Here is a 144,179-nt window from a genome sequence, read left to right as displayed (position 1 = left end):
AGATTTCTATGAGATAGTTGACAAGAAGCCCATTGTTTGTGACATGAGATGGGTCGACTGGACCTACATGAAGGAAAATGAGGAACACTACCCTGGAGTGTATGACAGCTTTAGTGCTTGTGGAGTTGCAGACTTTGTTGGGCAGAAGCTCACAAAGTGGAACGAGGAGCTAATCATGCAGTTCTACTCCACAGCACACTTCTACCCAGATGGAAGGATCACATGGATGTCTGAAGGTACGAGGTACCAATCAACTGTTGAGGAATGGGCAAAGTTGATCAATGCCCCAGAGGAGCAAGCAGATGACTTGGACATTTATGCCAAGCAGAAGATGGACCACAACTCAATGTCCAACATGTACAAGGAAATTCCAAACGAGGCACTTGAGACTTTCAAGTTTGGCTCTGTGCATTATCTTCTGTCAGGATTGCCAACCATCAATTGGATTTTGAGGCACACCCTATTGCCCAAGTCAGGTGATCACAAGATGATCAGAGGCCATGCAATCAATCTGCTTCATGTATTTGATGTGCCTCAGAAGTTCAAGGTGATGAGCCTCATAGTGGAAACTATCAAAAGGACTGCAGCAGATCAGAAGAGGAGTTGCAGATATGACCCACAGATTCAGGAGCTCATCAACTCAAAGATGGGCACGGGCATATACTTATTGGACAAGGAACACCTGCCCATCCGTCCAGATTTTGAGGATAATCAAGTTGTAATGACTAAGAATGAGCCATCATCAGTTCAAGCACAAGCAAAGAAGGAGAAGGCAAGGAAGGAGAAAGCTGCCAAGATGCCAACTCAAGAGGAGGCATCTAAGTATTTCTTGAAGACCAAACAAGAGCAGCTTGGTTACCTGATTGCATCCACCCTGCGGATTGAGAAAGGACTAGCCACCCTAACTCAGAACCAGGCAAGCCTAGAGAGAATCATGGAACAAAAGTTCTATGACTTGGATGTCAAGGTGACAGAGATTCAGACTGCAGTGGAGCAGCTCCAGGATAACATGCAGGAGAGGAGAGGCAGGACTACAACTGATGCCTTTGCCAGAGTGCCACGAGGTCCGAGGTCGTCTGCAGTGCCAGTTGCTGACACCAGAGCCACCACGTCTGCACCAGCTACAGCCTCAGTTCCACCAGCTCCAGCATCTACTTCAACTCCAACTCCAGCGTCTACTTCAGCGTCTACGGAAGCCTTCGTCCTTGGAGTGATCTGGACTCCACCACCACCTGAAGATCAAGCCTGAGCGTCGATCTAGCACTATGCATTTTCTAGGAACTTTTTGGTAACTTGTTGCCAAAGGGGGAGAAAAATGTATAGATCATAGGCTTCGAGAGAGAGAGAGTGTTTCTTTTTTTCTCTCTTGCTTTATTTGGTGTTTTTCGAACTTTGTTTGCTTTTGAGTGCTTGAGATACTACGTCATTATTTGTGAGACATTGATGATCATGTGTTTGATCATAAGCTACACTTAATGTTTGCTTAATGCTATTATCTTATCTATCTTATGTGATCATTCACTTTTCTTGGTGATGAGTGCATGTATTTCATTCTTATCATTTTAAGCGCTCCACCAAGATGTATGTGACATGGAAGAGTAACCCATGACTCTAACTCCTTGTGCATTTGTAGTCCAAAGCAAATTTTAAATATGCACAAATTTAGGGGGAGCTCTTACTTGTCACATACTTCTCAAAGCGACAATATATTTCATGCTTATTATCATTTGTCGAAGCTTTGATCTATATGTTGTCATCAATTACCAAAAAGGGGGAGATTGAAAGTGCAACTATCCCTAGGTGGTTTTGGTAATTCATAACAACATATAGCTCATTGAGCTAATGCTATTCCAAGATGATTATTTCAGGAAAGCTCAATATTTGGCATGGCATGGATGTGAAAGTGGAACCCTCAAAATGCTAAGGACAAAGGATTGGCTCAAGCTCAAAAGCTCAAGACTCTTCATTTTATATTTTAGTGATCCAAGATCACATTGAGTCTTTAGGAAAAGCCAATACTATCAAGGAGGGATGAGGTGTTGCTTAATGAGCCTCTTGCTTCATGTGCTTAGTGATATGCTCCAAAACCCTCAACTACTTTCCCATATCCACATATGACCTAAACCCTAAAGCCAAACTCGGTACTAGCGATTCTTCCTATCCGGCGCCACCGAGTTTCACTTGTCATTAGCCACTGCCAAACCCTAGCAATTCGGTTCTACCGATAGGGATCTCGGTCTCACCGAGATAGGATTGCAAACTCTCTGTTTCCCTTTCGTAACTTTTCGGTCTCACCGAAAGAGCGAATCGGTCCCACCGAGATTTCAATGTAAATTCAGTGTTTCCTTTTTGTAACTTTTCAGTCTCACCGAAAGAGCAAATCGGTCCCACCGAGTTTGCCTGACCAACTCTCTGGTTAGCTAATTACCAAATTCGGTCTCACCGAGTTTGTGTAATCGGTCTCACCGAGATTACATTATGCCCAAACCCTAACCATATCGGTCCCACCGAGTTGCATGTCAGTCCCACCGAAAATCTCTAACGGTCACTAGGTTTACATTTTCGGTCCGACCGAGTTTGTTGATTCGGTCCCACCGAGATTGGAAAACTGTGTGTAACGGTTGGATTTTGTGTGGAGGCTATATATACCCCTCCACCTCCTCTTCATTCGTGGAGAGAGCCATCAGAACACATACACAATTCCAACTCATATGTTCTGAGAGAGAACCACCTACTCATGTGTTGAGATCAAGACATTCCATTCCTACCATATGAATCTTGATCTCTAGCCTTCCCAAGTTGCTTTCCAGTCAAATCTTCTTTCCACAAAATCCAAATCCTATGAGAGAGAGTTGAGTGTTGGGGAGACTATCATTTGAAGCACAAGAGCAAGGAGTTCATTACCTACACACCATTTGTTACTTCTTGGAGAGTGGTGTCTCCTAGATTGGCTAGGTGTCACTTGGGAGCCTCCGACAAGATTGTGGAGTTGAACCAAGGAGTTTGTAAGGGCAAGGAGATCGCCTACTTCGTGAAGATCTACCGCTAGTGAGGCAAGTCCTGTGTGGGCGATGGCCATGGTGGGATAGACAAGGTTGCTTCTTCGTGGACCCTTTGTGGGTGGTTGCTTCTTCGTGGACCCTTTGTGGGTGGAGCCCTTTGTGGACTCGCGCAACCGTTACCCTTTGTGGGTGGAGCCCTTTGTGGACTCGCGCAACCATTACCCTTTGTGGGTTGAAGTCTCCATCAACGTGGATGTAGGATAGCACCACCTATCCGAACCACGGGAAAAACATCCGTGTCTCCAATTGCGTTTGAATTCTCCAAACCCTTCCCTTTACATTCTTGCAAGTTGCATGCTTTACTTTCCGCTGCCAATATACTCTTTGCATGCTTGCTTGAATCGTGTGATGATTGCTTGACTTGTCCTACAATAGCTAAAATCTGCCAAGAACTAAAATTGGGTAAAGGTTAAGTTTTTATTTGGTCAAGTAGTCTAATCACCCCCCCTCTAGACATACTTTCGATCCTACAGTAGCACGACAGCCTTCCAGAGGAGGAAAGTTCGTCCTCGTGAGCTTCTCTGATGGAGGCGGACCGAGAGAGGGCGAGCTGCTGGAGGTAGAATATGATGCAAAGGTGGAGGTAGAAGATGATGCAAAGGTGGAGGACGCGGACAAAGTGGACAAAGCGCTCATGGTGGATGCGGGCGTGGTGGATGCAGCGGTGGACGGCGTGGTGCCTGTCATGGTTACCTCTCTACTCGATCTCGGTTTCTCTCTTTTTTCTCGATCAACTAGATTGATTCCTTCTCGAGGGCTAGACGTACGAGAGGAAGGGCTCTCATGACCATATGAGGAAGCGTAGAACCCTTTGTCTCGAGCCGCGATGTATATATATGGCCAATGCCTTGATGTACAAGTCGAGAGATCGATCATGATCCTCTCGAGAGGTTTACAGAAGATACGGGAGAGAAGAAGAGATAGACAGGGATACAAGTTAAACCACTTTCCTATCCCTATACAACTTGTATTCTGACAAGTACCTCGTAGTTTGGGCACCCTGGGAATGGTGAGACCGGAGGAACATTCTGACTCTTTCTCTTGGCGGCCTGCTTCGCATGGAAAATACTCTGCAAGATTGGCATATCTGGCTCTATTTTGGAACGGAAGTTGCGCCGTGCGTGACAAAAATTCGGGGTTCATGGGCACCACTCGACATCAAATTTTTTGCTTGGCTGGCTATCTGTAGAAGATTGTGAATCGTGGATCGTCTCGCTCGACGACAATTGCAAGTTTGGAACATCCTAACGGTTGTAAGTTGTGCGATCAACTACCTGAGGACCATGACCGTATGCCCGAAGGGTCTTCGAGCAACAATCCACTTTGCCAGCCGAGGTCGAGCGTCACACTAGAGCTCAGCTCTCTTTATGTAATGTATGGTGCGTGGTTGCCAAATAGGCGAGGAATAGCCCCCCGCCCCAAGACGGCTTCTGCTGGCGTGCCTTCTTGTGGCTAGACTAGCACATTGTGTAACTTCGACTTGGTTCTTCCTCGCTTAATAAAAAGACACACAATTCTTTTGTGTTTTCTTGAAAATAAAAATAGTTGGGGTTACTTGCTAACAAAATAGATTCTTGTTTACAAATACTATAAAATTATTGTTAATAGATTCTTGTTTACTAATATTCACTTGATAATGTCATTTTGCATCACATAAGTCGAATATTGATTGTGCACAGGCATTCAAAACCTTGCAAACAATACATTGCCAGATGATGGCGGGCCAGTACATTTAGGAAATAGTCGCGGAGACTACATTTAGAATTCCTTTCCGGGAAAGAGAAAGAGCAACCTTCTACACATTAGCTCAGAGATCTTCATTCATTGATTCATGATATACTAAGTTGGATGAATATAGTGAACTTCCCCATTCCTCCTATCCCTACGAGTCCTAGCACATGCACAAATAATTCACCAAGGTATTTGATAGCATCATCGTGGTACATAGGATCAGGAAGACTATAAAACCATAGGTGTTGAACTCCTATCGTATGCAAGGTAATAATTTTGAATGGTATGGATGTGTGTGGAATGAGTGGAATGAAGGAAAGGGGCTCCTTTTAAGGGCATGGGGTGCACATGGAACTTAAAAGGCAGGGGCAGATATTTGTGTTTTTTTCGAGAGTATGCCAATGGTAGATATCTGTGTTAATGGGTACCAAAACAATGATGGGAGTGGAGAGAGGTGTGTCACAGCCTAAGGCCATGAGCCCACGACGTCATTGGATAGAAGGTGGAGGATATAAATACAGCTTGTGGAGAGCTGCCACCTTGGGATACTTGCTTCTTGTAGAGAGCAGAGGATTCATAGTAGAACGGGAGCAAGGCAGAGAAAGAAGATAAGCTCAGTTCCTTTCCGTTCGATGTCTCACTTGCTGAAGCTGCTCTTATTTGTAGCTAGCGGAGCCAAGTCACCGGCCCTGTCCCACAGGCCATCGGCCCATATCCATCACGCCCAATACACTCCCATGGACGAGTATAACTATTTGGGTGCTTCACAGCTCGTGGAGGGTGCAATAAGGGAGGCCGGGTCACGTACTCATGTGAAGGTGCTATTACAATGCTTAACTATCGCTACATATCGGATGTCATGTACAAATACACACACACACACATACACACCCACACACCAACACACAAATGTAAATTCCACATAGCACAACCAACTAGAATGAGAGCTGGTGGTGGCAAATCTAGGCCCTAATGAAAGGAGGGCTACCGGCCCTAGGTAGGAAGAAAACTGAGCAGATTATTGGGAGACCTCTTTGAGTTGTGTTGTGTTTTTAGTTATGAAAAATAGACAGAAAAGTAGAGCCTTTGGATATATTAGTTGCGACTAATTTGTGTTGTGCAGATTTATCTATTTGGTGGTTGTCCGTATCATTCCTTGATGCCCAGGCTGGTAGTAATGATGCTTTCCTTCTTCAAGAAAAGGTTAAGCTTAATGATTTAATTCTCTCTTATTAAGTGCATAATGGTTGAAAACAATTATTTATTTTCAGCAAGAAAATAAAAGATGGTATATTTTTCTAAAAAGCTCTACCAGATTTTGTTAGTATTCATTTCCCTGATGATATTCAATGACCAAACTTTGATCCAGCGTGATTGCACTGGTGTGGTGGTCTCTTGTACATACATTTCACTTTAAGATCTTCAATCATAGATACATGATCCTTTGTGGCTTCTGGATGTTGTGAAATTCACTATGCCTCCTACGCGTCAAGAATGCAAGAAAACTATGCATTCAGATACATGAACATTTGGTCTACTATTTTCTGATCGATGGGTCATAAAAAATAGGCAATCTATCAAGGCTTTGGATGCCATTTGGCATACAGGGAAAATATTGTGTGTTATCCTATTGAGAACGAGTGTGGAATGAGAGTAGAGAAGGAAATCAAACACATCTTAAAGACATGAAAACCATGACTTAGCAAAGCATGAAGTCTAGGATTCAAATGTTGTGGACTCACTAGTAGAAAAAGGCCCATTTGTCCCGGTTCATAAGGCCCATCTGTCCCGGTTGGGGAACCAGGACTAAAGGGTCGTTACTAATGCCCTAGGCCTTTAGTCCCGGTTCTTATACAAACCGGGACAGATGAGCCTCCACGTGGCCGCTCCGGCGAGCCCAGACAGGAGGGCCTTTGGTCCCGATTGTTAGCACCAACCGGGACCAATAAGCTTCCACACGTCAGTATTTCAGCGGTTGTTTATTTTTGAAAGGAGGTTGTTTAGGGGTTTTGGGGGTTAATTTAGGTTCGTATAGGTAGCTAATAGAGAAATGTGTCCTCTCTTATCTCCGTGCTACTGCTACTGCTATGCCTAAACATGACTTAGATTGAAGTGAGGCAACATGTGGTGCATGTCGAAAGTAATACTAATCCTAACTTGATCAAGTTTGGATTGTACTACTTTCGACATGCACCACATGCATGTTGCCTTCACTTCAATCCAATCCATGTTCATTTCACCCACAGATATATAATAACTCTTCATGCTCGCATCATGCATCATCATAATAACAAGTCCTACTAATCATCATCATACAACTTCTACTCGTTATTAATAACAAGTCATACGATCATCATCCTCATAGTCATCGAACCAATCCTACTTAATTGTTCTTAGCACATGATCATCAGTATTAGGTAGGACCTAAATACCCTCTTTAAGGTAAAATAGCATAAAACAAAATAGACCCTGACTCTCCATTATGGAGAATGGAGATCATCCTATCTCCAATTCTTGCGCTTCGCTTCCTTTTGCTTCCAAGAACCTCCTTACGCCTGTCCATAAATTTTTTCCATCCTTTGATTTGCATGTCTCCACTTCTTTTAGAAATCTGGTATGGACAGTTGAGATTTGTAGGATGACCTGGCTGTATGTTCAAAACATTAAAGCTACCTTTCTGATACATAAAATGAGGCACACAATTCTCTGGGATTATCTGTTGAAAAACATAGTAATAACTTCATAGTTAGCAATGATGTACTAGTTTTAGAAGTATGCAAAAGATGCACGGATGTCATAATAGTAAAAAATCTTACCAGGGTATCTCCATGGTAGTTACCGTAGTTGAACACATGCACTAATGGCACGTATTGACCATAATGTTGAGGAGTTTGATTGTAGATATTGTAATTTTCAATGTCAGTACAAAATCCAACCAGATGATTTTTCTCCTTGTAAGTTAATTCGGAGCCATCGGTGTAGTGGGTTTTGTCAACCATCTCCTGCACATTCTTTGAAGAATGAAAATAAGCTGTCAATGGAAATAGCTGTCAACTATTTTGAAATAAACAATAGAAATTAGCTAATAACTATGTTTGAGAAACTCACATAGCGGTAGAATTGGAGCTGTATCAACAAGGACCCAAATGTCCATATTGTCTTGCTCGATTTCAGGATCACCATGATCCATGGTGACAAGCATACCCTCATCAAAACCATACATCTTGCAAAGTGCTTCCCATTTTTTGCAACCAAAATGGGTTACGCTCTCAGAATTGTACATCTTTACTTCAAAATCCACATCATGATGAGTCCTTAGGTGAATTTTCTTTGTTTTGAAACTTTCATGGTCTTCAAAACCCATCCTCTCCAAGACATAGCGCCTTGCATGGCATGGGATAAGCTACTCGAATTGTAAAAGATGAAAATTACACGTTGAAATAGTTGTAGTCATGCTTAATTACGAAAAAAAACACTTGTCGTCGTTGCGTACCGTTTCAACATCGAAGGTCTCCTCGAGCTTAATGATGAAGCGTCGATCATCATCCAGGTGAGGCATGTCGCACAGACCTCGATCGTCGTGGCACCAGCTGCACTCCCCTGGGAGACTTTCGTCATCTCATGATGACATTTCCTACATTCATAATTCAAAGATTAAACTTGTACAATTAAATATATGTACTACAAAAACTAAATTAGATCATTATTATTCATCACGGGTTGACTATCAGTCTGTCGAGTCTTTTCTTGAAAACTCTCAGCTCACGTGGTGTATATATTCGACTCTCGGTGATGGTCGCTACTCACTTTATCCCCGAGTGCATTACACCAAAATGTCTAGCACAGGGAACGAAGGAGAAGCGACCCCCGCGACAACAGTTGGGATTCTTCGTCCTCTCATATATATATGGTGGAACTCTCCCTCACTGATTCCTCTCTGACATTTGCGACCGTCGGTGATGGTCGTTACTCCTTCTTCCCCTAGTGCATAACAAAGGTCTAGCACCCGGAGAAGAAGGAGAAACGACCCCCACGACAATAGTCGGGCTTCTTCGTCCTCTCATATATGGTAGAGACTCGACAGACTTAAAGTCAACCCGAAATATCGTTTAATTTTCTTTCTAAAAAGGATTTGGCTGGTCTCACCTCGAGGTCGGAGGGGGTAGGTGACGGGGACGACGGCGGGGATGATGTAGGGGGGCTCCTAGATTTCTGGGAAAACAAAAACCCTCTAAGCTATCAACTAATCATATGCATACGCCTTGCATAGTGCTCTCCAATTTTAGCATTCAAAGTAGGAGTAGTTTTCCAATTTGAGCATTCAATAAGCAAAATCAAATCGCAGAATAAAGTAGTATTCAAATTAGGATGCATTCAATTATAAGCAAAACTACATCATCTCTTGCGTCCGTACATCGTCGAATATTATCACTAATACACCTCGAATACTATCATACATATAACATCACTAGTACAGCTAGAACCGTAGCGCCCAACGGGTATCAGCACGGGCGGTGGACACCCAAAGAGAAGGAACCATCACAGGATCGCTCTAGTGAGATCCCTGAAGAACCGGCTAGGTATTGTCGAACCTGCCCTCCAACGCAACCATGTAGCGATGGACGTGCTCGTCCTCCTCACTGGCACGGTGACGTACCACCTCCGCGGTGTCCGGAAGCCTAAGCACCGTCACTGGCTGATGACCCACAAGCATAGGGGATCTATCGTAGTCCTTTCGATAAGTAAGAGTGTCGAACCCAACGAGAAGCAGAAGGAAATGATAAGCGGTTTCCAGCAAGGTATTCTCTGCAAGTACTGAAACAAGTGGTAACAGATAGTTTTGTGATAGGATAATTTGTAACGAGCAACAAGTAACAAAATTAAATAAAGTGCAGCAAGGGGGCCCAATCCTTTTTGTAGAAAAGGACAAGCCTGGACAAACTCTTATATAGAGAAAAGTGCTCCCGAGGACACATGGGAATATCATCAAGCTAGTTTTCATCACGCTCATATGATTCACGTTCGGTACTTTGATAATTTGGTATGTGGGTGGACCGGTGCTTGGGCACTGTCCTTACTTGGACAAGCATCCCACTTATGATTAACCTCTATTGCAAGCATCTGCAACTACAACAAAAGTATTAAGGTGAACCTAACCATAGCATGAAACATATGGATCCAAATCAGCCCCTTACGAAGCAACGCATAAACTAGGGTTTAAGCTTCTGTCACTCTAGCAAGCCATCATCTACTTATTACTTCCCAATCCATTCCTCTAGGCCCAAATAATGGTGAAGTGTCATGTAGTCGACGTTCACATAACACCACTAGAGGAGAGACAACATACATCTCATCAAAATATCGAACGAATACCAAATTCACATGGCTACTAATAGCAAGACTTCTCCCATGTCCTCAGGAACAAACGTAACTACTCACAAAGCATATTCATGTTCATAATCAGAGGGGTATTAATATGCATATAGGATCTGAACATATGATCTTCCACCAACTAAACCAACTAGCATCAACTACAAGGAGTAATTAACACTACTAGCAACCTACTAGCACCAATCCCGGACTTGGAGACAAGAATTGGATACAAGAGATGAACTAGGGTTTTGAGAGGAGATGGTGCTGATGAAGATGTTGATGGAGATTGCCCTCTCCCGATGAGAGGAGCGTTGGTGATGACGATGGCGATGATTTCCCCCTCTGGGAGGGAAGTTTCCCCGACAGAACAGCTCTGCCGGAGCCCTAGATTGGTTCCACCAAGGTTCCGCCTCGTGGTGGCGGAGTTTCGTTCGAGAAGATGCCCTCCTATTTTTTCCCATCGAAAGACTTCACATAGCAGAAGATGGCCACCGGAGGGCCACCAGGGGGCCCACGAGGTAGGGGGCGCGCCCCCACCCTCGTGGGCAGGATGTGGCCCCCCTGGTGAATCTCTTCCACTGAGTATTTTTTATATATTCTGAAAACGTCTTCCGTGAAGTTTCAGGACTTTTGGAGCTGTGCAGAATAGGTCTCTAATATTTGCTCCTTTTCCAGCCCAGAATCCCAACTGCCGGGATTCTCCCTCTTCATGTAAACCTTGTAAAATAAGAGAGAATAGGCATAAGTATTGTGACACAATGTGTAATAACAGCCCATAATGCAATAAATATCGATATAAAAGCATGATGCAAAATGGACGTATCAACTCCCCCAAGCTTAGACCTCGCTTGTCCTCAAGCGAAAAGCCGAAATCGAAAAATATGTCCACATTTTTAGAGATAGAGGTGTCGATAAAAATAAAATACGGACATGAGGGCATCATGATCATTCTTAGAACAACAACTTATATAATTCTTGTCATATGATTTCTTATGCTAGAGTAATAATTCAATCACAATTTCAAGTATGAATCGTAAACTTTATTGAAAACTAACAAACTATAATCTCAGTAATTGGAGCAATTTCAATTTATCATAACATAGGAAAGAGTCAATATAAGAGCTTTTCAGCAAGTCCACATACTCAACTATCATATAGTTTTTCACAGTTGCTAACACTCACACAATACTTATGGGTATGGAGTTTTAATCGGACACAGAGAAAGATAGGGGCTTATAGTTTTGCCTCCCAACGGTTTACCTCAAGGGTAATGTCAACGGTAATAGTTCATGAAAACTCACATCCGATTAGCCATACATACCAGGATCTTTCCAACATACTGTGCTTGCCAAAGGATAAAATGTAAAAAAGAAAGGTGAAGACCACCATGACTCTTATGCAATGTAGGGGATAAAAGTAAAAGATAAGCCATTCGCAGAGGGAAGCAGAGGTTCTCATGCACTCTTATGGTTGAATGCACAAAATCTTAATGCGAAAGAACGTCACTTTATATTGCCACTTGTGATATGGACCTTTATTATGCAGTCTGTCGCTTTTATTTCTTCCATATCACACGATCGTATAAAGTTTATTTTCTCCCACACTAATAAGTCATACATATTTAGAGAGCAATTTTTATTGTTGTGCACCGATGACAACTTACTTGGAGGATCTTACTCAATCCATAGGTAGGTATGGTGGACTCTTATGGCAAACTGGTTTAAGGGTATTTGGAAGCACAAGTAGTATGTCTACTTGGTGCTATGAATTTGGCTAGCATGAGAGGGAAAGGCAAGCTCAACCATGTTGGATGATCCATGACCATATAACTTATCTCAGATGTAAGAAAACATAACCCATTACGTTGTCTTCCTTGTCCAACGTCAACTCTTTAGCATGTCATATTTTAATGAGTGCTCACAATCATAAAAGATGTCCAAAATAGTATATTTATATGTGTAGACCTCTCTTTCCTTATTACTTCCTATTAATTGCAACGATGACCAAAACTATGCTTGTCAACTCTTCAACAACTTTTAGTCGTCATACTCTTTCTATGTGAGCTCATTACTCTCCATAAGATCCATATGATCTCTTTGTTTCTTTTTATTTCTTTCTCTTTTCTTTTATTCACTTAGGATCATGGCAAAATAATCAAGCCCTTGACTCAACACTAATCTTTATTATATAGCTCACGGACTCGATTACATAGAAGGATTATAAAGCAAAACTCACAACTAGATCACACTAAAAACTTTTACTCTACTAGATCAAGATATTACCAAAAGGATCGAACTAAGAAAAACGGTAAAGGTAAAAGTGATGGTGATACGATACCGGGGCACTCCCCCAAGCTTGGCAGTTTCCAAGGGGAGTGCCCATACCCATGTGATTATGTCTCTCTTTTCGGGGATGGTGATGTGATGTTCTTGGCGATGATGCCCCTCAAGATACGATTCTCCTCCTCGAGCATGTTGACTTGTTGCTTGAGGTCCATTATTTCCTTTCGGATTTTTCCTGTAACAGCCAAAGCTCCCTACACCCAAGGGTGCTGCATAGCTGCGGGAGAACCAGTGACACTCTTTTTCATATTCTCATAAGAAAGAAATCTAACATTGGAAGGGATAACCGAGTTTGTAATAGCCGAGCTCTGCAGTTCTCCCATTGTGAATCCAGCTTGGAGGCGGGAAGTGACTTCTTGATCCTCTTCCATGGCATTTATCCTCTTAAAATCAGCCTCCATCTCTTCCTCCGTTGCTGGCCCAAAGAGGTCAGCATTGTTGTTTGTCGTTGATCTCGGTGCCAGATGAGACAGCCGGCTCTCCCTGACTGACTCTTGCGAAGACATCTTGCTCTAATCTGCAGCCGCAATAGCTCGAAACACAAACAGAGGATAATTGCGTGATACGGGAGTCAAAACCCCCGAGAGATTATATAATGAATTTTTAACGACCAAAATACGTGTCGTGTACGAAAACGGAGTCCGGAGAGCACGCGAGGTGCCCACGAGGTAGGGGGCGCGCCAGGGGGGTAAGGCGCGCCCTCCACCCTCGTGGAGCCCTCGTGTCCTTCCCGGACTGCTTCTTATTTTTTTTATTTTTCTAAATATTCCAAAATGGAGAAATATTGCCTTAAAAACTGTTTTGGAGTCGGTTTACTTACCGTACCACATACCTATTCCTTTTCGGAGTCTGAAACATTCCGGAAAGTGTCCCTTATGTATTCCTCCTGGATTACGGTTTCAATAATATTGGTTTCAACATTTATGGGATTACCTGAGATATAATGTTTGATTCTTTGACCGTCCACCACCTTCAGATTTGTGCCTTCGAAGTTGTTGATTTTTGTGGCACCGGAACGATAGACCTCTTCGATAACGTAAGGACCTTCCCATTTAGAGAGAAGTTTTCCTGCAAAAAATCTTAAACGAGAGTTTTATAGCAATACATAATCACCTACATTAAACTCATGCTTTTGTATCCTTTTGTCATGCCATCTTTTAACTTTTTCTTTAAACAACTTGGCATTTTCATAGGCTTGGGTTCTCCATTCATCGAGTGAGCTAATATCAAATAACCTCTTCTCACCGGCAAGTTTAAAATCATAGTTGAGCTCTTTAATAGCCCAATATGCCTTGTGTTCTAGTTCGAGAGGTAAGTGACATGCTTTTCCATAAACCATTTTATACGGAGACATACCCATAGGATTTTTATATGCAGTTCTATAAGCCCATAATGCATCATCAAGTTTCTTGGACCAATTTTTTCTAGATCTATTAACAGTCTTTTGCAAAATTAATTTGAGCTCTCTATTACTCAATTCTACTTGACCACTAGACTGTGGGTGATAAGGAGATGCAATTCTATGATTAACATCATATTTAGCAAGCATTTTACGGAAAGCACCATGAATAAAATGTGAACCACCATCAGTCATTAAATATCTAGGGACTCCAAATCTTGGAAAAATAACTTCTTTAAGCATTTTAATAGAGGTGTTATGATCAGCACTACTAGTTGGAATAGCTTCTACCCAATTAGTAACGTAATCAACAGCAACTAAAATATGTGTATATCCATTAGAGGAAGGAAACGGTCCCATATAGTCAAAGCCCCAAACATCAAATGGTTCAATAATTAGTGAATAGTTCATAGGCATTTCTTGACGTCTACTAAACCAATTCTTTGACATTCATCACAAGATAAGACAAACTTATGGGCATCCTTGAAGAGAGTAGGCCAATAAAAACCAGATTGCAATACCTTATGTGCAGTTCTATCTTAAGCATGGTGTCCTCCAAAAGCTTTGGAGTGACACTTGCGTAGGATCTGTTCCTGTTCATGCTCAGGTACACAACGTCTAATAACACCATCTACTCCTTCTTTATAAAGATGTGGGTCATCCCAAAAGTAATTCCTCAAATCATAGAAGAACTTTTTCTTTTGCTGGTATGTGAAACTAGGTGGTATAAACTTAGCAACAATGTAATTAGCAATATCGGCATATCATGGAGCAATATGAGAAGCATTTATGACATTTAATTGCTCATCAGGAAAGCTATCATCAATAGGAAGTGGGTCATCAAGCACATTTTCTAACCTAGACAAGTTGTCTGCAACGGGGTTCTCAGCTCCCTTTCTATCAACAATATGTAAGTCAAATTCTTGTAGCAAGAGAACCCATCTAATAAGTCTAGGTTTAGCATCTTTCTTTTCCATGAGATATTTAATAGCAGCATGATCAGTGTGAATAGTTACTTTAGAATCAACAATATAAGGTCTAAACTTATCACAAGCAAATACAACTGCTAAGAATTCTTTTTCAGTGGTAGCATAATTTCCTTGAGCATTGTCTAGGGTTTTACTAGCATATTGAATAACATTTAATTTCTTATCAACTCTTTGCCCTAGAACAGCACCTACAGCATAATCACTAGCATCACACATAATTTCAAAGGGTAAATTCCAATCAGGTGGCTGAACAATAGGTGTAGAGATCAATACTTTCTTAAGAATTTCAAATGCTTCTACACAATCATCATCAAAAATAAATGGTATATCTTTCTGTAATAAATTAGTCAAAGGCCGAGAAATTTTTGAGAAGTCCTTAATGAACCTCCTATAAAATCCGGCATGACCAAGGAAACTTCTTATACCTTTGATGTCCTTAGGACATGGCATCTTCGCAATAGCATCAACCTTGGCTTTATCAACCTCAATACCTCTTTCAGAAACTTTGTGCCTCAAGAAAATACCTTCATTAACCATAAAGTGGCACTTTTCCCAATTCAAGACAAGATTAGTTTCTTCATATCTCTGCAAAACTCGATCAAGCTTGCTCAAGCAATCATCAAAAGAAGATCCATAGACGGAGAAATCGTCCATGAAAACCTCACAAATCTTTTCACAAAAGTCAGAGAATACAGCCATCATGCATCTTTGAAAGGTAGCAGGTGCATTACATAAACCAAAAGGCATACGTCTATAAGCAAAAGTACCAAAATGGCAAGTAAAAGTAGTCTATGATTGATATTTGGCTGACACAGGTATTTGAGAGAAACCAGAATAACCATCTAGAAAGCAAAAATGTGTATGTTTGGATAGTCTTTCTAGCATTTGATCGATAAAAGGTAAGGGGTAATGATCCTTTTTATTTGCCTAATTTAATTTGCGGAAATCAATTACCATCCTATAATCTGTAATAATTCTTTGAGGAATCAATTCATCTTTATCATTAGGAACGACAGTAATACCTCCCTTCTTAGGGACACAAGGGACAGGACTTACCCATTGACTATCAGCAACGGGATAAATTATACCTGCCTTAAGGAGCTTTAGTATTTCCTTTGTTACCACTTCTTTCATTTTAGGATTCAGCCGTCGTTGATGATCACGAACTGGTTTAGCATCTTCTTACAAATTAATTTTATGTTGACACAGAGTGGGACTAATGCCCTTAAGATCATCAAGAGTATACCCAATAGCAGCACAGTGCTTCTTCAGAGTTTTCAATAATCTCTCCTCCTCCTGCTCTGAAAGGTTAGCACTAATAATAACATGATATATCTTTTTCTCATCAAGATAAGCATATTTAAGAGTATCAGGTAACGGTTTAAGCTCAAACACAGGATCACCCTTGGGTGGAGGAGGATCCCCTAGGATTTCAACAGGCAAATTGTGTTTCAGAATAGGTTCCTGTTTAAAGAATACTTCATCTATTTCCCTTCTTTCATTCATAAACATATCATTTTCATGGTCTAGCAAATATTATTCTAAAGGATCACTAGGAGGTACGGCAATAGAAGCAAGACCAATAATTTCATCCTTACTAGGTAATTCTTCTTCACGGTGTTGTCTACTAAATTTGGAGAAATTAAATTCATCAGTCATATCATCTAAACCGATAGCAACAGCATCCCTTTTGTAATCTATGGTAGCATTAACAGTGTTTAAGAAGGGTCTACCAAATATAATGGGACAAAAGCTATCTTGTGGGGAACCAAGAACAAGAAAATCAGCAAGATAATTAATTTTCCCACACAAGACTTCAACGTCTCTAACAATTCCCATTGGTGAAATAGTATCTCTATTGGCAAGTTTAATTGTGACATCAATATCTTCTAACTCAACAGGTGCAATATCATGCATAATTTCTCTATATAGGCTAATAGGTATTGCACTAGCACTGGCACCCATATTATATAAACCATGATAACAATGATCTCCTATTTTAACAGAAATAACAGGCATGCCTACCACATGTCTAGGTTTATCTTTAGCACAAGGTTTAGCAATTCTAGTAGTTTCATCATAGAAATAAATAACATGCTCATCAATATTATCAGACAAGAGATCTTTAACAATAGCAATATCAGGTTCAACCTTAATTTTCTCATGAGGTGTATAAGTTTTAATATTGCTTTTACGAACCACAGTTGAAGCTTTAGCATGATCCTTTATCCTAACAGGAAAAGGTGGTTTCTCAACATAAGAAGTAGGAACAATAGGATCATTATAAGTGACAATCTTTTCTTCAACTTTAATAGGTGCAGCTACTTTTACTTCTATGAGAGGATGATATTTAAACCACTTCTCCTTGGGGAGATCAACATAAGTAGCAAAAGATTCATAGAAAGAAGCTACTATCTCAGAGTCAAGTCCATATTTAGTGCTAAATTTACGGAAAACATCGGTATCCATAAAAGATTTAACACAATCAAAACTAGGTGTCATACCTGACTCCTTACCTTTGTCGAGGTCCCAATCTTCAGAGTTGCGTTTAATTCTTTCCAATAAATCTCATTTGAATAAAATAGTCTTCGTCATAAAAGAGCCAGCATAAGAAGTATCGAGCATGGTGTGATTGTTATCATAAAGCTGAGGATATAAATTTTGAATAATCATCTCTCTTGAGAGCTCATGATTGGGGCATGAATATAACATTGATTTAAGCCTCCCCCAAGCTTAAGCAATGCTTATATATAATTGTGATCACGATGAACAAGATGCATAGGGTAAAACTTCTAATGAAATTCCAATTTAATCGTTTGTAATTATGAGACCCCATATCATCACATAGCCTATACCATGTCGATGCATCTCCCTTCAAAGATAAAGGGAAGACCTTCTTCTTAACAACATCTCCGGGTACACCTGCAAGCTTAAATAATCCACAAACTTCATCCACATATATTAGATGCTCATCAGGATGTTTTTTTCCATCTCCTAAAAAGGGATTAGATAGAAGTTTTTCTATCATACTCGAAGGAATTTCAAAGCAGACATTTTCATTTTCAGTAGGTTCAGTAGGTTGAGGAGCAACTCTTTGCTCTACTGGTCGGGGTGAAGATACCCCGAACAAGCCCCTCAGAGGATTACTTTCCATAGTAACAAGTGGCAGTAAATTTCAGCACACTATATAAATTTTTCCTTACCAAATTCCATCTACCAAAGGCGCTTCACTCCCCGGCAACGGCGCCAGAAAATAGTCTTGATAACCCACAAGTATAGGGGATCACAACAATTTTCGAGGGTAAAGTATTCAACCCAAATTTATTGATTCGACACAAGGGGAGCCAAAGAATATTCTCAAGTATTAGCAGCTGAGTTGTCAATTCAACCACACCTGGAAACTTAGTATCTGCAGCAACAGTATTTAGTAGCAAAGTAATATGATAGTAGTGGTAACGGTAGCAAAAGGTAACAGTAGTAAAAGTGATGTTTTTGGTATTTTGTATGATGATAGCAATAGCAACGGAAAAGTAAATAAGCGAAGAACAAAATATGGAAAGCTCATAGGCAATGGATCAGTGATTGAGAATTATGCCAGATGCGGTTCATCATGTAACAGTCATAACCTAGGGTGACACAGAACTAGCTACAGTTCATCAATGTAATGTAGGCATGTATTCCGAATATAGTCATACGTGCTTATGGAAAAGATCTTGCATGCCATCTTTTGTCCTACCCTCCCGTGGCAGCGGGGTCCTTACAGAAACTAAGGGATATTAAGGCCTCCTTTTAATAGAGTACCGGAACAAAGCATTAACACATAGTGAATACATGAACTCCTCAAACTAGGGTCATCACCGGTAAGTATCCCGATTATTGTCACTTCGGGTAAATAGATCATAACACATAATAGGTGACTATAGACTTGCAAGATAGGATCAAGAACACTCATATATTGATTAAAACATAATAGGTTCAGATCTGAAATCATGGCACTCGTGCCCTAGTGACAAGCATTCAGCATAGCAAAGTCATAGCAACATCACTCTCAGAACAAAGTGGATACTAGGGATCAAACCCTAACAAAACTAACTCGATTACATGATAGATCCCATCCAACCCATCACCGTCCAGCAAGTCTACGATGGAATTACTCATGCACGGCGGTGAGCATCATGAAATTGGTGATGGAGGATGGTTGATGATGACGATGGCGACGGATTCCCCTCTCCGGAGCCCCGAACGGACTCCAGATCAGCCCTCCCGAGAGGTTTTAGGGCTTGGTGGCGGCTCCGTATCGTAAAACGCGATGAATTCTTCTCTCTATTTTTTTTCTCCCTGAAACACAATATATAGAGTTGGAGTTGGAGTCGGAGGAGCTCCAGGGGGCCCACGAGGTAGGGGGCGCGCCCCCCACCCTCGTGGACAGGTGGTGGGCCCACTGGCCTTCGTCTTTTGCAGGTATTTTTTATGTTTTCCAAAAAGTTGCTCCATGAAGTTTCAGGTCATTCCGAGAACGTTTATTTCTGCACATAAATAACACCATGGTAATTCCGCTGAAAACAGCATCAGTCCGGGTTAGTTCCACTCAAATCATGCAAGTTAGAGTCCAAAACGAGGGCAAAAGTGTTTGGAAAAGTCGATACGACGGAGACGTATCACTGGCCCACGCGACCGCCACCAAACAAGGATTGGGTCAACGACGGGCTGGCTCCTCACCAACCTATGCCCCCCGGAAGGTAGCACCTCCCAATACCAGCTCGGCGGAGCCCAGTCCCGGACATGGCCCCTCTGATCTAGCCGGCCTCCTCCGCCGAGTCGACGACGAGGATGCGGCATAGGCATCGTCGACGTTGATGCGGGAATAATTGCTTGAACTAAAAAAATAAACTAGTTCTATTAATTTTCTTGCTAAAAATAAACTACTTCTATAGTAAAATAAAGTAGTTTTATTAAATCAACTAGTTCAACTACTAATTAAGCACTTACTATAAATAAAATACTTCTATATATAGTAAAATAAAGTAGTTTTATTAAATCAACTAGTTCAACTACTAAACACTTACTATAAATAAAATAAAGTAGTACTTACTAAAAATAAACTACTTCTATATATAGTAAAATAAAGTAGTTTTATTAATTAATCAGCTAGTTCAACTAAAAATAAACTAACTTTAAATGCACTAACAGTAGAACTAGTAACCTAAAATGCACTAAATCAACTAACCTTAAATGTAACTTTTGCAACACAGTTTTTTCCTCTCCTCTTCTAACCATAAACATTGAACAAAAATAAATCTATACAGCCTATAAAAATGCAATGAACAAAAAACTATGAAAAAAAACTATGAACAAAAAAACTATGAACACATACACATACATCCATCCATATACATGCATATCCATCCATCCATAGATACATACATACATCCATATACATACATACATACATACAAAAACAAGGGCGGCGGCAGCGCACTGATCGGGATGGGAAGGGGCTCACTGGGGGCTCGAGGCAGGACGGCGACGAGGACAACGACGAGGCCGATGATGATGACGGCGACGAGGACAGCGGGCTCGTGGGGGAGGGGTTACGCGCACGGCGAGGGCTCGGGGAGGAGCGGCTCGGGGGCGGCGACGGCGAGGACGACGTCGCCGGCGGGTCAGGGGCGGGGCGACGGCGTCGGGGCAGGGGCTCGGGGCGGCGACGGCGACGACGATGAGGAACGGCCTGGCGGCGTTGGGGGGAATGGGAGGAGTTGGCGAAATTTTCACAAGTGCTACCTCATATAGCAAAACTAATCATACCGGTTCGTGGCACCAACCGGTACCAATGCCCACCTATGGTCCCGGTTGGTGCCACGAACCGGGACCAAAGGTCTCTTTTCGGCAGCCCAAAGGGCGGGAACCTGAGGCCTATGGTCCCGTTTGGTGTCACGAACCGGGACTAAAGGGGGGGCATTGGTACCGGTTGGTGCCACGAACCGGTACCAATGTATGCCTTTAGTACCGGTTGGTGGCACCAACCGGGACTAAAGGCCTAGTGCTGCCCGCATCGCGACATGAAAGTTTAGTCCCATCTCACTAGCTGAGGGAGCTCGGGAGTGGCTTATAAGCCCCACTCCCGCTGCCCTCTCGAGCTCCTCTCAAATGCAGGCTTTCGGGCCTAAACACATTGTATCTATATTGGGCCTTCTACGGGCCTGAATCCTGGCCCATGGGTGGGTTTCTAGTCGTATTCAGGCCGTGGTGGCCCAGTAGGTTGCATTTTCCCCCAGTTTATTTCTTTTCTTTTTGCTTTATTTACTTTATTTTGTTTCTAACTACTTACTTATTATGTAATTTTGCTATTAAAGTTTCTAACAAAAAAAGTTCTTTATGAAAATTCTTTTTGCTTTTAATGATTTTGAACAGAAAATACTTTGATAATTTTGTTTTATTTTGTTTATTTTTCCTTTTTTCCATGATTCTTTTTGTTTCTACTTTTATTTATTTTATTAAATTTTATTTTGTTTCTACTTATTTATTTTATTTTGTTTCTACTTATTTATCTTATTTTATTTTTTTGTTTTTTATTTATTTTATGAAAATTATTTTTGCTTATAATGTTTTGAACAGAAAATACTTTGATAATTTTAGTTGCATAAATTTTATATAATTTTAGTTTCAATAATACTAGAGGTTTATAAAAGTTTTATGAAAATTCTTTTTGCTTATTATTTTTCTATTAGAGTTTCATAACAGTTTTCCAGGTCATTCTTTTTTTATTTTAGTTCATTATTTGAGCTAAATGACTCAAAAATTGAAAATGCACCATTCAAAGCCACACCATCAATTTTCAACCCTTTGCTGACTTCATTTGTTATTTTTCATGCATTTATTGATTTTTTGAGCTATAAGACCCTGAAAATGAAAAGCACTACAAATGAACTCTGAAAAGGTTGAAAGTTGGCATGGTATCATCATTTCACCCACATAGCATGTGCTAAAAAGTTGAGAGGGTTACGGCAAAAACTGGATGCACTTCATGTACAAAACAGGCAATCTCTTTCTAAGTATCAGGGTTTCATATGGAAACTCGTCTGTTACAAAGGGATTTCATTTTTTTGAACTTATTTGAACTCCAGACTTTTTGTGTGCTCAAAATGCACCATTAAAAGCCACATCATCAATTTTCAACCCTTTTCGACTTCATTTGTTATTTTTCATGCATTTACTGATATTTTGAGCTATGACCCTGAAAATGAAAAGCACTACAAATGAACTCAGAAAAGGTTGAAAGTTGGCATGGTATCATCATTTCACCCACATAGCATGTGCTAAAAAGTTGAGAGGGTTACGGCAAAAACTGGATGCACTTTGTGTACAAAACGGCAGAAACTCGTCTGTAGAACATGCATTTCAAACGAACTAGGAAAAGGTTGAAAGTTGGCATGGTATCATCATAACAGTTGTAGGCAGAAAGTCTTCACTTTTTCTTCGCTTGTGTGCTTTGCTTATTGCGCCGTAACCATGGATAATCTTCATCGTTTATGAGGATGCTTGGGTCAGCCTTGACTTTGAAGGGAGGAATTTCATGAAACTTTTCATAATCTTCGAACATGTCTGTCTTGCCCTCCACTCCCATGATGTCCCTTTTTCCTAAAAGAACTACGTGGCGCTTTGGCTCATCGTATGATGTATTCGCTTCCTTATCTTTTCTTTTTCTCGGTTTGGTAGACATGTCCTTCACATAGATAACCTGTGCCACAACATTGGCTAGGACGAACGGTTCGTCAGTGTACCCAAGATTGTTCAGATCCACTATTGTCATTCCGTACTATGGGTCTACCTGTACCCCGCCTCCTAACAGATTGACCCATTTGCACTTAAACAAAGGGACCTTAAAATCATGTTCGTAGTCAAGTTCCCATATGTCCACTATGTAACCATAATATGTGTTCTTTCCCCTCTCGGTTGCTGCATCAAAGCGGACACCGCTGTTTTGGTTGGTGCTCTTTTGATCTTGGGCGATCGTGTAAAATGTATTCCCATTTATCTCGTATCCTTTGTAAGTCAATACAGTCGAAGATGGTCCCCTGGTCAACGAGTACAACTCATCACAAACAGTGTTGTCACCTCTGAGACATGTTTCCAACAAACTGCTGAAAGTCATGCCGTGTTCACATGTAAGCCAGTCGTCACACTGCTCCGGGTGTTTGGAGCGCAAATTGTTCTTGTGTTCATCGACATACGGGGTCACCAAGGTAGAGTTCTGTAGAACTGTGTAGTATGCTTGAGACCAAGAATGCCTGTCCCTGCATATTATTGTGTCCGCTCCTACCGTGCCTTTTCCAGTCAGTCTCCCATCATACCGCGATTTAGGGAGACCTATCTTCTTAAGGCCGGGAATGAAGTCAACACAAAACCCAATGACATCCTCTGTTTGATGGCCCATGGAGATGCTTCCTTCTGGCCTTGCACGGTTATGGACATATTTCTTTAGGACTCCCATGAACCTCTCAAAGGGGAACATATTGTGTAGAAATACGGGGCCCAGAATGACAATCTCGTCGACTAGATGAACTAGGACGTGCGTCACGATATTGAAGAAGGATGGTGGGAACACCAGCTCGAAACTGACAAGACATTGCGCCACATCACTCCTTAGCCTTGGTATGATTTCTGGATCGATCACCTTCTGCGAGATTGCATTGAGAAATGAACATAGCTTTACAATGGCTAATCGGACGTTTTCCGGTAGAAGCCCCCTCAATGCAACCAGAAGCAGTTGCGTCATAATCACGTGGCAGTCATGAGACTTTAGGTTCTGGAACTTTTTCTCTGGAATATTTATTATTCCCTTTATATTCGACGAGAAGTCAGTCGAGACCTTCATACTGAGCAGGCATTCAAAAAAGATTTCCTTCCCTTCTTTGGTAAGAGCGTAGCTGGCAGGACCTTCATACTGCTTTGGAGGCATGCCATCTTTTTCGTGCAAACGTTGCAGGTCCTCCCGTGCCTCTGGTGTATCTTTTGTCTTCCCATACACGCCCAAGAATCCTAACAGGTTCATGCAAAGGTTCTTCGTCACGTGCATCACGTCGATTGAAGAGCATACCTCTACCTCTTTCCAGTAGGGTAGGTCCCAAAATATAGATTTCTTCTTCCACATGGGTGCGCGTCCCTCAGCGCCATTCGGAACAGCTAGTCCGCCGGGACCCTTTCCAAATATTACGTGTAAATCAGAGACCATATCAAGTACGTGATCACCGGTACGCATGGCGGGCTTCTTCCGGTGATCTACCTCGCCTTTGAAATGCTTGCCTTTCTTTCGACATTGATGGTTGGTCGGGAGAAATCAACGATGGCCCAAATACACATTCTTCCTGCATCTGTCCAGGTATATACTTTCGATGTCAGCTAAACAGTGTGTGCATGCGTGGTATCCCTTGTTTGTCTGTCCTGAAAGGTTACTGAGAGCCAATCGTTGATGGTTACAAACAGCAACACATGCAGGTTAAATTCCACCTGTTTGTGCTCATCCCACGCACGTACACCGTTTCCATTCCACAGCTGTAAAAGTTCTTCAACTAATGGCCTTAGGTACACATCAATGTCGTTGCCGGGTTGCTTAGGGCCTTGGATGAGAATTGGCATCATAATGAACTTCCTCTTCATGCACATCCAAGGAGGAAGGTTATACATACATAGTCACGGGCCAGGTGTTGTGATTGCTGCTCTGCTCCCTGAAAGGATTAATGCCATCCGCGCTTAAACCAAACCATACGTTCCTTGGGTCACCTGCAAACTGAGCCCAATACTTTCTCTGGATTTTTCTCCACTGCGACCCATCAGCGGGTGCTCTCAACTTCCCGTCTTTCTTACGACCCTCACTATGCCATCGCATAAACTTGGCATGCTCTTTGTTTCTGAATAGTCGTTTCAACCGTGGTATTATAGGAGCATACCACATCACCTTCGCGGGAACCCTCTTCCTGCGGGGCTCGCCCTCAACATCACCAGGGTCATCTTGTCTGATCTTATACCGCAATGCACCACATACCGGGCATGCATTCAAATCCTTGTATGCACCGTGGTAGAGGATGCAGTCATTAGGGCATGCATGTATCTTCTCCACCTCCAATCCTAGAGGGCATACCACCTTCTTTGTTGCGTACGTACTGTCGGGCAATTCATTATCCTTTGGAAGCTTCTTCTTCAATATTTTCAGTAGCTTCTCAAATCCTTTGTCAGGCACAGCATTCTCTGCCTTCCACTGCAGCAATTCCAGTACGGTACCGAGCTTTGTGTTGCCATCTTCGCAATTGGGGTACAACCGTTTTTTGTGATCCTCTAACATGTGATCGAAGTTCAGCTTCTCCTTTTCACTTTCGCACTTTTCCCTTGCATCAACAATGACCCGACGGAGATCTCATCGGGCACATCGTCTGGTGCCTCTTGATCTTCAGCTTCCCCCGTTGCAGCGTCACTATATTCAGGGGACACATAGTTGTCATCGTCCTCTTCTTCTTTGCTTTCTTCCATCATAACCCCTATTTCTCCGTGCATCATCCAAACATTATAGTGTGGCATGAAACCTTTATAAAGCAGGTGGGTGTGAAGGATTTTCTTGTCAGAGTAAGACCTCGTATTCCCATAATCAGGGCATGGAAAACACATAAAACCATTCTGCTTGTTTGCCTCAGCCACTTCGAAAAAATTTACACACGCCCTTAATGTACTCGGAGGTGTGTCTGTCACCGTACATCCATTGCCGGTTCATCTGCGTGCATTATATATAATCATGTGTGTCAAAAGTAAGAAAATTAGACAAGTATCTATCTAAAGTAAGATTTTTTTTCTTTCAGAAAGAAGATAATAACAAGAGGCTCACCACGGTGGTGCCGGCAACGAGATCAGCGTAGGCGATCGACGGCGGTGAAGACGAGGACGGGGCGTGACGGACCGCTAAACCTAGACAAATCTCGGAAAAAATGGAGCTCCGAGGTCGAGCTTCGAGAGGAGAAAGCTTAACTAATGTGGCTCGGGCATTTCATCGAACACCTCACATGCATAAGAGGTGAGCTAGAGCACCCAAATGCCCTTCCTCGCCGGCCAGCAAAAAACAGAGCACTGTGGAGTGCTCTGCTTGCCGGCGATGGTATATATAGGAAGCTCATTTGTCCCGGTTCGTGGCTGGAACGAGGACTAAAGCCCAGCCTTCTGTCCCGGTTCGAGCCAAGAACCGGGAGCTATGTTTGTGGGCCAGGAGCGAGGCCCATTGGTCCCGGTTCATGCCTGGAACCGGGACAAATGGGTCCTTACGAATCGGGACCAATGCCCATGAGGCCCCGGCCGGCCCCCTGGGCTCACGAACCGGGACGAATGCATCCATTGGTCCCGGTTCGTGGAAGAACCGGGACTAATGGCTAGCCAGGCCCGAACGAAAGCCCATTTTTCTACTAGTGACTAGAGGAGGGGTCGTGTGTAGACATAGGAGACTTGTAAGTTAAAAACTTAAACTAGATGCATTTGTGGATTTAATATATCTTGATGTAGCACAACCACCAGGGCACATGTCTTAATTCAGGGAAGGTATTATTAATTGGGGGTTGCTCCCTGTTGATGGACCTTCGTTGGGCATGCTTGATGGATGGGCATTGGGCACTGAACATAGGCAAGAACATGTGGATGTATGAAGCAGCATGGTCTCTCGACTATGATATGAGCCATACCTGGAGTACTAACCGAGTGGTTGAAAATCTAAAAAAGGGAATAAGAAATAAGAATAGAGATCATTGGATGGAGAGATCCAGATCCACCATGCAAGACCAGACTGATGGAATTACTATCGGAGTATGGAGTTTTCGAACAATTGTTAATAGAGAGGTTTGTAACAAGTTATGCTCGGATGCGCTAGGAGATCATGATGAAAGTTATGAGGATCAATGAAAGTGTGCTTCAACAAGCATTTAACACTAGAAAATGCATATGATCCGATTTGATTGCCCGCAATACAGGTTCAGACGTTAGTCATCTTAATTAGATTTGCATCCCTTGTTATTTAATTTTCATTTGTGAGTACTTCAAATTCACTAAACATAATTAGTATTTTGTTTTATAAACATTATGGGATTCCGTTACATGTTTAATAAATATTTTATCTACTTGCTTAATGATATTTGTAAAGATCATTTGCTCCAAAAATGAAGCGAACCGATCCAGAGATCGAGTCGGCATCTTCAGCAAAAAAAGGTGCAAAGCTCCACGGCCCGCTCAGTGATTCCTACTTCATGAACCAGAAAGGTTTCTTTTGTGGACTCTTTACCTAAATAATGGGATCTTGCTAACTTCCTCGAGCCTATTGATGGAAATAAATGATGTTTCATTGTACCTCGAGCCGCAAGTACTTATAGCCTGCTTACATGGAAATTTTGTCCATGGTGGCATCCACCGCCATTCCAGCTGACATCGGCGTGAATGGCGTGGGCCCACGGAGCCGTCGACATGGTCATGGATCTGGAATTAGTAGAATTTTAGCAAGTATGTCCGCTAGGGGGATAAGGGGGGATTGTGAAGATTGAGGGTGATTGGCACGTGATCCTGGATATGCACATGCGAGAGGTTGGCAGCGATGGCCAGCTCAAAGATGGCGAAGGGATTGCGATCCCCAGAGTGGGAGGAGCAAGGCGAGGCCATGGTGAGATGGAGGTGCAAAAGCGTGGTTGTGGATCAGCAATGAACGTCTGATGCCATGAAAGAAATCGGGGGAGAAGAGATTGTGCGGCAACTTGATGTATTCAATTTCAGGAATTTTATACAAATTACAACAGCTAATGGATCGGCCTAACATAATCCTAGCTATCAGCAGATGTGGTGTGGGAGGTGGGTTAGCTATCAAGGAGAATATGATTCGTACGTGCGCTAGCTTATCGACTACCGTGGCAGGTGAATTGGCTGCCATGGCAGTGGTATACAAAGCCTGTTCAACCATCCTGCGCTACCCGGGTTGGTTGACTTTTGGTACAAAACTCTGTGATAGCATCTGACAATATTCTTGTTGACCACAAATTGAGTTTCCTACTACCTCCTATTCCCAAGTATTCTTGTGGTCTCAACAAGTCAAACTTTGCATCAACTTCCATGGATGTCCTCCCCATGCTTGCACAACTAACAACGTAGAACACTTTCCTTATTCTTATGAACTCTGTAGCACTACCAGTGTCTGGTTATTTATCAACTGAGTGATGAGGGCGAGGGTGCATAAGTGCAACACAAATGCCTTCACCAACTGAATATTGGTGAAAATAAGCGCTAGTTGACTATCCGGTAGATGATGGTTGATGGATGAATTTAAAGCATCACAATCTCTTCTTCTTTTATTTACCGATGAAAGCAGCAGAATTGTATTAACTAAGTCTCCTTATTTTTAAGCATTTGAAGTTTCATTCTTTTTTTACGTGTCCAGTAGAGTTTCGTTATATTTTTTGTTAAGTTTTAGCCACCTTTGTGATTTCAGTTACTTTTTTTAATTTTCAGTCACCCTTTTATTGTTACTTAACTAGTTTTGCATTTGATGGAAATACATTTTCCTTTTTGTGGAATTGCAAGATGCACGGCCTCTGCATCGCAAGAAGAGAAGGGGGAGACAATGAAATCTTCGGTAAAAAAGAAGAGAACTTCACAACTGTTGTAATAAAAAAAGAACATAATATCACAGCTGTGGCAGCAATGATCATCAAGAAACGGCCGCATTCTCATCTGGCCACATTAAATACTAGGCAAAGAAACCATATCGGAAAAGATCATGTATACATCACAGAAACACATCATTCTTAAATGCGGTGAAGCAAAGGCGGAGAGAAACAGAGCGAGGGATGCAGAGAGGGGGGGGCACCATGGGCATACTACTGGATACGTACATGTTCTTGAAGAACAACTATGGGAAGGAACCCATTTCTCTAGCCCTTCTCTCTCTCTAAAACATAGACTTTCTCTCTACTTCCGCACCAGGACATGAAACCTCTCATTAGGGCTGGACACAAACCTCTCATTAGGGCTGGACCGAAAGCTCATAGTCGGCCACCACAAGAGAGAAGGTTCGTCATCCATCCTGCTAATATCATGTCAATGTTTTGGATGATGGGTTAGAGCAAACGTTGTGGGATTTCGTTACTGGAAAGCGAAATTCTGAGGTAGGTGCATGGCAGAGAGATTAGGGCAACCCAAAATGTCCATGATCTCATCCGCCGTCATTTTTCCAATATTGACTGGAATGAACGTGATCTTGTGATAATTAATTTTAGTTCCGAGAAGTCTGAGAAGCATGCTAAGATATGCTTGGTCATATGGGCTTGGTCAGTGATGCCATGAACACGTACCAGCATGCCATCTGCATATTTTAGCACCGGGAACGTGCCGTGTCTTTCCAACGGGTGATTTTGCTAGCCATTGTTGAACTCTCTAGTACACATACACTGCAAGATGTTGGCAGCCAAAATGAAAAGACATGGGGAAAGAGAATCACCCTGCCGAACTCCCAACTAGAAAGAAATGGCTTCCCCAGGGGTGTCATTGGTTAGAACCTGAAAATTTCGGTGACCCAAGATTTCATGCAGGTAGTCCCAAAGAAATGTAGCAAAGACCTTTTTTTTTAAATCCAACTTCAAAACAATCATCGGCAATTTCCTCTTGAAGCTGACTAATAAATCTTTACTGCATAACATCAATAAGCTCCGCAATCAATTTTTGTAGTCTATCTGTTGACACCTTTGACATGATTTTTGTTGTAGATCAAAAAGTTCCAGACCATTCTGCACCAAGACTCTGATCTTGTTTAATTAGTGGCACACATAACTGATCATACAAAAAGTTAAGACATCCCAAAAAATCCGACAAAATCAGAATCTTTGAATTGTTGTCCCATGAAAAATGTTTCTACCCGCCAACCCAAACTGAAAATAACACAATGCCATCAAATCCAGGACAAAATTTTATAGACAATAGAAATACAATTATCAACTTTGTATTTCCTATTTGATGAGATTTTAAACAGAAGATCGTGGAGTTGCCAGAGAAACAGGGCATACGCAAACATCCTTAAAGTAGCGACCAGAGTTGGTGACACACTAGGGAGGATGCTCCTAGGGGTCAATAGCACCTCCACTAGATGTAGCAGTTCGCTACAGACACACTTCACAATTCCTCTACTTGTGTCTCCTTTCTTGATGTCTGTTGCAACAATGTTCTCTGATAGGATCCAACAATCTTCTTGTTGGCGACAAATCAAGTTTCCTGCTACCTCCTATTACCATCTATTCTTGTGTTCTCGACATGTTAAACCTTGCTCAACTAGCAACATACACCATTTTTCTTCTTCTTATGAACTATGTAGCAGTAGAGGTGCCGATTATTTATGAACGAGGGGTGAGGGAGAGGGTGCATAAGTGCAACACAAGTACCTTCACCAACTGAATACTGGTAAAAATTAGCGCTAGTTAACTATCTGGTAGATGATGATTGATGGATGAATTTAAAGCAGCACAATCTCTTATTTTATTTATGGATGAAAGCAGCAGAATTGTATTAACTAAACTCTCCTTATTTTTAAGCATTTGAAGTTTCAGTCTTTTTTACGTGCCAAATTGTGTTTCGGTATTTATTTTTGTTAAGTTTCAATCAGTTACTTTTGTGAAGTTTCAGTAACTTTTCTGAACTCTCAGTCACCATTTTATTGTTACTACCTTTGTACAAAAATATATTTTGGTATAGAGGTAGTACTTCACAAGTTTTGCATTTGTTACAATTACTTTTCTTTCCGTGGAATTGCAACTTGTCCTCGTTGTAATTGTACTTCACCTTTTTTGTAGTTTATTTTTGTTTCCTTTTTGCTACAATCGCACTTTAGTTTAGTGCAAAAAGAACAATGTCCCTCTCATCATTAAACCACACACACACACACACACATCAGTATCTCACTTTATAGTAACCAATGAATTGTTATCCACGTGCAAAGACCTCTTCTGACTGGGTCCGCTGGGTAACCAGAGGAGAGCGGCATTGAGATTTCAACGACAAACCAAGTGTCTGGCGCTGATGTCCCCAGAGTTCTTCTTCCTCCACCCTTTCCATTACAACCACACAAATCCTGCCGTGCATGCTATGCAAGAGGCGATTCATCATCGCCGCTGGAAAAAACTTTTGAATTTGCGGATACTAGTTTGGATGCTGGGCTTAACTCCACAGTCTCAACATTTCAAGCCTATGCACATCAACAAGATACCCTCTTCAGGCTCTCACCACCTAAAGTTCACCATGACCGCCTTCCTCGTTGTTTTCACCATCCTCTTGTGCCCACGCTCCCCAGCGAGTTCCGCTGTGACAGACACCATCTTGCCCGGCCAAGCACTTGCCGTCGACAACAAGCTCGTCTCTAGCAATGGCAGGTACGTGCTTGGCTTCTTCCAGACTAGACACAATGCCAACTGGCACCTTGGCATATGGTTTAACATGGTACCGAAATTGTCGTCGTAAACTGGCACCTTGGCATATAGTTTAACACGGTACCAAACGCCAATTGTCCCCTTGTCATACTGATCTCCCACGATGGCAACATTGTCGTCGTAAACTAGTCCACCAAGTCCGTGATCTGGTCTGCAGAAGCAAACATCCAACAATAAGCTACTCGCAAAGGGCGCCGCCTCGCGATAGCCATGTCATGAGCGCGACTATTCGGCTGTGTCGAGGAAAAAATACCAAGAGATAAACACAGCGATTGCCTTGTTTCCTTTCCAAGCAAGGCAGCTCCGAATCGTGCCGCACGCGCTCGTCTTCCTGTCCACCTCTCCCCAACACACTGTTTCCTCCTCTTCCTCGGCGCCGCCAGCCGCAGCCGCCATCTCCCCCTCGTTGCTGAGCCTCCTATTGCGCTCATTCCTCTCTAACTAGATGATGTAACTCTAGTTGAAATTCAGTGAAGAGAGGGCCTTTTATCAGAAAATGCGAATAATCTATGTTTGCTGATTTATCTGTACAGTGGTTGTCCGAATCTTTCCTTGCTGCAAAGGAGGGTAGTAATTAGGGATGTCAATTTTATCCATGGATCTGGGTACCCACGGATACCCGGCCCAGTTGGCCAAGGGTATGGAGCGTGATTCTACCCATGGATCCATGGATCGGGATACTCGTGAACAGGCTGGTTGGGCATGGTTATAATTTCTGCTCCATGGATATCCAATGGATACCCATATAACATGTGGGCACACATGTTTATGTGTTTTGATAGCTTCTTTGTTTGCCAGGATGAATGTGAATCCATCATTACGGAAGACTAAGTTGGATCCAAGTGTGCGCATGCTGACATGCGGCTGGATCCAAGTACTACTAGAAGCACATTGTACTAAAACTGTAGGGCCATTTCGATTTCGAATATGCTACTCCCTCTAATCCAAAATAAGTGTCATGGGTCTAGTTTTGAACTAAAACCATGACACTTAGTTTGGATTAGAGGTAGTACTAGTTGTGATGTAATAAGAATTCACAACTTTGGTTTGTGATAATATTTAAGACAAGTGTTATAGTATGAGATTATTTGAGTCATCATTGTGTGGTCAATGTCTTAATAGTGTACTTGTTTTCTATTTATGCTTGTAGGTTGTGACTTGTTAATGAACCTGATAAATTAATTTGATGTTTGTAAGGCTTTGCAAGGTGATTTTTCTATGCCCATGGAGCTCCATGGGTCCCAGGTATCCAATGGGTTTGGGCATGGACACAAGCTATGCCCATGGATAAATTGATGGACGGCCAGAGGGTAGGAAGATGGGTCACGGGTTCGATTTGGACCAACTCCACCCGACCGACCCATTGTCATCCCTAATAGTAATGATGCTTTCTTTTTTAAAGAAAAGGTTAAGCTTTTGTGTTTGATGATTTTATTCTCCCTTATTAACTGCAAAAGATTGAAGATAATTTTTTATTTTTAGAAGGAAAATAAAAGGAGGAACATATGTTTGAAATTCTCTACAAGATGTTGTTAAAGTTCATTTCCCTGATGAAAGCCAATGACCAAACTTGATCCGGCACAATCGCACTGCTGTGGTGGTTGATGCTACATTTGCCCAAAAATCTAATTCACAACTTGCTCGCTTTAAGATCTTCATTATTAGATACATGATCCTTTGCGACTTTTGGCTGTTGTGAAATTCATTGGGCCGCCTGCACTTAAGCTTCAAGAACATAAGCAAAATATGCATCCAGATACATGAACATGTCGGGCTACTATTTTTTGATCAATGAATCGTAAAAATAAAATATCAAGGTTTTGAATGCCATGTGGCATACAAGTGATAATTTTGTGAGCTATCCTAGAATGAGTGTAGAATGAGAGTAGAGAAGGATATCAGACACTTCTGAAAGACATGCAAACCATGAGTTAGCAGAGGATGAAATCGAGTATGAAAATGTTCTCGACTATAGGATGGGGTGTAGAAATAGGAGACTTGTAAGTAAAACCAGAGGTGTTTGCAAGTTTAATGTACCTTGATGTAGCACAATGACCAAAACCCACATGTGTCTTCATTCAGGGAAGGTGTTATTATTTGGGGGTTGGCCCCTGCTGATGGCCCTTGGTTGGGCACTCATGATGGATGTGCATTAGGCATTGAACATAGGCTAGAACACATGTAGATGTAGAAAGTCACATGGTCTCGACTCTGATGTGAGCCATATCCCGAGTAATAATGAGGGAGATTTACATGTAAAAAGCACCCACCATATATAAATACATAATCAATGAATGAATACCAGCAAATTGGCTCAAACTACATTGCTTATAAAATAATGGTTGATAGATGAATTTAAAACGACACGCAATTGTCTAACTAGCTTCTCATAATATGAATCATGTCCTCCAACACTATTTTTGTCAAACCTAAATCCTCATTTCCCATGAACTCTCCAAGGAGTCAAGCTGTCCTCCAGGTGTTATCCAAGTTACCATAGATAGGTACTCCTTGACACCTCCCACCTAGAACATTGGTTTTACTCACAATATTTAGAATTAGGTGATAATCAAATACTAAAGATATCGACATTAGTTAGGTAAGAACAATCACTACCTTATTGTTTGACCTTCCAAATTTTGGGTAAGGAAAAATATCCACAAATAAAAGCTGAAAAATTGATTATAATGGAAACGGGTGCCAATACCATCGAATATTTGGCAGAGTGTTAGCAGACTGAAACATAGGATTTACTTTTGGCTAACTCAACATGATAGAATTAACAGGTCAATGCTCAAAATAAAATGTTTTTATGAATGACTACAATTGCCCTTTGTGTAACAATGCCACTGAAGAAACTTTACTGCATCTCCTATGCCACTGATGTTGATGGGATACCTACTTCCAAACAGGAAAAAAGAGTGGCCTTTGTTTATGAAGACACCTTACTAATAATCAGTATGCTACCCAAGGCCTTTAGAATGGAAATTTTCTACGGTACAAGGCTTTAAAAAACAAGCCATCACAACCAGAGCTTCATTGGTGGGTAGGATAATCTGACAACGGAATAGGTAAATGTTGCAGATGGATTTCTTTTCAAACCATCTAAGTTTACACCCTATGGCTAGCATTTTTCCTCTAAGACAGTTGTAAACCACATCTTTTTTTTCTCCTTATCCTCTTTCACGCGGCGGCTGGATCGCCTCCACCACATCCTACACAAGAATGCCTTCCCCCTCTTGAGAGTGCCCCCACGTGCCACCTGTTTCCTCACAATACCTTCTGGATGTACCTCACCATGGAAGGAGATGGCTTCCCCGCACTGCCACACCGAGTAGGTAACCATAGGGTCGTGCCCCTGTGGAGGAGAAGGGGGCCACACAAGCATGCCCATTGGCTCGAGCTCGAGGGCAGTTTTCGACACAAATCCAACAGGAGCTTATTCCAGTTGGTCTTAGATATAAATGTATAAAATGTAATTTATTTAATTACTAACATGCACAACTTATCATGTTGATAGTTGGACACTTATCACCAAAATAGCCGGCAAAATCGAATAATCTTTGAATTGTTGATAGTTGGACACTTATCACCAAAATAGCCAGCAGACGCAAAATAACACAATGTCATCTAGAACAAATATGATAGCCGAAAAAATATGACTATCAACTTTGTATTGTCTGGGTCACGAGGTTTTAACTAAAAGATCGCAAAGCTACCAGAAAGGTGAGGAATGGTCAAAGTAGCGATCAGAGTAGGTGACACTCTTGGGAGGACGCTCCTAAGGGTCAATAGCACCCCAAACGGACGAAGCAATCATTGCACACATGTGGGTCACACTTCAAAATCAATCATGGGGCCTTGTGTTCCGCGACAACGTCCCATGATAGGGACTGACAATATTCTTGTTGGCAACAAATTAAGTTTCCTGCTACATGTATTCATGTGGTCTCAACATATCAAACTTTGCATCAACTTCCATGGATGCCTTCCCAACGCTTGCACAACAAACAACGTAGAACACTTTCCTTATTCTTATGAACTCCGTAGCACAAGAGTGTCGATTATTTATCAACGAGGGGTGAGGGAGAGGGTGAATAATAGCAACACAAGTGCCTTCACCAACTGAATAGTTGTCATACAAATCATCGTTTTCTATTTGCTAGATGATGGTTGATGGGTGAATTTAAAGCATCACAGTCTCTTTTTCTTATTGCGGATGGAGAAGCAAAACTGTATTAACTAGAATCTCGTTTTCTTAAGCATTTAAAGTTTCAGTCCTTTTTACATGTCCAATTGGGTTTTACTTTTTTTGTTAAGTTTATGTCAACTTTGTGATTTCAGTTACTTTTGTTAAGTTCCGGTCATTTTTCTAAACTATTCACCCTTGTATTGTTACTTTACTAGTTTTGCATTTGTCGCAAATACCTTTTTATTTTTGTGGAATTGCAACTTGTCCTCGTTGTAATTTCACTTCACCTTTTTTTAAGATCTGTTTTGTTCCCTTTTTGCTATAGTTGCTCCTCCGTTTCGTACGTGCTCAAACGGCGTCATGGTAGTGATCATAACAATCAAGTCACCAGGAGGACGCTCGGGGTCAATAATAACATGTTCTTAACTGGGCTAACTCCCTTTCTATTAAAAGCATAACGAAGAAATATAGTACAAAGATTACAAGATGCGAGTATGAAGAGAAAGCAAGTCCAAGCGCTACTGGGAAACCCACTGCACAAGCTCGGCATCAAAACGTCATCAAACATCCAAACATCCAGCTTAATAACAATGGTTGTCGAGATCCTGGGGCATACTCAAACATATGCAAATTTGCGATCAAACAACTGCAGATTTGTAGTTCACAGTTCCTCAACGAAGATCTCCTACATTAATTGCAGCCCAAAACCCATCACTTTTGCCAGAGTTCTTTCTTGTTGTGCATAAATTAAGTTTCCTGCCAGCTCCAACTCCCATCTATTATTGTCTCTCAACATGTCAAACCTTGCATTAATTTCCATGGATATCTTCCCCATGCTTGCACAAGCATAGCTAGCAACATAGAAGATTTTCTTCTTCTTATGGACTCTGCAGCACTAGAAGTGACATTATTTATCAGCTGGGGACGAGGGAGAGGATGCATAAGTGCAACATAAGTGCCTTCACCCAACTGAATAACAGTCTTTTCCACAAATACAATGAGGGAGCTGGAAAAAATCAGAACTAATTCACTATATTGTAGATGATGATTGATTGACGAATTTAAAGCAACACATACTTGTATTAACTAGATTCTCCTAATTTAAAAGCAGTGCTAAAATGCAGGCACCGTTTTATTTGTTTTCAATGTTTTTTGTGTCTTCAATTGGGTTTTAGTCACCTTAATTTGGTAATTTCACTTACTTTTGTGAGTTGCAATCCCTTTTCAGAATTTTCAGTCACCATTTTCTTGCTACTTTGCTAGTTCTATTTTTGTTGCAATTACACTTTTCTTTTTGTGCAACTGCACCTTGTTCTTGTTGTAATCCTACTTTCACTCTTTTTGGCATATTTGTTTTATTTTTGTTGAAATTGCACACAATTATTGTGTGCAGTTGAACTTTTAGTAGTTGCAATTGCATTTTTCTTTTTCATGAAACTGCATTTTAAATGTTGGGGCATATGAATGACACATGCATTATAGACTCTGCCTGAAAAAAATCCCAATTTCAAGGAGCACAAATCAATATTGTTGTTCATGCTTATATTTTTTTGATAACTAAAACCCTCTTTATTCATTGGTGATAACACTTACATCTTTAAGTAAAAGAGGAAGAAGCTCATTAGGAGCAATTTCAATCCACTCGCTACAAAATTTAGATCTAGCTACACTAGCTAATTCATGAGAAACAACATTTGCTTCTCTAGGACAGAATTGAAACTGAATTGAACTAAACTCACATGCCAAATAGTAACACTCATCAATGATGGCTGCTACATTGCCCGCATACTGACCGTCCATGTTCATAATCTCCATTAGTTCCAGACTGTCAGAATTAATGACTAGCCTATTACACCCTGCCGTGGAAGAGAGTTGTAAACCGAATTTAAGAGCCAATGCCTCTACAGAAAGAGGGTCATAATAGGAGTATTAGTTTGTTTCCGAAAACTATGAAATGACCTCTGTCGTCTTTTATAATTGCTCCCATAGCTTCATGTAGCGCGTCACAGTCAAAGACGACATCTACGTTCAGCTGAAAAAGGACATTAGATGGTTTTCTCCATCCATCCTTCTTTAGTACTGCCTTCAGGTCACCTGCAATAACAAAATTTTCTTCCAGCGCTCTCACAGATTGTGATGTTCTTTTCGCATCTTGCACATGCTCCTTGTGAACTAGTTTTCTTCTTTCCCACCAGAGGTACCAACAAGTGATAGACATGAGCTCATAGAAATTTTTAACGCCTAGAACGAGCGCCTCCTGTGCGAGAAATTCAGCAAATAAGCAAGCACTGCTTCCCCCACTCGAGCCACTTCGCATGCATGCACTATAACATCCTCCAGTCCTAGAAGGAGCCACACTTCCTTGGCTTTTTTTTTTGCATCGGAACCACACATGCAAAACATCATCCGCACTTTGGCCACATGCTAGATATGCCGGTCTAACAGGTATATGACGATTTGCAAGAACAACATTACAAGGCAAAGTTTCATGTAGTGTTTGCACGAGAAAGATTTAGCATACAATGAATTTAAGTTTAAAAGGTTTGGCATTTGTGCATTAAACTATTAATAAATCAAATACATGTACACGGAACAAAAGGAGCAAGTCGCTCTTATCATTAAACCACACTTACACATCAATATCTCAACGTCGGCATCCTTCTCGGCTACACGTTCTACTACCCCTAGGCCGGACTGCCCATTGTACGTCATCGGGGTGCTTCTTAGCGATGCAAGCGAACGCGGTTGTCTGCGAAGAAAAACGAAGCAGTTAATCACTGCTAATTTAATAATAACCATGCTAATGCAAATTGATGAATGTGGACGCTCGCAGGCTTCATGGACGCGTCCATCTGCATGCCTAGTGCTTCTAGAGTGCGAAGAAGCAACGTCCGTAAAAAACAGGTTACATGTTGGTTTTGCCACCGGCATTCACCTTTTTCTGAGATTGCCGCACATAATTGAGAGACTAGTAACAGTTAGGGCATCTCTAACGTCGATCCACAAACCGCCCGTAACCATCCGGATTGTGGTCCATATGTGTTGTACCATCCAACACGGTTTATATTGGTCCGCAGAGCAATCCAGACGTATTTTCTGCTGCAAACCAGAGACAAATGTGGGGGGCTTTGCAGACGTCCGGACAACACTCAAGCCCGCTTCCGACCACACTGGCCCACCCAAATCCCCTCTTCCCTCGCCCGCGCATGTTCCCGCCCTATGCCAGTTGTCCGCATTCATACCGTTGTAGAGCGTGCCGCTCCACATTGAAGACGGCTCAAGACGGGCATGACCTCTCGCTGCCTTCGCGGTGCGCCGGCCGAGGGCGCCGTCCCTTCCACGTCCGGCTGAACACGCCTCCTCGCCGCATTCATACGCCTCCATTAAACCCGTGTGGAAACTGAGAAACCTACTTCGCTCACACGTCCGCTCAGGGGCGGGCAGCATTAAACACAACATCGGGCAAGCTTCTTCCTCCCATCCGCTATTTAAAGGAGGCTAGACGCCGGGCAAGAATTGCACCACTCCGCCGCTCCCATCTCCATCTTTCGCCATTTTCTCTACCGTTTCGATGGCATCCGACGAGCAGGAATAGCAGTTTCTACGGCATAAAAGCCGGCTAGGTAGCCCCCCGAGCCTGCTGGATACGAGCGAGGCAGCTCGCTGCTCTACCTCCAAGTCCGACAGAGCAAGTTGCCACTCAAAGCCGGTGAAAGGTTCAGCAACTTGCTGCTCCAAGCCAACTCGCGGAGGAACGACGAGTTGCTCCAGGACAGCACGACCACGCCATACACCGTTAACTGCGCCCTGCCGGCAGAGAAAGAAGCCGGCTGCGCGGAGATCAATGAGTCGGTGGTTAGTGCGTCCGCGTCCGCCGTCAACATCGAGGAAAAGTAGAACACGGGAGGCTACCACCACTTTTGTCCAAGGAAGGCCACCGCCCGGCGTGTTGCCGGCTTGTACAGTCGGTGATTTGTCCGGTTCTTTATCTCAGACCATCATGGGCCCCGTCTAGACTCCACGGAAGCAGAGGAGCCACCCCTTCCTCTCCATCTGAAGAACCCTCTTTGTCACTCCCATGAGCAGCGCAGCCGGACATATGGAAGATGCGGGGGGAGAATATACCTCTAGGGCTCCCGGCAATCCGATGAGCGGGCTGCCGGACATGGAGAAGACAAAGGGATCCGCCGTGGCCGGTCGACCACTAGTGTAGTGTATCCGTGTCGTGGGAGTGGAACTCCGCCCCGTACCCGCACATAGTTTTACTTTTTTTACTTAAAATATATCCAGAATGTAGACGATTTCGGCCGGATTATATGGAATACACTGTGTTTGAATGAATTTCATCTGATTTGTTGAAAAGTGTTTGAAATATATGCGTACAGTGTTGGATGGCGGTCTTCCGCATCCATGTCCGTTGACTGGTCCCTCTATGGGCGGACGCGGAAGGAAATTTACGGATTGCCGGAGATGCCCTTAAGATTAAGATCATGTCAAGTTCATAAACCTAAACACACCGAAAATCCTAAGCCTATGAACATGGGTTGCAGACGTGGGCTAATTGGGACGCATCCCACTAAACACACTCCTACATACCATGACACTTAAAACTAAGAAAAAAAAAAGGTAAGCAAAAATATCTATGCTAGCTTCCAACGGGCTACTGTCTCTGCATCCTGAGCTCCTTGCGGAAATTGCCGATGAACCTCTCCGTGTTGGCGAAAAGCTCCTGCCGACTCATCGTCACGTCGCCGTCCAACAGGTCGACCTGAAAATCATCCTGCTCCTCTTGCCGTCCCTTTTCCTCTCCGCCGGCCTGGCTGCCGTTCAGCGCGCTGAGGAAGAAGATGCTCGCCGTCGACGGGCACTTCTTCAGCACCTTCAGCACCACCTCCTTGGTCTTTGTCTTCAGCTCGACTATATTACTCGCTACATAAGCAGGAACCACCACACGATCATCATCCGCAACCGTCGTCCGGTCGTCGGGACGGACTGATCCAGCCCTCTGGAACGGCGAGGCGGCCACGCCTACAGGCGCGACAGCGTGATCGGTACTCGAGGACTCGTCGGCGATGGAAGCTGTGCTGCCGACGAAGGCCTGGATGCCGAGCGCGAGGACGATGCCGTTGAAGAGGAGGTAGCCGTAGGCGACCCTGAGGAAGGCGGGCAGCAGCAGCGCGAGAAGGAGGAGGGCGAGGAGGGAGCCCAGCTTGGCCACCTGGGAGAGCAGTGCTTGCGCTGGGAGCGTGAGCTTGACCGCCATTAATCGACGAGCTTTGCTGACTTCTTGCCGATATAACTAGCGAGTGGTTCAGGTCTATGGTCTGGACTCTGGAGCAAGGATACTATCGGTCTAGCCCGCCGGCCCAGTATATATAGACAAAATTCAGATATTTTCTTGCGGTAATTAATTTAAAAAATTCAGATATTTTCTTTCTGGCTAAGAAAAAGAAACATACCTGTCACCGCACTGACGTAGAGAAATTTGTAGTGGGTATACCTGCCGGTTGCTCCACTAGTAGGAGACCAAATTAATTAGCGGGAGAAAACAAAGCGTTGGCGAAACATCAAAGCTATGCTGATCTAAGCAGATCACTGCATGCCCTTACCATTTTTCCTCAACGAAAAAAAAATACGTAACTGCGTGTCTGTGCTGTGCACCAGCAATAAGGCCATAAGGGATTCCATGCCTACCCAAATTCGTGCATATTCTACACTACACGCACGTACAGAGCCTAGGCCAAGGGAGGGGCCCATATCTTATATTCTTATGTTCTGTGTATATACTACAGAGCCAGCCGTTGATACTTTTTCTCTAAAAAAACACACGGACGCTTCGTTCTTTCTTCTTTCTTCCCCTACTTTCACCCCCACATAGATTACCACAAGTCTCAAAGAAGGCAGGGACCCAACGATGCTAATTTAATGATTTTTCTAGGTGTATCACCACCTTAATCTCTCTCTTTGTTATCAAATGGATTTGTTCGGTTGCACACTTGCACTAGGGCCTCAGAATTGCTAGGGCCGGCCACGTACATGTAGAATAGCGCGTTAGACGGCATGTGCTATGTACAGTCGCCATCACACACACAAGAGCTAGCGTGGCGGTCAAAGTCATGACACGCAGGCTGCGGACAGGCCATATCGGCATGTCGACCAAGATTTGTGGCAGTAGAATGTACCAGAGGTTGCTTTCAACAACTTGCTTCTATTGAGAAACGATCTTGCCGGGTTTTTTCTTAAACACAGACGCAGACGCGCTCTGCTAGTTGAACCCGAGTGACATTGATAGGAAAGGTACGTGCCTGCAAAATAGAATTTGTGCCCCTTGATGTGGAAAGCTCAGATGTGTACATGCATGTATATTTGTTCTCGGTCTCGGTCACGCTCTGCTTCTTCGACGGGACGGAGCCGTGGACCTTAACCTTCAAGGCCGTACTCTGGTTTTCTCTCGGCGATCGCGAGTTTATGATGTTCTGGCGTCACCGATGGATGGATGGCAAGGGGGTGGAACAATTGGCCGTCCATCTTCTGCAGTTTGTCCGAAATAGGGGCATTAGGGGCCTGATTTCTGTCCAGGCGGTTGCCGGGTACCTCGTAGTTTGGGCACCCTGCGAATGGTGAGACCGGAGGATGACTCTTTCTCTTGACGGCTTGCTTCGCATGGAAAATACTCTGCAAGATCGGCATATCTGGCTCTGTTTTTGGAGCTGAAGTTGCACCGTGCGTGGTGAAAATTTTCGCTTGACTGGCTGTCCGCGGAATGGACCGTGGATCGCCTCGCTCGACGGATTACAACATCCTGACGGCCGTAAGTTGTGCGATCAACTACCTGAGGACAATGACCATATGCTGATGGGATGTCCTTCCTAGAGGGAGGTGCGGTTCTCGCTGCTGATGCCTCTCCGGCTACACTGATTCACGCCGATGACCCAAGTCCGGCTCCATGAATGGTGGCCACGGGTGACCACGGCGGTGCCAGGCAAGCAGCGGAAAATGGTAAACTCAGTGATCACGGCTTGCCTCCAGTTCATCTGGCTCGAAATAAACAGAAGGGTCTTCGACCAACAATCCACTTTGCCAGCCGAGGTCGAGCTCAGCTCTCTTTATGGAATATATGGTATGTGGTGGCGGAATAGGCGACGATATAGTGAACTTCCCCATTCCTCCTATCCCTATATGAGTTCGAGCACATACACAAACAATTCATCAAGGTATTTGATAACATCACTGGTGGTACGCAGGATCAAGAACACCATTGAACCGTAAGTGTTGAACTCCCTCGTATGCAAGGCGATAATTATGAAAGGTATGGATGTGTGTGGAATGGGTGGGAATAAGGAAAGGGGCTCCTTTTATGGACATGAGGTGCACATGGATCTTAAAAGGCAGGGGCAAATATATGTGTTAGAGGGTACCAAAACAATGATGGGGATGAAGAGAGGTGTGTCATAGCCCGAGGCCACGACTTCGTCGAACAGAAGGTGGAGGATATAAATACATCTTGTGGAGAGCTGCGACCTTGGGATACTTGCTGCTTGTAGAGAGCAGACACCAAAAAGCAGAGGATTCGGAGTAGAACGGGAGCAGGGCAGGGGAACAAGACAGGTTCAGTCCTTTCTGTTTGATGTCTCGCTTTGCTAAAACTGCTTTCATTTGTAGCTAGCGGAGCAAAGTCACCGGCTCTGTCCCACAGCCATCGGCCCATGTCCATCACGCCCAATACACTCCCATCGACGGGTATGACAAGGTGTGGTAAACTAAAAGTCTGAAATGTAAAAGAAAAACAAATTTGCTCGTCCTAGATAAGGATACTTATCTGAGATATGTAGATGGTTCACCTATGAACATTTGGGTGCTTCACAACTCGTGGAGGGTGCAAGAGGGGAGGTTGTCACGTACTCATGTGAAGTTAACTCCGGGGGTCACCCTCCTTTTCGAAAAAACAAAAAAAAATGCCTAACTATCTCTACATGTCGGATGGCATGTACAATAGACATGGACAAATGTAAATTTGACATAGCACAACCAACTTGAACGTGAGCTAGGGTGGCAAATCGAGCCCCTAATTAAAGGAGGGCTACCGACCCTACGTAGGAAGAAAACTGAGAAGATTATTGGGAGACCTCTTTGAGTTGTGTTGTGTTTTTAGTTATGAAAAATAGACAGAAAAGTAGAGCCTTTGGATATATTAGTTGCGGCTAATTTGTGTTGTGCTGATTTATCTATTTGGTGGTTGTCAGGATCATTCCTTGATGCTGAGGCTGGTAGTAATGATGCTTTCCTTCTTCAAGAAAAGGTTAAGCTTAATGATTTAATTCTCTCTTATTAAGTGCATAATGGTTGAACACAATTATTTATTTTCAGCAAGAAAATAAAAGGTGGTACATTTGTCTGAAAAGCTCTACCAGATTTTGTTAGTATTCATTTCCCTGATGATAGTCAATGACCAAACTTTTATCCAGCGTGATTGCACTGGTGTGGTGGTCTCTTGTAGATACATTTCACGCTCATAGATACATGATCCTTTGTGACTCCTGGATGTTGTGAAATTCACTGTGCCTCCTACGCATCAAGAACGCAAGGAAAATATGCATTCAGATACATGAACATTTGGTCTACTATTTTTGATCGATGGATCATAAAAATAGGCAATCTATGAAGATTTTGATTGGGGGTTGCTCCCTATTGATGGACCTTCGTTGGGCACACTTGACGGATGGACATTTGGCATTGAACATAGGCTAGAACATGTGGATGGATGAAGCCGCATGGTCTCTCGACTACGATATGAGCCATACCTGGAGTACTAATCGAGAAGTTGAAATCTAAAAAAGGAAATAAAAAATAAGAATAGAGATCATTGTATGGAGAGATCCAGATCCACCGTGCAAGACCAGACTGATGGAATGACTATCGGAGTATGGAGTTTTCCAACAATTTTTAATAGAGAGGTTTGTAACAAGTTTTGCTTGGATGCGCTAGGAGATCATGATGAAAGTTGTGACGATCACCGAAAGTGTGCTACAACAAGCATTTGGCACTAGAAAATACATACACCATACATATGATGTGATTTGATTGCCTGCAATACAGGTTCAGACGTTAGTCGTCTTAATTAGATTTTCATCCCTTGTGATTTAATTTTCATTTGTGAGTACTTCAAATTCACTGAACATAATTAGTATTTTGTTTTATAAACATTATAGGATTCCATTACATGTTTAAGAGATATTTTCTCTACTTGCTTAATGATATTTGTAAAGATCATTTGCTACAAAAAATGAAGCAAACCGATCCAGAGATCAAGTCGCTATCTTCAGCAAAAACGTGCAAAGCTGCACGGTCCGCTTAGTGATTCCTACTTCGAGTCGGCATCTTCAGCAAAAAGGCGCAAAGCTTCACGGCCCGCTCAGTGATTCCTACTTCATGAACCAGAACCGTTTCTTTCGTGGAGTCTTTACCTAAATAATGGGATCTTGCTAACTTCCTCGAGCCTACTGTTCTGATGGAAATAAATGATGTTTCATTGTACCTCGAGCCGCAAGTACTTAGCCCGCTTACATGGAAATTTTTCCCATGGTGGCATCCACCGCCATCCAGTTCACATTGGCATGCATCAGGCGCCGACGGAGCCGTCGACATGGTCATGGATCTGGAATTAGCAGAATTTCAGCAAGAAGTACGTCCGCCAGGTGGAGAAGGGGGGCTTGTAAAGATTGAGGGTGATTGGCACGTGATCCTGAGTGTGCACATGCCAGAGGTTGGCGGCGGTGGCCGGCTCAAGGACGACAAAGGGATTGAAATCCCCGGAGTGGGAGGAACTAAGCGCGCGAGGGCATGGCGAGTGGGAGGTGCGGAAGCGTGGCTGTGGATCAGTAATGAATATCTGATACCATGAAAGAAATCGAGGGAGAAGAGTCTATGTGGCAACTTGATATATTCAATTTCAGGAAATTTATGCAAGTTACAACAGCTCATGGATCGGCTTAACATAATCCTAACTATCAGCAGATGAGGTGTGGGAGATGGGTTAGCTGATCCAGGAGAATATGATTTGTATGTGCGCTAGCTTCTCGGCTACCGTGGCGGCTGAAATGGCTGTCATGGCAGGGTATTTGGGCTGCCACGACAGCGGTATACAAAGCTTGTTCCAGCATCCTACGCAGCCCGAGTTGGTTGGCTATTGGTACAAAGCTCTCTGATAGCATCTGACAATATCCTTGTTGACCACAAATTGAGTTTCCTACTACCTCCCACTCCCATGTATTCTTGTGGTCTCAGTATGTCAACTTTGCATCAACTTCCATGGATGTCTTCCCCATGCTTGCACAACTAACAACGTAGAACACTTTTCTTATTCTTATGAAATTTGTAGCACCACTAGTGCCGGTTATTTATCAATTCAGTGGTGAGGGCGAGGGTGCATAACTGCAACACAAATGCCTTCAACAACTGAATATTGGTGAAAATCATCGCTAGTTAACTATCCGGCAGATGATGGTTGATGGATGAATTTAAAGAAGCACAATCTCTTCTTCTTTTACTTATAGGTGAAGGACGCATAACTATATTAACTAACTCTCCTTATTTTTAAGCATTTGAAGTTTCAGTCTTTTTTTACGTGCCCAGTTGAGTTTCGGTATATATTTTTTGTTAAGTTTCAATCACCTTTGTGATTTAAGTTACTTTTGTTAAGTTCTAGTCACCCTTTTATTGTTACTTTACTAGTTTTACATTTCTTGCAAATACATTTTATTTTTGTGGAATTGCAAGATGCACGGCCACTGCATCGTAAGAACAGAAGGAGCAGACCATGAAATCTTGGGTAAAAAAGAAAAGAACATCACAACGGTCGCAGCAAAAAAAGAATCGAAGACCATAGCTGTGTAGCAGCAATAATCATCACGAAAACGGACGCATTCTCATCTGGCCACATTAAAGACCAGGCAAAGAAACCATATCAGAAAAGATCAGGTGTACTGTACAATACAGGAATACATCATTCTAAAATTTTCCTCGAGGACCTGCAAGATACCCGCGACTCTTGCGCTGGCCCCTGGCTCCACGGCGGTGACTTCAACCTCATTTCCTCATCCAGTAACAAAAGTAACAGGAGGATAAACAGGCGCACTTCCAACCGTTTCCGTCGCTTCATTGCTGATACGGAGCTGCGCGACGTCTACATGCACGGCCACCTCTACACCTGGTCTAATGAGAGGGACTCGCCCACGCTTGTGTGTAACGACCGCTTTCTTTGCACCTCCGAGTGGGATCTCACACAGCCTCATGCTATTCTCCGCTGCCTTGCCACGACGGTGTCCGACCACTGCCCGCTTTTCCTCGACTGCACTCCGCGCTCTGCTGGCCCGAGACGCTTCCACTTTGAGCGGTTTTGGATCAAACTTGAAGGCTTTCAGGACACGGTGGCGGCTGCTTGGGGCTCCGTCCACGACCCGGACCCTTTCCGGCGCATTTACCTCTGCCTCAAGATCACGGCTCGCCGTCTCCATAGTTGGGGCGCGCGCACTCATGGCCACGTCTCCCTGCAACTTATGATTGCGCGGGAGCTTATTGCCCGCCTCCGCGCTGCCCAGGACATTCGGGCTCTTTCCCCCTTTGAGGTCTGGCTTCGACGCAGCCTCAAGCGTGCCTACCTTGGACTTGCTTCGCTCGAGAGATCCATCGCTCGTGAGTGGGCGCGGTTTGGCTGGCTTAAAGAGGGCGAGACTAACACCGCCTTCTTCAAAATCCACGCGGCCCACAGGCACCAGAAGAACCGCATCCTCTCCCTTCAGCATGAGGGCGCTACGGTCACTGAGCAAGATATGGCCAAGGCGGCATACCACCACTTCTCCTCGCTCCTTGGCACTCCAAGACCCCATGATTTCTCCCTCGACCTGCAACAGATCGACGACCGCTCCTTTGATCTCGAGGAGCTTGAGCTGCCTTTCTCCGAGGAAGAAATCTGGACTGCGGTCAAGGCACTCCCCCGTGGAAAAGCCCCGGGCCCCGATGGATTCACGGCCGAATTCCTTGTGGCGTGCTGGGATACAGTCAGAGCCGACGTCTGCAAGGTGTTCGACAAGTTCTACACCATGAACGGGCGCAGCCTCCAGCGCCTCAATGAAGCCCTTATCACGCTGATCCCGAAGAAGCCGGACGCCTCCTCTCTCTCGGACTACCGCCCCATCAGCCTAATCCACCTGATCGCGAAGCTCATCGCCAAAGTCCTCTCGCTTCGCCTTGCTCCTCGCCTGGGCCAGCTCGTCTCCTCCAACCAAAGTGCATTCATCGCAGGGCGGTGCGTGCATGACAATTTTATGCTGGTCCAGCAGACCGCCCGCCAGCTTCATAACCTCCGCGTGCCTCGTGTCCTCCTCGAGCTCGACATTGCACGTACATTTGATACGGTATCTTGGGCTTTCCTCCTTGATGTGCTCCGCCACCTAGGCTTCGGTCGGCGGTGGATCGAGTGGATTGCCATCTTGCTCTCCACGTCCAGCACGCGCGTCCTCATCAATGGATCCCCCGGCCCTCCCATCGCCCACGCTTGCGGGCTGCGGCAAGGCGATCCCGTGTCCCCGTTGCTGTTTACAATTGCCATTGATGCTCTCAACTCCCTCCTTCTCCATGCCCACCGCAGCGGCCTCCTTTAGCGACTCACCACTCAGCACGCCTCTTCGAGCATCTCTCTCTATGCCAACGACGTGATCATATTTTGCCACCCCTCGACCCGTGATCTCCGGGTCATTCGAGAGCTGCTTCGTGTCTTTGGCGAGGCTTCCGGGCTCTGCACGAACTTTGCCAAGTGTTCGGCAACCCCGATCCGCTGCGATGACCCCACGCGAGCTTCCATCGCGTGCGAGCTAGCTTGCACTGTCATGGACTTCCCTATCACCTACTTGGGCATTCCCCTCTCGCTCCGGAAGCCGTCCGCCTCGTCGCTCCGGCCGATTGTTGAGAAGCTGGCCAAGAAACTTTCCTCCTGGCGTGCGATGCTCCTGTCCCGCGGCGAGCGTCTCGCCCTCGTCCGCCACGTGCTGTGCGCGATCCCCTCCCACATCATGGTTGTCATCGCTCTCTGCCCGACGATTCTCAAGCAAGTGAACTGAACGATCCGCGAATTTTCCTCTGGCATGGCAATAAGGAGACCCGCATTGGCCACAGGCCAGTCAGCTGGCAGCGCGTCTGCCGCCCCCTCCATCTGGGCGGCCTCGGCATTCCGGACCTCCATCGGCAAGGGATCTCCCTCCGCGTGCGCTGGCTGTGGCTGCAGCGCACCGACCCGGCCAGACCGTGGGCACACCTGCACTTGCCCTCTAATGCTGACTCCTCCTCCATCTTCCGCGCATCCACTACTTGGGTTCTCGGGGATGGAAGGTCTTGCCGTTTCTGGACTGATGCATGGATTGATGGCATGGCCATTGCGGACATCGCCCCTGCCCTCCTCCCCTTGGTCCCCCGTCGGTGACACAAGCGCACCGTGGCAGATGGGCTCCAGGACCGCTGCTGGATCGCGGACCTGCGTGGCGCGCTCACGCCCACTGCGCTGGTGGAGTACGTCCAACTCTGGACTAGATTCCTTCACCTTCACCTTTCTGCCTCCCAGACCGCCTTGTCTGGCGCTGGACTGCGGATGGGAAGTACTCCGCCAGATCATGCTATCGAGCCCTCTTTGTCGGCTCCACATCCGCCCCATTTTGGCGCCTCGCCTGGAAGTGTTGGGCCCCCTACGAGTTAAGATGTTCACCTGGCTGGCTGACCTTGACCGCTGCTGGACTGCCGATAGACTGGCTCGCCACGGTCTCCCCCACAACCACAGATGTGCTCTTTGCGACCAGGACACTGAGACCATGCAACATATTATCATCGCCTGCCCCTTCTCCAGGCAGATTTGGCATGATGTCCTATCTTGGGTGCGCGCCACCGTCCCTCCTCCGTCCGGTCCCGAAGAGTTCCTCCCTTGGTGCTCCTCGATGATCATGAGCTCCCCCACAGGGCACCGCAAGGGGCTTGCCACCCTCGCAACCCTGACGGCTTGGTCTATCTAGAAGCAGCGCAACCACCTCCCGGCTTCTTGAGCTTATCCAGAACGACGCACGTTCCTGGGCTAGGGCTGGAGCTCACGGTTTAAATGCGCTGCTGGCATAGGTCCTTAGCCATGTATCCGGGCTGAGCAGCCTGTCATCACTGCTCCCTGCTCCCTGTCTTGCCTGCGCACTAGACACTGATCACCCCCCCCCCCCTTGTATTCTCTCTTTTTCTTCCTATCAATGAAAAGATACGCTCTCAAGCGTATTCACCAAAAAAAGTTTTTTGAAAGACCACATCATTCTGAAGTGCTGGTGAAGCAAAGGCGGGGAGAAACAGAGAGAGGGATGCAGAGCCACAGAGAGAGAGAGAGAGGGGAAGAAACTAGGGGCATAGTACTAGAGCACTCAAAGGGAGAATCACGAAATTCTCTCTCTAGGGATGAGGAACCACGAAGGAACCTGATGAGGCACAAACTAGCGAGATGCTAATTCGCGCGTGTAGATGGCCTGATCTTTCACGGCGATGTTTGATGAGCAGTCCGTCTCCCTGTTCCTCCTTGCAACCTCCAAGAATAATTTTCACCCGTGTACAAAAATACACGAACAAAAATAATGATCCCCTCGGATCAACACGTAGGCGTCGATATTGATGATCAACCCTCCGTCGCTAGGAAATTTCCACGATGGGAAAATCTCAGATGATATACAAGATATAGCCGCCCAAAACCTGGACGTTTTACTGTGTTATTCCTGTCTCACAAATAAACTCCCAAAAACTCAAATCTCTCCCTGGCCGAAGCCATGCCTTTTAACATCAAACAGACCTCGCCTAAACCAAGTCTCACGTGATTCCCAAGTAAACTAGGGATAAGGAAATATTTAGAATGGAAAGAATCCTAACAAGCCAAACAACGTGAACCTACCTATAATATTATAATAACTTAATTAACTGTGCACGCATGTGAATCAGCATGTCACGTACATACGCGCCGTCGAGAAAGCCAACTTGGAGGCGTACGGAAATTGGGCTCGACCAAAGGTAGTGTTGGCTCCTTATTAATCTCCGATATTTTTCTGTAATGCGGCCGAATAGAATGATACAATTTCCTTTGAATTTTGTTCTGGAAACTACCTTGATCTCTTGACTTGTTGGGCCATGTTAATCCTCCCCAGCGTCCCATTTTTTATAGTCCAAATCTGGTTGTATTATGTGTGCAGGACCGTGCAGAACATCTCTTGAATCTAATGCATGCACCGCGTCATTGGTCTTTGGTCTGTTAATTATAGAATTAACTCTCGGTCCACACAACTGACGCAAGTTACCATCCTTTCCTTGATGAAATATGGATGCATGCACTTCATTATTTGCTGTAACTTTTTCATGGCTTAATTCTGTAACTAGCTCAGCTTGAATAGTATCATCAGTCACTGGTACCATGGCCGTATCAGAACCTACTTCTCTCGCCCTTCTCTCTCTCTGAAACACAGACTTTCTCGAAAAGGGAGGGTGGGGACAAAAGGAGGACAATGCGAGTATGTATGCATGAAGCCTACACAAGAACAGATTAAAAATAGGTTCAGGGGAGTATGTATGTATGTATGTATAATTGCAAGATGCACACAACCATCCATTGTTGCGAAGTACTGGCTTAAGCTTAATAATGGGCCAGGAGTTGTTAGCAAACTGAGATTTCAATGAGCTGCATTTGTCTATGGCGAATGAGAAGAGCAGATCAGCAGAATACAAACAGTCGAGGCAGAATGATATGTTAGAGCCGTCAACTGGTGCACAATGCGTGGCATCCATGACCACCAGAATCACTAACTTGAGAGTCCTCCCAAGCAACAGTATCCAGTTTATGCTTAGCAGGGTTGAAAGGGCGATCGCATGAAGCTTGAAGCCAATCCCAACATGGAATACTGCTGCCCTGCAAAACGAGGTTCATTAGCTTGCACAACATTGCAGAGTTGTGTGCCACTAGATTGCGGACGCCCAAACCGCCACTCTCATTGGGTAAGATCATATAATCGCATGCCACAAGGCAATGACTCCCATTAGAATTTTTCCAGAGGACCGACCGACACAGCTTGTCAATTTTTTCGACACTCTCTTCAGACAGCATCATGCAGGATATGAAATATTCAGCGATCGCTGGTAAAACGGCATCAACCATCTGTAGCCGGCCACCACATGAGAGAAGGTTCGTCATCCATCCTGGTAATACCCTGTCAATATTTTGGATGATGGGTCGGAGCAAATGTTGTGGAATTTTGTTAGTGGAGATCGGAACTCCGAGGTAGGTGCATGGCAGAGAGCTTATAGGGCAACCCAAAATGTCCACGATCTCATCCGCCGTCATGTTTTCAATATTTGATTGAAACGAGCATGCTTTGTGACAATTAATTTCCAGTTCCGAGAAGTCCGGGAAGCCTGTTATTAAGATGTGCTTGATCATATGTGCTTGGTCAGTGGTGCCATGATGAAGTAGCAGCGTGCCATCTGCACATTTCAGCACCGGGAACGGGCCGTGTCTTTCCAACTGGTGGATTAGCTAGCCATTGTTGAACTCTCTGGCACACATACACTGCAAGACATCGGCAGCCAAAATGAAAAGACATGGGGAAAGAGAATCAACCTGCCGAACTCCCAACTCAAAAGAAATGGCTACTCCCCGCCGGACCGCCGCGTCCCCCCACCGCCGGGCGTGCGCCGCTATGATCTGCTGATACACGTAGACCGAGTTGAAGACTGGACCCCGCTCTCGCCTCGCTCTTCGCACTCGGGCCAGAGCGGGATCCCCTCCTCCGATGACGACGACAACCGCCCCTACCCCCGCGTCGTCGAGCCCGGCTCCTCGACGGGTGGTGTCGAAGATGGCCAGGCGCAAGCTCGCCGCCCAGAGGCTTGGCTGGCCACCGCTGCTTGCCGGTTGGCTCCTCGGCCGATCCGGCGCAACCACGACGACGATGACTCCGGCGAGCAGCGGCGCTCGTGGCGTGACATGCTCCTGGGCACCTCTTGCCATGCCAGGGGAAAATCCACTGACGTCATCGAGGCGGCACCAAGGCGGCGCAGCAGGACTCCGGCGGGCAGGAGGCACGGCGATCAGGAGCGGGGACACGCCAAAAGCAAGGCGGCGACTGTGGCGATGCCGCTTCGGGCCACCCTGCCGCTTCCCCTCCTCCAGAAGCCGGTGGCCACGCGCGGAGAAGCCCTGGAGACGGACCCCGTGGCCGCCTTCTTTTCCTTCCCTGGTGGTCGCGCTCTCCCCCCCCCCCCCCCCCCCCCCCCCCCCCCCCCCCGCCGCGCACGGATGTCATGCAGCTTGAGATCGGGAACGCCATGATCGACGCCCTCAACTCCCCGCTGGCCTTTGAAGATGGTGGACACTCACCCCCGCATGCTCGCACGCGCTCTGGTGTGATGGAGGAGTTCCACGAAGACGACGACATCCTTCCGTGCATCGCCGACCTTTCGGTCCCGCTATCCAGCCCCTGTGTCTGCTCGCCGGCAGCGGCCGCGGTGGGATTCCACGTTGAAGCGATCACCCACAGGGTCGACAGCCTGCAGCTTGGAGGAGCGCCTGCCCACGGCCCTCCGGGGCCAACGGACGGCGACAACTGTGGTGTGCTGGAGCTCTTCGCTCCGGTGCCCCAGGCAGTGCTGCCCAGCCCTCCGGTGCGGCCACGGCCCTCTGCTCCACCCAAGGTGCGGGCCACCTCGGTCCCAACATGCCGCAGTGCTAGGCAGGCAGCAGCGGCCTCCCCCGTCCCGGTGGCGCAGAGGGCGGCGATGCGCCTCGTCCAGGAGCTTGGCGGGCTTGGGCCTAAAGACAAGATGACACCAAAGGCTGCTGCTGATCTCCTCAGGCGTTTCCAGGAGCCCCTCTCTATAAAAGACATCGCTGCCATTGCCAAGCTCACAGGCCTGGACTGCGAAGCTCTGAAGATTGCTGCGGGCATGGCTGGAGGGAGCGACGAGGATGCATCAGTGCTGTGATCATGCTAGTTCTTCATCGTAGTCTTCGTCGACGGCTGGTCTTAAACCAGTTTGAGTTAGGTTTTATTCCAATGTGTCGTGCCCAGTGTAAGGTAGTAGTTAGGCGACGCCGGAGTTTGGGGTCTATTGGTGGCTGGTGTCGTTCCCAGCAGGATTGTAAGGCTTGTGTGCTCGTTTTTACCTTCAGTAGCTATGTTAGTCGACGAAGAGAAATCCCCTGTCCCCATGATTGATACGAACTTCAGAATCATGTCCTGGAACGTGCGGGGCCTAAACTCCCCTGCAAAGCGTTCGGCCGTCAGTGAAGTGGCTCACGCTAACAAAATCACGATCCTAAATCTACAGGAAACAAAGATCGAATCCTGGTCTTCACAACTAGCAGTAGAAGTAGGGGGGCCTTCACTTCAGGGCTGTGTGGTGCTGCCCGCGACAGGCACTAGAGGCGGTGCCGCAAATTTTTGGGATAAGCAGGTGGTTGACATAGTCTCGCACATGATCGCTATTTTCTCCATCACGGTTAGGGTCCAGTTCGTCGGCAGCTACGATTTCTTTTGGATGACAACCGTCTACGGGCCGACAGAGGACGATCAGAAAGAAAACTTCCTTTCTGAACTTGCCAGCGCGGCCCCTCCCCCGTCTGAACCTTGGATGCTTAATGGCGACTTCAACATGATTTACCAGGCCAGCGACAAAAGCAATGGACTGATCAATAGAAGGATGATGGGCCGTTTTCGCCGGGCAATCGACTATGCAGGGGTCAGAGAAGTCAAGTGCAAGAACAGGCGATTCACTTGGAGTAATGAGCGAGACGAGCCTACTTTATGCAGCATTGACAAGGTATTTTGCAACTTGGCATGGGAAGACATGTTCCCCGACGTGTTGCTTACAACGGCTTCCACGTCCTTCTCCGATCACTGCCCCCTGCTGTTAGCCAACGGTGCGCCGCCAGTTAGGAAAGCAAGGTTCAGGTTTGAAAGCTTTTGGCCGCAATTCCCACACTTCCATGAGACAGTGCAGCACGCCTGGGATTGGCCAGTCAACCACGACTGCCCGTTCATACGCATCGGCAGGAAACTACAGAGGACAGGGGCTGACCTGAAAATCTGGAGCAGATCGCTCTTTGGAGGCGCCAAGATGCAGTTCCACATCGCAAACACGGTGATATTACAGTTGGACCTGGCGCAAGAGACCAGACATCTGACGGAGCCGGAGCGTGTGCTACGCAAACAACTTAAACTCAAGGTGATTGGACTGGCCGCAATCGAGAGAGCCAGAAAGCGACAAGCATCCAGGATCATGTGGCTCAGGGCTGGCGACGCAAACTCAAAGTTTTTCCACGCAAAAATCAGAGCAAGAAGGAGGAAGAACTACATTCATTCGATCAGGGTGGGCAACACTGTCATTACTGAACAACAGGAGAAGGCATCGGCCTCGCGTGATCACTTTATAGAGATTTTGGGAAGGAGCCGGCAGCGCAACTGCACCCTAAACTGGGACGAACTGCACTTGTCGGTAGTCGACATGACGGGCCTCGATCTACCTTTCACCAAACATGAGGTATGGGCGGCAATTCAGGCCTCACCGGCGGAAAAAGCGCCTGGACCGGACGGCTTCACCGAGCGTTTCTTCAGGGCTTGTTGGAACACCATCAAGCATGACATTATGGCAGTTTTCTAGAAATTCTATGATCTAGCAGGAGCAAACTTCGACGATCTAAACAGAGCGCTCATTGTTGGGGATACACATAATAGGTAGGCCCACGAATGGTCGAAATATCATAAAGCATGGGGTCCACACAACATGTGGGTCCAGATAAATTTTATACAGGCATACTATCCACTCGGACAAGCAGCATACTATCCACTCGACCAAGCAGCATACCATCCACTCGACCGTACGACTCACTCGGATATACGAAGACCAGCAGACAGCAAAGCAGTCGGCATCATTCTCATAGTGAGGGCTTGGTAGTGGGCTGGTATTATGGCATTCATGCCCCACTTTGTAACATAGGAGGTGAGGGGTGGCGCACTCTATATAAGCCACCCCCACCACTAGACGAGGGGGCTCTCTTTTTCCATCTCTCTCTCTCTTTTTCACCATTAGTCTCAGGACTACGGGGATCCGTTCCTCTCTCATTGTAATCTCCGGATACATACTAAGATAAACAAAGCCTCTCCGGAGCACGAGACGTAGGGTTGTTATCTCCACCGTGAGAGGCCCGAACTCGCTAAAACCACCGTGTCACCCATATGCATCTCGATAGATCATGCTCCTTTATCCTACCCCTCTCTTATTGTCGGAATCGTTACCACGACAGTTGGCGCCCACCGTGGGGCATGGCGTCTATCGAGCCATGGTGCAAATGGTTTTTTCCATTTATTTTCGGCAACAGCTGAACGATTGGCTTGCTGGAATTCTGGGCATCGCGCCATTAGTACAAACACAAGGATCAGGGAAGTATCTATTTGATCTAGTCTTTTTTTGAATTAATTATCTAACAATGGGTTGATCTTTTTTCCTGTAGACATCACCAAAGCGTGATCAATCATTAAACAAAAAAGGAGGAGAGATAATTCATCCTTATTCAGCGCCGCAAGGCTCCTCCGCCCGTTCGCTTGCCCGACGACGGTTTCCATGCTGTGGAGGCGCCCGCCTCGCCGGCAGCGCAAGGCTCCTCTGCCCGGTCGACTGCCCGCCGGCGGCCTCCATGTCACGGGGCTTCCCCAGCCGATCACCAGCTTGACGGCGGCGTCCGCGCCGTGCAGGCATAGGCTCGACCGGCGACGCGAGACTCCTCCCTTTCCGCTCCGCAGAGGCACGAACCTGGCCGGCAGCGCGGAGCTTCTCCGCCCGATCAACTTCCCGCCGACGGCCTCCACGCCACCGGGCATCCCCAGCCGATCACCTGCTCAACGACGGTGTCCGCACTGTGGAGGCATACGACCGACCGGGGACGGGAGATTCCTCCCTTGCCGCTCGGCAAAGAGACACGAACCTGCCCGGCAGCGCGAAGCTCCTCCGACCGGGCGCCTGCCGGCCTGCCCACTGGCGGCCTCCACGACACGGGGATCCTACGCCCGGGCTGCCTGTGGGAAAAGGAAACACCCATAGCATGCAATGCTTCAATTTCGGACGCCATTTGCATGCAGATTCTGGACTTAGGGCAATGCCTTCAATGCGTTGGACATGGGGACAACTCCTTCAATGCACGAACGGTAACGCCTTTGGCTTAATTAGCGCTAATTAATGCCTCTTACATGCAGATTCTGCGTACTCCTACGTGGTCAGGACGTGGGCTGTTTCTTCCATCAATTAACTGCATGCAGGGATATTTGAAAATGGAAGGAATCTTCAACGCCGGATTAATTGGCTGCCTCATTAATCAGCCATTCAAACAAGGTGCGTTGATTAATTCTTTTCCGCAGCCACCTGCACCAGCCTCCAGCGCACACGCAGCTTACGTTGACTTCAAGCTGGCCCACCCGGTCCGCTACTCCGAGTGGGTACTTTGATACGCTCGGACAAGTGCACGTCTACACTCGACATATGTAACACTCGGGCACGCATCGTTTTTTTGGAGACGTTCAGGCGACTAACGTGCAGGCACTTGATCATTCGTGTATTCTCACTCGGTCGGACACCTCCTCGACGACATGCCCAACTCGACCGTCTCACGCGGTGCCATTTGGTTGGACGCGTCCTCGACACTCGGTTACCCACGCGTCATCACTTCGCAGGACGCGTCTATTTTGCCCGGACGCGTCTACTCACTCGGACGCTCCGCGTGTCGCTACTCCACGGGAGTAGCGTCTACATCACACGGACGCCCCGCGCATCGCCGCTGCACGGCATGCGTCTACTTCAGTCGGACGCCCGCGCATCCTCATTTCGCGGGACGCGTCTATTTGAACCACCGTCCCGCGCGTCGCCATAGGTTGGTCATCTCATAACCACTCAGCCGCCCCACGCGTCGCCACTAGGTTGGTCACCTCATAACCACACGGCCGCCCCGCGCATCGCCACCCGGTTGGTCACCTCATCACCACTCGGCCGCCCCGCGCGTCGCCATCGGTTGGTCACCTCATCATCACTCGGCCGCCCCGCGCGTCGCCGTCGGTTGGTCACCTCATCACCACTCGGCCGCCCCGCGCGTCGCCGTCGGTTGGTCACCTCATCACCACTCGGCCGCCCCGCGCGTCGCCATCGGTTGGTCACCTCATAACCACTCGGCCGCCCCGCGTGTCGCCACTAGGTTGGTCACCTCATAACCACTCGGCCGCCCCGCGCGTTGCCATAGGTTGGTCACCTCATAACCACTCGGCCGCCCCGCGCGTCGCCATCGGTTGGTCACCTCATCACCACTCGGCCGCCCAGCGCGTCGCCGTCGGTTGGTCACCTCATCACCACTCGGCCGCCCCGCGCGTCGCCGTCGGTTGGTCACCTCATCACCACTCGGCCGCCCCGCGCGTCGCCGTTGGTTGGTCACCTCATCACCACTCGGCCGCCCCCCGCGTCGCCATCGGTTGGTCACCTCATCACCACTCGGCCGCCCCCCGCGTCGCCATCGGTTGGTCACCTCATCACCACACAGATTTTAACAGTTTTTTCTGAAATAATTGTTGTTGCTTATACTTGTAAGCAAAATCCCCCAGTAGGTGACTTAGCTGCGAATCCGTTTCGCCTAAGTTTGAAAAATCCTACCGAGTGGAGAGCAGTCCTTCCACTCGGGGGCTTAGCTGCAGTCCAATACTCGCCTAAGTTCTCTCACTTGAGGGCTTAGCTGCAGTCAGACACTCGCCTAAGTTTAAAAAAATCCTATCGATTGGAGAGCAGTCCTCCCACTTGGGGGCTTAACTGCAATCGAGTACTCGCCTAAGTTCTCTCTCTTGAGGGCTTAGCTGCAGTCAGGCACTCGCCTAAGTTTGAAAAAATCCTACCGAGTGGAGAGCAGTCCTCCCACTCGGGGGCTTAGCTGCAGTCCAGTACTCGCCTAAGTTCTCTCTCTTGAGGGCTTAGCTGCAGTCAGACACTCGCCTAAGTTTAAAAAAATCCTATCGATTGGAGAGCAGTCCTCCCACTTGGGGGCTTAACTGCAATCGAGTACTCGCCTAAGTTCTCTCTCTTGAGGGCTTAGCTGCAGTCAGGCACTCGCCTAAGTTTGAAAAAATCCTACCGAGTGGAGAGCAGTCCTCCCACTCGGGGGCTTAGCTGCAGTTCAGTACTCGCCTAAGTTCTCTCTCTTGAGGGCTTAGCTGCAGTCAGGCACTCGCCTAAGTTTGAAAAAATCCTACCGAGTGGAGAGCAGTCCTCCCACTTGGGGGCTTAGCTGCAGTCCAGTACTCGCCTAAATTCTCTCTCTTGAGGGCTTAGCTGCAGTCAGGCACTCGCCTAAGTTTGAAAAAATCCTACCGAGTGGAGAGCAGTCCTCCCACTCGGGGGCTTAGCTGCAGTTCAGTACTCGCCTAAGTTCTCTCTCTTGAGGGCTTAGCTGCAGTCAGGCACTCGCCTAAGTTTGAAAAAATCCTACCGAGTGGAGAGCAGTCCTCCCACTTGGGGGCTTAGCTGCAGTCCAGTACTCGCCTAAATTCTCTCTCTTGAGGGCTTAGCTGCAGTCAGGCACTCGCCTAAGTTTGAAAAAATCCTATCGAGTGGAGAGCAGTCCTCCCACTCGGGGGCTTAGCTGCAGTCCAGTACTCGCCTAAGTTCTCTCTCTTGAGGACTTAGCTGCAGTGAGGCACTCGTCTAAGTTTGAAAAAATCCTACCGAGAGGAAAGTAGCCCTCCCACTCGGGGACTTAGCTGCAGTCCAGCACTCGCCTAAGTTTGAAACACATCCTGCTTTGCAGCAACAAGGGGCAGGTCGACTACCGCCTCCTCTTTGGAGAGCTTCGCCACAAATACAACACGCACTTCATCCTGTTCTGCAGTAACAAGGGGCAGGTCGACTGTCGCCTCCTCATTGAGGAGCTTCGTCACAAATACAACGTACGATCCATCGCTGACCCGCAAAGACGACGATGTGCAGGTCGACTGCTACCGTCTCCTTCTGAAATAATTGTTGTTGCTTATACTTGTAAGCAAAATCCCCCAGTGGGTGACTTAGCTGCGAATCTGTTTCGCCTAAGTTCAAGAAATTCTACCGAGTGATGAGTCAGCCTCTCACTCGGGGGCTTAGCTGCGAATCTGTTTCGCCTAAGTTCGAAAAATCCTACCGAGTGATGAGCCAGCCTCTCACTCGGGGGCTTAGCTGCGAATCTGTTTCGCCTAAGTTCGAAAAATCCTACCGAGCGATGAGCCAGCCTCTCACTCGGGGGCTTAGCTGCAGTCCAGTACTCTCCTAAGTTTGAAAAAATCCTACCGAGTGAAGAGCAAACCTCCCACTCGGGGGCTTAGCTGCAGTCCAGTACTCGCCTAAGTTTGAAAAAAATCCTACCGAGTGGAGAGCAAACCTCCCACTCGGGGGCTTAGCTGCAGTCCGGTACTCGCCTAAGTTTGAAAAAAAATCCTACCGAGTGAAGAGCAAACCTCCCACTCGGAGGCTTAGCTGTAGTCCAAGGACTCGCCTAAGTAACCAAAATCTGACTGAGACAAGAGCAAACCTCTAACTCAAGGAGCTGCATCACAAGTATAATGTGTGCTCCATCCCTATCCGCAAAGACACCGAGATGAAGGTCGACTGTCACCATCGCCTCGTCACCACTCGGCCACTCACGCGCCTTCAGACAGCTAAGCCATTTTACATTCTGTTATTTCCGTCCTCCCGAGTGTCCCATAATTCACACATCACGTTCACTCGGAGGCCACGCCACCGAGTGTACCTCTACGCTCGGCTGCTTATTTTCTCATACTTGCTTAGTACTGGTTATGTGACTCCCGAGTCCAACTTCCATTTTTTTCGCATACATCATTCATGAACACCATGTGTCGTTCTTCATTTCGAGTTTGCATCGGTCCTCCGGGGCTGCAACTTAGTCGAAACACTACACTTTCGTTTTATTTGAGCCATTATTCCAATGAGTTCAATCGGGTCCGTCGCTTCGACAAGTTCAAACGGATCCTTGGCTCTTTCAAACTCTTGCTAGTTAACCAGCAAGCCCCTTGCACTCCCAACGGGTGTCTATGGGTGTTATTCACACAAATCATTTCAGCACACATCAAATTTCCTCGAGAAATTATTTCGTTGGCTTGTGTCGTTTTTTACACAAGTTACACGATCACTCGACGGCCCTATGCGCCAACTTCATCGCTGCTCGGACTTGGTCACCATACCGGTCCCAGCGCACCACAACACCGACCTTGTCGCTCTGTTGACTTCAAATACATCCGGTCAACCCCTCTGCGGAATCCTCTTCATCGTATCAATAATATAGACCTCGTCAGGCATGAGACAGATATGTCCCTTTTATAATCAAACTTCACACTTCACTCCTTTGCGAGTTTGCCTCTTTCAAGCATCACTCGGAAGCTTCTCCTCATTTTTACCCGAGTCCGACTCGATGAATTGCAAATCATCCATTCAAAACTATATTTCTCGTATTCCGACATATCCATTGTCGAAGCCTGTAGTACGCTCGGGGGCTACGCCGCACTCGGGGACTGCATCTCATTTGGAATGACACTCTCCTGAGTGGTCGAGTACTTCATCACCAGTCAGATCCTTCACTTCAACAAGCGCATTCAATCCGCCACTTTGACAAGTTTTATAATCACCCAGGACGCTCTGCGCGCCATCTTCATTCCTACTCAAACTCAGTTGTCACGCCGGTCTTGTTGCGTCGCAACCACACTACATCAACCTCATCACTGCATTAGCTTCGAAAGTATCTGGTTAACTCCTTCGAAGACAATTTCAGCCACTTGGCTGGACACGCAATCTTTCACTCGGCTGCCCCGCGCGTCGTCACCTGGCCACGCCACGCGTCGTCACTCGGCCACCCCGTGCATCACCACTTGGTTGGATACGCATTCCTTCACTCGGCCACCTCGAGCATCCTCACTCGGCCATCCCGCACGTCACCACTCGGTTGTGCACGTCTTCACCACTTGGCCGCTCCGCACGTCGCCTCTCAGTTGTGCATGCCTTCACCACACGACCGCCCCGCGCGTCACCACTTGGATGGACACGTAGTCCTTCACTCGGCCACCTCGAGCATCCTCTCTCAGCCGTCCCGCACGTCGCCAGTCGGTTGTGCACGTCTTCACCACTTGGCCGCTCCGCGCGTCGCCTCTTGGTTGTGCATGCCTTCACCACACGGCCGCCCCGCGCGTCACCACTTGGCTGGACACGTAGTCATTCACTCGTCCACCTCGAGCATCTTCACCACTCGGCCGCTCCGTGCGTCGTCACTCGGTTGGTCACCTCATCACCACTCGGCCGCCCCGCGCGTCGCCATCGGTTGGTCACCTCATCACAACTCGCCCGCCCCGCGCGTCTCCATCGGTTGGTCACCTCATCACCACTCGGCCGCCCCGCGCGTCGTCACTCGGTTGTGCACATCATCGCCCCTCGGCCACCTCGTGCGTCACCATCAGTTGGACATGTCTTTACCTCTACACCCCCAGCATGGGAACGACTAAGTTACTCATATGATCAAACCTCATATCACACTCTGTAGCAAGCTTACCTCTTTCGAGCATCACTCGGGGGCTACGCTCAGCCATTGGCCATGCTGCCCTCAGGGGTTACGCCCATTCGATCAACCCATTGATCACATCAGGAGTATCTTTCTGACCATACATGCTCGTTCCGCCGAAAATTTATAAGGGTAGGTACCGTTCACTCGGACGATCGTCCAAGTCATTTATTGAAGTCATCTTCAGGACTGCAAAAGGGTGAAACGATGGTCCTCTATGGATACACTTGGCCCTTATCCTAGGCTCCAAGGCGTCAGTTTCACAAACTTGGACTCAGAGATGGCATGCGCTGGTGTTCCCCCGGGATGATGAGTGGCATCTTTCCAAAGAGTCAGCCCACACACTAGCCTCGCCACTCAGGTTTCATGGCATGTCGATGTCAGACCACTAGTCTATCTCCTCCGGGAGACATACGAATGCCACCAAGTTTTTCCTTGCAGTCAACATACCCAGATCAGTTGGGAAGCACGTCCACTCGGACAAATACCCCTTTCACGCAAAATCTAACGGTCAATATAAGAAGTACTACTGGAACGACCACTCCCTGGAGTGTCCAGCTTTTTTCTACAATCGGCAGTTTCAAAGCCGAGTTCATTCACCGTGCCGAGAGCACGAAGATTCACCTGCTTGACCAAGTTCCAGGCTGAATTTATTCCGTGCCGAGTGCACGAAGATCAGTCTGACTGACCCAGCTCCAGGCTGAGCTTATTTACCATGGCAAGCGTCTGAAGATGCATCCGATTCACTCAATTTCATCCTAAAAGATATTTACCATGTCGACTGCATGGAGGTTTACCAGGAGACTTAAACCCTCTGCCCGACTCATCTAGTCCGACACAGGCTTGGGGACTACACCCAGTGGGTGCACTCAGCGTGCCCCCACTGGAAGAGAACTCAGAAAGAAACATTTTTGCTCGGTCAAGACCAGCTTCAGATCACTCAAGTATTACTCGACTTCCGAGTCGAGGAGAAACAAGCTAGACCAATACCATATTCTCAAGTACTACTCGACCTCTGAGTCGGAGAGGAACAAGTTCAATCGGTACCGGCCAAGAAGATTTTTACTTTTCTCAGACCGGCGGTCTCGGGGACTACACCCAGTGGATGCACTCAGCGTGCCCCCACTGGAGTAATCTCCACTCGGTACGACCTGACCAGTCCGAGTGATGAACAACAAACAAACAAGTTCTAAAGGCTCCCATCGGCTACCTAAAAAAATTGCTATAAGGTGAGTTTAACGCTCCTCTGTGGACCTATCTTGAGCCTTCTTCTAGGACTCAAAGCGTGAAACTCATAAGTTTGGATCAAGAACCGACTCGTATTGACGTTCCTCCGGGATAAGAATGGCATCTCTCCGAGAGAACAGTCCATGCGTCAATCTTGTTGCCCAGATTTAATGACACATCCATACTCTAATCACAAGTTAACCTCTTCTGAGAGATGATCGAATGTCACCAAGTTGCTCCTCATGGGCACTTACCCAAGATCAGTCGGGAAGCACAGTACCAGAATCCATTGAGATTTTGTTCAAACCTTGGTTGTCTGAAAGCACGATGACAAGTACCGAGTATTTCCGTAATCACTCGGACCAAATTGTGTCTTTCACGAACTCGTTCTGCAAAATCGCAATCGATTCAGGGGCTAATGTTGGGGATACACATAATAGGTAGGCTCACGAATGGTCGAAATATCATAAAGCATGGGGTCCACACAACATGTGGGTCTAGATAAATTTTATACAGGCATACTATCCACTCGGACAAGCAGCATACTATCCACTCGACCAAGCAGCATACCATCCACTCGACCGTACGACTCACTCGGATATACGAAGACCAGCAGACAGCAAAGCAGTCGGCATCATTCTCATAGTGAGGGCTTGGTAGTGGGCTGGTATTATGGCATTCATGCCCCACTTTGTAACATAGGAGGTGAGGGGTGGCGCACTCTATATAAGCCACCCCCACCACTAGACGAGGGGGCTCTCTTTTTCCATCTCTCTCTCTCTTTTTCACCATTAGTCTCAGGACTACGGGGATCCGTTCCTCTCTCATTGTAATCTCCGGATACATACTAAGATAAAACAAAGCCTCTCCGGAGCACGAGACGTAGGGTTGTTATCTCCACCGTGGGAGGCCCGAACTCGCTAAAACCACCGTGTCACCCATATGCATCTCGATAGATCATGCTCCTTTATCCTACCCCTCTCTTATTGTCGGAATCGTTACCACGACACTCATAGCACTGCTGCCTAAAAAGGATGGAGCAACGGAGATGAGCCACTTCAGGACTATCAGCCTCATACACTCCGTGTCAAAGCTGATAGCTAAGGTTCTATCTATGCGGCTGGCCCCAAAACTCAAGGACCTCATCTCACCGGCGCAATCTGCTTTCCAAAAGGGCAAGTGCATCCATGATAGCTATCAGTATGTGCAGGGCTGTGTTAGAGCGCTTCACAGGGACAGGAAATCGGCCCTTCTTTTCAAACTGGACATTGCCAAGGCCTTCAATTCAGTGTCGTGGGAATACCTACTGGAACTGCTTCAGAGAATGGGTTTTAGCCCACGATGGAGGGACTGGATCGCCATGCTGTTATCCTCCGCCTCCTCCTCCATCCTGATGAACGGTGAACCGGGTGAGAAGTTCTGGCACCGACAAGGCCTGCGTCAGGGAGATCCTTTCTCCCCGCTCCTTTTCATCATCACCATTGATCCACTCCACCACCTGCTAGCAGCGGCTTCCGAAGGAGGGACGCTGACCCAGTTGCCGGGTCGGGGTGCGAGCATGAGGGTCTGCCTTTACGCAGACGACGCGGTCATATTCGCCAATCCATCCAAGACGGAGGTGGATATGCTTCTTGATCTGCTGATGAAATTCGGAGAAGCAACAGGGCTGTAACTCAACCAAAGTAAATCTTCAGTGGCAGCCATTAGGTGCGAAGACATCGATTTGTCGGATGTGCTACAGGGTTTCGGCGGCACTCTGATTGGCTTCCCCCTGACTTACCTCGGCTTGCCGATCTCGACGGCCAGGCTGAGGCTAAGCCACTTCCAGTTCTTGATTGACAGAATTAAAGCGCGGCTGGCGGGTTGGAAAGGAAAACTGCTCAACTTGGCAGGTAGGAGGGTTCTGGTACGTAGCGTCCTCTCCGCCCTGCCAACCTTTGCCATGACTGTTCTAAAAGTGCCAAAGAAGATCATTCGAGAGATGGACAAGGCCCGAAGGCGATTCCTCTGGTGCCAGGATGACCAGCTCGCCGGGGGTAAGTGCAAGGTGGCCTGGTCGAAGGTTTGCTCCCCGGTGCGTATAGGAGGGTTGGGCATCCTAGACCTAAACAAGTTCAGCATTGCCCTTCGCCTCAGATGGCAGTGGCTAACATGGGATCAACCAACAAGACCGTGGGTGTAGCTAAAGCCCTCGGTGTCGGAGAAGGACCGAGAGATTTTCAGTTTGGCAACAAAAGTTCAGATCGGGAACGGCCGCAAAGCAGACTTCTGGAAAGACAACTGGATTGGCGACTACCCGCTGGCAATTTCATACCCAACAGTCTACAATCACGCCCGCAGAAAAAGTAGAAGCGTTGAAGCATCCCTCCGGAATGATCAGTGGATCAAAGATTTGCAACATGGTGACACCATGGCCATTGCACGCGATTTTCTGTCCATGTGGCGTATGTTACAGGCCGAAAACACGGTGCTGTGCCCACAAGAGGATGACCGCATACGATGGAGGCACACCAGCAATGGCTGCTACTCTGCAAATTCAGCATACAACATGCAGTTTCAGGCCCCGGGTCAGCCCATGTTCAACAACCTAATCTGGAAGGTCTGGGCTCCAAACAAGCACAAGATGTTCATGTGGCTACTTCTCCAGGACAGGCTTTGGTGCAACGATCGACTTCAAAGGAGGGGTTGGCCGAACAATTACTTCTGCCAATTGTGCCTTCGCAATCTGGAAACGTCCACACATTTGTTTTGGGATTGCAGTTTCGCGCGGGAAATTTGGCTGCTCACGGCAAGGCGTTCTGGATGCTCCTCTCTATCATCATTGACCAAGGGCCTCACCTCATCAGCTCAAATATGCCAGCAGGCCATCAACCAGACTTCACCACATAACAGAAGAGCAATCAGATCAATGATCATTATGGTTCTGTGGGAGATCTGGAACGAGAGGAATGAATGCACCTTCAGGGGGGCGACTCCAAGTCATCAGCGGATATGTGCAAAGATCAGTAGTAACTTAGAACAATGGAGATTGGCAGGAGCAAAGAAATTAGAGGCCCCGTTCGGGGAAATGTTGGGAGAAGATTGATTTCAGTGTTTCCTGCATAAGATGACGGTCGCTTGACCGTCTCTTCTTATTTTCTATTCTTGATCGATCCGATCAACCTTTGTACTCTCCTTCCTGCTAAATCAATGAAGCCAGCAATGCTGGGTCTTTCAAAAAAGAAATGGCTTCCCCCAACCAAGTGGTGCCACTGATAAGAACCTGAGCCTGGCCAGATCGGAGCATGGTTTGGGTCCATTTAATCCAGCCATCAGGAAAACTTCGGTGACGAAAGATTTCAAGCAGGCAGTCCCAAAGAAATGTATCAAAGGCTTTTTGAAAATCCAACTTCAAAACAATCAACGGCAATTTCCTCTTGACAGCTGACTGTACAAGCTCCGAGGCAACGATAACTCTTTCGCAATCGAACGCCCCTTAATAAAGTTGGACAAGATAACATCAATAAGCTCTGCGATCAACTTTTGCAGTCTGTCTGTTAACATCTTTGAGATGATTTTTGTTGTAGATCAAAGAGCTCCACACCATTCTGCACCAAGACTCTGATTTTGTTTAATTAGTGACGCACACAACTGATCATATAGAAAGTTAAGACACTCATCCCAAAAATATCCGATAAAATCAGAATCTTTGAACTGTTGTCTCATGAAAAATGTTTCTGCCTGCCCACCCAAACTCAAAATAACACAATGCCATCCAATCCAGAACAATGTTTTATAGATGCTAGAAATACAATCATCAACTTTGTATTGCCTGTGTCGTGAATTTTTAACCAGAAGATCGCAGAGTTGACAGAAAAACGGGGCATACTCAAACATCCTTAAAGTAGCGACCAGTGTAGGCGACACACCAGGGAGGATGCTTCTGAGAGTCAATAGCACCTCCACCAGACGTAGGTGTTCGCTGCAGATCTGCAGGTCACACTACACAGATCCTGCACCTTTCTCCTGTGTTGATTACTGTTGAGACAACGTTCTCTGGTAGGATCTAACAATCTTCTTGTTGGCCACAAATTAAGTTTCCTGCTACCTCCTTTTCCCATCTATTCTTTCGTTCTCGACATGTTAAACCTTGCACAACTAGCAACATAGACCACTTTTCTTCTTATTATTTTTTTTGACGAGTTTTTCTTCTTCTTATGAACTATGTAGAAGTAGAAGTGCCGATTATTTATGAACGAGGGGTGAGGGAGAGGTGCATAAGTGCAACACAAGTGCCTTCACCAACTGAATATTGGTGAAAATCAGTGCTAGTTAACTATCCGGTAGATGATGGTTGACGGATGAATTTAAAGCAGCACAATCTCTTCTTTTATTTACGGATGAAAGCAGCAGAATTGTATTAACTAGACTCTCCTTATTTTTAAGCATTTGAAGTTTCAGTCTTTTTTACGTGTCCAATTGTGTTTCAGTATTTCTTTTTGTTAAGTTTCAGTCAGTTACTTTTGTTAAGTTTCGGTCACTTTCCTGAACTTTCAGTCAGCATTTTATTGTTACTACCTTTGTACAAAAATATGTTTTGGTATACGTGTTGCAAGAGGGTTGGCCTACTTGCATGACAGTTGTCGAGACCGCGTCATACACTGTGATATCAAGCCAGAAAACATACTTCTTGATGCTTCACTCCTTCCAAAAATTGCAGACTTTGGGATGGCAAAGCTTTTAGGAAGGGATTATAGCAGAGTATTGACAACAATGAGAGGAACTACAGGATACCTTGCGCCTGAATGGCTTACCGGTGTTCCTATTACACCAAAAGTCAATGTTTTTAGCTACGGGATGGTGTTGTTGGAAATAATATCTGGAAGGAGGAACTCATGTCCGACAGGTCCTAGCGGTGGCAACACTGATGTTTACTTTCCTGTTCATGCCGCACATAAGCTTCTTGAAGGAGACGTCGGGAGTTTGGTAGATCACAAGCTACATGGTATTGCCAATCTAAACAAGCTTGAAATTGCTTGCAAGGTTACATGTTGGTGCCTTCAAGACAATGAGCTTGATCGGCCAACAATGGGACAGGTGGTCCAAATTCTCGAAGGGCTAGTTGAGATCACATTGCCTCCGATACCAAGACTGCTCCAAGCTATGGCTGAACCGCTGAAAGCTCACATTCAACATCCTCCTTTTTTGTTTCAGGAAAACGAGCTGCATTGTGTGTCTAGACATCATAATATATGTCTGTCTTAAGACTGAAGTAGTATTTACTATACAATTGTAATGTTTGTGATTGAAGAAACAGCTGTGTTCTATATAAATTTGTAACTATATATCTTGATGTACCCTCACTGCATCATTATAATCTGGAGCCACATCGAAATAGGCGTCATAGATATTTCAGTTTTTCTCTACTTAACATGGAATTTCTAGCTTTTAAGATCCAACTTGGAAGCTTATCTTAGCGTTGTTTTTTTCTTTTTCAGAAATGATAAATCCCAAAAGTTCGGGATGTGACCATGGCAAATCGAACATTTGTTATGGCAATTTTAGTTGACGAGGGTCATGGTCAACAAATATAAATTGCCACAAAGATGTTCGATTTGTCATGATCAATATCGACGTCCTTCTTCTTTCGAAAGAGCTTAGCCTTGTGTAACACCTAGCAGGGTGCTGCATAATCTACATCCTTACAGGATACTGGAAATGGCCGGCGTAATGATAGCCATGGCGGCATGGCGCGGTCATGAAGGTTAAGCCGTGCAGGCAATGCAACTGCCAAAACAGCGCGGTCATCTTCGACCACGGTATCCCATAAACTCACCAGCATAGGAAGCCGAGCAGGCAGGACGGCGGGAGCCGCAGTTTCAACCGGAGTTGGTGGAGAAGACGGCCATCTCGATCTCCGGTGCCGAAAGCTAGAAATTAAGCGAGGCAAATATCAGATAGAATTCAGTGTCGCACTGTGACGCGAATGGGATCGGACGGGGCTCACCGGTGAGGGAAATCGGCGGTGTGGCGTGGGACTCCATTCCAAGCTCGCCTCAAGAGCTTGAAGGATTGTCCTCAGCCTCTGCTTTTGCGGTCTCCGGGCACGGCAAATCGCCGTGCTCGATCGGTGCACGGCCCGCGCGACAGCGGCGGCCGAGGAGGGCGGCGATAGCGGCGCTGCTTCGCTGCCGCGGAGGTTGTGGATATGTCTGACGAGTGGGACCCGGAGGTTGTGGCTCCTCCTTCACAACTCGGTTCTCACACGGACCTCTTTGCGGTAGGGTAGGCCATGGCGCCGTTGCCGTCGCCCGCCGCGTCGGCGGCCCTCCGCCGCGAGGACCTCCTCCGCGTCGCCTCCCCGCTCCGCTCTCTCCTCGCCACGGCGCCCTACGCGCCCCCGGAGGGCTCCGACACCTCCGTCAAATCCCTCCTCGCCTCACTCCTCCCGTCCCCCTCTGAACCCCCGACGGGCGGGGCCGGCAAGGAGGCCGTGGACCTCCTCCTCTTCTGCGCCGCCGCCCGCGCGGCCTCCGCGGAGGCCCCCGCGCTGCACTGGGTCCCGGAGGGGCTCTCCAAGGCGGCCGCCGCAGCCATGGAGGAGATGGCGGCGATGGGCGGGTGGGCCGGCATCGGCGAGATGTTGGTGGCCATGATGCCGGAGGCAGTGCTGCCGCTGAAGGCCGTGCTGAAGGACACGGGCGTGGACGCCAATGATGCCATGATGATGGTTGGCGCCGTGAAGCCGCCCAAGGAGCACGCCTTTGTCGCTGCGCACCAGTTCCGTTGGCTGTTGTCTCAGGTTTGTGTTCGAATGCTAGTTACGCAAGAAACATTCTCTTTGCAATCAGTAAATTCTAGGACCATCCATGGCTAGATTGTAGTAAGGAGTAGTTTATTTAGGAAAACTTGACACCTGCTTGAATCAAAATGTTCAGATTACTGTGAGAAACAGAAAATGTGTTGCAGTAACTAACTTTGAAGTATTTCAGCATCAAAGGTGTTTACTGAAGTTGCTTCATCGAATGTTTCAGGTTAATTACCCCAAGCTTGGCGATCTGTGCTGGTTAGTCATTCCATGTGCTTTGACGGCATTGGATCATTGGTCACCGGATGTTAAGGTATGGTGATGTCCTTTTTTGGTTTCTCTATTGAGGATAACTTCAGTGTCTGCTGAATAGCAGTGCAACTTTTTCTTTAACCGCATTCAGCTTGACCAGTAGTGCTTATTTCATTTTCCCCTAAATTGCTGTTGGTGGGCATTTTGAGTGAGAATGATCCATATGATTGACAGGAATAAGGAATGATTAGCTTCATGCACATAGCAAAGAATGTGAAAGTAACAGAATTAAGTTTGTATGAAGATGCAATACTGGATGCTTGTTGCCATAACATTCCTGCAGATGATGAGTTATATGGTATCGTGTTATTGAGGTATCAGTGCTGCTCTTGACTTGCACTCAGAGAAGTAATCCACATAGCCCTTGGTACACTCTTTTCCTACTTGTAAATTCTCCGTTTTATTCCTGTTGTAAATTCTCGGATTTTACATTGGAGTATGGGTATTTTGAAATGTATAAGATATTTATGATATAAATGTACTACTCATCTGCCACTTTGAGAACTGTGGTATAGCCTTTTTCTTTTGCACCAAAATGCAATTGAGGTCCTGGTACTATATCTTGATGGCCCCTGGAGATCCATATTTACAAATGGAATGGCGATGGCTCTCGCGTGCGCTGGCTCTGGCGACGCCCTGGTCGCCTCGGCGGCGCCGCCGCCGCCGCCCTTGCCCCTGGCCTCGCCCGCGGCCGGCCTGCCGGCGCCCCCCTCGCCCGATTCCCCGCCATCTCCTTCGGCTGTTCCTCCGCGCGAGTCCTGGGCGGACCTCGCCGAAGCTGCCGATGTGGCTGCGGGCCGCCCCATCGCCTGCCGCGACCGCATCCCGCCCCGCGCTCCGGTCCAGCCGCCTCCATCCGTCCCTGCCAGCGGCCTGACTCCCAGGGGTGGGAGTTTGGCCTCCCGCGGGACCGATCGGCGCCACCGGCGGCCGTCTCCTGGGTCGAAAGGGGATGCCTTGGGGTCTCGGGCCCCTCCCCGGCGGTGTCGTGCTGGCGGCTGGGGCGTCGCCGGCCGCGCCGACCGCGGTGTTGCGCTCGACTCCTGGCGGTCCCCCGCGTTGGCGGCATCCGCCTCTGCTCCGGCCGGCCAGTCGCCGGCGGCGGCGCTCGCGCTCTCGAGCATCCTTGTTCGGAGAGCCCCCTTTCGCCCGTTCATTTCCTCCTTCGGGGCTGCTCCCTCCCTGTCTCCGACCGGCCGGCGTGTCGTGCCCTAGCCGCGCCGCCCTCGTCCTGCCCCGGCGGCGACCTCCGCGGCGGCGCCTGGGGAAACCCTCGTGCCCCGGTTGGTTGCCTCGGGCCGGTCGTTTCGGGTTGCGCTGCTGCTGGGCCTCCCTGGGGCCCAACCAGTCGGGCCTTCCCACGTGCTGTCGGCTGCTGGACCCACAGGTGGGATGCGGGCCGCCGACCGCTGCGTGGGCCGGCCGTCCAGCCCGGCCGCGCGTGGTGTGGCCCAGCAGCGCCCCCCGGCGCGGTCTGGCCCGTCCCGGCGCTCGATTTGGCCCCCTGTAGGGTTTCCCCGTGCCCCCCCGTGCCTCGCCCCTCGCTCCCCATCCCGCCGCCACGCAGGCCGCCTCCCTTGTCCCCTCTGGCCGCCGCGCCCCCTCGCCCCCCCTCCCCCACCGGCCATGCCCCGGGACTGGGGCGATGCCGAGCCCCGCCCGAAGCGGCGTGTGGATGACCGCCGGGATCCTCCGCGCTCCTCCCCCGACGGCCTCCGGCGGGAGGCTGACCTCCGGAGCCAGCTCACCTCCCGCCCGGCTCGCCGTTCCCCTGCTCGCGACTCCCGCGACCCCCGCCGCTCCCCTCCCCGCCAATCACGCCGCTCCCCAACGCGGGATGACCGCCGCTCACACTTGCCAGCCCGCCGGGATCCGCCTCGGGAGGACTCTCGGGACCGGGCCAACTCGCCTGCCCGAGGCCGGTCACCGACCCGGCGCTCGCCGGCCCGTGACGGTCGTGGCTCCCGCCGGCCTTCCCCTCCGCGCCAGGCTCCTCCCGCCTCCGGGTCCACCGCCCCTGAGAACCGGCATTACCAGCCCCCGCGCGCCCAAGCCACTTTTCCGCCATCTAACGGTGGCAACGGGAACCGTGGGCGCCCGGGCACTAAGAAGAAGAAGAAGGGGCCGCCTCGCCCTCCACCTGCCGCCTCCTCCGCCGCCATGGTGACCCCGGCCTCGGGTGCCGTCGCCGCCCCCGAGGGTCCGTCGTGCTTCAACTGCGGCCTGCCCGGCCACTTCCAAGTGGCTTGCCCCAACCCACCGACCTGCTACCTCTACAAGGAAGCCGGGCACCCTGCGGTTCTCTGTCCGGAGCGCCCGGTCACGGAGGAGATCATGATGTACGGCCACGGCATCGAGGACATGGGCTTCTTCCACATTGAGGTGCCGGAGCTCCCGCCTCCCTCCCCCTCGCTCCTGGCCCTTGTGACGGTCGTGGGGGAGGGCGTCGCCACTCCGGAGCTGATCGAGGCCGAGCTCAACCACCTCTGCCGATGCAAGTGGGATTGGCAGGTGACCTTCACCGCGCCCAACGCCTTCTCGGTGATCTTCCCCGACGACCTGAGCATGGGCCTCTGCACCCGTAGCGACAGCATCACCTTGGCCCTCAACGGGATTGTGGGGAACATCTCCGAGCCGAGGTGGGATCCCAAGGCCGTGGCGGTCCTCGACACTGCTTGGCTCCTCATCGCCGGCCTCCCAGACGTGGCCCGGTCTGAGCGGGTCATTCGCAGTATGTCCAAGATCCTGGGCAAGGTGGTGGTGGTCGACGAGCTCTCTCTGCGCAAGGAGGAGGAGGTCCGGGTCAAGGTGAAATGCCTGGACGCCTCCAAGCTCCACACCACACTTCGGGTCTTCTTCAACGACGACGGATACGACCTCACCATCTGCCCCAAACCGCCGAACCACATCGGCCGCCCCCGCCTCTTCGCCAACAGCCTCCAGGGGGGCGGGCCCGCGGATGCCGATGGCTCCCACCACCGGCGCCCCCGCCACTCCTGCTTCGACGACCACGAGGAGGACGACGACATCTCTGAGCGCTCTCGCTCCTCGTCTCGTGAGCCCGCCAACCCTCCCTCGGGTCGCGGCGGCTCTGGGCAGGGCCGCACCCAAGTGTCTGCCGCTGACCTCGCGGTGGCTCTTCAGCTGGCCGCACCCCCAGTGGCACCCTCTCCCCCTGCCTCGGAGTCGGCCAGTGACATCTCGAGTGTTGGTCTGCTCGTCGTGCCCCCCTCGTCGCCCCATTCTCCGTCCGCCAACTCCGCTCGCCGCTCCTCTCCATCGGATCCGGAACCACCGTCCCCCCCGGCCCCGACCCCTCCGGTCCTCACGGGTGGTGACGGTGGGACCCCTCCCCTCGGAGAGCCCTCTCCGGTGCTCCCGCCTGTGGGGGATGCGTCTGGTGACACCCTGGTGCTCGTCGCCCCGCTTCCCCCGCTGGTGGCCCCCGACGCCCACCCCACTTCCCCTGCCTCCCCGGCTTCGGCGGTGGCCGTGGTCATCACCACTCCGGTCTCCGCGATCCCTCCCCAGACGGTGGCGTACACCAGGCGGCCCCGCTCCTCCTCGACGCCGGTGACGGCGTCTCGCCGCAGCGCCCGCCTCGATGCGGCCCGCCCGGCCGATGCCTCGGTTCCGTCCATCGCCGAGCGTGCTGAGATCCGGGCGGCTGCCCGGAACCTCGAGTCAGGTGTGGATTCCGCCCTCCCCAGTTCTTCCTGTTGTTCCTTTTCCGCGCTTGAGGCCGTTCCTCTTGGACACCTTGCCAAGGTGGCCACTGACTCGGCCATCGTTTTCAGGGGGGAAGTGGGTCCCCCCTTAGAGCAGATCGCGGCCATTAGGGCTCGCGAGATCCTGGATGGTAAGCTGGCTGAGACTCGGGCTCGTCTGCGTAGGACCCCTGAGGACCAGACTGCCCGTACCGCTGTTCAGGCCCCTCCGGTGGTCGACGGGGCTATTCGTGGGCGCACTCGGTCCCGCACTGCTGCTCTCCGCGCCCAAAGCGCATCTCGTGTCCTGGGGTCAAGCAGCCCCCCGATGGGGGCTTAGATGCGGGCCCTTTTTTGGAACATCCGCGGCTTCGGTCATGATGGCCGACGCCGCCAACTAGTCGAATACATGTGTGACGAACACATTCACATCATTGCGATCCAGGAAACCTTGCGTACTGAGTTCTCCCTCCAGGAGCTTGACTGCCTCAGCTCTCACCTCTTCGCCTGGCATTGGCTCCCTTCTAGTGGGACCACGGGCCACTCCGGTGGCATCCTTTTAGGGGTTAAGGATGCCACCTTCGAGGTGGGCGGCATGGACCGGGGCGAATTCTTCGTTAGCATGGAGATTCTTGAGCGAGCTCTGAACTTCAAATGGGAGGTCGTGGTTGTCTATGGTCCGGCAGATCACCACCGTTCCCCGACCTTCCTTGCGGAGCTCCACCAAAAGATCTCCGCCTCCCTCCTCCCAGTAGTTGTGGGCGGAGATTTTAACCTCATCCGTTCTTCGGACGAGAAGAATAATGATAGGATTAACCTCCCCCGGATGCAGTTGTTCAACGACTAGATCGCGGAGCTCGGCCTCCGGGAGATCGAGCGGACGGGGGCGCGATTCACCTGGACTAACCGCCAGGCCGACACGACGCGATCCGTCTTGGATCGTGTCCTAGTTTCCCCGGAGTGGGAATTGAGGTGCCCCCTGACCTCGCTCCGGGCGATTACCCGGATTGGGTCTGACCACGTCCCTCTCCTCCTATCCTCTGCGGACGAGCGTCCCCCCTCCCGCCGCGGTTTAGGTTTGAGTCCTTTTGGCTCAACCAGGCCGGCTTTCGGGATGCGGTCTCTGCTCGTTGGACTCTTGCTCGCGCCTCTCCCCATCGCTCCATGTCCGCCGTTGACTCGTGGCACTTCTGTGCCAAGCTTGCCCGCCAATTCATGAAGGGCTGGGGCGCTAATCTTGGCCGTGACCTCCGCGAGCGTAAAAGATCTCTCTTGTTGGCTATTCAGGCTCTGGATGCCCGGGCCGACTCCTCCGGGCTCTCCCCAGATGAGTGGATGCTGAGATATGATCTTGAGGATCAACTCTCCTCCATCTACACAGATGAGGAGGCATACTGGAGGTTGCGTGGTACCCAAAGATGGGTGCTCCGCGGCAATGCGAACACTGCATATTTCCAGGCGGTTGCGAATGGCCGACGCCGGAGAAATTCCATCCATTGCTTGTGGGAGGATGATGCCCCCCTTGTCCGCCCTGCGGCCATTCGGGCTCATGTAGACGGCTTCTACAAAGCCCTCTTTACCCCCACCCCTCGGGGTGGGGCTAGTCTCGCCCCCGACACTTGGACGGGGGTGGAGTTGGTTTCCGATGAGGCCAACGCGGCCCTTGTTGCCCCCTTCGCCGAAGAAGAGGTACTCGCGGCCATTAAAGGAATGAACCCCTCCTCGGCCCCGGGTCCGGATGGCTTGCCCGTTACGTTCTGGCAGACAGTCAAACCTGAGGTCATGGCCCTCTTCGAGGAGTTCTATTCGGGCTCTATGGACCTTGGACGCCTCAATTATGGGATCATTACCCTCATCCCAAAGGTTCCGGGCGCCTCTGATATTCGCCAGTTCCGTCCCATCACCGTGATTAACGTGATATTCCGGATCCTGGCCAAAGGGTACGCCAATAGGGTGACCCTGCTTGCTAACTCGATCACTCACCCGAACCAATCGGCCTTCATCCAAGGCCGGTTTATTTTAGATGGCGTGTTGGTCTTCCATCAAGTCCTTCACGAAGTTCGGGTGAAACAACATCGCGCTGTCTTCCTGAAGCTGGACTTTCATAAAGCTTATGACACTGTGCACTGGCCTTTCCTTCGGGAAGTGCTGCTGCGTAAGGGCTTTGACGACCGTTGGGTGACTCGCGTGATGCAATTAGTCTCCTGTGGGCGGACTGCGGTGAACATCAACGGCGAGATTGGGCCATACTTCCCCACTCTCTGTGGGGTGCGTCAGGGGGACCCGTTCTCGCCGTTCCTGTTCAACATGGTGGTCGATGCTCTGGCCGCCATCCTGGACAAAGCCAAGGGTGCTGGCCATATTCATGGCATTGTCCCCCACCTAGTCGGAGGGGGAGGGGTCTCCCTCCTTCAATACGCGGATGACACCATAATAATGGTTGAAGGTTCTACTCAGGACGTGGCTAACCTGAAGTTCCTCCTCCTGTGCTTCCAGCAGATGTCAGGCCTAACGATCAACTTCGATAAGAGCGAAGTGATGGTTCTTGGTTACCCTCCGGTGGAAGCTCAGGCTATCGTTGACCGACTTAATTGTCGGCTGGGTTCTTTCCCCACGACCTACCTGGGGATCCCCATTAGTGATTCGCGCCTCACCGTGGCGGACCTCCGCCCCACGGTGACCCGTATGCAACATCGCGTCGAGCCTTGGAAAGGGCGCTGGCTATCGAAGGCTGCGCGTGTGATTCTCATCAACTCCTCTCTCGCCAGCCTTCTTTGGTACCTCATGAGCTTTTATAGCCTCCATGAAACGCTGCACACGGAAATTGCCAAGTACCAATCCAGGTTCTACTGGGCTGGCGAGGATGACAGACAGAAGTACCATATGGTCAGTTGGCCGGACATATGTAAACCCAAGGACCAGGGGGGTCTGGGGATTTTGTCCTCCCGACGCATGAACATCGCCCTCCTGACCCGGTGGCTATGGCGTATTGCTAATGGTGACGGAGGGCTTTGGCTCACCATCATCCGGAACAAGTACCTCCGTGGACAGCCTCTGGCTTCCTGTCAGCGTTCGGGCGGATCCCAGTTTTGGCAGGCCGTCATTCAGCTGCTCCCTATGCTTCGCATTGGCACGTCCATCTCGGTTGGGTCTGGGTCCGCGACCCTGTTCTGGTTTGATCGGTGGATCGGCGACACCCCTCTGGCCGCCCGCTTTCCCGAGCTCTTCGCCATTGCTGTTGACCCGCGGGTCTCTGTTGAGACGGCCCTTATTGACTTAGGGCGCCTCGCGTTTCGCCGCCCTTTTGGCCCACCCGAAGTGGCCGCCTGGGATGCCCTCCTCGAGGACATTGCCCTTCTCCTGATGAACGTCACCAACACCCCGGACGCCATCTCTTGGCGCCTAGAATCTTCCGGACGCTTCTCTACTAAGTCCCTATACGCGGCCATCGCGCCTTCGCCCGCCCCCGAGCCCTTCAGTTTGGTCTGGGATATCCGCCTGCCACTGAAGATTAGGATCTTCCTTTGGCGATGGATCCGTGGACGCCTCCCCTCCGGAGTCGAAGTCCTCAAGCGTAACGGACCTGGAGATGGGCTTTGCCCCCTGTGCGGCACGGTGGAGGACGCTAACCAGAAGGTCCTCGCCTAGGGGTCCGTTGGCTCTGCGTAGGGGTCCTCGCCTGGACGCTGTGGACTGTCCGCAATAAGCTTGTCATCCAAAAGGTCACTCTCAGACGTGCTACTGACGCCATTTTTAAAATGTAATGTGTGGGTACCTGCAGCTTTGGCGGCCGCTTAGCCGCCCTCAGGATCGGGACGTCATCAACACCCTCCTCGCCGACCTTCGATCGCTAGCCTTCCGCCTGGGCGCACCGCTTCCCCCCCCCCCCCCCCCCCCCGAGCCCGACTAGATGCAGTCGTTTATTTCTGTTCTAGGGCTTGTTTAGCTGTGCCCTCAGCATTAACCCTTACGGATCCTGTGTTCTGTTTGAACTTGGTGTGTGTGTTTGAACCTCTGTGGATTGTTGGCTTGGGCATGTGCTTTATAATATAAAGCGGGGCGAAAGCCTTTTTCGGCAAATGGAATGGCTTAAAACTGAAAATCTGCCTTTAAGTTAGTGAGATAAAAGACTATTACATCTTCTCCTTCTGTAGTCAATAGTCACCATTGTTTTTAAGGCGTCCTGCCTTGGGCGCTTAGGCATCAAGGCGCCCTGGCAGCTCCTTGCAATTATGCACGCTTTAGCTAGGTGCTTAGGTGTTAGGGCAGTGGGTGCTCGCATTAGGTCGCCTTGCCGCCTTAACAACATTGATAGCACTGTTTAGAAAAGCAACGTAGATGGAATTTGTTCTACTTATATTGAAGTACATCATAATCGTGGGGGAATCTGAGATTAACAGTTATAGTCATTGGCTGAAGAGTGGAAAGCTAGGACAAAGACACTGACTTAAAGTTACTCAGCTGTCTACTAATATGAGTTTTATATAGGTACCATCAGTCTGGTTCATCTCTACTTTAAACCTCAACTACATATCTTGTCCTTTTCCTTCAACTTCAGTTTTCCATTGGTTCCAGGTACGACCGCGTACTTTCTGAGATGTTGGGACACCTGGAACGGCAACCACTAAACAAAGAACGTCGTGTTGCATGGCTTACCCTTATCGGGCCAGTTTTGGATGCTATGGGCCTCTTCCTGTTGGCACATTTTCGTCTCCTGTTCTCTCTATTTTTCCAATGGATGCATGCTGATGATGATAGAACAGTTCTTCTGGTAAGAAGGTTGTCCTGATTATGGACAATGTGATTATCTATGTATTAATCACATTTCTTTAATATTCCAGCCATATATCATTTGCAGGTGTTAGAGCGAATTCATATAGTTATTAAGCTTACCTGGATCAGGAAGTCGCCCTACACTTCAAGGTACTAGAGAATATGATACTCCCTCTGTAACTAGGTCGTGCAGTACTTCTTAGGATTGTTGTCATCTTTTGTTTTATCTACTTGGCACTTGCTGAATCTGGAAATTTCCAACTCACTTTTTTTTTTTGTATTTAGACTGGTGGATGAGCTTGTTCTTTTGTATAAGGAGTCGGCCATGAGAAAGAGCCATGAGATCATGCGAAATCACATAATGGAAATACTCATGCTACTCCAGAAGTAAGATTATCCTTCACTAGTGATTTTAGTTTTTACATCACACTCCTATTAAATGGCAGCTGTACATCTCTGGGAGTAAATTAGGTTCGGAAATTAGAATAGTACACTGGTTCAGAATGAGTCCTTATCTTGCACCTCGTTGGCTGCCATTCTACTGTCTTGGTGGGCAGTTAAATTGGTTATTCTTCAGTGTATCATGCTTATGACTTTTATGAATTGGTGCTCAAGATAACCTTCTATTATTTCATCCAACCAAGTTAGGTTACGTCTGAAGATAATTTATCTAATCAAACAATGGGGGCCTGGCGCAGTGGTGATATACCCCCCACTTGTGCCAAGAGGTCCTGGGTTTAACCTGGCCTCTCTGCATTGCACTGTGCAGGGGTAAGGTCTGCCTCGTATAATCCTTCCCCAGACCCACACCCCACCTGGTGTGGGAGCTTCTTCTAGCACTGTGTCTGTACAACCAATGGACTAGTTGGAACAAGATTAATCGTTGGAACAATACTTCTGGCCAGGGTAAAAATATTTAATGTTAACCTTAGTATTATGATACTGGAGTGGTGATGGGAGTAAAGTATTCTGATCTTTAGAGTGCACTCAAACCAGGTCAGTTTCTGTCCCGGGAGATACTGGTTATCTTCTGTTGGTTTCTGCCACTTGGATTCAGGTGCAAATTGTTGTTGTCTTAGTATGTACTTATACATATCCAGCCAGAACTCCTACTTAAATATTTTGTACTTTTCCGCATTTCATCATTTTTTCCTCTGAGATCTGTCATTTGGTCTTCTCATGGTAAGATGTACCCTTGTAGATGCAAGGGACAGCAGTTTGAGGAAGCTTGGAAGAAGCATGAAGCTGACCCAGATTTAACATTGCTGCTATCCCGTTTCAAACAACTTTGCACCGGAGATCATTCGCCAGAATTCTGAGCTCAACTGGTATTCTCAATGTACATAGTTGTTTAGCATAGATCAAATCAAGGCTGTTAAATCTTAGCTCTTAGTGTTTGGATTTGTGTGCATTTATTTGCTGGTGGGTTTTTTCCTGTAAGATTTGCCGTCTGTACTCTCAAGGATCAAAGCTCGCTGGAGGCTTGAGTCCTGATGAAAGTGTGATAGCACTAGCTAGATACATGAACTGAGGCAACATACCAGGGGCAAGCTACTCTTATGCTGTAACTTTGCAAGTTCTTTAGAGAAATGTAGGTTTGTAACTTTGTACCAAATCAACACGTAAAATCCTCTCAATTTACTTGAGAGAAGTAACTTTGTTTGTAACTGTATACCCTGCTCAACATGCTAAAACTGCATCTTTACTTTTACTTTAGGTCGGAGTAGTTTAATCTGGATACATAGTGCAGAGTGCGTATATAGCATAGCCATGGAAGAACTCATCGAAGGCTCAAAATGTTGCGGTGAGGCTTCCATCGTCTAGTCTAGGGGAGAATCAAACAGTTTATCATGTCTGTCCATTTTTCTCCTCCGGGAAGCTGAGTATCTGTGGCTGCAGGTACCTCCCGTGGTAGATGAGCCTGGACATGGCCTTGTACGCCGCCTGGGTCATGTGGATGCCGTCCCAGCTCACGTACGCCGATGGGTCCGCACACACCGCCGTCCCCTCCACGCCGCACATCAGCCTCAAGTCATAGTTGTACCTGCCGCCGGCGCCGCAGCAGGCCTTGTGCGTGCTATTCTCGTCGAAGCCGAGCGCCGGGGCGCCCTTGAGGAGGCTGAGGAAGGAGTTGAAGTAGTCGGCGTAGGCGATGGCCGCGTCCGGGTATGACGCCTGGAGACCGGCGACGGCCCGCTGGAGCTGCACGTTGTGCTTGGCGGCAAAGAGGTTGAGGTCTTTGAGGCAGGCCGTGGAGTCGTATGCCGACGGCTCTGGCGCAGCCATGGCAGTGAGGTAGCTCGGGAGGCAGCCGATGGGGAAGTTGCCCGGGACGATGACTCTGCTCGCGCCCATGTCAAGCACTTCCTGTGTGTGATGAGAGAGGCAACTCGGCAGAATTAGTTCCCAATCTTTTGGATGTACGTGTAAGAGAAGATGTTTGAAGATAGTACCTTGGTGGCGTTGATGATGGTCTGAACCACAGCTGGGATCATTTTCTCCACCTCACTGACAGACTTGTTTGCGTAGAAGGCGAAGTTGTAGTCGTTTCCTCCGATCTCCCCGACCAAAACCAGAGAAGATTGGAGCCTCTTGCGAATTTCTGCACACAGAAATTTTACATAGAGAATTAGTATGCCTGACTGCGAAAACAGTCTGCGTTGAGATAATGTGGGAAGAAAATTTATGAATTGCCTGCATCAGTAGCGAAGGTGGACTTCATGAAGTCCTTGAACCACCGGAGCTGTAGCTTGAGGGAGTTGGAGGTGAAGGGCATGGAGAAGGTGCGGTTGAACAGGTCGGCGGGGTCCATGGCGGTGGCTCCGGCGACGGCGAAGTTCACGCCGTGGTCGAAGCTCATGTTCTTGGCCAGGTAAGGGTTGAGGAACGGGAGGCCCATGTCCTGAGCTGCATTGCACATGAACCAGAGTGTCACGTACGTTCACTACGTGCAGTACTACTCCTGCCGTTCACTCTGAAGCAGAGTATGCATGCACTGCTAGTTGGGACGAACGTGCGTACCGAGGAAGTCGATCATGAGGAGGCCGTCGGAGCATCGGCCGGTGGGGCGGCCGAAGGTGACGCCGTAGGGGAGGTGCTTGATGGTCTCGAACGCGCCGGGCGGCGCCTCCTTGGCCAGGTTCCCCGTGTCCGTGATGGAGTCGCCGAGGCTGTAGATCGCCGCCACGGCGCCGTCGTCGCCGCCTTGCGCGTGGCAGCAGCACACAAACAAAGCAGCGACGAGGAGGAGGAAAGCCGCGTAGGAAGCCATGCAGAAACGGTTGTAAATGATGAGTGCGTGCGTATCTCGACAGGACTCGGAGCTAGCTAGCTACTGAATGGTCGATGAGTTCCTGCTTTGCCACGGCCTCCTTTTATACCCGGCCGGGCGTTCTAGAGAAAGGCGTGGATTGACGGAGGAGCGGTGGTTTTCGTCGCCGGGGCGGCGATGCGTGCGCGTGTGGGTGTGGCAAAGAACAGCGGAAAAACATTCTTTCTTTTTGACAGGATTAAAGGAAGACATTCTTTCTTTTTCGAGTGCCATGCCGCGCGATTCTGTGTGTCCGTCGCTTTGCTGCTGACAAGGATGTCAAGTAGGGTCGGATCCGGTCCGAGATCGTGGGGCTCGCCATCGGCTCTGCTTTGGACTGGAGTCATCGTGACCACAGATACAAAGAAAGGCATCATATCAGCAAGGAAAAGAAGAAAAGGCAACAGCCTCATATGGATACAGATCACATGTACAATGGTGACATATGGATACATGTGCATCATGATAAAAAGTAGCTTGAAGCATTTATATCGATTTTTTCTCCCCAATGTATGCTGCCATTAGTGGGGCCTCATCAAAGAATAGAAAATAAAGACTCCCACCACACGTGCATCTCTACTCACCATTTTAACATTTTCGGCTTTACGCACCAGACCACACTTTTTCTTTTCAAGCACCCGCCTCCTGCAAAGGATCCCGCTGCTCCATCTGAACCTACTTTTCCTGACATCCGATCCTATGTGGCCTACGGGGCATCACCCTGGGGCTATGCATTGGTCATGCCCTGAAAACCCAAGCTGTCGGAGCCGCGTCCCCCCACCTCCTTCTCCCCTACCCCGCCGCCGCTGCCGTCGATGACGTCCGGGTAGTTGGGGTTTGGCTGGTCCGAGCGGTGCTTGCGGACGATGAGTACCTTCTCCCCGCATGTGCGGTGGGCCTCAGTGGTTATCGTGATACTGCTACATGGTCGGCTAGCCCAGCATCCACGGCAACGAGTATGACATTGTGCGCGCTTGCTTGGCAAGGCCGTCGGTAGTATCAAGGTCGTCCCTCCCCCCCCCCCCCCCCCCCCCCCTCCCCGGTCCACCAAGACTAGATGGGGATGCAGGCATGGACGCCTCCTACGGTGGAGATGTCGACCCAGGCTCCCGGCTGATGTTGGAATAGGAGTGAAAGGATGCGCCTTTCATTTCTTCTACCATGGTTGGGAGGTTGTGTTGAAGATTGGCGGATTCTCGGACGTGGATGCCGGTCCACATGGGTGGTTCTCCAGCGGGCTGCATCGTCGTGGTGGCGGCTATCAATCTTGGTAGTGTGGGCGGCAAGAGGTGTAGCGGAGGGTGGCTTGGGTGGTCGTTTTGTCTTGCAGTGACGACACCCTGATCCAGACCTAGAGAGTTGGTCTCGTCGCGCTTGTCCTAAAGACACATGCTATAATCTATGTCAATATAATGGCGCATACACGTAGAGGGAGTCAACGGCATGTACCGATGTCTGGATGGCCGATGTGTGATATTGTGTGGAGGAGCCCTAGGCAATATATAGCCGTTGAATAGTGAACCTTCTAAACAAATCTTGATGTTGTGGCACGTGCGATTGCTTGATCTCGATAGATCGACGCCGGCCTCAGATTATCGAAAAAGGCTTTTGCCCCCCTTTATATATAAAGCAAAGATCGACCACAACCCACATACAAACGCACCCCACGACAACACACGCACACACACCCAAGGCGGGATACATAGGTGCTGAGCGCAGCAACACCACCCCTAACACTACAAGAGCAATCGAGGACCTCCATTGTGAACACGCCACGGCGAAGAGATGAAGCCGCATATGACGAACCGTGAGCTCCAAGGCGGCGCCTCCAAGAAGGTTACGACGCCAACGCGCCGCCACCGCCCGACCCGGGGGTCAGAGTTTCCCCTAGAGCGACACAATGACCGGTGAGAGTCGTGACGACGCCTTCAAGAAGGAAGCGATTACGCCGCCGCCGGTCCGTCCGAAGATAGAACAGGTTTTCACCCTAGCAAACACTCACCGCCACCGAACGCCACACCCCTGCCACCATGCCGCCCACACGGCCATGGTCACCGGGCAGCACCAAGCCACGACCTCTGTCCATGAGCACCGCACTACCACCACCAGGGCCGCCGCCCCGACATCCAAGACCTTGACACCACCTCACCCGAGACCCGTCGCTACCCCAACCAAAGAGATGAGTGGAAAGGCCACTCCTTTTCACACCCTGGGCGGCCCCCACGCCGAGACCCAAAGGGCCGGCCAAAAATGGCCTCTATTTGCACCGGGTGCGAAGACGAGCTCGGTCCTGCTGCCGGGCGCGAGATGGGCTCGGTCCTGCTGCCGGGCACGAGACGGACACAGTCCTGCTGCCGGGCACGAGACGGACACAGTCCTGCTTCCGGGTGCGAGATGAGCAATGGACCGCAACTGGGAGCAGTCCCGCCCTATGACGAGGGTAGAGCCCGGACGATGAGGGGAGGAATCGAAGGTCGATACAGGCCGCTCACTGACGGCCGACGCCGGAGGGGACCAGCCGCGCCCGTGAAATGATCCAGACCACCACCATGAGCTACCACCACGCCGTGGCAGCCCACATCCATGCCGAGACCCCGAGGAGCAGCCCCGAGCCACCTTGCAACAGCTACGACACGCCGCCAAAGACGCAGCCCCCCCCCCTCCCGGCCATGGACGCCCGACGCCGCCACCCACACATCCACCGCCGCCACCAACCGGATCTGGGCAGGAGCACCCAGATCTGCCGCCAGCAAGGCCCCCGCCCCCGGAGCCCCAAGAGCCAACGCATGGAGGGGAGGGGGGCAGGACCACCGGGACGACAGCACGCCGGGAAAGGGAGCAGAGCCCGTGGATGGGCCGTCGGCCGCCGCCGCTGACGCAGAAGGCTGCGCCCCGCGACGCACGCCTCCAGCGCGCGGGAAGAAGACGCCCCGCCGCCGCCTACGCCACGCGGCCTTTGGCCGGCGACGCAACCGGCGGCGGCGAGGGGAGGGAGCCTGGAGAGGGGGGCTGGGAAGCGGCGGCACTAGGGTTGGCTTCCTTAGTCGCCCGCGAGAGCGACTCGGGAGCCGACAGAAGATATGAAATTCGCTATCCGGCCTCAGATTATTCGGACGTGAATGAGCCGCATGTATTACTGATGTGGAATATACAAGGATCGAGGTACAGAACTTACTAGGATGCGCACGAACGCACGACGGAGCAAAGTGGAGGATATCGGCGTGCCACTTTTTCTTCTTGCACGCCGACTTTGCGCCGATACGGCGGTGGGCGGTGGTGAGTGGAGGATGATAGATCTGCTCGCCGCCGCGCGATCGTAGGGCCGGGCGAAAGCTTGTGACGATTGGAGCGACGGAATCCTGGCATGCACTCGCGTAGTCGATGGAACCTGACAAGCACCCGTGTCCATGGCATGGCTTGGTCGGCGAATAATTGGCGGTGCGCGTGTGACGATGGCCACTGCAAAAGTGGATCTCCTGTACGTAGCGTGCGTGCGCTGGTATGTACAGGGGATCGAACGGCAGACTCCGCCGGCCCGTGCTCCAGGTTTCGGAAGAGGACGAGAGCGAGTGGCCGGAAAGAAGAGAAAACGGAGCGCATGTCCTGGGGAAGAGACACCCAGTGGGCGACGTACATGTCCATGTTGGCGTATCACGAATCATAAGCCATGAAAGCATTTCCGATGTGATGTGTGGTGTCCTTTGCCCGGTGCTCGAGGTTACAGTGCAGTTTGTGGATGTGGAGTACGTTCTCCGGTCCCCGTGGCACCAGGTCGTTCACGGTGGAGCGGGTCTTTGTGTTTTTTCTTATTTCAGAAAATTAAACACACCAGATTTTGTGATGGTAGAAATACAAGGTTTAGAATGGTAATATGACCGACACTATGCTCCCTGCGGTTTGAAATGTGTTCTTTCTTTCTCCATGTCACACGGTTCATTGATCGCCAACACCATTTCGGCCACAATCATCATGAACATCGAACAACGACGGTCCTCTTTGGCTCTTTGCTGCCTTTCGGTTATTGAAGTTGATGTGTTTTTTTTAATAAATGGTGCTTTTATTGACTTAAAATGTAGCAATAAGTGCATACAAATTATATGAGCAACATGTCTCTTCAACTGCATACACGCTAACCAAAAAAAACTGCATACACGCTGCATTGAGCAGCGGTTGACACTATACCTGGCCATGGACCGGGCTTGGGCCAGGCCTAAAAAAGTCCACGGCAGAAATCTAAGGCCCAGGCCCTATCATCGGGCCTACTTTTCAAGTCCAAGCCCGATCCATCTGGTAAAAAGCCCTGAAAAGCCCTTAGGGCTTAGGGCTGTGGGCCGGGCCTCTTTCTTAAAATGCCAATATGCCAAGCCCAAGCCCGTCCAGGCCTTGCTGGTGGGCTCAAAACTCAGGCCCAAGCCCGGCCCACGGGCAAGCCCATCAGGCCTAGGCCCTGGATTTTAGGGCCGGGCCTGGGTGCGCCGACAGGGCCGGGTCAGAGATGGCCAGGACTAGTTGACACTTTGTTTGATGTAGTGTAGACCATGTATGAAGCGAGTGCGTACAGTGGAGAATAACCAGCAAAGGACAAAAATGTATTCATAAAATCAAATCATTTCTACATAGTCAAATTGAGGATAACAAGACATACACTCCCACTTTTATTAGCGTTTTAAACTTATCTGAAATACCGCCCAACCAATGACCAAAAATATTGACAACACTTGTACGTGGATGGATACAAATTATATGCTACATGAATGGCCATGCAGAACGCACAGACTTGCTATGAAAAAAAAAGTTTGGTGGTCTCATAGTCAGTACAAAGCCACACTTATTGCTTTCGCCAATTGTAAATGCGGGAGGTTGTCTTTGATTAGCATAACTCCCCTATGAAGATACCACTTAAAGATTTTAACTTTTTAGTGAAATCCTTGACTTTTATATTTTCTTATTATTATCCACTGGAACCTCCTAATGTATGCGGTACATAGAGTCGATTGTTACCCAGATATAGTGAAATCCCAATGAAACTCATCTCGCCTATATGTGTCAGGTTAATCGACTCCAATCGAGATAGAAGATTCTGCCATGAAATAAGACAGAGGCTAATCAAATCTAACCTGAAAGAAATATCTGGTGGGGATTAACTGAGCACCTACACAATACTACCATTCTTATCACGAACAATGTGGTACAAAGCAGGATATTGTTCTCGAAGGCTGGTCTTAACAAGCCACTAGTCCATCCCAAAATTGTGAGTCAACAGGTTTGTAATAGGCGTGGGACACAACTTTTTGGCCAAGATACTTATTGCGCAACAGGTTTTGCCATACACCATCCTTAGTAAGTAGTCTAAATACCCATTTACTAAGTAAGGCAATATTCTCAACTATTATTCAACATTTTTCAAATACGTTTTCAACATTTTTTGAATTCTTGTTCAACATTTTCAAATACTTATTCAACATTTTTTAATACCTATTCAACTTTTTTCAAATACTTGTGCATCATTTTTAATACTTATTCAACATTTTCAAATACTTGTTTAACAGTTTTCAAATTCTTGTTCAATATTTTTCCCTACTACCGGGTGTAGTTACTCCCATTTTTGTTTCATACGTTCTAGGTAGTATCTATCATATCAGAGAGTATCTACGCGTAGTATGTAGTATATAAGAATATTTAGGTAGTATATATACTACCTTTCTGTTAGTATATATATATATATATATATATATATATATATATATATATATATCATATTTTGTGCATACTTCATTTCGCGTACAAATATGTACGTATTTCACAAATACAATAAAACTATGAGCTCACTTGCAATTTTTTTATATAACTCACTTTGAAGTATCTTGGATATAATATATGAACATAATAAAAATAATAAAATAGAGTATATACTACCACATAGTAGTATATAAGAAATGGGTGTAGCTACGCCCGATAGTAGGATGCATTTTTCCTATATATATATAATATTATTTGAAAGTATAAAGAAAGGTACAAAAATAAAATAAAATAAAAACAAAAAACAAATAGGCTGCGGCTCCCATGGCTGGGCCGGCCCATCTGGGGCGCCCCAACAAGCGAGCGCATCCCCCCTCGTCTCGCCGAAATCACTAGTTGAGGAGTACTCATTGCAAAGATCACTACAACTTTCCAGGTTGCGACAAGTGGCGCATATGTAGCGTGCCACTTGTCGCAACCTGGGAGTTTTCCCTTTTTTCGTAGATTCGTTTATTCAAAACATTTTATCTCTCAAATCGTGCGTCCAAATCTCAAACCGCTTTCACTGTTGGATTCCTCGCATCGACATCTTTAAAACTAGATCCCATGTTGATAGGTTTTGACGAACTTTTTTTACAAAAAAACCGGCCGAAAACAACTGGACGAAAATACCGAACCGGGAGCACTGGTTTTTCCCCTTTCCGAAAGAGGCACGCCCGTGCCTCTCACAAAATCACAATCATGCCTCTCACGGAAGAAAAACCGTGACTCTGGCGGAAGGAAAAAAAAGAAGAAAACACGTTTTTTTTCGTTTTCGAGAATGCACGGCCGTGACTCTCGCGAAAGCACACCCATGCCTCTCGCGAAAGCAAAACTGTGACTCTCGCGAAAGAAAAAAATAGAAAACACGTTTTTTTTCGTTTTCGAGAGGCACGGTCGTGACTCTCACGAAAGCACAATCATGCCTCTCGCGGAAGCAAAACCGTGACTCTCGCGAAATAAAAAAAACAAAAAACACGGTTTTTTTTCTTTTTCGAGAGGCACTGCCGTGCCTCTCGTAGAAGTAAAACCGTGACTCTCGCGAAAGGAAAAAAAGAAAATGTGTTTTTTTGTTTTCGAGACGCACGACCGTGACTCTCGCGAAAAAAAATAGAAAACGCGTTTTTTCACGCACAAAAAGGTTTTTCCCAAAAAAAAATGGTCGAAAAGCTAAAAAAGACCGGTGAAAAACCAAAACGTTGAAAAAACCTGAAAAACCCGTTTAAATAGCCGAAAACGCGTGCGAAAAAATAAATAAACAAAATCCGGAGAGAGCGTCCAGAGCGCGACACGTGGCGAATGACTGAGAGCGCGTCAAGTGACGCTGATCGTTGCGAGGCTCCCGAAAGAGCGCTCGTTAACTAGTGGCTCCCTCGTCTCGCTGAGCGCATCTGGGGTGCCCGCCCAAACCGTACCTCCTAGGCCGCGCCTATGTTTGGCTTCACACTAGATAGAAGGATATTGGGCTGTCAGTAAGCAATTAGCTGTCCTAGTGGACCACAAGGCTTCCCCTTTTTTTTAATTTGTGCGCAATATTCTTAATATATCAATTAGAGTTAAATGCACTAGAGGTCCTAAAAGTTTCGTCCTTGTCTCACTTTAGTCCTATTTCTTTGAAAATACACCTTTAGGTCCCAATTCTTTCATAAGTGGTTCATCTGAGGTCCTTTTCTTCACTAGGGCTCGCTGACCTGCCCTCGTGGCGCTTTGACCCATGCCACGTCGACACAGGGCCCATTCGCCAGGCGAGAAATTTTGCAATAAGCCCCTCCCGATCTATTCCCCTCTCAGTGGCATCCCATCTCCTCTTTCGGGGCTAATCTAGCGACACTAGAGGTGATCGGCGGCGGCGCCGGCGACGATTTTCTGCACGCAGTGGCGATTTCCGCCATGCGGCGACGAGCGGAGGTGATCTGGAGGGCAATCTGAGAGGGTGCCCGTCAAGATGCCCCCTCTGCGACGGCCAGTGGGCGATCCTCCTCCCTCTTACGGTAAGAACCCTAATCTTGTCGCTCCTCTGCTCCTATAGTGCTTCTAATCTGCAAGGACTGTGCCATAGTCATAGATTACTTCGATTTGCACTGTCACATTTAGGATTCCTAAACCGCATGCTCTGATTTGAGGTTAGGGTTAGGGTTAGGGTTTCAGTTCTAAATTCCAAAAGACCACTTCTTTTGTAATTTTTTCGCTGCAATACATCAATTGAAATTTGACAAATTGTTTCCATTGTAATGATAGGACCAAATGAAGAAGTGTTTTCTATTGAAATCAATTATGGTGGGCTGTTTTGTGGATTTGGGTCGAACAAGTCTTATATTGATGGAAAAAATGAGTATTTTGATGGATGTGAAGTTGAGACATGGTCTCCACTTTGGATCAATGACTTTCTGGTGCAGCTAGGATATGATATGGCCCAGTGTAATGTTTATTGGCTGCTCCCTGGTATGAATTTGAATACAGGACTGCGGATTGTTGACAGGGATACAGACACACTTAGCATGTCTACTGTTGTTCCTAAGTTTCAGCATTTTCAGCTATATTTTGATCACAAAGAATTAACTGGTAACATACGCTTTGATGATGTGTGCATAACTGGATCTACAGAGCTTCCACCAGTGCTTAGTCCAACAAAGCATGGTGTGAGCTTTGTTGTTCTACATGTCAATGCATTCTTGTGAATGTTTCAAAAGCTAATCAGCAATGCGGATGATCGCCTCGACTGTTCGGAAGACCAAAAATGAGCTAACCATCATTGTGGACGATCGCCGCGACCGTCCGCATTGACCAAAAATAAGCTATTCAAGAATGCGGACGATCGCCGCGATCGTCCATGAAACCAAAAATAAGCTAACCATCATTGGGAACGATCGCTGCGACCGTCCACGTTGACCAAAATGAAGCTATTCATCAATGTGGACGATCGCCGCGACCGTCCGCGAGACAAAAAAGAGTAAAAATAAGCTAACTTTCATTCAAATCAAACACTTCATTTAGATCAAAATGCTTCCAAATTCTCAATCTTGCTTTTCAGTTCAGATTAAACACTTCATTCAAATAATTCATCCTAATAGCGCTTACATGTACTTCATTCATTTCAGAGCCACTACATAAACCATCACAGCCAACAAAGTGACAATACAAAACAAGAACATCCTAACTAAGCAGATCAGAGCATCTAGCTTCTTCACAACATCAATCATCACACCATTGCAAATCTTCTGGACTTCAACACCTTTGTCTTCTTCCTCCTCTGCCTCTTCACTTTCTATGTCGCCCAATGAATGACCAGAGATACCTCCAGATCTTCCTGTTCTTGCAATAGATATGTGGCCTTTCTTAACCAGAAAATCAAAATAGTTATCTGGGCCATCTTCCCAGTAGTAGTGCTGGCATGGATTTGTTCCAACCTGGACGAATTTGACACATTCAGAAAAAGAGAAATGGGATAGAATCAAAGATAAAGGCTTCAAAACATCAAACTCTTGGTTCTTACACGATGGTTGGGACACTTGTGGAACACCCGTCCAGGGTTGGCAATAGATTTCGAACGGAGCACAATGGTGTCACGGACATGGCAGCAAGGACAAACCACGAGCGACAACATACCAGACGAAATTGGAGCTTGTACCGGCAGCGACGACGACGCTGACGACGACGCTACCATGCTCCTCTTCTTCAACTACTTCCCCGCCGAGGAGCTTGAAGTGCCGGCCATGGCTAGGGTTAGGGCACGGGAGATACAGAGAGGGATTTGGGGAAGAAATAGAGCAAGGGACCGGGGAATGTGAAGAAGAGTGTTTCTAGGGGGTTTTCTGTAAAAAAGAGCAGCCTCCGCAGCCCCTGTGTCGATGTGGCGTGGGTCAAAGCGCCACAAGGGCAGGTCAGCGAGCGCTAGTGAAGAAAAGGACCTCGGGTGAACCACTTATGAAAGAATTGGGACCTAAAGATGCATTTTCAAAGAAATAGGACTAAAGTGGCACAACGACGAAACTTTTAGGACCTCCAGTGCATTTAACTCTATCAATTATAAAAATTAATTTATGTACAAAATATGAAAAATGTTAATCACACAATATAAAAATGTTTCTAATGTATTCGAAAATGCTATAATGTGTATGAAGAAAATGCTATAATGTGTATAAAAATGTTTCTAATGTATTTGAAAATGCTATAAAAAATTCTAATCATGTTATTCAAATGTTAAAAGAGTATAATTTTTTTCTGATGCAAATATACAATGTCAACGAAAAACATACATGAAAAATGTAGTTTTTGACAATGTTAATCATGTATTTCGAAAATATTAAACAAGTACAATTTGTATGGAAATATTGACATAAAAATATATGTTTTGAAAAAAAACAATAATGTATTTGTAAGATGTTAAACGTGTATATAATAATTATTTTTTATGTATAACAAAATTGGACTTAGAAAATTATATGTTTCACCAAATGTTAATCATGTATTTATATATGGTAATGTGTATATAAAAAAATACTTCCAACGTGAAAACATGTGCAATATGTATGAAAAATAAACTGAAATGAAAAATACGAAAACCCCAAAATCTGTAAGAACTAACGGGCTGGCCCAATTTTGTATGTGGCGCAGCGGAAAAGAGCTAACTATCGAGCTATGCACCAAATAAGTTTCCCCAATTGACGTCAATAAAAATGGAAACTCCCTAAAAAATGCGAAACATAAGTAAAAAGTTGACCTATTGAGGTTGACTATTAGACACATTCTGTTAACTTATAGAACAAATATGAAACTAAACATATTTTAAAACAATAAAAAAATTCATAAGCTCAAAAAAATTGTGAAAAAACGAAATCTTTGGATAGGCCATAAAATTGAAAAACTACCATAAATTAGAAAAAACGAAAAATTAAAAAGGTTCATGAATTTCAAGTTTTTAACAAAATTATATAAAAACTTTGTGAATTTTAAAAAGGTGACAAATTTGAAAAAGTGCTCATTTATTCAAAAATAGGTCATGAATTTTAGAAGCTATTAATTATTTTGTAAATAGTTTACGGATTAGAAGAATGGTTATAAATCTGGAAAAACACGGCTTGGAAAACATTTCACGGGTTTAAAAAAATTCAAATTTTTAAACGGTTCATTAATTTTAAAAATCATCACGAATATAAAACTGTTTGTGAATTTTTGAAAAAATTCTAGAATTTTGAAAAGTGTTCACAAAATGTAGAAAAATAATTTATGGAAAATAGGGATATATGAAGGTAAAATGAAAAGAAGAAAAAGGAAAAACACGAAAACACTAAAAACCATGGAAAACGAACAGAAAATCGGTGAAAATGGATACTACAGAATCCATGCCCCGTAAAATTCAAGATATTGGGCTGCAACCTACTTACATCTAGTCCCTCCCATCGACACAGTGCCGGTGAACTCTAAATGGGCTAGCCCACCACTTTTTTTTTCTATATCAAGCGATCTACTGTGGTTTCCCTCGCGTTAGGGTTTTGTGCTCTCGGCGGCGACTCTGTCGCTCCCGTTGAGATCGAACTTATTCCCTCTCGTCGACCGATCATTGAGAAGCGACTGGGACTCTTGACCCCTACTGCCCCTCTCTTGGACGGTGGCTCGGTGTAGGGCAGAAATTTTTTTCGAGTAGCCTGACGTTTGTGCAGCAACGGGCTAGGGTTTGGCTTATGGCGGAGAAGATGGGATCTGGATCGGCGGCGACCGATGCCTCATCATCTGCGTCGGAGGTAGAGAAGATGATGGCGGAGCTAGGCCTGTGTGAAGATGATATGGATGATGTGGTAGTTGATGAGGGGTCTATCCCCCAAGACACAGCTAGATGGATGGCGGTATCTAGGGTTCATATTGATAAACCCTATAGCCAAGGTTGGTTTTTCAGAAACATGCGAGCAGCCTGGGATCTGGCCCAAGTGGTGAACTTCAAACCTCTGGAGGCGAATCTCTACACGTTGCAATTCCGATGCCTTGGCCATTGGGAAAGAGTCATGCAGGAGGGCCCATGGAACCTTCGAGGACACACTGTGATCATTACCCCGTATGATGGGGTGACTCAACCAACTCAAGTCAAGCTTGACACTTAGACATATGGATTCAGATACACGATGTTCCTAGCCTGTATGCACATCTGGTGCCGACGCTGGCATCTAAGGTGGGAGAAGTGCTGTTCGCTGAGACTTCCTCGCATGATTTCACTCGCAATTTTTATCGTGTTTGGGTGAAGATCAACGTCTACAAGCCCCTGAAGAATGTGGTGTCACTTGTGAGGGATTCTAAGAGGCAGATATACAGAGTCAAGTATGAGCGATTGCCGGATTGGTGTGCGGTTTGTGGTCATCTAGGCCACACGTCTAAGGAACACGGCGACGGGATTCACCCCAAGTCCGCACTAGTCTTTAAAGATCTTCGCGCCTCATAGTCTATGAGACGGGGCGGTGGCCCTGGAGGGGAAAGGGGACGACGCGTAGGACGCCGAGGAGGCCGAGGTAGAGGAAACAGAGGGCCACCAAGAAACGACGAGGAAGAATATTGGAGAGACGATGATCATGAGGAAGGGCTGTGTGACGCCCCCGATTTGACCGTACACTAATCATACACGCAAATGTGTACGATCAAGATCAAGGACTCACGGAAAGATATCACAACACAACTCTAGGTACAAAATAAAATAATACAAACTTTATATTACAAGCCAGGGGCCTCGAGGGCTCGAATACATAAGATCGAAAACACAAGAGTCAGTGGAAGCAACAATATCTGAGTACACACATAAGTTAGACAAGATTACCTTAAGAAGGCTAGCACAAAAGCAACAATGGTCGAAAAGGCAAGGCCTCCTGCCTGGGAGCCTCCTAACTACTCCTAGTCATCCGCGGTCTTCACGTAGTAGTAGGCATCCTCCAGGTAGTAGTAGTCATCAGTGGCGTCGTCTGGCTCCTGGGATCCATCATATGGTCGCAACAATCGGGTATGGGAGAAAAAGAAGTAGCAAAGCAACCGTGAGTACTCATCCAAAGTACTCGCAAGACTTACATCAGATCTAAACTAAGTATGCATCTGTATCAAAGGAATGGGTTGTATCTGTGGACTAAACTGCAGAATGCCAGAAGGGAAGGGGAAAGCCTAGCCTATCGAAGACTAGCATCTTCAAGCATCTTCAAGCATCTAGAAGAGTACAGATCAACATAATGTAAAGTAGTAGTGTTATCAACCTCGGCCAGAGATCCTTTCTCGACTCCCTGCGAGAAAGCAATCCCAGAGCCATACTATCCAGTTATCATCTCATATCCAAGTCTCATCTCCATGTCTCATCTCAAGTATCCAGTTCTAGTTGTATCGACCGGGATACAACTCCAAGTGTCCGTTACCATAGGACAGGCTATCGATAGATGTTTTCTTCCCTACAGGGATGCACCAACTTACCCACCACGCTCGATTAACTCCGGCCGGACATACTTTCCTGGGTCATGCCCGGCCTCGGCCAAACAATACGCCGCAACCCAACCTAGGCTTAATAGAGAGGTCAAGCACGCCAGACAAAACCTATGCCCCCAGGGGTCATGGGTCATCTCCCCGGGAACTCCTGCACGTTGCGTACGCGGCCGGTGAGCAGACCTAGCTACCTCCTTCAAAAAGGCAGGTGCTTACGCAGTCCAACCCGGCGCGTGCCGCTCAGTCGCTGACGTCTATTAAGCTTCGGCTGATGCATATGATGCAGAACACCCATACTATGCCCACGTGATGGTTAGTGCTATCAGGCCAGAGGCCCCCTCGGATCAAATATCCAAATCGTAGTGGATTAGGAACGCACGGTAACAAGCAGAGACTCACGAAAGATGTGACCCCGTTGCCCCGTCTCGAGGACTTGCGGCAATGGCTAGGAATGCCCGGCCACGCCTCGTAATTATCTCGCGGGCACCCTCCAGGTCAACCCGTCTCCACATCACTCGCAATTAAGCTCGCGCGGGTACCCCTCAGGGCCGACCCGTCTTTAGTAACATGGTTCAGTGTAAAGTTATAGTAACCATAGTAACTGTGTGTCCAAACATCAAGGGGAAAACCCGAGGAATCACCCCCGGTGAATTCCACTCGATGTAATCATCAAGGTGAACGTAAGAGGATCCACCCTCGAGGTTCACACTTGAGGGGTTGCACGACGGAGCTATAACGGAAGTGGTTAAGGAGGAAATCACCCTCGATGACCTTGACCGTATAGCTACACTACAAAGATCTCATCAGGAGTGAGGTAAGAGGTTCCACCCTCGGCACTCGATGGTAACTCTGCAGAGTCGTACAACTAGGGGGGTGATGTGCGGTGCCGGGGCCTAGACGTCGATCATGTTGATTGAGTCATCAAACATAAAGCGAGGCAACTGGGACAAGGTGGGGTCACTGATGGGTCACTAACAAACCTATACTAAGCAGCTTAGGACAAGCAGGTAAGGTATGAAAGCAGGTAACAACAACAGGCTATGCATCAGAGTAGGATCATACAGAAAGCAGTAGCAGTTCTAATGCAAGCATGAGAGGGAAAGAAATAGGCGATATCAGAATGCTCAAGGGGGGGGGGGGTTTGCTTGCCTGGTTGCTCTGGCAAGGAGCGGACGTCGAGGATGTAGTCGTACTCAGTCGCATCAACGTCGGTCTCGGGGTCTACCGGAGAAGAAGAGGGGGGAGAAACAGTAAATATGGGGCAAACAAGCATCACAAAAGTATAACAAGGCAAAACACGGTGCCAGGGGTGACCTAACGCAGTACTAGGCGATACTGGCGAAGGGGGAAAACATTCGGGAAAGTTTTCCCGGAGTTAGGCATTTTTGGACAGATGAAACAAAGGGGAAAGGTTGCACGTTCGCTATGATAGTGGCATGTGATGGACTAACGGAGCACGTATCCGGATTCGTCTCGTCGTTCTGAGCAACTTTCATGTACAAAGTTTTTCCATCCGAGCTACGATTTAAAAGATATGATTTTCTAAAGTTTTATTAATTTCTTGAGTTTATTTATTTAAATCCAACATTATCCAGAATAGTGGACGATGACGCAAGCATGACATCAGCGTGATGTCAGCAGGTCAACTGGTCGGTTGACTAGTCAAACCAAAGAAGTGGGTCCACTGGGACCCACATGTCAGTGACAGTGCTAACTAACATAGTTATGTTAACCTAACTAACCTAATTAGTGAGAGGGGCCCAGTAGTCAGTGAGAGATTAGGGTTTTAATTAACTAAACTATATAATTAACTAATTATTCTTTTATTTATTTTGGTTATTGAGGTGGGGCCCATAGGTCAGCTGGACAGGGGTGTCCCAGTCAGCAGTTGACTTAGTCAACTGGTCAACAGGGGCCTCGGGCCCACCAGTCAGTGGCACGGGGCGATGCCACATGGGTGCCAGCTCGGCACCGGCCGGAGAGGCGTTGGAGCTAACTCGGGCGACCAATCCAACGGCGGAGCGATCGGGAGAGCTGCGGGATTCGTCCACACCGCCCCATTTTGGGCGCGGCCGGGCTCGTTCGAACGGCAAGACAACGGCGGAGCGATCTGGGATGGTGGCGGAGGCTGCGGTGGCTGGAGCTGAGCGCATCGAGCTCATCGGCGGCGAGGTTCTTCGAGCGAGGTACGGGAACGGGGCTACGAGGCGCAAAGTGAGCTGCCCGAAGTGCCTACGATGCCTACTCGACGCGAGAAGTGGAACGGTGGCACGCACGGGACCAAAAGGTCACCGTGGCCACGCCGGCGACGAGGCCAGGTGGCGGCGCGTTCGGGTGAGCGTGGAACGGCCATTACAAGCGATCAGAGGAGGCAGGGGAGGGCGCATCCGGCACAGAGGCTCACCGGGGGAGCGTGGGGTCTGGGCAAAGGGCTCGGGGAGGACCGGCGGCGTAGATCAAGGACGAGGACGATGCGATGGCCGAGCCGGAGAAGAAGAAGAATGGGGGTGCTCGGGCATCTCGAACAGAGGCGAGGAAGGAGATGAGAGGGGGATTGTGGGCCTGCTAGGGTTCGGGGGAGAGAGCGGGGCACGCGGGCGAGTTGTTAAGGGTGTCGGGGAACCGTGGGATTGGCGACACGGCGACGAACGCCGGTTGGATGCGCGCGTGCGCCGACGCGTGCGCGAGGAGGGAGACGGGCACTAGGTGGGCCAGGCCGGGGACTGTAGCAGTAGGCTTAAGTGCACAGTAGTTCTTTAGGCCTTTTTCATTTTTCCTTTTTTTTCTGTTTCTTTTCTGTTTTTTTTGAATTTTAGCTACTGTTTTCTATTAATTTGTAAAACTAAAAGAGTTTTGTTAGAAAGGAGACTTGCCAAATAAATCAAGCACATTATTTCCACGAGTCACAAAATGTTCGAGGCCAAAATGAGTTGTCTAACCATTTCTAGAAATTGGAAAGGCCAATTTTTTTTATGTTGGCAGACCACTAAATAAATTTCCAGGGGCACTTTGGAATCCCAAAAGAGGTTGGTTCCAACATGATAAATAATCAGAGAATATTTGCCACACTTTGAACATTTTACTTTTCATGTTTGGCAAATTTGAATTTTTGATTTTAAATTGGATTTGAATTTGAATGGTGATTTGGATCAAGTGAAGATTAGCAACGGTAACAAGATGACATGGCACCATTAACAGGTGATTACTGTAGCATGACATTGGGGGTGTTACAAATCTCCTCCACTACAAGAAATCTCGTCCCGAGATTTAAGTGCGGAAGTAAAGAGTAACTTCGGAGAACTGACCCTTATAGGGTTAACTATCTAGTGAACAATTCAGGGAATGTGGCAGAAGTATCTCTCGAGTTGAAACTTAAGAAAACATCAAGAGCAAAATAAGAAGGTACAATATGAAGTTTCAAGCGAATGGGCAAACGATCGATACCTGAACAGAGTGTGAGAAGGGGGGTTCCGAGCATCGGGAAGAGATCATCTCTCGGACGGTGGCTCGTGACAACACACAAAGCCAAGAGCAAATGATACTTCGGAATAAAGGATATATAGGAGAGTCAGGTTTCGATCTTGTGGAACTATGGGTTATGGGCCCACCATGTGGGTTAACAACAGGAATGCACTAATCAATTTGCACGTCATGATAGCAAGGCAGGTCAGAGTATAGCCTATTAGTTATGTTGGCAACAACGCTGGTACCAAGGGAGAGGGACGAAGAGAACCATTTTCCTGCTCGTTGAACGAGGCGGGCCGTTAGGCAAAGTTCTCGTCCATCGCTGGCTACCGGAATGTCATCAACAATAGTAACAGGGTCTTTACTGACAGAGTTGTACATTGAGGTGCTTACCTAAGCAGGAAATTATCTCTACTGAGATAAGTTAGTTTACCGGGAGGGTTAAACAAAAGAATGGAAAGGAAAAATATGATTAGTATATTAATCAGAACAATGGAAAGGAAATTGTGTCTAAACACAATTATCAGGAGTATGTCCTTCCCAAGGACAAGCAGAGGATGATATCCATGACAGGATAGTAAGTAGATAACCAATTAGGTAAAGGGAAAGAAATTTCATGACATTACCCATACAACGGTGTTTGGATAATTGATAAAGAAAATTTAGTATCGTGCTTCAAATGTTCTTATTGGAGATCAGATTACCACAGACATGCTTCGAGATAACATTGACATGGTTTCAAGCAAAGGTCAAACTTTGGATACACCAAGGATCCATCGGAAACAACTTAGAAAATAAGTCATACAATTTTAGCAGGGAAGAGATGAGGGTGTGGCCAACGGGCTCAGCCACAATTCCATCGACATGCCAAAAAGGATGTATTTCCAAAATTATATGAACAAGTTTGTGTTGGGGAAGGCAAGAATGTTATGATGATAACATAAATCATCCAGGGGGAAATTGTATTTCTCACCATGAATTCGATTGATATCCTGGAAAATCTTAGAATGTTGATGATGATCACGACACATTTGTCGAGAGATTTCAAGAAGATGTCACTGAGCAGAAAAGGAAGGAAGAAGTGAAATGCTATGAGAACCACGAATTTCGACACAAGCTCATTGTCAAGCTTGTTGTTCGAGGTGAAATGATAAGATGAGGAAGATCGACGTAAGCTTAGCTCATCGTCGGAAGTTGCTCCGGGCATAAGTGTAACGCCCCGAGACCAATGTGCCAGGTGTCGTCCAGTTATTCGCTGTTGTTGCCTTGTCATTGCTTGCGTGTCATGCATTGCATATCATGTCATCATGTGCATTTCATTTGCATACGTGTTTGTCTCATGCATCCGAGCATTTTCCCCATTGTCCATTTTGCATTCCGGCGTTCCGTTCTCCTCCGGTGGTCATTTCTACCTTCTTCTCGTGTGTGGGGATTAAACATTTCCGGATTGGACCGAGACTTGCCAAGCGTCCTTGGTTTACTACCGGTAGACCACCTGTCAAGTTTCGTACCATTTGGACTTCGTTTGATACTCCAACGGTTAACCGAGGGACCGAAAAGGCATCGTGTGTGTTGGAGCCCAACACCCTTCCAAAGTGGCCCAAAACCCACTTGAACCTCCTCCATCATCTCGGTCGTTCGATCACGATCACGTGGCCGAAAACCACACCTCATTTGGACTCTCCTAGCTCCCTCTATGCCTATAAATACCCCCCTCTGAAATTCTCGGTTCCCTTCTCCTGAAAACCCTAGATCCATTTTCCCCGCCGCCGCCGGACGAAACCCTGCCGACGGACATGTCCGCCCGCGACGTCCGCCGCCATGTGTCGCTGCCCGAGTGGCTCGGCCGCCTCCTCCATCGCGCGGCACAGGGAGCCCATCACCGGCCCCCAAGGGCCCGAACACCGCCGCCGCCTGCCTCCTTGCCCCGCCGCCCGGACCGCTGCGCCGCCGCCCTGTTTGCCGGCGTCCGCCACCGCGCCGCCATCTCCGCCGCCACCGCCAACCATCGCCGGCGCCGCGCCGTTCAAGGCCGCCGTTCGCCGCAGCACGCCGCGCCGTTCACCGCGCCCCGCGCCTCCCCGCTCCTTCTCCGGCAAAATCCGGCCGCGGGAGGGCCGGATCCGGCGAGCTACGCCCTCCGGCGACCTCCATCTCCACCACGGCGACGTCTCCGGCGAGCCTCGGTTCGTGTGCAAGAACCCTAGATCTGTTCTCGGAGTGGTAATTTCTACTAAGTCCCCGAGATTTCCATGTTTCAAATGCCCATGTTCATCGTGCCGTAACTCTGTCGCCGCTACTCCTTTTGGACGTGTAGCATATCAAAATGTTCGTCTTAGAGAGCACATCATTTCATCTCATTGCATCATTTTCATTTGAGCTCATTTTGATGCCCGAAATGCTGTTGGAAGAGAGCTATTTGAGATAGTTGCCAGATCTGCTGATCCAAATAGCTATTTGTCATTTTTGCCATGTTTAATGTGTGCATGATATTCCCCTGAGCTCTACATGTATTTTGTTATATGTTTTGCCATCTATCCATAGGTGCAACCCATGTATTTTTGTGATGTGTGTGGTGACTAGCACAAGCTTGCAAAGTGGTGCATTCGTTAATGCTGATTTCAGGGACTTAGCATTTCCACTAAGTCCTTGATCTGTTTATCTCAATATGCCATATGTTCATGTGGTTTCCTAGTGATCCGTGCCTCTTTTGAGGATGATCAGTAAGGATGTTTTGTTAATCGTGTAGTGCTCTATCCATCCATTTCTTTGCTTGCAATTATGGAGCACCCTAGCTTGAGTCAATTGAGCTCTACTTTTGCTATTTCGTGAATCTGGGCAGATTGTCTACTTGTTAGCGATTTTGCCGGGGATGTTGTAGTTGATCCGTGCATGCTATGTTATTGATCTTGCCATGTCTAGCTTGTATAATGTGTATTCTTGATGGGTGTATGCTTAGTTTGTCATGCCTTACTCTGTAGTGAGTGCATCGAGCTCGTAAACATGCCTACTTGATATCTGATTTTGCATGCTCCAGTTTTTCACTAAGTCTGTAATCTGATTATGTTTTTGCCATGTTCACATGCTTGCAATTATATTTTCTGATCCCTTTTGGCTCAAGGTCACGAAGGGACTTTTGTTAAGATCTTTGAGTAGCTCCATGCCATGCTTTACTTTGCCATGATAAGTTCCTGTAGCATCTAGTTTTCATGCTCCAAAGTGTGCTACCTGATCTGAAATTCCAGACAAGTGTTAATTTCACTAAGTCTGAAATCTGTTTGCCAAATGCATTTTTGCCGTGCTTGTTTGAACCTGTTAATGGATGAATTTTCCGTAGCTCAGTGTTTATCTTTTGTTAAGCATCATGAATGGATCCCTGCCATGTATTTTGTTGCCATGTTTGTGTGCTGTAGCATATTCATCTTATTGCATTTAGTTGGCTACTTGCTGTAAATCGCAGACCGTGGTCATATTTGAATCGCTTGCCATTTCCAAACCGTAACTCCGATTCCGGTGATCTTTATATCGTTTTCAAGCGATTTCATCTCACCTTTCCAGTGGAACACTTGGATTTCCAAGTTGAGGCCAGGTTATTTCATTCCCTTGCAAATCATGCATATGCATCGCATACCGCATCCCGCATATCATATCATGTTCATGTGTTGGTTGTTTACTATGTTGTGTGCTTCTTTCCGGTGTTTGCCTCTTCGGGTTGGGTCCGGTAACGTTGCGTCTGTGAGGATTCGTTCGTCTACGCCCGTTTGTCTTCTTCATGGACTCGTTCTTCTTCCTTGCGGGATTTCAGGCAAGATGACCATACCCTCGAAATCACTTCTATCTTTGTTTGCTAGTTGCTCGCTCTTTTGCTATGCCTATGCTGCGATACCTACCACTTTCTTATCATGCCTCCCATATTGTTGAACCAAGACTCTAACCCACCTTGTCCTAGCAAACCGTTGTTTGGCTACGTTACCGCTTTGCTCAGCCCCTCTTATAGCGTTGTTAGTTGCAGGTGAAGATTGTAGTTTGTTCCTTGTGGGAACATGGAGATGTTGTTCCTTGCTGGAACATGTTTACTTGTTGGGATATCACAATATATCTTATTTAATTAATGCATCTATATACTTGGTAAAGGGTGGAAGGCTCGGCCTTATGCCTGGTGTTTTGTTCCACTCTTGCCGCCCTAGTTTCCGTCATATCGGTGTTATGTTCTCGGATTTTGCGTTCCTTACGCGGTTGGGTTATAATGGGAATCACTTGACAGTTCGCCTTGAATAAAACTCCTCCAGCAAGGCCCAACCTTGGTTTTACCATTCTCCACCTAGCCTTTTTCCCTTGGGAGTCGCGCATCCCGAGGGTCATCTTTATTTTAACCCCCCCGGGCCAGTGCTTGTCTAAGCGTTGGTCCAAACTAGAGCCCCTTGCAGCGCCACCTCGGGGAAACTCGAGGGCTGGTTTTAGTTGTACGGATTGCTTATCCAGTGTTGCCCTGAGAACGAGATATGTGCAGCTCCTATCGGGATGTCGGCGCATTGGGTGGTCTTGCTGGACTTGTTTTACCATTGTCGAGGATGTCTTGTAGAACCGGGATACCGAGTCTGATCGGAATGTCTCGGGAGGAGGTCTATTCCTTCGTTGACCATGAGAGCTTGTCATGGGCTAAGTTGGGACACCCCTACAGGGATTTGAACTTTCAAAATCCGTGCCCGCGGTTATGGGCAGATGGGAATTTGTTAATGTCCGGTTGTAGAAAACCTGTAGTTGACTTTAATTAAAATACATCAACCGCGTGTGTTACCGTGATGTTCTCTTTCCGGCGGAGTCCGGGAAGTGAACACGGTGTTGGAGTTATGCTTGACGTAGGTTGTTTTAGGATCACTTCTTGATCATACTTTCTCGAACGTGCTTTGCCTTTTCTTCTCGCTCTCATTTGCGTATGTTAGCCACCATATATGCTAGTCGCTTGCTGCAGCTCCACCTCATACCTTTTACCTTACCCATAAGCTTAAATAGTCTTGATCGCGAGGGTGCGAGATTGCTGAGTCCCCGTGTCTCACAGATACTTCCAAAACCAGCTTGCAGGTGCCGATGAGTCCGTGCAGATGATGCAACCAAGCTCAGGAGGAGCTCGAGGAAGATCTTGTCCTTTGTGTTGTTTTGTTTCAGTCGATCAGTAGTGGAGCCCAGTTGGGGTCGATCGGGGACCTTGTCGCATTTGGGGTTCTTCTTTTATTTTGGTTCCGTAGTCGGACCTTGATTGTATCTGGATGATGTAATGCTTTATTCATGTAATTGTGTGAAGTGGCGATTGTAAGCCAACTATGTATCTTTTTCCCTTATGTACTACATGGGTTGTGTGAAGATTACCTCACTTGCGACATTGCTTTCAATGCGGTTTTGCCTCTAAGTCGTGCTTCGACACGTGGGAGATATAGCCGCATCGAGGACGTTACAATAAGGACTAGGTAGCACAGTTAAAAAGCTGACATGATAAAAATATAGCCGACCAGGCTAGGAATGATGTGATGGGGTATAAAGCTTCCTAGTATCAAGTACTAGGTGTAATGCCAGAAGGTAAATCAGGGTAGAGGTTGGACGGGGGAATGATTTGCAGAGGATAAGTAATTGTAACTTACCCAGTAAATGGGATCAAGGAGGAAATATGGTCGGGACCATAACTGCAAGGGATCCAATTTACGATACCGGAAGGATATTCAAATGATTAATATCCTTGCAAGAAGCTTTCATGATAAGTCCCACACCGTGTCCGTGGGCATGAACACAAAGGTTCAGGGTCAACTCCCACTTCTACAATGCATAACCCTTCATTTTACTTCTCGCTCTTGATGAAGCTGTTGTTTTGAAATTTTATCTGACGAAAAGCCAGTAGAGTATAACCTGCATAACTTTCGAGTTCACACAGGTTAGGGAAGGCATAGGTTCAACCCATCGGGGCATCTTAGGATCATATATCATAATTTCAAGAATAAATAACACAAGCTCGGTAGTAGAGCATGCTTGAGAAAGCAGAGGATACAATTTACCAAAAGTATTATGTATCCGAGGAAAGGCTCACAAGCTTATTGAATATGAAGGACGCTATCGGATAAAATCCGAAAAGGGGGTTTGGTGGTCCACAAGGGATCTGATGTGAGCATCAGTACTCAACCAGTGGAAGAAAGAATGCAAGGAGATCAGATTATAGAAACAACTGACTAACTCAAAGCTCAATTGCAAAGGAATTATGAATTCCATGACAAGGGATCAAAAGCAATGCTCTGATTAGGGATGGATAGGTAGAATAGCCTTAGGGGTACAATCGATGGTGATTTGATTGGTCGAGATCTAGCACATGTTAAAATGACATCTGGGCCGGAAGGATGAATTCTAGGATCTGATTGAGGATTGCGAGCATTCGCAACATATTGTATCAACGGACTCAAAATTATAAAGACAAAGGATGACAATAAGATTACTAGACTTATGGTATTAACCATAATGCAAGCAAGCAAGAAATTCAAGAACAAAAGGCTCTTGAGGATTTTCACAAGAACGAATGGTATTACGAAGATTTTGTGAAGTACATGAATCAACTGAGGACGGGCGGATACTCGATAGGTGCACAAAGTTATCCGTAGGGGTATTCAGGTGACAAGGAACTGCAAGGCAGTAAGCTCAGGGGATTCTTGGAACAACGGAGAGCAGTTCAGGGCATCTTGTAATACAAGATCAATGGGATTGAATGTAAGAATGACAGGTGTAAGCAGTTATCAATAGGGATATAACAGTGGTAGGGAATTTGCAAAGGCGGTGGGTACAAGTGTCTCGGAAGAACATCGTAGAGTAACCTTGGAATCTTCTGGTGCAGCAGACGATCATCTGAAATAAGGGGCTCTCCGAGCGGATGTGATCACGAGATCCTAATGTTCGAGTTAGTAAAACCATTTAACCCGAATAGAAGAGAGATCAGAGTCCCAGAGTATAGACGAGGAGTAAAAGATCCTAATACCACCCAAATGGCAATGTGGGCCCGTAAGGCACACAACCATGTTAGTAAAAGTTTTTCAGTGACTAGACTCAACTTCGTCCAAGGAGTTTGGAAGGGGGATTCCTACAGGCAGTCAGCTCTGATACCAACTTGTGACGCCCCCGATTTGACCGTACACTAATCATACACGCAAATGTGTACGATAAAGATTAAGGACTCACGGGAAGATATCACAACACAACTCTAGGCACAAAATAAAATAATACAAGCTTTATATTACAAGCCAGGGGCCTCGAGGGCTCGAATACATAAGCTTGAAAACACAAGAGTCAGCGGAAGTAACAATATCTGAGTACACACATAAGTTAGACAAGATTGCCTTAAGAAGGCTAGCACAAAAGCAACAATGATCGAAAAGGCAAGGCCTCTTGCCTGGGAGCCTCCTAACTACTCCTAGTCGTCTGCGGTCTTCACATAGTAGTAGGCATCCTCCAGGTAGTAGTAGTCATCAGTGGCGTCGTCTGGCTCCTGGGATCCGTTATCTGGTCGCAACAATCGGGTATGGGGGAAAAAGAAGTAGCAAAGCAACCGTGATTACTCATCCAAAGTACTCACAAGACTTACATCAGATCTAAACTAAGTATGCATCTGGATCAAAGGAATGGGTTGTATCTGTGGACTGAACTGCAGAATGCCAGAAGGGAAGGCGAAAGCCTAGCCTATCGAAGACTAGCATCTTCAAGCATCTTCAAGCATCTAGAAGAGTACAGATCAACATAATGTAAAGTAGTAGTGTTATCAACCTCGGCCAGAGATCCTTTCTCGACTCCCTGCGAGAAAGCAATCCCAGAGCCATACTATCCAGGTATCATCTCATATCCAAGTCTCATCTCCATGTCTCATCTCAAGTATCCAGTTCTAGTTGTATCGATCGGGATACAACTCCAAGTGTCCGTTACCGTAGGGCAGGCTATCGATAGATGTTTTCTTCCCTGCAGGGGTGCACCAACTTACCCACCACGCTCGATTAACTCCGGCCAGACACACTTTCCTGGGTCATGCCCGGCCTCGGCCAAACAATACGCCGCAACCCGACCTAGGCTTAAGAGAGAGGTCAAGCATGCCGGACTAAACCTATGCCCCCAGGGGTCATGGGCCATCTCCCCGGGAACTCCTGCACATTGCGGACGCGGCCGGTGAGCAGACCTAGATACCTCCTTCAAAAAGGCAGGTGCTTACGCAGTCCAACTCGGCGCGCGCCGCTCAGTCGCTGACGTCTATTAAGCTTCGGCTGATGCATACGACGCAGAACGCCCATACTATGCCCATGTGATGGTTAGTGCTATGAGGTCAGAGGCCCCTCGGATCAAATATCCAAATTGTAGTGGATTAGGAACGCGTAGTAACAAGCAGAGACTCACGAAATATGTGACCCCGTTGCCCCGTCTCGAGGACTTGCGGCAAGGGCTAGGAATGCCCGGCCACGCCTCGTAATTATCTCGCGGGCACCCTCCAGGTCAACCCGTCTCCACATCACTCGCAATTAAGCTCGCGCGGGTACCCCTCAGGGCCGACCCGTCTTTAGTTAAATGGTTCAGTGTAAAGTCATAGTAACCATAGTAACTGTGTGGCCAAACATCAAGGGGAAAACCCGAGGAATCACCCCCGGTGAATTCCACTCGATGTAATCATCAAGTTGAACGTAAGAGGATCCACCCTCGAGGTTCACACTTGAGGGGTTGCACGACGGAGCTGTAACGGAAGTGGTTAAGGAGGAAATCACCCTCGATGACCTTGACCGTATAGCTACACTACAGAGATCTCATCAGGAGTGAGGTAAGAGGTTCCACCCTCGGCACTCGATGGTAACTCTGCAGAGTCGTACAACTAGGGGGGTGATGTGCGGTGCCGGGGCCTGGACGTCGATCACGTTGATCGAGTCATCGAACATAAAGCGAGGCAACTGGGACAAGGTGGGGTCACTGATGGGTCACTAACCAACCTATACTAAGCAGTTTAGGACAAGCAGGTAAGGTATGAAAGCAGGTAACAACAAAAGGCTATGCATCAGAGTAGGATCATACAGAAAGCAGTAGCAGTTCTAATGCAAGCATGAGAGGGAAAGAAATAGGCGATATCGGAATGCTCAAGGGGGGGGGGTTGCTTGCCTGGTTGCTCTAGCAAGGAGCGGACGTCGAGGATGTAGTCGTACTCAGTCGCATCAACGTCGGTCTCGGGGTCTACCGGAGAAGAAGAGGGGGGAGAAACAGTAAATATGGGGCAAACAGGCATCACAAAAGTATAACAAGGCAAACGCGGTGCCAGGGGTGACCTAACGCAGTACTAGGCGATACTGGCGAAGGGGGAAAACATTCGGGAAAGTTTTCCCGGAGTTAGGCATTTTCGGACAGATGAAACGAAGGGGAAAGGTTGCACGTTCGCTATGATAGGGGCATGTGATGGACTAACGGAGCACGTATCCGGATTCGTCTCATCGTTCTGAGCAACTTTCATGTATAAAGTTTTTCCATCCGAGCTACGGTTTAAAAGATATGATTTTCTAAAGTTTTATTAATTTCCTGAATTTATTTATTTAAATCCAATATTATCCAGAACAGTGGACGATGACGCAAGCATGACATCAGCGTGATGTCAGCAGGTCAACTGGTCGGTTGACCAGTCAAATCAGACAAGTGGGTCCATTGGGACCCACATGTCAGTGACAGTGCTAACTAACAGAGTTATGTTAACATAACTAACGTAATTAGTGAGAGGGGCCCAGTAGTCAGTGAGAGATTAGGGTTTTAATTAACTAAAGTATATAATTAACTAATTATTCTTTTATTTATTTTGCTTATTGAGGTGGGGCCCATAGGTTAGTGGGACAGGGGTGTCCCAGTCAGTAGTTGACTAAGTCAACTAGTCAACAGGGGCCTCGGGCCCACCAGTCAGTGGCACGGGGCGATGCCACGTGGGTGCTAGCTCGGCACCGGCCGGAGAGGCGTCGGAGCTAACTCGGGCGACCAATCCAACGGCGGAGCGATCGGGAGAGCTGCGTGATTCGTCCACACCGCCCCATTTTGGGCGCGGTCGGGCTCTTTCGAACGGCAAGACGACGGCGGAGCGATCTGGGACGGTGGCGGAGGCTGCGGTGGCCGGAGCTGAGCGCATCGAGCTTATCGGCGGCGAGGTTCTTCGGACGAGATACGGGAACGGGGCTACGAGGCGCAAAGTGAGCTGTGCGAAGTGCCTACGGTGCCTACTCGACGCGAGAAGTGGAACAGTGGCACGCACGGGACCAAAAGGTCACCGTGGCCACGCCGGCAACGAGGCCAGGCGGCGGCGCGTTCAGGTGAGCATGTAACGGACACTACAAGCGATCAGAGGAGGCAGGGGAGGGCGCATCCGGCGCAGAGGCTCATCGGGGAGCGTGGGGTCTGGGCAGAGGGCTCGGGGAGGACCGGTGGCATAGATCAAGGACGAGGACGATGCGATGGCCGAGCCGGAGAATAAGAAGAATGCGGTGACGCGAGGGGCTCCGGGGCTCGATCCAGCGGTGCGGTGGAAGCAGAGGACCACGGCGGAGCTGTTGGACTTGCCGGGGCGACGAACGGATGACGGTGGCCACGGCTACGGCGATCGACGGCGATGGGGGCGCTCGGGCATCTCGAACAGAGGCGAGGAGGGAGATGAGAGGGGGATTGTGGGCCTGCTAGGGTTCGGGGGAGAGAGCGGGGCGCGCGGGCGAGTTGTTAAGGGCGTCGGGGAACCATGGGATTGGCGACACGACGACGAACGCCGGTCGGATGCGCGTGCGCGCCGACGCGTGCGCGAGGAGGGAGATGGGCGCTAGGTGGGCCGGGCCGGGGTCTGTAGCAGTAGGCTTAAGTGCACAGTAGTTCTTCAGGCCTTTTTCATTTTTCCTTTTTTTGTTTCTTTTCTGTTTTTTTGAATTTTAGCTACTGTTTTCTATTAATTTGTAAAATTAAAAGAGTTTTGTTAGAAAGGAGACTTGCCAAATAAATCAAGCACATTATTTCCACGAGTCACAAAATGTTCGAGGCCAAAATGAGTTGTCTAACCATTTCTAGAAATTGGAAAGGCCAATTTTTTATGTTGGCAGAGCACTAAATAAATTGCCAGGGCACTTTGGAATCCCAAAAGAGGTTGGTTCCAACATGATAAATAACCAGAGAATATTTTCCACACTGTGAACATTTTAGTTTTCATGTTTGGCAAATTTGAATTTTTGATTTTAATTTGGATTTGAATTTGAATGGTGATTTGGATCAAGTGAAGATTAGCAACAGTAACAAGATGGCATGGCACCATTAACAGGTGATTACTGTAGCATGACACCGGGGGTGTTACAGGCTGCAACCAAGGATGGATGATATGTCTGTTGATGACCCAATTAGAAAGAGGTTTGTTAGGGAGGAATCAGGAAAGAACATCATGGCAAAGGAAAAGCAGCAGGGTGATCCAAGTGTGTCGGCACTCGCCATTGTTTCAGTGGGTGCTGGCATGGTCAGCCCCCCCCCCCCCCCCCCCCCCCACGCCCCCCCCCCCCCCGTGATCAGAGACCCAAAGCGCTCGAGGATGGAAGAGGAGGAAAGGGAAAGCTCAAGCATCCCAGTGAAGAATTTTGCGGGCTCCTTCGAGGAGCGCCGCCGGGCCCAATGAGTACTTTCTGCTGGAACTGTCGCGGAGCGGGCAACGCCGCGACAGTCCAAGAACTTCGCGATTTTGTGAGGAAGCTTGCCCCTACCCTTTTTTGCATTGTTGAAACTCAGATAGAAGGATCTAGGGTAGAGAATTTAGCTGGCACTTTGGGATATGATAATGCGTATGCAGTTGACAGTGAAGGTAGAAGTGGTAGTATTGGACTTTTTTGGAATAATGAAATAAAGATTGAAATTTTAGGTTACTCCCGTTATCATCTAGACGTGTCTGTAGAGGAGGAAGGTCACGATGCTTGGAGAATGACGTGTGTATATGGCGAGGCTCAAACACACCTGAGATATCGAACGTGGGATGTTCTAAAAAATATTAGCACATCTAGCTCCCTTCCATGGATGTGCATAGGGGATTTCAATGAGGTTTTGCGTTCAAGCGAACATGGCAGTATTGGGATGAGAAGTAATACCCAAATACAAGCTTTCAAAGACACGGTGGATATATGCAGGCTTCTTGACATCGGTTATAAAGGCCGGCAGTGGACGTTTGAAAAGAGGGTGGTTGGAGGAACATACACCAGATGCAGATTAAACTGTGCATTGTCAAATGCACCATGGATGGCTCGGTTTGCTAATGCTAGTCTTAAGCACCTAACGTCGGCTACATCAGATCATAGTGCACATCTTCTGGACCTGGGTCGAGGGTAGGGAAAGCCTCATGAACGCACCTTCCGCTACGAAGCAATGTGGGAAAAACACGAAGAGTTGAAAGGTTTTGTTCAGACCGAGTGGGCTGCGCAGGGCACATGCAATAATGTTCAGGATCTGCATGATAAACTTCAGCGGGTTTCGGCGGGCCTAACAAGGTGGAGTAAGGAGTCTTTTGGAAGCGTTCGGAATGAGATAAAAGATCCGAGGAAGAGGTTGGATGAACTCCGGGGTGATCCGCTTAGGGTGGCACACACACACGTTGAACTAAAGACCAATGAAAGACTAATTGAATTGTATCATCGCGAGGAAATCATGTGGAGACAGAGAGCAAGAATTGAAGGGATGGCCTCGGGTGATAAAAATACTAAGTTTTTCCATATGAGAGCGAGCCTAAGGAGAAAGAAGAATATGATCAAAGCTTTGGAAAATTCAATGGGTGTCTTGGTGGACGATCCGGCTGAGCTGAGGGCTATGGCGAATACTTTCTATCAGAGTCTGTATACTTCAGAAGGAGTGCAAGGAATACAGCAGGTAATTGATCATGTGCCTAGAAAGGTGACGGCTGCTATGAATGCTGACTTGTGTGCACCTTATACTAATGAGGAGGTAAAGACAACGCTTTTTCAAACGTTTCCCACTAAAGCACCGGGCCCCGACGGTTTCCCGGCCTTGTTTTATCAGAAGCATTGGGATGTCTGTGGTGAGGATGTGACGAAAATAGTCCTCAGAATTGTTAAGGGAGAGGAAAGTCCGGAGGCTATTAATGATACAGTGTTAGTTCTGATCCCCATGGTGACTAATCCCAACCTCCTCTCACAGTTCAGACCGACCATCTTATGCAATGTGCTTTATAAAATTGCTTCGAAGGTAGTTGCAAATAGACTGAAACTTGTCTTACTAGATATTATCTCGGAGGAGCAATCTGCATTTGTACCAGGTAGAATGATCACTGACAATATAATATGTGCTTATGAATGCTTACATTTTATGAAGAAGAATAGGTCTAGAAATAATAGCTACTATGCTTTGAAGCTTGATATGATGAAAGCCTATGATAGGCTGGAGTGGTCTTACCCGAGGGCAATTATGGAGAAGTTGGGGTTTGCAGCAAATTGGATTGACACAGTTATGACTATGGTTTCTTCAGTCTCATTTTCAGTTTTGTTCAATGGAGAAAGACTCGGGCGTTTTTACTCATCAAGAGGAATTGGCAGGGAGATCCAATCTCACCTTACCTATTTTTGATTGCAGCAGAGGGCCTTTTGTGCCTCCTGAAGTCCAGTTCACAGTCATCTTCACTAACAGGTATTAGAGTGGCACCAACGGCGCCAGCCGTGAACCACCTTTTATTTGCAGATGACAGCCTGTTGCTTTTCAAGTCTAGTGTGAAGGATGCAGAAAGAGTTTCAAACCTACTGAACATATATTGCAATGCTTCGGGTCAAAGGATAAATACGGGAAAATCATCAATTTTTTCAGTAAAGGTTGCCCGCAAGGACTAAGAGATGGAGTGAAAAATATTCTGAACCTTCATATTGAGTCCCTCAATGAACGATATCTTGGAATGCTAACAGATGTTGGTCAGTCAAAAAATGGTAGGTTCAAATGCTTGCGTGATAGGGTTTGTGAAGGGTTGGATGCAGAAGTTGTTGTCGGCGGCAGGGAAGGAAATCCTCATTAAGTCAGTAGCGCAGGCTATACCAGTATTTTCAATGGCGTGTTTCAGGCTGCCAAGGGGACTTTGTGACAATATCACATCTATTATTCGTCAGTTCTGGTGGGGAAGCAGTAGGGGCAAACGCAAACCAGCTTGGGTAGCGTGGGACATAATGACTAAACCAAAACACATGGGAGGAATGGGTTTTAGGGACATGGAACTTTTCAACTTAGCTTTGCTCTCGAGACAGGCCTGGAAGTTATTAAATGAAACTGAGTCATTGAGTGCTAGGTTGCTGAAGGCTGTTTATTATCCGGATGTGTCACTGCTACAGGCTGAATTGGGGTCGCACCCATCTCAGATTTGGCGAGCGATTCTAGATGGAAGAGATGTTTTGGCTCAGGGTGTGGTCAGAAGAGTTGGTGATGGAGTCCCTACCAGGATATGGGACCATAACTGGATCCCACGAGATAGTTACAAGAGACCGATTGCTTCATTGGTTACAGCCCCGCCACTAATGGTTGCCGACCTCATTGAGACAACCACGACTTCTTGGAGAAAGGAACTGATCCGAACAGTTTTCACTGCGTTTGATGCGGAAGCAATATTGAAGATTCCTCTCTATACAAGACAGATAGCTGACTTCTGGTCCTGGGGCGAAGAACCTCGTGGGAACTTTTCTGTTGGGTCTACATACCGCATGTTGGTTCAGACCAAATATGATAGAGAGGGCTGGCTGGAAGATCGAGAGGCACCATCTTCTAGCGAGGGGGACGACAACGAATGGAGAGACATCTGGAGGATAGATGTACCAAGCATAATCAAGGTTTTTCTGTGGCAACTTGCTCAACACTCGATACCTTCGAGCGATGTGTTAAACAGGAGGAATATGGCGACAACGGGGGCATGCAGGCTGTGCGGGTCGCCGGACTCTTGGAGACATGCGCTGCTGAATTGTCCTATGGCACGCTGCACTTGGGCACTTTCTTCGGAGGTCATCTTGGACGAGCTGAGCTCTCAACAACAAGAGTGCCCAAAGACATGATTATTTGCAATGATGAGAGTGCTAAAACCTGAAGATTTTGTCAAGTTTTCAGTCTCACTTTGGGCCATGTGGGGAGCAAGGAGGAAAGCATTGTATGAAGGCCTTTTTAAGTCACCTCAGGCAACGCATGGTTTCATAAACTCTTATATATATATATATATATATCTGATTTCTAGGTCTTATCCCCAACGAGAGAAGGGACAGGGGGTGGATCCATATAACACCCAGCTTAGATTGCCCCTCCTGATGGTTTTGCGAAGCTGGACGTGGATGCAACTGTGGGTAGTTGGAGCCAGTTTGGAGCTGTGTCGGCGATATGCAGAGACCAAGTCGGCAATTTCCTTGGAACATCAGCCATTATCTTCAAACATATCAAAGATCCTGCTACTCTAGAAGCATTGACAGTACGGGAAGGCCTCGATCTAGCAGCTGATCTAAACATCACAAAGGCACATGTTGCTACAGATTGCAAGGTTGTCGCAAGTGAGATTGGCAGGAGAAGTACTGCGGTTTACGAGCCAGTGGTTAGAGAAATTGAATTGCAAGCGTCCTCTTTCATTTCATGTAAAGTAGTTCATCAGTCTAGGAGCTCAAATTATGATGCTCACAACTTAGCAAATCATGCTTTAACTCTGAGCGTTGGCCGCCATGTTTGATTAGGCCAGCGTGAAGGCATTCTATTTGTCCCTGTAAACATTGTGATGACGTAATAAAGCTTTGCGAGGTTGCCTAAAAAACATTTTTTGTCTAAAAATAAAATAAAATAAGAGTACTTTTTTTATTTTGTCTCAAAAAATGTGAAAAATAAAAATCAGGATACTTTTATCGTCGACGAGGTGCCTACGGTGACTTCGTAAATTTCAAGATGATATGCCGGCTCAGTCTTTCGAAGGTGCTCGATAAATAAAAATAAAAACATTGTACTTCCGTGATCGCTTGGCTAGGCAGTTAAAGTTCTGCTTGCATTAAATTTATGAGAATTTTTTTTGAGAACACAATACAGACGCATGCGCTCATATATATACATGCATACTCTCATCCCTATGAATACATGCGCGGACCTTATCACATGCGCGGACCTTATCACTGTGAGAACTTTCGAGAGACTGAGTCGGCATATGTATATGATCTTAAGATTGACGAAGTCACGACAGACGTTTCGTAGTTGACGGATACATCTCCTCCTACTGAATGCGCATCGCCAGAAATCCTGAAATCACTTCAGAAATAATACGAGCACTAGGACTTGACCCCAGATGAATTGAGAATACCATTGTTCATCTAAACATTCAACCACGGATTGGTTCTTGGCTACGGTAATTTTATTTGGCCGACGTTCCCTCACTCAATTGTTTGTGCGAAACAATTTCGACCACACATGCCGTCACTATGGTCACCAAGCGCGTCCGGCCACGCATGTGTGGCAGTCGCGCCCGTATGAGCATCCTAAACTTAATCTGCTCCTTGTGAGTTCTTTGTGCAGCTTTTCTTTCGACCAACTGCACCGTGCAAACAGCTGAAAATAGATTGGCCTTTCACCCCCCAAGTTGAAGAGAACTATAAAAGCAAACATGGCAAAATATAAGATACACATATAAGCAGTGACTCTATCGCCAAGAGTAGCATCGCACAGACCATACGCTACATAATACAAGTGACCTCCTCTATGTCTACGTGTAGATTGATGCAATGCAAGGTCACCATGCCACAGCTCACACATCAGACCAAATGACCTGAACTCTCCAATGTCCTCGTTGAGCCTCAATGCCTTCCACACGGCCGGCGACCCGTCCACGGCGTTGTTGGGACACGGCGGCTCGAAGTTGTGCTCCGCATCGCAGTTGTTCACCGAGTCGTACTTGTCGACGACCTTGGCCAACGGACTGCCCGTTTCCATTAATGCGGATCATCTTGTTGCACCTGCGTGTGCCGTCGAGGCGCAGCCACCCGGTGGACAGCGCCACCACCAGCTCGCTGTCCTTGTGGAAACGGTTGTCGCAGAAGGACTTGCCGCCACCGTCCCTGCCCGACGTGAAACTGTTCAGGGTCAGGATGGCCGGCGTCTCGGCCGACATAAGGGGCGAGCACTTGAACTGCCGGTAGCGGTGGCCGGCCACGCAGCAGTCGAGCCGTCCTCCCTGTTGCATTTGGCGGCTAGCTACCCCGTGCAGGAAGGAAGGTGTAGGAATAAACATGACGCGTAGACCAATAGTAATAGTAGGACTAGAAATCCTAACCGAGTAGGTTACATAGCTACTCCTAGGTGTTATACCTAAAATCTGTACCACAACGAAAACAGTAAGCAAAAACAAGGCACGTCAAGAGCCTTTGGCAATCACCAAATATTCCTCTATTTGTTCGCTGAGTCACGATCCGCCGACGAGACAATCGAGTCTAGCAAGCTACGCTACTGGAGGTTCACGTACACGTGCGGTGGTTACGCCGGCCCGGCAAGTTGCATGCACGTGGCTACTGTTGTTAATCCATCCAGCTACCTGCCTGTGTGCTAGCTTTACAAGTACGTGGAGTTCCTGGGTGATCTGATCTAGAGCAAAAGCCAACAATTGATATTAGAGCCTCGACAATCTACGATCTACGATGATGGACAGCGACACTGAGTCTTTCAAATCCGGCAACGGTGGTTCCAAGGCGAATAAGAACAGCGACAAGGTGAAAAAGGGCGGCAAGTCAGCGACTAGTGGTGGCGGAACGGGCGGCGCCAATGTATTGACGCATCGCAACATCCCTATCCAGTACCCGATGCTCACCGACGCCACGCGTGTGGGCGGTGAAGATGAAGATCATTCTCTGAACCCTTCGAGTGTGGGAGGCCATCACGGACGACGACGTCGACCAGGAGTGCGATGAAGGTGCCATGGCCGCCACAGCCCAGCCTGTGCCGGATTCCGTGCTGATGACATTGGCGGAGTTCGAAACAGCAAGAGAGGCGTGGAATGCACTCAAAGAGATAAGGATTGGAGAAGATCGCGTCACGAAGGCTCGGGCACAAGTGCTGAAGCGCCAATTTCACAAGTTGCAGATGAAGGAAACTGAATCGGTGAACGACTATGCCATGCGTCTGACTACTTTGGTGGGAGAGATCCGCGCGCTTGGTGCAAAGATCGACGAAGCCGAGATTGTGGAGAAGTTTTTCAGTTCGGTGACTGATAAATTCACGTACATCATCGGCACGCTCGAGCAACTTTACGACATCGACGACATGACAATAACGGAGGCGATCGGACACTTACGGACATGGGAAGAGAATGCTCGTGGCTGTTGAAACGGCAACGGAGGAGGTAGTGACCAACTCATGTACTCACGCGCAGATTGGGAGTCCTCAGGTAGCAAAGGAAGGCGCAATGTTGGCGAAGGCTCAAGCAACGCGAAGCGCGGCGGACAAACCGAAGAAGGCAAAGGAAAAGGCAAGCCACAAGGTCGTGGTAAGGCGGACCGATCTAAAGAGCGGAAGCCACAAAACTTGGATATGTCTGAGGTCAAGTGCTATAACTGCAACGAGATGGGTCACTTTGCGAAGGATTGTCCGGAGCCTAACAAGAGGGAGATCAAGGCAAATTTGGCGAAGTAGGAGGACGAACGTCCAGGTCTTCTGATGGCCGAAGTTTGTGATCTCGTGGAGCCTAACAAGCGGGAGATCAAGGAAAATTTGGCGAAGCAGGAAGACGAACGTCCAGGTCTTCTGATGGCCGAAGTTTGTGATCTCGTCCAAACAGCGGTTGTGAAACCAAGCCAGAAGGTGCTACTTCATGAGAAGAAAGTAATACCGAAGTTATCCGGAAACCAGAATGTGTCATGGTATCTTGACACAGGTTCCAGTAACCACATGACGGGGTGCAAGGATAAGTTCCTCGAGCTGGAATATGATGTTCAATTCGGTCAAGTTCGGTGATGGTTCAAATGTGGAGATTTGCGGGCAAGATTTTGTCCTCTTTGAAGGTCTCACAGGAGAACATCGCATACTCACTGGAGTGTACTACATCCCACGGCTTCTCAACAACATCATCTCTGTCGGGAAACTTGATGAGAATGGATGCAAGGTGGGTATTGAGAACGGAGTGATGACGATCTACGACAACCTCCGAAACGTGCTAGCACGGGTGAATCGCACGCAGAACAGGCTCTATATCCTCAACCTTGATCAATCTCAACCGGAGTGTTGGCTCGCAAAGAGTGATGATGATTCGTGGTTATGGCATGCTAGATTTGGACACGTTAACTTCTACGCCTTGAAGAAGATGTCAAAGATGGAGATGGTATCTGGGATGCCATTTATCGACCATGTTGATTGAGTATGTAACGGGTGCTTGGTTGGAAAACAGAACCGCAGGCCATTCCCTACTCAGTCTACCTATCGTGCAAGTGAGGCACTCAAGCTGCTCCATGGTGATCTATGTGGCCCTATCACCCTAGCAACTCACGGAGGAAAGAAGTATTTCTTCCTGGTGGTAGATGACTACTCGAGATATATGTGGGTCGTTCTCCTACGATCTAAAGATGAGGCATTTGAAGCGTTCAAGAAGCTGAAGGCTGCAACAGAGATGGAACACGAGCTGAAGGTTCGCGCTCTACGGACAGATCACGGCGGAGAGTTTACGTCGAACGAGTTCAATGACTACTGCGAGAAGATTGGCATAAAGAGGTTCCTCACGGCAGAACGGGGTTGTTGAAAGGCGCAATCAAACCGTCGTTGATATGGCAAGGAGCTTACTCAAGATCAAGAATCTGCCGGGGACTTTCTGGGGAGAAGCTGTCTCGACAGCAGTCTATCTTCTCAACCGGGCTCCAACGAAGGCGGTGATCGGCAAGACTCTGTATGAAGCAATTTATGGACGTAAGCCGAATGTGTCTCATCTACGGACGTTCGGGTGCGTGGCCCATGTGAAGATGGCGGAGCCGCATCTCTCAAAGCTTGCCGATTGTAGCACCAAGATGGTGTTCATCGGATACAAGAGGAGTTCCGGCACCAAGGCATACCGCTTCTACGATCCACGAACCAAGCATCTACGGATTTCACGCGACGTCGTGTTTGAAGAAAATCAAGCGTGGAATTGGAGCGCAGCAGCCAACGATGCTCCAAACGGTAACATATTCACAGTTGAATTTCCAACTGATGATGATGCAGGGGAGGACGTCCAGGTGGTTGGCAAGACGCCCAACCAAGGTGACCACCATGCTAGTGATCATCATGGTGCCGACACCAACGACGACGCGCATGGGTCACAAGGTGATTGAGACAACAACACGCAAGACACGGGTAGAGATCTCGGCAACGACATCGACAATGAGGCGCATAGTGATGATGACAATCAAGATGATGGTCACGATCACAACGACTACACCGACGATGCGGATGCCAACGACCCGGTATCTACCACGCCTGAGACTCAACCGTCTTCCTCAAGTGCATCGACGTCGACACAATTTGTGTCACCTCCTTCGCAAGCCACAACAGATTCTTCTGGGCCTCGTCGCTACAAGCCCCTCAAGAAAGTCTACAAGTACGCAAAGCCAGTTACACTCGAATACTTCGATTTGTGTTTACTCGGAGTTGAGGAGCCAGCGAACTTCGTAGAGGCGAGCAAAAGTTCAAATTGGATGCACGCCATGGATGAGGAGATGAAGGCGATCGAGAGCAATGACACGTGAACTTTGGTAACCCGACCTCCGAACCAAAAGGCCATAGGTTTGAAGTGGGTTTACAAGTTGAAGAAGGACATGAAGGGTGCCATGGTGAAGTACAAAGCAAGACTCGTTGCAAAGGGCTACGTACAACGTCAAGGAGTTGACTATGAGAAGGTGTTTGCACCGGTTGCTCGAATCGAGATGGTGAGAGTGCTCCTAGCTTTGGCAGCACAAGAGGATTGGAAGGTTCATCATATGGATGTTAAATCCGCTTTCCTCAAAGGTGACATCATATAAGAAGTGTACGTGGAACAGCCCCTCGGTTATGAGAAGAAAGACGAAGAAGGGAAAGTTTACAAGCTCAAGAAGGCACTTTACAGGAAGCAAGCGCCAAGAGCTTGGAACTTAATGTTAGACCGAAGTTTGGTCTCGCACGGGTTTAAAAGATGTCCCCTCAATGATCCGAAAGACAGTCTATCAAGCACCAAAGAACTGGTGAAGATTGAAGGCGCGACCAAAGAAGAGTGTTGCCATCAAGCTATGGATGAGTTGACAACAATAAAGATGGTCCCTGAAATACTACGAAGAACATTAAAATCAATGCCAAGGTCCCGATCACGTCGAGAACGTCATGTTTAGGGGGTGAATGCAGGAATAAACATGACGCGTAGACCAATAGTAATAGTAGGATTAGAAATCCTAACCGAGTAGATTAGATAGCTACTCCTACCTGTTATTCCTCTATAGCTAACCGAGTAGACGTCGAGAAATCTGTACCACAACGAAAGCAATAAGCAAAAACAAGGCGCGTCAAGGGCCTTTGGCAATCACCAAATATTCCTCTATTTGTTCGCTGAGTCACTATCCGCCGACGAGACAATCGAGTCTAGCTAGCTACGCTACTAGAGGTTCACGTACATGTACGATGGTTACGCCGGCCCGGCAAGTTGCATGTACGTGGCTACTGTTGTTAATCCATCCAGCTGCCTGCCTGTGTGCTAGCTTTACAAGTACGTGGAATTCCTGGATGATCTGATCTAGAAGATCAAAAGCCAACAGAAGCCACTGATGTGGCATTTGCCGCCGTACGGCTGGGCTTTGTGGGCTTGTGTACGCTGCTGACGGCGGACGCGGAGACGGCATGGACCTGGAGGTGGAGTGACAGGAACTGCAGGACAGCGAACACGGCCAGTAGCTTCATGTTAGCCATGCCTGCCAGGTTGCATGCAGATCTGCTATTTGTGCTTGTGTGAATCTGTTGATCGATCTTCTTTGTATAGAACCACAATTAGCTGATGTAACCGGAACCGGGCGCGTCAGTCGATTCAGTCTCATCTCATCGGTTTTGCAACCCACAGCTGGTGAGTTGGTGATAGTCCTGTAATATTTGGACCATTAAATCGTCCTGCACCCGCCAAAACTTTATTTGCCCGCTGTAAATTTCTTGTTAAACAGCTGTTTCTTCTTTGTTTTAGTGAAAAGAAATCTTGGCATTCCTCTCAACCAGTAATAATCGAGGTGCAGACATCTCTCAGTATCCGAGTGGATGAGATTCCAAGGTACGTGCAGCTAACTATATGTATCAGGTGTGCCGTTTCCTACTTACTTATCTGTGGATGGAATAAGAATATAGGCTCACTCACTTGTCGTCTTCCCACGGTATTCGCAGTTCTTTGCTCTGACCGACAAAGGTGGCAACGGCTCACCTCTGGACAACACATCTGGCATTGTATGTCACTTTACATTCCACCTCACTGTAAGGGCGAAAATTACTTAGGTGCCAATGCCGGATTGTGTTCCTTTCATGTAAAAATACTAAATAGGAGAACAAGGCCAGCAAATGGTTGAACTGTGGTGATGTTACAGTTCAGGGATCGAAACATGTCTTACTCATATGCTCCAGCTCCTGTTACCAAGAGCTTCAGTGAGATTGTGTAGGAGGCTCCTCAAGACAATATCTCTGTTCAATTGTCAAATCAATTTGAGGAAGACTCTGAGGGGATTGTGATACTAACCAAGGGAGTGAAATGCACCGTTAATACATTAACTCAAACTGACTGCATGCAAGAGTGGATTTTCAACACCCAGGTGTCCACGCACCCCCTTATCAGCACCGTAGGTCCAGATTCCTGGGCCTAGGGATATGTACAGAGTACTGTAGCAAGTATTTGATTAGCACAGGTATCGGTCGGCCACATTTCAAATGAAGCCGGACCTAGTCTGGCAGTGTGTCACGTAGGTTGATTCCTCCTAGTAACTGAGGCACTGTGGCAGATTCCACAGCCCTCACTCTTCTCACTTTTCTCTCTAGTAACTGAGGAACAGTGGGAAAGGAGAAGTGTTATAAAAAAGAAATAAGGAATGGCTAGACGGCTACCGTGTGTGTCTCAAGTAACAGGAGCAAAATAAAAAAAAACTATTTACCTTTTCCTATTCATTAGGATCTTCTATGAGCAATGCGCCTACTCTAGTATTTCACAAAAATGTTGTTCCACGGAGAGATATAGGAGAGGCCACATAGCTCTTTACATAAACAATCTGAGTCCTTCAAAAAAATTCTGCATATTGGCTTGTTGGGTAGCACATGCAGCACCAATGGAGGAATTGCGGGGCCATGTGGATGCAGCCTACTCATTACGCATGCACAACTTAGAGCATGGTTAATAATATATCCAGCAGCTGGCTATATAAACATGACATGTTATCAAGAGTTAGTATTATTAATTACTCATACGATAGAGTTGGCTTGGCTATAAGGTTAGAACGTTTTTTAACTTTGTGTCTTTCTCTTTCCTTTAATTAAATGATTTTACCTAGGAGCACACGTAGAGGCTGGCTCTTGCATGTTAGCCCACTCCATCACTTTTTTCTTGTCTCTCTCCTCCACATAGGCAATTGTGCCATGTAAGCAGGCTTATAGCCCACTGTTGTACTTCCTCTTATGAGTTGTCCCATCCACACTGACCCTAGTGCTAGGCCTGCACTGCAAGCTAGCCTAGTATCAGTCATGCATGTCTCTGCAAATTGCCTGCTAAATTAACCTAACACTGCAATTGACCTGCTACTGACTATTCAACAGCACGAATCTTGAACTCACCAACGCAGGGGATTAGGGGGTGTCGGGGCTCCCGGGTGCTATGGCACCTTTTCGTTTAGGCCAATAATTCAGGAATTGATCGACTTAGGTCATAAACTCATTGATATTATTTCCTAAAAAACTCATTGATATTATCAAATAAGGCCAAAATCAATCCAGGAGGGAAGAAGCCGGCCACAGGGCTGCCACATCAGCTTTCCTTTGACCACTCACGAACTAAATGTTTTTTGCAGGGGTCTATTTGTAAACATGCTGCTTTTTTCCTCCTAAACCATGCTAACGGCCTATGGAGGAAAAAGAACTCACATTGCACCAGCAGTGTAAGTTTCTTTTAAAAAATTGCTTGTGAGAAAAAATCATCCATTTTAGAAAATAGATTCTAGTAAAAAAGTTAGTTCTTGAGTGGCAAAGAAGGAACACTGACGTGGCAGCCATGTGGTTGGTTTTTTCCTATCAAATTTTTTTGGCCTTATTTGATTAAATAAACGAGTTTACGACCTAAATAGATCAAATCCCAAGTTGTGGGCCTAAAGAATGCAATCAGTTTGATGTAATGGACTACTGACACATTTCACTTTAATCAAGAAGAAGAGCTAAGTGTGATTGATGATCAATTCCACCTTGGTGATTGTACCCAGTCATGTGTCAAAACTGTTGAGACAATGTTTCCAAAAGCTACGAAATCATGGGGGCATGTGTGTCGCGGGGTGGAAGATTCAGGGGCCTCGTGCTTGGATCCGATGGGCTCAGGCCCTTGGCATGTTGATGCGGTCAGACGGTGTAGCTAGGCGCTCTAGGCCATGTGGGGTGGTTGCGCTCGATTTGCCTAGCCAGCGGTCCCTGGGACCAATGTGGGCGCTTCATGGCAGGCCATCGTGGAAACGTGTGGTCGTACGAGCGGAGTTATGCCTGGATCTCACAGGTTCACCGGGGTTGAGCTCCGTGTTGGGAACGCAGTATTTCAAGATTTTTGTCTACGATCACACAAGATCTATTTAGAAGATGTATAGCAATGAGCGGGGAGAGTGTGTCCATGTACCCTCATAGACCGAAAGCGGAAGCATTTAGTAACGCGGTTGATGTAGTCGAACGTCTTCGCGATCCAACCGATCCAAGTACCGAACGTACGGCACCTCCGCGATCAGTACACGTTCAGCTCGATGACGTCCCTCGAGCTCTTGATCCAGTTGAGGCCGAGCGAGAGTTCTGTCAGCACGATGGCGTGGCGACGGTGTTGATGAAGTTACCGGCGCATGGCTTCGCCTAAGCACTACGACGATATGATCGAGGTGTGTAACTGTGGAGGGGGGCACCGCACACGGCTAAGAGAATACTTGGTGTCCCTTTGGGGTGCCCCCCTCCCACGTATATAAAGGTGGGAGGAGGAGGAGGCCGGCCCTAGATGAGGCGCGCCAAGGAGGGAGTCCTACTTGGACTCCTAGTCCAAGTAGGATTCGCCCCCCCTCCTTCTTTCCACCGGAGAGGGAAAAGGGGAAGGGAGTGAGAGGGAGAAGGAAAGGGGCCCCCCTCCCTAGTCCAACTCGGACTCCCTATAGGGAGGAGGCGCGACTGCCCCTTGTGGGCTGCCTCCCCTCTTCCCTATGGCCCATGTAGGCCCAACCTTTCCCTGGGGGGTTCCGGTAACCTCCCGGTACTCCGAATAAATGACCGAATCACTCGAAACCATTCCGATGTCTGAATGCAACCTTCCAATATATGAATCTTTACCTCTCGACCAGTTCGAGACTCCTCGTCATGTCCGTGATATCATCCGGGACTCCCAACAAACTTCGGTTCATCAAAACACGAAACTCATAATACAAATCGTCATCGAACGTTAAGCGTGCGGACCCTACGGGTTCGAGAACTATGTAGACATGACCGAGACACATCTCTGGTCAATAACCAATAGCGGAACCTGGATGCTCATATTGGTTCCTACATATTGTACGAAGATCTTTATCGGTCAAACCGCACAACAACATATGTAGTTCCCTTTGTCATCGATATGTTACTTACCCGAGATTCGATCGTCGGTATCCCCATACCTAGTTCAATGTCGTTACCGGCAAGTCTCTTTACTCGTTCCGTAATGCATCATTCCGTGACTAACTCATTAGTCACATTGCTTGCAAGGCTTATAGTGATGTGCATTACCGAGAGGGCCCAGAGATGCCTCTCCCATACACGGAGTGACAAATCTTAATCTCGATCTATGCTAACTCAACAAACACCATCGGAGACACCTGCAGAGCATCTTTATAATCACCCAATTACGTTGTGATGTTTGATAGCACACAAGGTGTTCCTCCGGTATTCGGGAGTTGCATAATCTCATAGTCTGAGAACATGTATAAGTTATGAAGAAAGATATAGCAGAAAAACTAAACGATCATTATGCTAAGCTAACAGATGGGTCTTGTCCATCACATCATTCTCTAATGATGTGATCCCATTCATCAAATGACAACACATGTCTATGGCTAGGAAACTTAACCATCTTTGATTAACGAGCTAGTCAAGTAGAGGCATACTAGGGACACTCTGTTTGTCTATGTATCCACACATGTACTAATCTTCCGGTTAATACAATTCTAGCATGAATAATAAACATTTATCATGATATAAGGAAATATAAATAACAACTTTATTATTGCCTCTAGGGCATATTTCCTTTAGTCTCCCACTTGCACTAGAGTCAATAATCTAGATTACATAGTAATGATTCTAACACCCATGGAGTCTTGGTGCTGATCATGTTTTGCTCGTGAGAGAGGCTTATTCAACGGGTATGCAACATTCAAATCCGTATGTATCTTGCAAATCTCTATGTCTTCCTCCTTGACTTGATCGCGGATGGAATTGAAGCATCTCTTGATGTGCTTGGTTCTCTTGTGAAATATGGATTCCTTTGCTAAGGCAATCACACCCGTATTGTCACAAAAGATTTTCATTGGACCTGATGCACTAGGTATGACACCTAGATCGGATATGAACTCCTTCATCCAGACTCCTTCATTTGCTGCTTCCGAAGCAGCTATGTATTCCGCTTCACACGTAGATCCCGCCACTATGCTCTGCTTGGAACTGCACCAACTAACAGCTCCACCATTCAGTATAAATACGTATCCGGTTTGTGACTTAGAGTCATCCGGGTCAATGTCAAAGCTTGCATCGACGTAACCATTTAGGACGAGCTCTTTGTCACCTCCATAAACGAGAAACATATCCTTAGTCCTTTTCAGGTATTTCAGGATGTTCTTCACCGCTGTCCAGTGATCGACTCCTGGATTACTTTGGTACCTCCCTGCTAAACTAATAGCAAGGCAGACATCAGGTCTGATACATAGCATTGCATACATGATAGAACCTATGGCTGAAGCATAGGGAATGACTTTCATTTTCTCTCTATCTTCTGCAGTGGTCGGGCATTGATCTGACTCAACTTCAGACCTTGTAACACAGGCAAGAACCCTTTCTTTGCTTGATCCATTTTGAACTTCTTCAAAACTTTATCAAGGTATGTGCTTTGTGAAAGTCCAATTAAGCGTCTTGATCTATCTCTATAGATCTTGATGCCTAATATATAAGTAGCTTCACCGAGGTCTTTCATTGAAAAATTCTTATTCAAGTATCCTTTTATGCTATTCAGAAATTCAGTATCATTTCCGATCAACAATATGTCATCTACATATAATATCAGAAATGCTACAGAGCTCCCACTTACTTTCTTGTAAATACAGGCTTATCCAAAGTCTGTATAAAACCATATGCTTTGATCACACTATCAAAGCGTATATTCCAACTCCGAGAGGCTTGCACCAGTCCATAAATGGATTGCTGGAGCTTGCACACTTTGTTAGCACCTTTTGGATCGACAAAACCTTCTGGTTGCATCATATACAACTCTTCTTTAAGATATCCATTAAGGAATGCAATTTTGACATCCATTTGCCAAATTTCATAATCATAAAATACGACAATTGCTAACATGATTCGGACGGACTGATGACCCACAAGTATAGGGGATCTATCGTAGTCCTTTTGATAAGTAAGAGTGTCGAACCCAACGAGGAGCAGAAGGAAATGATAAGCGGTTTCCAGCAAGGTATTCTCTACAAGTACTGAAATAAGTGGTAACAGATAGTTTTTGTGATAGGATAATTTGTAACGAGCAACAAGTAACAAAAGTAAATAAAGTGCAGCAAGGTGACCCAATCCTTTTTGTAGCAAAGGACAAGCCTGGACAAACTCTTATATAGAGAAAAGTGCTCCCGAGGACACATGGGAATATCGTCAAGCTAGTTTTCATCACGTTCATATGATTCGCGTTCGGTACTTTGATAATTTGGTATGTGGGTGGACCGGTGCTTCGGTGCTGTCCTTACTTGGACAAGCATCCTACTTATGATTAACCTCTATTGCAAGCATCCGCAGCTACAACAAAAGTATTAAGGTAAACCTAACCATAGCATGAAACATATGGATCCAAATCAGCCCCTTACGAAGCAACACATAAACTAGGGTTTAAGCTTCTGTCACTCTAGCAACCCATCATCTACTTATTACTTCCCAATGCCTTCCTCTAGGCCCAAATAATGGTGAAGTGTTATGTAGTCGACGTTCACATAACACCACTAGAGGAGAGACAACATACATCTCATCAAAATATCGAAGGAATACCAAATTCACATGACTACTAATAGCAAGACTTCTCCCGTGTCCCCAGGAACAAACGTAACTACTCAGAAAGCATAAACATGTTCATAATCAGAGGAGTATTAATATGCATATAGGATCTGAACATATGATCTTCCACAAAATAAACCAACTAGCATCAACTACAAGGAGTAATTAACACTACTAGCAACCTACTAGTACCAATCCCAGACTTGGAGACAAGAATTGGATACAAGAAATGAACTAGGGTTTTGAGAGGAGATGGTGCTGGTGAAGATGTTGATGGAGATTGCCCTCTCCCGATGAGAGGAACGTTGGTGATGACGATTGCGATGATTTCCCCCTCCCAGAGGGAAGTTTCCCTGGCAGAACAGCTCTGCCGGAGCCCTAGATTGGTTCCTCCTCGTGGCGGCGGAGTTTCGTCCGAGAAGATGGCTTATGATTTTTTCCCATCGAAAGACTTCATATAGCAGAAGATGGCCACCGGAGGGCCACCAGGGGGCCCACAAGGTAGGGGGGCGGGCCCAGGGGGGTAGGGCCCGCCCCCACCCTCGTGGGCAGGGTGTGTCCCCCTGGTGAACTTCTTGCGCTCAATATTTATTATATATTCTGAAAACGTCTTCCGTGAAGTTTCAGGACTATTGGAGCTATGCAGAATAGGTCTCTAATATTTGCTCCTTTTCCAGCCCAGAATCCCAGCTGCCGGCATTCTCCCTCTTTATGTAAACCTTGTAAAATAAGAGAGAATAGGCATAAGTATTGTGACATAATGTGTAATAACAGCCCATAATGCAATAAATATCGATATAAAAGCATGATGCAAAATGGACGTATCAACTCCCCTAAGCTTAGACCTCGCTTGTCCTGAAGCGAAAGCCGAAATCGAAAAATATGTCCACATGTTTAGAGATAGAGCTGTCGATAAAAATAAAATACGGACATGAGGGCATCATGATCATTCTTAGAACAACAACTTATATAATTCTTGTCATATGATCTCTTATGCTAGAGTAATAATTCAATCACAATTTCAAGTATGAATCGTAAACTTCATTGAAAACTAATCAAACTATAATCTCAGTCATTGGAGCAATTGCAATTTATCATAACATAGGAAAGAGTCAATATATAAGAGCTTTTCAGCATGTCCACATACTCAACTATTATATAGTCTTTCACAATTGCTGACACTCACGCAATACTTATGGGTATGGAGTTTTAATCGGACACAGAGAAAGATAGGGGCTTATAGTTTTGCCTCCCAATGTTTTACCTCAAGGGTAATGTCAGCAATAATATTTCACGAAAACTCACATCCAATTAGCCATATATACCAGGATCTTTCCAACATACTGTGCTTGCCAAAGGATAAAATGTAAAAAGGAAGGGTGAAGATCACCATGACTCTTATGCAAGGTAAGAGATAAAAGTAAAAGATAGGCCCTTCGCAGAGGGAAGCAGAGGTTGTCATGCGCTTTTATGGTTGGATGCACAAAATCTTAATGCAAAAGAATGTCACTTTTATATTGCCACTTGTGATATGGACCTTTATTATGCAGTCGGTCGCTTTTATTTCTTCCATATCACATGATCGTATAAAGCTTATTTTCTCCCACACTAATAAGTCATACATACTTAGAGAGCAATTTTTATTGCTTGCACCGATGACAACTTACTTGGAGGATCTTACTCAATCCATAGGTAGGTATGGTGGACTCTCATGGCAAAACTGGTTTAAGGGTATTTGGAAGCACTAGTAGTATCTCTACTTGGTGCGATGAATTTGGCTAGCATGAGGGGGAAAGGCAAGCTCAACCATGTTGGATGATCCATGACAATATAATTTATCTCAGATGTAAGAAAACATAACCCATTATGTTGTCTTCCTTGTCCAACGTTAACTCTTTAGCATGTCATAATTTAATGAGTGCTCACAATCATAAACGATGTCCAAGATAGTATATTTATATGTGAAGACCTCGCTTTCTTTATTACTTCCTATTAATTGCAACGATGACCAAAACTATGTTTGTCAACTCTCAACAACTTTTATTCATCATACTTTTTCTATGTGAGCTCATTACTCTCCATAAGATCCATATGATCTCTTTGTTTCCCTTTTTTATTTATTTCTCTTTTCTTTTATTCACTTAGGATCATGGAAAAATAATCAAGCCCTTGACTCAACACTAATCTTTATTATATATAGCTCACGGACTCGATTACATAGAGGGATCATAAAGCAAAACTCAAAACTAGATCATGCCATAAACTTTATTCTACTAGATCAAGATATTACCAAAAGGATCGAACTAAGAAAAACGGTAAAGATAAAAGTGATGGTGATACGATACCGGGGCACTCCCCCAAGCTTGGCAGTTGCCAAGGGGAGTGCCCATACCGGATACTCAATTCTTCTTTGTTGGTGGAGAAGATGGCGGTTTTGTTGATGGCGTAGGCTTCTTCCTTAATTTGCGCTTGAGGACAGAATTTTGGTCCCTTAGGTCCTCGATCTCCTGCTCCAGGCTCAGTATCTTTTTGCATAGTTCCTGTTTGTTTTCCTGCAAGAGGCGAAAAGGGATAAACTCGATCTTAGATTTCTTTATTCTGTCAGGGAGGCTTGACTTTTTGAACTCCACATGCATGTCCCCAGGTTGAGGTAGTGGGACTTCATCATCATCTGAGCTCGTCTCCTCCTTTCCCTTAGTTTCATAGTCCTCTTCTTCTTCCGTAGTCCAACCACAATGCTCCACATCCCCATAGACTTTAGGATCTGCAAGGTGATCAACCACATAGCCCTCTCCTCCCGAATCCTGGGACGACATGTTGCTCAAATCTGCAGCAGGAAAGCTCGAAACAAAGACAGGAGATATTTGCGTGATACGGGAGTCAAAACCTCCGGGAGATTATATAATGAATTTTTGCCTACCAAAATACGTATCGTGTAAGAAAACGGAGTCCGGAGAGCGCACGAGGTGCCCACGAGGTAGGGGGCGCGCCCAGTAGGGTAGGGCGCGTCCTCCACCCTCGTGGAGCCCTTGTGTCCTTCCCGGACTGCTTCTTATTTTTCTATTTTTCTAAATATTCCAAAACAGAGAAATATTGCCTTTAGAACTGTTTTGGAGTCAGTTTACTTACCATACCACATACCTATTCCTTTTCAGAGTCTGAAACGATCCGGAAAGTGTCCCTTATGTATTCCTCCGGGGTTATGGTTTCAATAACATTGGTTTCAACATTTATGGGATTACCTGAGATATAATGTTTGATTCTTTGACCGTTCACCACCTTCAGATTTGTGCCTTTGAAGTTGTTGATTTTTATGGCACCGGAACGATAGACCTCCTCAATAACGTAAGGAACTTCCCATTTAGAGAGAAGTTTTCCTGCAAAAAAATCTTAAACGAGAGTTGTATAACAATACATAATCACCTACATTAAACTCCCACTTTTGTATGCTTTTATCATGCCATCTTTTAACTTTTTCTTTAAACAACTTGGCATTTTCGTAGGCTTGGGTTCTCCATTCATCGAGTGAGCTAATATCAAATACCTCTTCTCACCGGCAAGTTTAAAATCATAATTGAGCTCTTTAATAGCCCAATATGCCTTGTGTTCTAGTTCGAGAGGTAAGTGACATGCTTTTCCATAGACCATTTTATATGGAGACATACCCATAGGATTTTTATATGCAGTTCTATAGGCCCATAATGCATCATGAAGTTTCTTGGACCAATTCTTTCTAGACCTATTGACAGTCTTTTGCAAAATTAATTTGAGCTCTCTATTACTCAATTCTACATGACCACTAGACTGTGGGTGATAAGGAGATGTAATTCTATGATTAACATCATATTTAGCAAGCATTTTATGGAAAGCACCATGAATAAAATGTGAAACACCATCAGTCATTAAATATCTAGGGACTCCAAATCTTGGAAAAATAACTTCTTTAAGTATTTTAATAGAGGTGTTATGATCAGCACTACTAGTTGGAATAGCTTCTACCCACTTAGTAACATAATCAACAACAACTAAAATATGTGTATAACCATTAGAGGAAGGAAAAGGCCCCATATAGTCGAAGCCCCAAACATCAAATGGTTCAATAACGAGTGAATAGTTCATAGGAATTTCTTGACGTCTACTAATGTTACCAGTTCTTTGACATTCATCACAAGATAAGACAAACTTACGGGCATCCTTGAAGAGAGTAGGCCAATAAAAACCAGATTGCAATACCTTATGTGCAGTTCTATCTCTAGCATGGTGTCCTCCATAAGCTTCGGAGTGACACTTGCGTAGGATCTGTTCCTGTTCATGCTCAGGTACACAACGTCTAATAACACCATCTACTCCTTCTTTATAAAGATGTGGGTCATCCCAAAAGTAATGCATCAAATCATAAAAGAACTTTTTCTTTTGATGGTATGTGAAACTATGTGGTATACACTTAGCAACAATGTAATTAGCATAATCAGCATACCATGGAGCAGTATGAGAAGCATTTATGACATTTAATTGCTCATCAGGAAAGCTATCATCAATAGGTAGTGGGTCATCAAGCACATTTTCTAACCTAGACAAGTTGTCTGCAACGGGGTTCTCAGCTCCCTTTCTATCAACAATATGTAAGTCAAATTCTTGTAGCAAGAGAACCCATCTAATAAGTCTAGGTTTAGCATCTTTCTTTTCCATATTTCCATAAGATATTTAATAGCAGCATGATCAGTGTGAATAGTTACTTTAGAATCAACAATATAAGGTCTGAACTTATCACAAGCAAATACAACTGCTAAGAATTCTTTTTCAGTAGTAGCATAATTTCTTTGAGCATTGTCTAGGGTTTTACTAGCATATTGAATAACGTTTAATTTCTTATCAACTCTTTGCCCTAGAACAGCACCTACAGCATAATCACTAGCATCACACATAATTTCAAAGGGTAAATTCCAATCAGGTGGCTGAACAATAGGTGCAGAGATAAATGCTTTCTTAAGTATTTCAGAATGCTCTACACAATCATCATCAAAGACAAATGGTATATCTTTTTGTAATAAATTAGTCAAAGGCCGAGAAATTTTTGAGAAGTCCTTAATGAACCTCCTATAAAATCCTGGCATGAACTTCTTATACCTTTGATGTCCTTGGGACATGGTCTTTTCAATAGCATCAACCTTGGCTTTATCAACTTCAATACCTCTTTCAGAAACTTCAGAAACTTTATGCCCCAAGACAATACCTTCATTAACCATAAAGTGACACTTTTCCCAATTCAAGACAAGATTAGTTTATTCACATCTCTGCAAAACTCGATCAAGGTTGCTCAAGCAATCATCAAAAGAAGATCCATAGACGGAGAAATCGTCCATGAAAACCTCACAAATCTTTTCACAAAAGTCAGAGAATATAGCCATCATGCATCTTTGAAAGGTAGCAGGTGCATTACATAAACCAAAAGGCATACGTCTATAAGCAAAAGTACCAAAAGGGCAAGTAAAAGTAGTCTTTGATTGATCCTTAGCTGACACAAGTATTTGAGAGAAACCAGAATAACCATCTAGAAAGCAAAAATGTGTATGTTTAGATAATCTTTCTAGCATTTGATCGATAAAAGTTAAGGGGTAATGATCCTTTTTAGTGGCCTTATTTAATTTGCGGAAATCATTTACTATCCTATAACATGTAATAATTCCTTGAGGAATCAATTCATCTTTATCATTAGGAACGACAGTAATACCTCCCTTCTTAGGGACACAATGGACAGGACTTACCCACTGACTATCAGCAATGGGATAGATTATACCTGCCTTAAGGAGCTTTGGTATATCCTTTCTTACCACTTCTTTCATTTTAGGATTCAGCCGTCGTTGATGATCACGAACTGGTTTAGCATCTTCTTCCAAATTTATTTTATGTTGACATAGAGTGGGACTAATGCCCTTAAGATCATCAAGAGTATACCCAATAGCAGCACGGTGCTTCTTCAGAGTTTTCAATAATCTCTCTTCCTCATGCTCTAAAAGGTTAGCACTAATAATAACAGGATATATCTTTTTCTCATCAAGATAAGCATATTTAAGAGTATCAAGCAACGGTTTAAGCTCAAACACGGGATCACCCTTGGGTGGAGGAGGATCCCCTAGGATTTCAACAGGCAAATTGTGTTTCAGAATAGGTTCCTGTTTAAAGAATACTTCATCTATTTCCCTTCTTTCATTCATAAACATATCATTTTCATGGTCTAGCAAATATTGTTCTAAAGGATCACTAGGAGGTATGACAATAGAAGCAAGACCAATAATTTCATCCTTACTAGGTAATTATTCTTCATGGTGTTGTCTACTAAATTTAGAGAAATTAAATTCATGAGACATATCATCTAAACCGATAGTAACAACATCCCTTTTGCAATCTATGGTAGCATTAACAGTGTTTAAGAAGGGTCTACCGAATATAATGGGACAAAAGCTATCTTGTGGGGAACCAAGAACAAGAAAATCAGCAGGATATTTAGTTTTCCCACACAAGACTTCAACATCTCTAACAATCCCCATTGGTGAAATAGTATCTCTATTGGCAAGTTTAATTGTGACATCAATATCTTCTAACTCAACAGGTGCAATATCATGCATAATTTCTCTATATAGGCTAATAGGTATTGCACTAGCACTGGCACCCATATCACATAAACCATGATAACAATGATCTCCTATTCTAACAGAAATAACAGGCATGCCTACCACAGGTCTAGGTTTATCTTTAGCACAAGGTTTAGCAATTCTGGTAGTTTCATCACAGAAATAAATAACATGCCCATCAATATTACTAGCCAAGAGATCTTTAACAATAGCAATATCAGGTTCAACTTTAATTTGCTCAGGAGGTGCATAAGTTTTAATATTGCTTTTATGAACCACAGTTGAAGCTTTAGCATGATCCTTTATCCTAACAGGAAAAGGTGGTTTCTCAACATAAGCGGTAGGAACAATAGGATCATTATAAGTGACAATCTTTTCTTCAACTTTAATTGGTGCAACTACTTTTACTTGTATGGGAGGATGATATTTAAACCACTTCTCCTTGGGGAGATCAACATAAGTAGCAAAAGATTCACAGAAAGAAGCTACTATCTCAGAGTCAAGTCCATATTTAGTGCTAAATTTACGGAAAACATCGGTATCCATAAAAGATTTAACACAATCAAACTTAGGTGTCATACCTGACTCCTTACCTTCGTCGAGGTCCCAATCTTTAGAGTTGCGTTTAATTCTTTCCAATAAATCCCATTTGAATTCAATAGTCTTCATCATAAAAGAGCCAGCACAAGAAGTATCGAGCATGGTGCGATTGTTATCAGAAAGCCGAGCATATAAATTTTGAATAATCATCTCTCTCGAGAGCTCATGATTGGGGCATGAATATAACATTGATTTAAGCCTCCCCCAAGCTTGAGCGATGCTTTCTCCTTCGCAAGGCCAAAAATTATATATATAATTGCGATCACGATGAACAAGATGCATAGGATAAAACTTCTGATGAAATTCAAATTTCAATCGTTTGTAGTTCCATGACCCCATATCATCACATAGCCTATACCATGTCGATGCATCTCCCTTCAAAGATAAATGGAAGACCTTCTTCTTAACAACATCTCTGGGTACACCTGCAAGCTTAAATAATCCACAAACTTCATCCACATATATTAGATGCTCATCAGGATGCTTTGTTCCATCTCCTACAAAAGGATTAGCTAGCAGTTTTTCTATCATACCCGAAGGAATTTCAAAGCAGACATTTTCATTTTCATTTTCAGTAGGTTGAGTAGGTTGAGGAGCAACTCTTTGCTCTACTGGTCGGGGTGAATATACCCCGAACAAGCCCCTCAGAGGATTACTTTCCATAGTAACAAGTGACAGTAAATTTCAGCACACTATATAAATTTTTCCTTACCAAATTCCACCTACTAAAGGCACTTCACTCCCCGGCAACGGCGCCAGAAAAGTGTCTTGATGACCCACAAGTATAGGGGATCTATCGTAGTCCTTTCGATAAGTAAGAGTGTCGAACCCAAAGAGGAGCAGAAGGAAATGATAAGTGGTTTACAACAAGGTATTCTATGCAAGTACTGAAATAAGTGGTAACAGATAGTTTTTGTGACAGGATAATTTGTAACGAGCAACAAGTAACAAAAGTAAACAAAGTGCAGCAAGGTGGCCCAATCCTTTTTGTAGAAACGGACAAGCCTGGACAAACTCTTATATAGAGAAAAGCGCTCCCGAGGACACATGTGAATATCGTCAAGCTAGTTTTCATCACGTTCATATGATTCACGTTTGGTACTTTGATAATTTGGTATGTGGGTGGACCGGTGCTTGGGGTACTGTCCTTACTTGGACAAGCATCCCACTTATGATTAACCTCTATTGCAAGCATCCGCAACTACAACAAAAGTATTAAGGTAAACCTAACCATAGCATGAAACATATGGATCCAAATCAGCCCCTTACGAAGCAACACATAAACTAGGGTTTAAGCTTCTGTCACTCTAGCAACCCATCATCTACTTATTACTTCCCAATGCCTTCCCAAATAATGGTGAAGTGTTATGTAGTCGACGTTCACATAACACCACTAAAGGAGAGACACCATACATCTCATCAAAATATCGAACGAATACCAAATTCACTTGACTACTAATAGCAAGACTTCTCCCATGTCCTCAGGAACAAACGTAACTACTCACAAAGCATAAACATGTTCATAATCAGAGGGGTATTAATATGCATATAGGATCTGAACATATGGTCTTCCAGCAAATAAACCAACTAGCATCAACTACAAGGAGTAATTAACACTACTAGCAACCTACTAGTACCAATCCCGGACTTGGAGACAAGAATTGGATAGAAGAGATGAACTAGGGTTTTGAGAGGAGATGGTGCTGGTGAAGATGTTGATGGAGATTTCCCTCTCCCGATGAGAGGAACATTGGTGATGACGATGGCGGTGATTTCCCCCTCCCGGAAGGAAGTTTCCCCGGCAGAACAGCTCCGCCGGAGCCCTAGATTGGTTCTGCCATGGTTCCGCCTCATGGCGGCGGAGTTTCGTCCGAGAAGATGGCTTATGATTTTTTCCCATCGAAAGACTTCATATAGCAGAAGATGGCCACCAGAGCGCCACCAGGGGGCCCACGAGGTAGGGGGCGCGCCCAGTGGGGTAGGGCGTGCCCCCCACCCTGGTGGGCAGGGTGTGCCCCCCTGGTGACTTCTTGCGCTCAATATTTATTATATATTCTTAAAACATCTTCTCTGAAGTTTTAGGACTTTTGGAGCTGTGCAGAATAGGTCTCTAATATTTGCTTCTTTTCAGCCCAGAATCCCAGCTGCCGGCGTTCTCCCTCTTTATGTAAACCTTGTAAAATAAGAGAGAATAGGCATAAGTATTGTGACATAATGTGTAATAACAACCCATAATGCAATAAATATCGATATAAAAGCATGATGCAAAATGGACGTATCACGGACTTAAGCATCGCTACGGGTGAGAAGGTCTCATCGTAGTCAACTCCTTGAACTTGTCAAAAACCTTTCACAACAAGTCGAGCTTTGTAGATAGTAACATTACCGTCAGCGTCAGTCTTCTTCTTGAAGATCCATTTATTCTCTATGGCTTGCCGATCATCGGGCAAGTCAACCAAAGTCCACACTTTGTTATCATACATGGATCCCATATCAGTTTTCATGGCCTCAAGCCATTTCGCGGAATCTGGGCTCATCATCGCTTCCTCATAGTTCGTAGGTTCATCATGGTCAAGTAACATGACTTCCAGAGCAGGATTACCGTACCACTCTGGTGTGGATCATACTCTGCTTGACCTACGAGGTTCAGTAGTAACTTGATACGAAGTTTCATGATCATCATCATTAGCTTCCTCAATAATTGGTGTAGGAATCACTGGAACTAATTTTTGTGATGGATTACTTTCCAATTCGGGAGAAGCATTACCTCATCAAATTATACTTTCCTCCCACTCACTTCTTTCGAGAGAAACTCCTTCTCTAGAAAGGATCCATCCTTAGCAACGAATTTCTTTCCTTCGGATCTCTGATATAAGGTGTACCCAACAGTTTCCTTTGGGTATCCTATGAAGACACATTTCTCTGTTTTGGGTTCGAGCTTATTAGATTGAAGCCTTTTCACATAAGCATCGCAGCCCCAAACTTTAAGAAACGACAACTTGGGTTTCTTGCCAAACCACAGTTCATATGGTGTCATCTCAACGGATTTAGATGGTGCCCTATTTAATGTGAATGCAGCCGTCTCTAAAGCATAACCCCAAAACGATAGCGGTAAATCAGTAAGAGACATCATAGATCACACCATATCTAATAAAGTGCGGTTACAACATTCGTACACACCATTACGCTGTGGTGTTCCATGTGGCGTGAGTTGCGTAACTATTCCACAATTTTTTTAAATGAAGACCAAACTCATAACTCAAATATTCACCTCCACGATCAGATTGTAGAAACTTTATTTTCTTGGTACGATGATTTTCCACTTCACTCTGAAATTCTTTGAACTTTTCAAATGTTTCAGACTTATGTTTCATCAAGTAGATATACCCATATCTGCTCAAATCATCTGTGAAGGTCAGAAAATAACGATACCCGCCGCGAGCATCAACACTCATTGGACCACATACATCAGTGTGTATTATTTCCAATAAGTATGTTGCTCGCTCCATTGTTCCGGAGAACGGAGTCTTATTCATCTTGCCCATGAGGCATGGTTCGCAAGCATCAAGTGATTCATAATCAAGTGATTCCAAAAGCCCATCAGCATGGAGTTTCTTCATGCGCTCTACACCAATATGACCTAAACGGCAGTGCCACAAATAAGTTGCACTATTATTATTAAACTTGTATCTTTTTGCTTCAATACTATGAATATGTGTATCACTACTATCGAGATTCAATAAAAATAGACCACTCATTGAGGGTGCATGACCATAAAAGATATTACTCATATAAATAGAACAACCATTATTCTCTGATTTAAATGAATAACCGTCTCACATCAAACAAGATCTAGATATAATGTTCATGCTTAATGCTGGCACCAAATAACAAATATTCAGGTCTAAAACTAATCCCGAAGGTAGATGTAGAGGTAGCGTGCCGACTGCGATCACATCGACTTTGGAACCATTTCCCACGCGCATCGTCGCCTCGTCTTTAGCCAATCTCCGCTTAATCCGTAGCCCCTGTTTTGAGTTGCAAATATGAGCAACAAAACCAGTATCAAATACCCAGGCGCTACTACGAGCATTAGTAAGGTACACATCAATAACATGTATATCAAATATACCTTTCACTTTGCCATCCTTCTTATCCGCCAAATACTTGGGGCAGTTCCGCTTCCAGTGACCAGTCCCTTTGCAGTAGAAGCACTCAGTCTCAGGCTTAGGTCTAGACTTGGGCTTCTTCACTTGAGCAGCAACTTGCTTGCCGTTCTTCTTGAAGTTCCCCTTCTTCCCTTTGCCCTTCTTCTTGAAACTAGTGGTCTTGTTAACCATCAACACTTAATGCTCCTTCTTGATTTCTACCTCCGCAGCCTTTAGCATCGCGAAGAGCTCTGGAATTGTCTTATCCATCCCTTGCATATTATAGTTCATCATGAAGCTTTTGTAGCTTGGTGGCAGTGATTGAAGAACTCTGTCAATGACACTATCAACAGGAAGATTAACTCCCAGTTGAGTCAAGTGATTGTGGTGCCCAGACATTCTGAGTATATGTTCACTGACAGAACTATTCTCCTTCATTTTGCAGCTGTAGAACTTATTGGAGACTTCATATCTCTCAATCCGGGCATTTGCTTGAAATATTAACTTCAACTCCTGGAACATCTCATATGCTCCATGACATTCAAAATGACGTTGAAGTCCCGGTTCTAAGCCGTAAAGCATGGCACACTGAACTATCGAGTATTCATCAGCTTTTCTCTGCCAGACGTTCATAACGTCCGGAGTTGCTCCTGCAGCGGATTTGGCACCCAGCGGTGCTTCCAGGACGTAATTCTTCTATGCAGCAATGAAGATAATTCTCAAGTTACAGACCCAGTCCGTGTAGTTGCTACCATCATCTTTCAACTTAGCTTTCTCTAGGAACGCATTAAAATTCAAAGGAACAGTAGCACAGGCCATTTATCTACAACAACATAGACATGCAAAATACTATCAGGTGCTATGTTCATGATAAATTAAAGTTCAATTAATCATATTACTTAAGAACTCCCACTTAGATAGGCATCCCTCTAGTCATCTAAATGATCACGTGATCCATATCTACTAAACCATGTCCGATCATCACGTGAGATGGAGTAGTTTTCAATGGTGAACATCACTATGTTGATCATATGTACTATATGATTCACACTCGACCTTTCGGTCTTTGTGTTCCGAGGCCATATCTGCATGTGCTAGGCTCGTCAAGTTTAACCCGAGTATTCCGCGTGTGCAAAACTGGCTTGCACCCGTTGTATGTGAACACAGAGCTTATCACACCCGATCATCACATGGTGTCTCGGCACGACGAACTTTAGCAACAGTGCATACTTAGGGCGAACACATATACCTTGAAATTTAGTGAGGGATCATCTTATAATTCTACCGCCGTACTAAGCAAAATAAGATGCATAAAATATAAGCATCACATGCAATCAATATAAGTGATATGATATGGTCATCATCATCTTGTGCCTTTGATCTCCATCTCCAAAGCACTGTCATGATCACCATCGTCACCGGCTTGACACCTTGATCGCCATCGTAGCATCGTTGTCGTCTCGCCAACTATTTCTTCTACGACTATCGCTACCGCTTAGTGATAAAGTAAAGCAATTACACGGCGATTGCATTTCATACAATAAAGCGACAACCATATGGCTCCTGCCAGTTGCCGATAACTGTTACAAAACATGATCATCTCTTACAAATATTTATATATCATCACATCTTAACCATATCACATCACAACAAGCCCTGCAAAAACAAGTTAGACGTCCTCTACTTTGATGTTGCAAGTTTTAGTGGCTGCTACGGGCTTCTAGCAAGAACCGTTCTTACCTACGCATCAAAACCACAACGATTTTTCATCAAGTGTGTTGTTTTAACCTTCAACAAGGACCGGGCGTAGTCAAACTCGATTCAACTAAAGCTGGAGAAATAGACACCCGCTAGCCACCTGTGTGCGAAGCACGTCGGTAGAACCAGTCTCATGAACGTGGTCATGTAATGTTGGTCCGTGCCGTTTCATCCAACAATACCGCCGAATCAAAGTAAGATGTTGCTGGTAACCGGTATGACTATTATCTCACACAACTCATTGTGTTCTACTCGTGCATATAACATCTACACGTAAACCTGGCTCGGATGCCACTGTTGGGGAACACAGTATTTCAAAAAAATTGCCTACGATCACGCAAGATCTATCTAGGAGATTCATAGCAATGAGCTGGGAGAGTGTGTCCATGTACCCTTGTAGACCGAAAGCGGAAGCGTTTAGTAATGTGGTTGATGTAGTCAAACGTCTTCGCGATCCAACCGATCCAAGTATCGAACGTATGGCACCTTCGCGATCAGCACACGTTCAGCTCGGTGACGTCCCTTGAACTTTTGATCCAGTTGAGGCCGAGGGAGAGTTTCTCCAGGACGACGACGTGGCGACGATGTTGATGAAGTTACCGGCGCAGGGCTTCGCCTAAGCACTACGACGATATGACCGAGGTGTGTAACTGTGGAGGGGGGCACCGCACACGGCTAAGAGAATACTTGGTGTCCATTTGGGGTGCCCCCCTCCCACGTATATAAATGGGGGAGGAGGAGGAGGCCGGCCCTAGATGAGGCGCGCCAAGGGGGGAGCCGTACTTGGACTCCTAGTCCAAGTAGGATTCGCCCCCCTCCTTGCTTCCACCGGAGAAGGAAAAGGGGAAGGGAGAGAGAGGGAGAAGGAAAGGGGCGCGCCCTCCTCTCTAGTCCAATTAGGACTCCCTATAGGGAGGGGGTGTGGCTGCCCCTTGTGGGCTGCCTCCCCTCTTCCCTATGGCCCATGTAGGCCCAATCTTCCCCCGGGGGGTTCCGATAACCTCCCGGTACTCCAAATAAATGCCCGAATCACCCGGAACCATTCCGATGTCCGAATGCAACCTTCCAATATATGAATCTTTACCTCTCGAACATTTCGAGACTCCTCATAATGTCCGTGATCTCATCCGGGACTACGAACAAACTTCGGTTCATCAAAACATGAAACTCATAATACAAATCGTCATCGAACGTTAAGCGTGCGGACCCTACGGGTTCGAGAACTATGTAGACATGACCGAGACACATCCCCGGTCAATAACCAATAGCGGAACCTGGATGCTCATATTGGTTCCTACATATTCTATGAGATCTTTATCGGTCAAACCACACAACAACATACGTAGTTCCCTTTGTCATCGGTATGTTACTTTCCCAAGATTCGATCGTCAGTATCCTCATACCTAGTTCAATCTTGTTACCGGAAAGTCTCTTTACTCGTTCTGTAATGCATCATTCCGTGACTAACTCAATAGTCACATTGCTTGCAAAGCTCATAGTGATGCGCATTACCGAGAGGTCCCAAAGATACCTCTCCGATACACGGAGTGACAAATCCTAATCTCGCTCTATGCCAACTCAATGAACACCATTGGAGACACCTGTAGAGCATCTTTATAATCACCCAGTTACGTTGTGACGTTTGATAGCACACAAGGTGTTCCTCCGGTATTCGGGAGTTGCATTATCTCATAGTCTGAGGAACATGTATAAGTTATGAAGAAAGCAATAGCAGAAAAACTAAACGATCATTATGCTAAGCTAACAGATGGGTCTTGTCCATCACATCATTCTCTAATGATGTGATCCCATTCATCAAATGAAAATAGATGTCTATGGCTAGGAAACTTAACCATCTTTGATTAACATGCTAGTAAAGTAGAGGCATACTAGGGACACTCTGTTTGTCTATGTATCCACACATGTACTAATTTTCTGGTTAATATAATTCTAGCATAAATAATAAACATTTATTTTGATATAAGGAAATATAAATAACAACTTTATTATTGCCTCTAGGGAATACTTCGTTCACTCCCTCCATAGGCATGCAAAGGAGGTGAAGCGTTAGATCCGGTGCGAAAGCTTTGATTTGGTGGGGCTCATTAGTGGTGGTGAGGGCGCTCATCGGTATTCGGCCCCTCCTTGGATACATTAGCGAAGAGTACACCGCTATCATTGGTTGTGTTCAATCAGAGTTAGAGCTGCGGTGGTGGATGTTGGCAGGGCAACATTTATCTCGAGGTTCGGTGGGCTGGTCCTGTGAGTGTCTCGGCGAAAGCTTTGTGCTTGACGGTGGTTGATGTCAGTTCTTGGGAATTGCTTCCCTTATATTGAAGGCACTTTTTAAAATCTCGCTCTTAGTTGATTCGGGTAGAGGTCATGCTAGGTTATTTGCTCAGATCCTCGTCGTTATTGTGTTGTCTTGTATCTTTTCCATTTTCTGTGTATTTTAGTTTGGCTTATAGAGGTTGTTTGGATTGCAGCTGTTAAATTGTGATCCAAATTCTACCGTATTGGACTAGATGTAGTACATACGGTGTGGGCCTTTGCGGTCGTACCGACGCGTACGAGTACAACTCGTTTACTTGTCCTCCAAGGACTCTCATGTATTGCCCTCTTATATACCCCATGTAGTCGCACCTAAAGACGGCATGTCGTCTCGTGCTTGTAATACTCCTCCTCATAGTAATTGCGCCTTCGTGCGTCCGTGGTTTTCTCTCGCAAGGGTTTCCACGTAAAAATCCACGTCTCTCTGTCTCATTTATTTCTCGCTATTATCTAATAAGTGGTATATAGAGCCAACTTTACAGATACGAGTTTTGAGTCGAGAGGTTTAGGGTTGCGGTGTGTCTGCCACTACCGTCCTGCGATCTGTTGAGACCGGCGGGAATTCAGTTTGCGCATCACCCTGCAATCAAATCGATGCGATTTACTTTACTCGAAGGCTGTTGTGCGCTGTATCTAGCTATACATCAGTTCCACTGAGACCGACAGAACCATTCGTACGGAGAACATCACGCGAGCCGCCGAGTTCCGCTGCTGCTCTACATACAACATCAAGTCCCGAGGCAGCCCCAGTACTACTCGTGTCAAGCAACAGATCGGAGTTCTAGTACTGCTACAGTACCGTGGAGATATCCATCCACTCACGTGAAGGCTAGTACTATTGAGTACTATCAGATCAGATTTATTTTCTCATTTCATTGCTACATCCACATGAAGAGCTGCCAGATGCGGGCGTTGTTGTCACAGTCCGACTATGATGAAGCACTGGATAGTTTTGGGAAGAACTGAATTGAGGACTGGACTGATGAGGAGAAAAGAATTGATTGTAAGGCTTTGTCACAAATTCAACTCCATTTGCATAATAATATTTTGCAGGAAGTTTTGAGTGAGAAAACTGCCGCCGCTCTATGGTTAAAGCTGGAAGGGATTTGCATGACTAAAGATGTCACCAGCAAGATGCATCTGAAGCAAAAATTATTCC

General features: G+C 46.7%; 3 protein-coding genes and 2 pseudogenes across 4 annotated transcripts; 1 reads left to right on the top strand and 4 right to left on the bottom strand.

The window, feature by feature from the left end:
* Positions 1–35,899: 35,899 nt before the first annotated feature.
* Positions 35,900–69,655, bottom strand: LOC125521439. 2 transcript variants are annotated; one of them, XR_007289274.1, is made up of 3 exons: positions 69,457–69,655; positions 69,286–69,379; positions 35,900–38,321 (listed from the first exon to the last, which is right to left on the bottom strand). XR_007289274.1 is itself a non-coding variant. In XM_048686492.1 (3 exons), the coding sequence occupies exons 1-3, from the start codon at positions 69,491–69,493 to the stop codon at positions 50,768–50,770; spliced, it is 900 nt and encodes a 299-aa protein (XP_048542449.1). In that variant the 5' UTR covers positions 69,494–69,655; the 3' UTR covers positions 50,626–50,767. The 2 variants fall into 2 exon arrangements, 1 of the variants encoding a protein (XP_048542449.1); XM_048686492.1 differs by lacking the exon at positions 35,900–38,321 and adding an exon at positions 50,626–51,536.
* Positions 40,044–40,963, bottom strand: LOC125521440. Its single transcript, XM_048686493.1, has one exon. The coding sequence runs from the start codon at positions 40,833–40,835 to the stop codon at positions 40,233–40,235; it is 603 nt and encodes a 200-aa protein (XP_048542450.1). The 5' UTR covers positions 40,836–40,963; the 3' UTR covers positions 40,044–40,232.
* Positions 69,609–80,721, top strand: LOC125521437 (annotated as a pseudogene).
* On the bottom strand, positions 80,665–82,497 carry LOC125521438 (acetylajmalan esterase-like). The gene is made up of 4 exons (XM_048686491.1): positions 82,071–82,497; positions 81,744–81,956; positions 81,503–81,651; positions 80,665–81,416 (listed from the first exon to the last, which is right to left on the bottom strand). Exons 1-4 carry the CDS (start codon positions 82,318–82,320, stop codon positions 80,898–80,900), a joined length of 1,131 nt encoding a protein of 376 aa, XP_048542448.1. The 5' UTR covers positions 82,321–82,497; the 3' UTR covers positions 80,665–80,897.
* A 33,337-nt stretch (positions 82,498–115,834) lies between these two features.
* LOC125519181 lies at positions 115,835–120,975 on the bottom strand (annotated as a pseudogene).
* Positions 120,976–144,179: the final 23,204 nt, after the last annotated feature.

This window comes from Triticum urartu, chromosome 7 (assembly GCF_003073215.2).
Source record: "Triticum urartu cultivar G1812 chromosome 7, Tu2.1, whole genome shotgun sequence".
NCBI classification, from domain to species: Eukaryota; Viridiplantae; Streptophyta; class Magnoliopsida; order Poales; family Poaceae; genus Triticum; species Triticum urartu.
The sequence above is the reverse complement of the archived record's forward strand: the minus strand, read 5'-3'. Positions and strand labels throughout refer to the sequence as shown.

Bases quoted from the DNA above. Each gene is read 5' to 3' on its own strand.
- LOC125521438 (XM_048686491.1), bottom strand. From the start codon at position 82,320: ATGGCTTCCTACGCGGCTTTCCTCCTCCTCGTCGCTGCTTTGTTTGTG. The intron at 81,957-82,070 runs GTACGCACGTTC...TGTGCAATGCAG, and splicing joins CCTCATGATCGACTTCCTCG to CTCAGGACATGGGCCTCCCG. The intron at 81,417-81,502 runs GTACTATCTTCA...CATCACACACAG, and splicing joins CCATCATCAACGCCACCAAG to GAAGTGCTTGACATGGGCGC.
- LOC125521440 (XM_048686493.1), bottom strand. From the start codon at position 40,835: ATGGCGGTCAAGCTCACGCTCCCAGCGCAAGCACTGCTCTCCCAGGTG.
- LOC125521439 (XM_048686492.1), bottom strand. From the start codon at position 69,493: ATGGAGTCCCACGCCACACCGCCGATTTCCCTCACCG. The intron at 69,380-69,456 runs GTGAGCCCCGTC...CTTAATTTCTAG, and splicing joins ACCGCCGATTTCCCTCACCG to CTTTCGGCACCGGAGATCGA. The intron at 51,537-69,285 runs GTGAGTTTATGG...CTCGTTTTGCAG, and splicing joins CTGCTCGGCTTCCTATGCTG to GGCAGCAGTATTCCATGTTG.